The following is a 144,179-nucleotide window of genomic DNA, read 5'->3' as shown; positions in this document are numbered from 1 at the left end:
CATGAAGAACTAGGTAGCGGTGAATTTATAGCAATATATATAAATATCATAACATTTGAATATGTACCACTCAATGCCAAGAACTGCAGTGAGCTTTAATGCGAACCGTGCGTCACATGAGCCTTTCGCAGCGTAGAGCATCCCTTACTAGTGACCATGCACATAAGCTGTTGTCAATTATTTCTATCCACATTGCACGTAAACATAGCCCAAAAGGGCTTTTGACCATCACAGCCAAAGGATGGAGCATAATTCAACAGAGAGGTTGATAAGGTACTCAGAATATGCCGAGCAGGAGTCCAGAGCCCTGGGAGGCCTGTGGCAGCGTGATGATGGCCATGACCTGAAGTCACAGAGGTTGGGCTGCCACCAGGATGGGTATTCGCAGTTGTCCTCACTGGTATGGACCAAAGAGGACAGGAGCCATACAATTTCCTTAGCGTTGGGGACTTCTGTGCCCTTGGAGAAGGGCTGAGATTTACTTCAAACATCTTTAATAAAAGAAAATTATGATAAGCCCTTCTCCAGGCAAGAGTTGTAAATACCGCTGTGTACATTGGCTTTTAAAATAGAGATGTTGGCCAGAATATCTCAGACTGCATAATTTAGGGCCTTTTATCATTTCATCTTCCAGTCACGGTACCAAAAGAAGTGATGTCTGGAAGATAAATTTCACATGCTGAAGAAAATCCCTCACTTACTTACTTAAAATATATTTAATATTTGAATGGTGTAACAGAAAGGCCAGGTTTATTATTTTTCCAAAAATGGACTTAAAAACTCAGTACCTCCTGCAAAATGGATGAGTTCTTGAAAACCACCTAAGTTTTTACGAGTTTCAGATCTTTTCCTTCTTCAACATCATAGGGAGAAAAGTTATTGTAGTCTGAGAATCCCAGTATGCTTTTCATGACACATCAGTGTGCAGAAATGGGTTAAGCAGCGGGTTATTAATCATAGACTACAGTAATGCCTATTTCCCAGTATAATGGAGGACACAGACTTTACAAGTTTCTGAGGTTAAATTATAACAATGACTTTGACTGGTCTTCAAGTTCTTGTACTGAAGCAGATGTTCATACTTTACCTCCATGTGTGATATAGCTATGAACAAAATTAAATGGCAGAGCAGATGCAGTCGATTTGTGATGTATGCGATTCGGTGACCTTATGGAAGCAGGGAGGAAATCAGACTTCACAACTGTTCGTGGTCCATTCGTTGTTTGTGGAAGGTTAGGACCAACAGGTGAAAAAGATTGGGAGGTGATATTAGAAACAGGGCAGACTGAATGAAAGAAACATGTAGTCCCTGCCATGCAATCTATAGGTAATACATAATTACCGAAACAGAAACCTACTTTTCACATGGGGTGTGGGCAATAGACCGTCACAGAAAACAAGGTGCACGGCAGCTCTGCATTTCACCTAACCAAAATCCAGAATTAAGCCAGCCTTAGCAGAAAAGTGTCATGGCAAATTAGTCCTCTCTTAGAGACAAGAAAAATCGTCCCAGGGACTGACGATCTCAGCCACATCGGTGTGTCCTGGAGGACAGCCAGATGCGCAGAGGCACAGCGGGTGAAGATAAGGCCAACTAGCAGGATCCAGGAGGTGCCCTGGGCATCTTGCATTCGGGAAGACTCGCCAGGGAGATTGCCGAGGCACCGAAAAATCCTCTAAATACGAAATACACAGACATCTGTGAGTGCATAAATCACCCAAGAAGAGATTTGTCCCTCCAATCTGCCATGCAAATCACGCTGAAGTGGCAGGAGTGCAGTGTTTGCTTGGCTGCAGAGCATGAAGGGGACTCAGTCCTCCACACCTCCCGATGTGGCGGACAAGACCCTGTTTCCTTCCCACCATCCCATCTGGTGGGATGCCAGGGCTGCAGGCAGCGCTTGCCGTTGGTACCAGAAGCCAGCTTCCCTGCTTGCAGTAGGGATATATATGTCCTGCCTGGTCCTGTGCTGGCCTCTGCCCTTGCTCTTGACCCGTCCTGGCCGGCCCTACGTGCCCCAGCAGCCTAACCTGTGCATCAGCTGATTAGTGTCAGGCACCTGAACCACAGGGGAAGAAGTTTGAAAATCCATGTGAAGATGTCCCATGTCCCTACAGTGCAAGTGGCCTGGGGTGCTTCAGTCTCCAGTTCCACCGCCCCACCCAGAGATGCCTTGAAGAATGTGTGTGTGTGTGCAGGCGTGTGCAGGGGAGCTCCACACTGAGTGAAGGGAACAGATTTTTGTGCTGCGTGCTCCTATCTGAGACACATGGATTTCACAGGAGAAACAATGCAGAAGTTAACCCAGAGGTAAAAATACTTTCCCCGTAGGTAGGTGTAACCAGAACTGTACAGCATCAGCTGGACGATGTCTCATCTACACAGAGGTCAGCAGCGTTGCTATTTCCCCGACTCTGCTGGAAACATCTTTCCTCTCTCCTCCTGGAACAGCACTAGCACTTCGCAGCGGCAACGCATGGCCACCCTGTGCCTGATCAACCCTCCCAGGCTTTTCTGCCCGAGGTGCAATTTCTGGCACGGGAGCCTCCAGCTTATGTCAGCAGTGCTTGTTCAGCCCCCGAGACCAAGACCTGGCGTTCAGTACTATTGAATTTCATCTGCTTTCTACTACTCCGGCTTTTAAGGTCACCCAGTTTTCCCACGTGGTCAAGCGCTGCATCCTGACCAGGGTGCCCATTCCTGCCAAAGGGGATACATTTTTTGGAGACTATTGCAAATATTTGATTAACAGCATGCGGAACGACACTGGTTCCCCATATGTCTCCCCAACCCCACAGCGTCACTTCTAGCCCCACAGTGCAACCGACTCAAGATTGCACTTCTGGAGCATGGGTTTACCCAAAATGTGGTTTTCTGCCCAAAAAGGGCTCTCCCGCAGCAGCATCAATGTGGAGTGAGCAAGCAGGCAGCGGAGGTGGCTGATGGAAACCCCATCCTACATCCAGTTGAGGTGAAACGGATGTTTGTAGGCTTCAGGAGGCTTTGTTTTTCACCAAGTCTTTTCCAAAATACTGCTGGCAGACTGCTGACAGAGCATCTCCCCACTCCGTCTGTACCCACGTGTGCTGTGCGTGGAGGCTGGGGTCCTTGCCTACGGCACCGTTTTGGGGTCCACATGTGGGAATGCCAGTGTTTTGGCCAGCCACCCTCAGGACAGGTGTAAAAATCCTGATTTAGGACTAATTATGGCAAAGTAATTATTTCTGAGCCATGATGGCAGGCAGTTCCAATTAGCTCTAAATAGGATATAAGTAGCAGCAGGGAGAAAACCTTCTGTCAGGAGACTCTAAGCTAGAAGAGGCCGAGGAGAGCCCAGACACACACAAAATAAATAGGATTCTTTTCAAGCAGAGGATTAGGTCATGTTATTGCTTCTCAGTTTCCCCTGGAAAGAAGGTTGGCAGAAGGTTGGGCTTTCTCTGCTCTGCCACGGGCAGGGAATGGCCTCACAGTAGCCCCTGCTAGATAAAAAAGTAATAAATTACCTTTATCAGGATAATTTTCTGGAAGGTGGCTCTACCGTTGTTGCCAGCACCCATATCCCGGTAGCCGCGTCCACAGCTTTTCGTGTTCAGCACGTTTCATGTGCTCGACAGAAGCCCATCAGACAGCGTTTCCTTTGGCTGGCCAAAGGAAATCCTGCTTGATTCCTCCCCGGTTTATTCCAGGCGCAGCTTTATGGTGAGCGTCTCATGCCTTTGGGTTTCCCCCCGATCAATAGACCCGGGCTGCTGGGCAGCTGCATTTTCAAGAGCTAAACGTAGAGATGTTCAAGAGGATTTCAGACTCATTAATAGAGTTTTACAGTGTTATCTCAAAAAAATATTTACAGCTTTCCTTAAACATTACAACTAACTTTCTGATTTTAATATACATTTGTCCTGTGGGTTTTTCACCCATTAAGATAGATTAAGTGACTACTTTAATGTACAATAGCAGATTTTGCCCTGTGGTTTCGTGGCTGGCTGTGGTTGACTGATACCCAGCCCTCTGAATCCCTGCTGAGCATCTAAGCTCTATGAACTGCAGTGAATGCATTTAATCTACATAAAAAGAACACAAATTGCATGTTAGCCTTTTTGAGCCCAGTAATCAGTTTTACAGTTTACTTGGTATGCTTCTCCACAGTCCTAGTGGCTCCAAGGAGGTTCCAAGGATTCTTCCTCTTTTTTTTTTTTCCCTACTCGTCTCACGTAGAAGAAAAGTGTTTGCATTTTGATTGTGCTCATTCCCTGACCCCTGTAATTTAACCATTGTTCATATTTAGTGCCGACTGGCATCCTGCGGGGCAGCTGATAACAATAATTTGTAATAAACCATACGCAGGTTCCATTTTTTTAATCCTTGTTTTCCCTAATAATGCAAAATTAAATTTGTTAATTAAAACAGATGAAATCAAATAGGATTCTGGGGCTGCAAAAATACATGGATTATCCTGGCTTCACATTTAGGACAATTATAATATTTGGCATGTATATAGAGCTTCGAAAGCAACGTCGCAGTTAATCCTCACCCTACCACCCCTCTGAAGTGTGTTGTTATTCCTCAATTCGCCGGTGAGGATGCCCAAGCAAAGAGGTTAACTCCAGAATTAGCCAAAGCCTGTGCTGGCACAAGTGGCTTGCTACAAGGCCCGCCCCCCAACCCCGAAGCGTGGTTTTGGATGATCGGGAGATGACCAGGGAAGCCCGCAGGTCCCCTGAGCTTTTGCAGGGAGGGGGATGTGGAGGTGACGTTCCAAAACGGGGCCCAGAGGCCACGGGTTTGGTCGGGGTGCTCCGAGCGAGGCACGTGGAGCATCCTGCCGGTCCCGTCACGGCGGCATCGTACGTAGACACGAGGTGCGAACCGAGAGGCTCACCTGCCAGCCGTTGCCCGGAGTGGCATGCGGATGAGAACCTCATCCCAAAATTATTATAATCCCAAACACATACATGCTCTTTGGGACTCGGTAAAAAGACAAACCTAAACTAACGACTAGGGGAAAAAACATATAAAATACTCTTTAGACCAAACAGTTCTCTGGCAAAATGCAGTTTCAGCTAAATATTTTGTGGGGTAATGTTGATATCAGTGTTGGCAGATAGAAAATATTTTAACCTTGCATCCCGACTCAATTCCAGCTCAGGTCATTTTGATGTTTGCAGTGTGGCCGTTTTCAGACACAAATACACTTCGGTGTGCAAGTGAAAACAAAAAGGAAATCAAACACAGCAAAACATGACGTCTTGGCAGCTCTGCAATTTATTTTGGAGGAGGGCTGGATTTTCTGGGGCACTGCACGATGCAGCGCTCCCTGCGAGGTCGCAGCTGCTGCTCCCTCTCGCTGCGCTGCAAATGCCTGAAATGCGGGTCCCGGCGCAGCTCGGGTGGCGAGAACGTGTGAGGTGACGGGAGGGTGCCCAAGCTGGGCTCCAGGTTGGCCGTGGCTAGTTTTCTCGTTCGGACTCACGGGCTATAGAAGTCCTCTGCTGCGCTGTGGGAGCAGAGCTGCAGCCTCCGGCTTCTTCTGTGGCACCTGGGCTGGGCTGGGACCGTCGGACCCCGTGCTGGGGCGCGGAACTGATTCCGCCTGAAAGGCTCGGTTTTACCCTGCTGTGGGGGAATAAAGGGTGACCCTGAAACCACGGCCCCGCGGTGCGCCTGCCCCGCCACTCAGAGGGCTGGGAAGGAGGCACGGTGCCGTCTCAAACGGAGGCAGGAGCCGATGGCAGGTGACAGGACTCTCCCGGAGGGATCGGCCCGGGTATCCCTCACGCGCCGCAGGCTCCCCAACGGGGCGGAGAGACGCGGGGTATCCTTGCTGCAGGGGACGGTCATAAATCAGCCCACGACACAAGCTAATGAGGAACATGACGAGGGGTGAGAAGCTGAGGGTGACTGATAGCAGACAAAGCTGGTGCTGCTGGGAACGTTTCGTATGGCCGGGAAAGAGGTTTGTAGCCTCTGTCAGCTGTAACAGGCAAGGTTAAAAGGATCATCTCCTTATTCTCCCCCAAAATATCGACCTTCAGCAGACAGTATATTCTGGCAGCTCGAAAGGGTGAATGCTGCAGAAAGCCGTGAGGGCGTCAAAAACAGATTACATCTTTTTTCCTTAGAGGAAATCTTCAGGACATCTGGAGGACAGCTATAAAATGTTCCTATTTTATGTTTTAATTACATTTTGAGATTGTTAGGCTAAGCATCCTCTGCTTTAAAAAGAGAAATCTTCGTGCTCAAAGTATACAGAAAATTAAAATATCTACCAAGAACTGTAGCTATGTTTTGGTTAGTTGTCACTTGTAACTCGGTATATTATAAATAATGGAAGAGGGAACATTAAAACATGAGCTCCAACAATTTTCACCAAGAGTCCAACAAAGAAACAGACTATAGGTGTTGACAAGAATTGTTTGGTGGAGAATGATATTGCATATTGCAGAGCCTGTGAACATCAGCTTTACATAAACTTCTTCCATATGAGACGTTAATCAGGACGGAGAGCTGAAGGGTCTGAAAACAATCAACATTTCTCCTTTCAAACCCCTAATGTTCAGTGTGAGGAGTTCACGGTATCCCCGTGCGGTGGGAGCGCAGGAGGACCCAGGGCACCCGTGGAATGGGGTAGGGGTGTGGGAGCTGGTGAGGTGAACTTCTGAAGGAGGGCGAACCAGACTGAACGAGCCTGGGATGGGTGTTTCAGTGGTAAAAATGAATAAAAGAAGGAGTAGAAGGGGCCTGGGAGGTTTAAAAGAATAAATGCAAGGGGAGAGCCGGCAGCAAAGGAGACAGAGCTGCAGATGTACACGCGCAGCTTAGATGGATAGATGGATTACTCTAGTTCCGACAGATTGACTTCGGTGATAAATGAAAGTATTCACAAAGTAAATATAATAGCTATATGCAGAATATGGGTATATCTTCAAATATACTGATATGTATACATTTCATATATATGGGACTATATACGAAGGTATATAGGCAAGGTTTGCCTGTCTTTTGAACCAGAATTTGGAAGGAAGGAGTAATTTTTGGAAAAGTAAACAATTGTATTTGACAGTTTCTAAGCAAGATTTCAGTTTTGCATTTTGAAATGATACACTGATTTTCATAAATGCAAAATGCATTTGAAAAAAAAGGGGGGGCCAGTTTCCCCTATTTACCTTTGTGTAAAGATCTAGAGGTGGAATACGGTTTGATTGCAAAATATATGCTGTTCCCAAGGGAACTGCTGCTTGAAGGGGCTCACTAGCCGTGATTAGATTGATCAGACGATCATTCGCTCCCAGCTTAAGCTAGTATAAAGCCAGAGAAAGTCAATTGGCTTGAAGGACCTGCGTTACGGTCACCCGGCAAGCTTCGCTTCCTTGGGTTAAAAAGGACCAAAACAAAGTTATTCTGACCATAGTATTGCTCTTGGTTCAGAGCAGCACCCCAGCTGAATTCAGAAGGCCGGATTTGTAGGTGTGGCTGGTAGCACCCCGTGATGCGCTTGCGCCATCCCCATTTACACCAGCACTGACCTCATAAGTTCGTGTTAGGGGCAAAACGCGCATTAAACCGTGGGGCACAGCAAGTTCCTAATGATAATGACTCTATTTTGGGGGGGGGGGGGTGCTAAGCTGATCAAGACAGCGCTGCTGTGGGAAGGCTCAGGGGGCCGTGCCCAGGTCCCCTGCGCCCGCTGCCATCCGTCACCCCTAGTCCCTACCGGGGAAGGCCACCGGGCTGTGCGTGTCCCTGCTGCTCCCAGCGCCTGGCGCAGGGAAGCTCCGGAGGCTGGCGGGACCTCTCCCCCTCGCTTCCCCCCAGCCCTCCCCACCGGGGCTGGATTCCCCCCGCTGCTTACAGCCTTGTTACAGTGGGTCAGACCTTCAGCACACACAACTTGGGATTGCATCGTTAAGAGCAATGCTCCAAATTAGCTACACATTTCTCGTGTTCTTCTTGTCCCTCTAAATGCTCCTGGGGGATATTTGGGGGGGGGGGTGTTTAATTATTTTTTCTACCTGCAAAATGAATCTGAAAGTTTAGTGCAAAGTCAAGCAATCTTCTTTTACTTAAAGTCACTCGCACATATACTTTCACTCCCCACCTCTTAGGGAGTGAATATTTATATATTTAATTCTGCAGTAATAATTTAACTCCAGTGTGCCCAGTGCCCGTCAGAAATGCCAGCGCCATATTCATTCAAGCAACACGGTGTATTTGGGGCTTTAAGACAGTAAAGCTAGAACAATCCCAAAACTGAGTGTTTAATCCCACAAGTAACTACACAGAGCCAGGCGGGAGTGCCTTCGGAGAGTTGCAAGTGTCTGTGCTCTGCAGGATAAGGCTCAGGATCAGAAAGAGAAGAGAAAATCTCTTGGTAACATGCCCAACTTCCCTCTCCCACTCTCAAGGCTGTCACCACGTAACCTCAACCCATGGTCTTTCTCATCTCGCACGGACACGTGCCTCGGGCTCTGGTCTTGGCTATTGTGCTACATACCAGGCACTTTCTCCCTGCAAAAGTCTCGGCTACATTTTCCTTTCCTTGACCTTTGGCCAACGCTCGCTGTCCTACCATAAATAACTCCCCACCTTTGTTTAAACTGTTCAACTGATGGTATTTATTGCTTGTCATCATATCTCCCAGGGCTTTTCCTCTCTCTGCTAAATACACTGGTGATCTGTAGTCACCCTCCACAAGTCTTACCCTCCCGTCTGTCTGTCCTTCCTGTCCTTCCCTCCTGACCTGACCCTACAGACCGGTAACGCATTTTCAGCCAATCTCCAGGGAAGATGAACTTGACTCTGGAGGGTTGGATAAGGAAGGGCGCGGCGGCAGCGCGGAGGACAGGCTTCTTAAGCGCAGCTCACAGAGCCCACCAGCTCGTCACCGTTTTCGCTCGACAAGTAGCGACTGATCCCGTGTAACCCTGCTCCCAAACAAGGCTATTATACCCAAGCTGCAGGACAGTCAAATTTCATTATCCCTTCTGCAAAACATATGGAGGAAACAAAATATTGGAGGATACTCCAGTGACAGCTAATGACATTACCGAAATTACTATAAATATCATCTTTAATCTAATCAAAAACAGTATATCAAAGGCATTAAAGCTGCAGCTGCTTACTGTGCCGGGGGGGAACCAAATGAAGCCTTACAGATGTGTCATACTGTGAAGTTATATTTGCATAATAGAAAATGAATGCTGGTTGTATCTTGGATTTCTGCTGCTTTTTAAACCGGCAGGATCTGGATGTTGCATTTAGTGAAGATCTTTTTAAGTAGCCCAAGGTTCAGGCAGACAAACAAAAATACAAATCAGCTGCAGGCCTGACAAAAAAATTCCCAGTGAACGGTCACTTTATCCCTCGCTAATTATTACCTGGGCTACTCTGTCATGTATTTAATTAGCATCACTTCTCTTGCAAGCACATTTTACTGAGCTGATGCTGAGTGTGAGGTGAGAACTACCAAAGTAACATCAATCAGTTAATTAACTGGTTAACACATTTCCTTCCTTCTTAATTTCTGCTTTTGATTTTCATTTATCTGCTTTTAGGATCTGAATTTTCAGGAGGCTTGTTTCTGGGCAAGCGGAGGTAGTGCTGGGTGAGAGGGGCCCTGCCAATATGACCTTTGTGATATTATTTTGTTGTTGTAGGGAAAGGATGCTTTTGTGTCTTCATGAGGTCTCTAGCACCGCAGAAAACACTTCTGGGAAATAAAATAACAGGTGTACGTTTATTAAACACAGGCACAACCCTGCTTACTGCTGGAGAAACGAACAGAGGCGGCACACGTCCCACCACTGGGTCCAGGCTTCCGCTCCGGTGCACACAAGAGCAGGAGATGCTCCCCGACTTCGGCACAGCGCTTCTTCCTGAGCCAGAATATTTCCAAAATGGCAGAGTTATGACAATTTTGGGCTTCTACAGGCATGAACCAAGACACACCGACCGACCTGGGTGATGCACTGCTTCCCTCACAGTGTGCTCTCCTATGTCAACCAAGAGCAATACAGCGCTGGGACTACTGAAATCTTATTAAGACAGAGACAGTCTCATAACATTTTCTTTTGACCTCATTCCAGCACAAGGTACAGAGATAAGAAAAGAGGAATCTGGTGCGGTTTTTTTGTTTTGCTTTAGATTGTTGTCTGTTCCTCTGTTTGGTCACCCTGCTCAGCAATGTCTCCCTCCAAAGAACACTTAAACCTCAACCACGTCCTTGCCTGAGCGGTTCTGGTCTCCCAGCAGCCGTGGCTTTGGTCACGCTCCAACTTCCCTCTTTGGTGGGATGAGAATAGCACTTCTTGCCGGTAAAGCAATCCAGTTCTGGGTTACATACGGGTGATGCTGGTGTAAGGGATCAGCCAAGTGTTTCCTAGCCACCTTGTGCAGTTGGGCTACACGGGAGGAGGTGCAGGTCCAGCAGCAACGTGTTTTGTCTCCCCCGACTCAGGTCTTTGGAAGGAGATTTTGGGGTTGTCCTAAATGGACCTCGGTGGGCAACATGCGTTATCAGGGCAGAAAATATGTCAAGTTACCAGATACGGTCCTGGTAACTTGGCATGAGTGTTGTGGAGGTCCGTGGTCGCCCCTGCGCTCATAAACCCCAGTAGGAGCACTGCACTGAGCAGGACAGCAGAGCTCTGTCTTCATGGGGTGGCTTGAGGATGGATTTCACTAGACTGCACACCAGATTTTACCTGGCACGGGGCCCACATGTGGTGTCTACTGGAAAAAACGGATTTTGCCATAAAAGATTATGTGCCTGGATTTATTTATGCATCAATTTGCATGAAGATATTCATTTTAAAATTAGTACTCCAAAAGCGCCGGGAAAAGAAAGAGGCTGGCTGGAAAAAGGATTTCTGTTCAGCCTTAATTTGAAGTGGAAAACAATGTTTGTATTGCTCCATGCCAAATATGTTAGAAGGATTTGAGATTATAATATAGAGTAGGTTAATGGCAGTTCCGTAATCTAATCTGCTGTTGAATTCTGATTTTAGCAACCATCTTTCCTCCTCGGGCTTAGAAGGTCTTTGTGTTTCCTTAAAATCCAGCAGACTCAGAGTCGAGAGCTCAGCGATTTAAATTCGCCACGCTGCTAAGTGCTAAGGCTTAAGAGCAGTGAGTAACTGCAGCGCGGAGTCTGTTGTACACCGGGACTCCTCCAGCTCCCGGAGCCGGCGACCAAATCCACCCCAGGGATCTGCACCCTGGCCCCCGCGGGCTGCTGCCCATGGGGTGCCACGAGTCCCTGCCTCTTCCGCAAAGGTGCTCACCTGCAGGCACCGGGCACGGCGCTGCTGGGCATCTCCTTCTCCGGGCTACAGGGCAGCTAAATTCCTCTCGCTGCCCGTTTTCTTCAGAGAGGACAGAGATGGAGAGGCTTCAGAGAAGCAGAGAAGGAGACCTGCTGGTGTGGCCCTCAGAGGGACCATCGGTACGTGAATGGTTCCTCCTGCCTGCTCTAAAGGGATGCCGAGCGCGTTGGGCTCCGCGAGGAGCGGAGCTGAGGTGCGGAAGCACCGCGTCGTGTTGGGTTTTCCCAGCCGCCCGGAAGGACGTGAGCTGACTGTGCCTCTTAAACGATGCTTTTAAGTCGGCTCGACCGAAAATGTTGACAGGCACAGGGTGGATTTAGTACTCTGATACTCATGGGGAAAGGCTGGGGAAGGAGGAGGGGGATGTCCAGCGGTTTAGAAGGGGGATATTTAAGGAAGATGCAAAAGCAGCAGCAGTTCGGCAACTGGTGCGCCTAACCTACAAATGTCAGATTTACAGAGTAAGTCAGTCTAAAAATAACCTCCAATTGTCTCCCAGCTACTCCAGCAGCACAGCGAAAGCGCAAGCGGTTGAGAAAAATCACCAGAGGGGGGAAGAAGGATTCTCGGTCTGTTTTTTTTTTTTTTTTTAAAAAGCTTATGCTTTTAGAAATTTCTGGTTAAAAAATGAAGCGAATACCAGGCTCTCAGGAGTCTAGAGATACAAGTTAACCTTGTTTAATTGTATTCACTCTGTTTGTTTTGCCTCTGAAAGGCAGCACAGGCTGAATTCCAGATATTCCCTCTAAATGTAAAACATGGGTATCCTTGCAGAATTGCATGAGAACAATACCCCATCATCCAGACTAGACTCCCTTTCTAGACTCAATATTTTAAATAAGAGTATTGAATATCCCTCCCTATAATTTGTATGCTTTCTTTTTTAGCAGTCTCCCTGTTCGTTTATGCCCTACGAACTTGTTCCTTTCTCTTTTTCAGTCACCACTGAAACACAGTCTGTCGATGGCACCATTAAATTAATCCATGATAATATTTCAGAATAATTTGTAATGCATGATCCAGAAATCTGTAGATTAATTCTTCCCCCTCAGCTGTCTACAACAGGTGTATACGGGCTTCAGATGCAGTAAGAGCCAGAATAAAGCCATCACTGTTCCATCCCTATGCATGACCGTTTGGTATAGCAAACCAACCAACCCAAAAGGAAAGACCTGACACATGCGACACTGTAAACAAACAAGCAAAAATGCTTTTGAAAGACATGAAAACTAAATACCTGTCCAATGATATACAGGACTGCTGCTTACCTGCAAATATTCCTGAGATGGAAGGTGCTCCTGGAGATTAGAGGGGCTATTTCGCCTACTAATACTATATAATTCTCTGGTTTAGCATCTCCCTCCCAGCTGGGAATGATGATGCCATGGGGTCCCTCCACTCTGGAATGGGAGGTTTTCCAGAAGCTGAGGTTTTAAACAGGTAAGCCCAGGAAGTACCTTTTTTGGACTTAAAATGTTCCTCAGCTACTCTGTTATATTCCCCTTTTCTACTCTGTGAGTGGAAAAAGCCCGAGTGGGGCTCCTGACATGGACTCCCAATGTCTAATGGACCCAATGGTATACGCATCGCCATCGCAAGAGCAGAGCAAAAAGGTCAAGCTTGCTACTGGTGATGCTGCTGCTCAGGAAAGATCAGCCATGAGGATCTGGAGGAGCATGCTATGAGGGAGAAAGGTGGCAAGAGGGGGGATGCTGCACCGAAAATACACTGTGCCCAGGGTGGGACGATGGCAGGGGATAGACTCCTGCCAGGGCCAGTTCCTCAGCTGGTGGGGAGTCATGAGCGCTGCTCCATGATGGGTTTGCACCAGTGGTGAGACCGGTCCCTCTCCTCCCAACACTGCGTGCGCAGGTCAGGTAAGGAGGACGTGGATGACAGCATCACACGAGCGACTCTCCCTCATGGGGAGAAGACAGTGTTAGGTACCTTCAAACATTTGCTCTTACCTGGGCTGTACCAGGCTTTAACGCCCCGCGGTAGCATGCTGAATGCGTCAGAGCCTGGGAATGCAAGGACACTGCAGAACTGGTGGCAGTAAATCACACATACGGACACGTTGGAAAGAAGCAGCACAAAGCACTGTTAACCTGTTAATTGATTATTTGAATTTCCCTGGATTCACTGGAATCAGCCCCAGAGATGGACTCACACTGTGGAAATACAGCTAGACTTGGGCAGACCACCAGGTTTGGGCTTCAATCGCTCGACGTTGCAGCATTGCAGGAGCTCCATATGTGGCTCAAACATGCCAGATGGCCTAAAACACACACTGTCCTAAATACTCCAACACCTCTCCCACCCTGCAAAGCCACGGAACACCACGCACGTAGTAAATACAGAACTGAACCCCCTCGGATGTGAGCCAGCGACAACAAAATCGAGCACTCACACTTTGCGTGGCAAGTTGATTTGTTTTACTCACTGATGCCCACTTCCCTAGTTCATTTAAATAACACCTCTCTGGGAGGGCTGATGGCAGGAGGCTTTGGTGACCGAGAGCCAGAGCTGTTTATATTTACATCATTGGTCTGAATCCAACAGAGACTGATAGTGAAAGAAAATATTAGCCATCTGCCCAGTGCTTGATAGCCTTGCTAGCAATAAAACCAAGAGTGGATTGGATATGGAGATTGTCTGAATCTCCCGTGCTAGGGTTGGCCTTCCAGCTTGGAGAGGGGCTTCCGTGACGAAGCAGAGCCACCGTAAGGGTCCTTGTTGCTACCCTTACCACCTGCTCTCAGACCGGCAGGCAACTCCGGCAGTCTCCACCAGAGATTCCATTTTTACGAACACTGACTTGTTACAAACATTGAAGGAAAAAATATTGAAGAGAGAAAAAAATGGCTCTGTATAAACCATTGCTCTTTCTGGTGATGTGTCGCACTGTTTATGAACTAACAGATGCCACACAACGTCCAGTGTTTATGGCAGCGCTTACAAAGGCGCAGTTGGAAGGTAAACCTTGCCCACCACTACGTTATTGCAATGCTCTTCCTTGCCAAAACAGAGTCCTGTATTTTAATATTTCCTACCTGGAATTGTATTTTACCACATACTAAAATGCCTCAGCTGTAAAGAGAGTACTTTATAGCTTTAGACCTGAGGTGTAGGTAGTTCCCATACTCAAAGTGTCAGCACCGATGAAGAGGAGGTGGAAGGCGGCTGCCTATGGCTTTGCTTCGCCTTCGCAGCCGCAGCTACTGCAGAAGGACTGCCTCATCACGTGGGTCACTTCTCTGCCTAACCAGCCTGCCTTTGGCACTGCTCTTGGTAATGAGAGACTAGTGGGGCCACATCTGACTAGTTAAAACCTCTCTCCTTGGTTTGACTAAGTAGACAAAATATCTTCAACCTGATTCAGAAGGTGGGTATGCCTGAAAATAGGTGGTCCTCCGCACGCTCCGGAAGCGGTTGGGCTTGTAGCAGAAGCCACCAGCAGGGATGGGTAAGGAGAAGGTGACGTTCCCACGCCCGGATGGACAACATGGCCCATCTCCCCTGGCTTGGCTAGAGACCACGCTGCTCACCTGGGAAACAAGGGGAAGGGCAGTATGCCACGCTATGGCCTGAGGGTTTGATCCCCTTTCTTCTCTGCTGTCCAGGGAGAGACCCCCAGCCCATGTCTGTGCCTGTGCGCGTTGGGAGGGCACGCGTACGTGCTGGGGTCGCAGGCTCAGCCCTTTGCAACCTGCCGAGTAAAGCGGGCAGGAGGAGCTGCAAAGCTGATTGCTGCTGGTGGCAACGGGATTCCCCACGACGCGGAGCGTGGCGGGCAGCACCGTGCCTACCAGCGAAGCGGTTCAGCTGCAAGCGGTTGTCGGGTGGCAACGTATTTGCCTTGGCTCAACTGGGCTAGTGCGTTCCAGTGAATAATATCCCTTGCTTCTCACACAGTCTTCCCGTGGCAAAACGTCTGCACCACCGTGCTTTTGTCGTGCGTCTCAGCCAGAAAGGTCCCTACCACAAACGATGGATTTGTATCGTAGCAGCTACGCTTTGTCATGTAAGGCAGTAATAAATGCATGGAGAAGTACCATGCCTCAGGACAATTTGGGCACCGTGCAAAGGTCACTCTCTTCAGACCCTAATTGCTCAGCAAAAGTGACATTTAAATTGCATATCATTAAAATCGTAACAAATTTATTTACCTCCCCCCTTACTGGGATCGTTTCTGCATACATTAAACATTTGATATATTGCATGCTACTGAGGTCAGAGTGCATTTGCATCACAAAATCACCTCTCGTGGAATCACGATGACACGGGGTGCCAGGCTCCAAATATTACTCATGTACTGGCTGCCCCTGCAGGAGCTGTCACAAAATGCCAACAGCTGGAGTGGGCCAGTGCTCTCCCAGCTTTGTAGGAAGGCAGCACGGCAGCTGTTTTAAGAAGAGCAGATAATATTGCAAATACAGTGGGGTAAACAACATAGTGAACGCTTCTGGGCAACAATAAGAAAGTTGCAGCAAGAAGCTTCTATAAAAACACGTGTACGTGCATCTCTGACTCAGTTCTGAACCGTTTCTTCAGCGCTAGCATTTGACACGCATATGTTTATAAGTGTATGACTATATATCTTTCTTTCTGTCTTAGAAGGCAGCGTTCAGGTCCATATTTTTTAGGAACGGGGTGCACGGCTCATCTAACACGTCTATTAGGTGTTTTCTCTCTCACTTGCCATTAGACTTCAAACACTGCATTTTACCTTCACCGGCCTGAAAACCACATTTGCCGTGAGAGCTGTTGCTATGTGTTCCTGTTTGCCAGAATACGATTAGCTGAAGGCAGACAAGCTAAAAGCAAGTTCAAATAAGACAAAATTATTTCAGGTAGCCTCAGTATTCTCTGTTTCACTTACGCGCATTCATTTCTTCTGTTCATGGAGCTATTTACTTACCTTTTAAAGGTACTTTGGGACGCTTGGAGTTACGTACCGTGTAAGAGAAAAAAGGGTTTGTGACTATAACCATGACAGCCTGACATCAGTGTCAGCGGCTGAGGGAGATCTAGCTTGCCTTCTTAACTGAAGATGAAATGGGTCTAACTAGGTATTTCTCCATGTGTTTAGCTTCCTCCTTCTACACAGAGACTGCGGAGGACCGAGGAGTCATATGCTCTCCTAAAGCATGCAGAAAATGTTTATTTGCTGCTTTACAAGGCCTGAACCAAAGCCTACTGGACTCTTTCCAGTCCATTGAATTTTGGGTTTGGGTTTTTTTTTTTTTATTAAAGCTGGGAGAATGTTTTTGGCAAACAACGAATTTGTTAAAAACTGCAGTTTTAAAGAAGCAATTTGCAGAATCAAGTCTAACTTGGTAAACAAATTTTGCTGGGAAAGAAATAGAAGACATTCATAAGAACATAACTGAGACTTTCCATGTTTTTCTTTGGATATGATGTATTTGTTCCACGTGTGGCATTATTTAAAGGCTACAAAAAGGGGTCTAGGCTGGTTAGACGCTGTAGTAAAATCTTCTTTCCTCAGTTTTTTCAGACTGGCCACTGAACTGATGTGTCCTATATGAGTTTCTTACTCTTTTCCATCCCTTCTTCTCTGTTCATATCACTTGCTTACTTCTTGCTGCCTGTCTTCATAATTTCCAATGCTCCTCCCCAGCATGGATTCAGCTGAACAGATTCTAAACTACTGATCTCCAAATTTATTGCAAGGAAAAGATGCCACCATTAGCTGGCAGCAACCTCATACATTATATCTTAGGCAAAGTATAGCAAGCCCTGGTGGCTCGCTGCGCTTTCCCATATTGATCTCAAAACACACTGTAAAGAAGACTAGAGGTAAAATCTGTGACCTGTGTGAGATCCGCCAACAGGCCAAGCTGTTACTTCCTCTTCCCTACGTGCAGGGAACAGTGAAGAGCCAAAATGGACTACAGTCTCTCACCAGTACCCTTCAAAGTGTAACCCTTCAACCCTTCAACGCTGCTGCTGGCTAAACCTGCAGGATAGCATCCCGTGCCTCCTCCAGGCAGGTTTCCTTCCGATCAAAGCAAGTCAAGCCAGCGAGGGCTGCATTTTCCTCTGCTGCGTCGGCCTGTTGCTGATCCTGGCAGACGCGTGAAGAATATTCCAGCCTGAGACCCGCCCCGGACCCCAAGTTCTTGGTTTGCCCAGAGACGCCCTTCCTGAGGTGCCCAGCCCAGCACCCGGGTGAGCCTCGCGGGGGGCTGGATGTGGGCGCGTGTGGCAGGGGCGGCTGTCGCAGGCGGGAAGGCTGGCGTGCAGACCGGCACCCTCCTCCCGATCCAGCTGTCGCGCCCCTGGCACGCTCTCTTGGCCATGCCAGCTTGCCGCTGCGGCGCTGCGTGGAAGATGGGAGCGGAAGAGCGGCTCCCCGTGGGGCGGCTTGGCTTGCGCTTCAAACCGGGAGCAAGCTCTGGAGCTGGCTGCCCTGCTGGTTTTGATTGACTGCAGCTGGCTTCTCTTCTGCTTGTTTGCTCTCTGCTAGGTTGCTTCTGGAAAGCCTGTCTGTCTGACCTGTCTGCCTCCTTCCTGACGCTGAGCTTCTCCTCAGCTGCCTCATTTCCTCCCCGCCAGCGTAACAGAGGCAGCCCGAAATCCCTCTGCCCGTTGGGCTTCCAAGCGACTTGCCATCTATTTAATCTATCATTAAATCTTAATGCAAGGATTTCCTTTCAGAGAAAAAAAAAAAAATAATAGAGGAACAGAGCATTCCTTTCCTTTTGTGATGTTGCCTGATTTTTAGCAACTACGCCCAGATACTTGTTTGACAGCTGTAAATCGGGAACTCAATCAAATGCCAGTACCAACCACGTACAGGAGTTTCCCTGCGCCGTTGCTGTCTCTTTCTTTCCTTTTTTGTCTTCTGCACAGCAGGAGTGAATGCCATAATAGTGGATATTGGAAATAAACTGTTGAGCACTGGAAGGGCCATCATTAGTGCTGACAAAAGCAGCTTTTGAGGCTGAGCCAAGATCAAATAAATGAGGACTGGTAGGAGAAGCTGTTGTGTTTATGAACAGCTTATGAGTGTGAGGTTTGAGTTATCATTGATTTTGAATCAATCAACTTTTGGGATAGATACTCTGTATAGATGTATAGATGTACAGATGGGTCTAAGCTGAGATCCTTTGATTCAGGCAGAGATACCTTTGTCCCGAATTGTTAATTATTCCTCCTTCGGTGGAGCAAGAGGCTTCCCCAAATTTACCTCCAAGCCGTTTAACTCTGTTCATCACCGTCCTTTCCCGCTCTTCTTTCACAGCTCTCCCACACCCAGACTTCCCCGCTGAAAGCACCTGACAGGCCACCCTCACCCCAGGAGGACAAGGACACACTTACAATTTGAAAACACAAGAGGAAAGAGCTGGACTGCTCTTTTGAAAGGGGTATTTGTCATGATATCCCTGCCTCTACAGCCAAAACGTGCACTGACCACAAGGACCCTACTTCTACCTTCATCCATGGAAGAATTTAATTAATCTTTCCATATTGGCAGGCGAACAACATTTCCTGAAGAGAAAAATAAATGTTAATTTCCAGAGGTAATTAACAGTCACTGAATGAGACTAAAGGGCTTTCATCAAAATTACCAATCAGCTCAAATTTGAAGAGATTCTCTCCTCCTCATTGCTTCTTCATCTCATTCAGCCAGTCCTGCTGAATTAGTGCCTAATAGAGTCTCAGACATATTCATATCCTGTCAAATTCCCGTCCTCCCAAGGAACTGTCCCTTTCAAATGGTAATACGGAGGGCGTATGATGTGCACTCATTGCTATTTCAGATTTAACAGCTGGCTGTGTTGCACCGAGGGTAGCTGTGGAAACTTAAATAAGGGATGCGTGCGTGCGCGTGTGTGAGCACACGTGTGTATGTGTGAACGCCTACTCCTTTGCAAATTATATCCTTTTTCTTAAATTATGCTCTCTTAATAACTCCTTGCAAGCTAATTCTCTTTCTAGACCACCACGGCTGCCAAAGGAGTGAGCGGCACAGCTTTACAGCAACCAAGAGCACGGTCTCACTCCAAGACTCAGCTGTGCAGCTCTTTTCTCAGATGACTTCCCGGTCAGCAGATGACTAGGGCCATCACCAGTACTGGGGCACTGGTGGCCCTCGTCAAGACCTAAGGGTTTAAGAAAGGCTTTCTTCAGGCTATCCTCATCTTGGCCAGCTGCAGGACAGCCCCAGGGGGTTACTTGTTATTACACGCCTTCAGATGTTCTCAACGCAGCTCAACGCACACGCATCGGGGTGCCAGGGTGAAGGGACGGACGGTCTCGGGGCTGGTCTCCACAGAGCAGTATGAGGACAGAAAGTAGGAGTCCTCCCAGGTCAGGCTAATATAAATGGTTCCCTCCTCCTGCTTTGTTGAATATTTTGGGCCTGAGCCAAAGACCCATGGTGTTTGCAGGGACATTTCCACTGACTCCAACTGGATCAGGCCCTGTAATACCAAAATCTTGGGGGACCCCATGGTGACAACCAACAAGGAGAATTTCTAGTGAAACCTTTCTGTGTGCTCTACCAGGGTACTTCTGGAGGCAGCACTAGATGGCACAGAGCATGACCTCCGTTAACAATATACACTACATGAAAGCTAGTAATTCTGGCTAAAGCATATTCAAAATAGGATGCTTGAAGCAAAACTAATGCATTATTCACCGCTTGTTGGGAATACAAGAACATAGAGATAAACATCTGAGCCTTGGGCCTTTTCTGAGTTCTACTGTACATGGGCTCAGTGGGCTTATGGCAGTACAGTGACTCTCATTGTTATAGACTTGTTATTACTGATACTATTTAAAATCTTGCCCTGTGATCAAATAAAAACAAAAATGTATGTGTATTCAACTTTGCTTTCTAGTCATATACAGTGACAAGAGATGTTTCTAATGATGTATTCAATCCCTTGGTGTAAAAGATGCCCTTCCTCCACTTTTAAATTAAATCAGACAAGTATTTGGCGGAAGTCACAGGGTGCAAAAGTGCAGAAACCGCCAATTTCTCAGGAGGTAGCTGGAGATGATTCTGAACAGAGCACCAAAATTATCAACTCCGACACAACATGCAGGCCTTGCTAATGTAATGGTTCTCAAAAATAAAGACTGTTAAAGAAGGAGTAAAATATGTTATTTTATATACTCTCTCTCTCTATATATATATAAAAAAATTTTTTGTAATGCACTTCAACAGCCATTATGAGAGCAGCATTGTAGAATAGCAGATTGGGATTCACCTAACTGCATGTAGACGGCCTGCAATATAGATACCTGTCTCTGAACTAACCACCTTTTGTGTTCAGCAGAGAAACACAGACGCTGGGGGGAGTGATTTATCTCTTCCTAAAGTAGATGTCTAAAAAAGGTCAAATGAATTGCATCCTAAAAGTGCCTATTTCTTTCCGCTGACCATAAAGGTCGAAGAGTGACGAGCTGAGATGTAAATTACTACACCGTAGACATGCAGGCCTGTGGGTTGGTAGGGAGGTGAGGGGTGCTGAAGTGCACCCCTATACCCCCAGCCGCCACAGCGGACAGGTCTGCAGAATAAAGACACAGAACTCCTCTTCCTCTTCCCCAAAGGCAGATTTCCAGGTTTTCATCAGCTGAGATATTTTTGGTTCAAGGTGTTTTGCCAAACATCAGCTGAAATGGTATTGTATGCCCAGACCTGCCCCACAGCATCGTCAGAAAGATAAACTTCCTTTGCAGGTTCTGCTACAAAGGAGAGCCTCACGCAGTTTTGCATCGCAGCAGTTCCAGCGAGCAAGCCTGACTTACGGCATTGGTGAAGCCTTGCTGGGGCCAGAAGCAGCTTGACTGGATGCCAGTTACCGTTTTACAAGGCATGTCTTGTCAAAATGGTTTTGAGGCCAACTTCTGATCCTAGCTGATCTTTAAGCGCGACTGCGAATCGGCTTCAGTAGCACATCTTTTATGTGGCAAATTCTCTTTAAGATCCCTTGGGGGATTAACATGGGACCCACTTTTTCCCCTGCTGGAAAACAGCTTGAAATGTAAAAAGCAACAGACTTATACATACCACTTTTACCCAAAATTCTCACTTCTCGTTAGCTTCCCTATGGCTTATTCTTTTAAAAACCCGCGTAGTAATGTACCTGGCTTACCCATGATATCTTTGCTCTTCTCAATAACTGCTTTCAGGATAATCAAATTACGATACGATTTCTAATGAACACTCATACACTTAATTGAAAAAAGAAACAATTGTGAGAATGGCGTTACCTGAAGTCACTGTGCTTTGATTTCACTATCCTTGAGTTTATATTTTTCATGTTTGATCCCAGAAACGTTGCCTAAAAAGCCAGCACTTGAAGTTCAGATGACCTCAGAAAAAGGCAATTTTTAGATGTAAAAGAGAAGCCAAAATACGTTCATATCCGTTATCATGTGCTCTTATGATAAAGCAATTTAAAAAATACAACTAGATCAGGCTGACAATCACTGCATCAAAAATCAGTAGGTACTACGGTGACATTACAAGCAACAAAGCTGAGCTTGGTGATTTATGATAATGTCACTAAAACCTCTTGATATATTTAGCAAGTGGTAATGGTAAAGGTTATAATTCCTTTGAGGGACAATAGTGATGAAATAAACCACGAGGGTCAAGTGGATTATGACCTTGTGAGAACTCAAATAATGGAGATGGAGCTTTATAAACTTCCTTATAATAGATAATGCCTTAAACAATTTTAAAGCTGCTTAGTACTCAATTCAGACTTGCCACGGGCTTCCTATTGCCTATATATTATCAGAGGAAAAACCGAAAATGGCTCCTGTCACTACGAACCTTGCATCTGCTCAGAACCCCCATTTTCGGGGCGACGCGCGCCCTTGCCGCGCTGCGGAAGTGCGCAACAGATAGCGTGCGCGCACCTGTCTGTCACTTCTCCCCGCCCAGCATTTGTAGCGTGGGTGCTTACATAGAATTTGTGACTCCAGTTTGAAGCTTGTAATGCACCCTGGATTGTTACACTAATAACCACACCTGGCAGCATTAATTTTGCTGCCGTATAGTGCTGTCACGGGATCAAAGTCTTTCTGCGAGATCAAGTAATAGGGCAAGATGAATGATGCTGCTGACCGTTTTACGTGCCTGGCAAAGAGGAAGAGCAACAGCCCGTCGGTATGCTTATCGGCGCGGGCGATACATAAAGTTCATGCAAATCCTCTCTATATAGCTACCTCAGCCGCCCGACTTTAGCACAAAGCTTATACGGGAATTCAGAAGCGCCGCATGCCTGAATGCGTGTCGAGATTCAGGTGGAGGTGGAGGAACCTGGCAGGCAAACGGCGACTATCCTGATACACCTGAATACGCTTTCCTGCATGAACGCTGTGAAAACAGTAAATGGAATCAGTCCCGTCAAGGATTATGTCCATGAGTCACTAAGGTCACTTATGTCCATAGCTTGGACTCCTTCGTTTGCATTCTCGCTGTCGTTTGCCTCCTGCGTGTCAGCCCACCTCGCCCCAGCAAGTTTTTCTCCCGTCATTTTATCAAGATGCAAACTAACAAACAGGCAAACTCAGGAGAAACCGCGTGGGTGAAGCGGCCGCGCTGAGGCCCACCCGTACAGCTTTATAAACTAATGCATCGAAACAACTCCTCTGTCAGAAACACAGAGACGTGTTTGAGGCCGTGCTTTCTCAGCTCTGAAGACATGGAGGGAGAGGGGGGGACGAGGAGACGACACGACGCTTACCCGCCTGTGTAACAGCACTGACAACGGCAGGCCTGGGAGAGCGTCGGCCTGGGAGAGCGTCAGCCTGAGATGCGAACAGGGCAATCGGCTGTCATTGACAGAGGGATTTTTGATTGATTTTAAATTAAGGTCACTGTCCCCAGGCCACAGCTAGATTTGATTATCTCCGTCGCGTTTTAGAAGGGTGAGAGCAACTTGTTTGCAACCAGTGACTCTCTCTCTTCAGGGACTCAATGCATAATGACGATTTTTCCAGTGGCCTTCGACGTTTCCAACTTCCACGACATGCCGTGTGTTGGTACAGCATTGCCACTCTCCCACTGAAACGAGCGGACATCATCTTCAGGAACTGAATTTTGAATAACAGGTTTACACCTTTAAGAGCTTGTGACATCAGGACCAATGTCATCCTCTCCAATCCTTCCCGAGAGCGTAAAATGACAGGCTCAGGATTCCATACCAGTGCATATTCCATTCCGTGCGGGATGTCACACGGCCCACGCACGCCTTAATGAATACATTTGACAAGATCCTTTCCCGTTCTTGACGGAAAGGTGGTAACGTAATCCAAGCACTCGTGTGACAGCTGGCAGTCCTGAAACACTAGCCACTCCATTCTTCCAAACCGAAACCTTTTTCCACTCTTAAATACAGCTGTTTAAAGACAGTTTTGCCATTGCACAACTGAGTGGCCACCTCCTCCTCATGTTCCCAACCACCGGCCCAAGCCGCCCAGTTGGTTGCCAGCGTTCCCAGCTGCCTCTCTGCTTGCCTCCCCCACCTTTCTATCCTGATACCTCCCAGAAAGCCACTCACCCCTTTCAGTACCCAGTTCTGCACAATACGGGCGTTAGGAAAGCTGTGGGCAGCACAAAATTAACCCAGACGTGACATTAAATCTGAGAGGTGTATTCCCTGCTGGCAGGTACATGGTGGCCATCAATGGACACCTCGGGGAGAGCAAGCACAGGGCAAGCCCGGCCGTGAACCATTTCTGGCGGAGGGACTTTTCTGCGCCAGCTGTGATTTGGCTGCCTTCTGTGGAGTCCTCTCCCATAAGCCCGTCCATTCTGCCCTCAAAACACCACCAACGGCCCGCTGTCAGGCACTCAAACGGCAAGGGGCTCCGCCGTTGGGTTTGCGCGAAGTCACCTCCGTACAGGCAGGCGAAGCGGCCGCCTGCTACCTTCATTTAATGGCCTCTGCTTCTCGTGCCGGAAGTCACGGCCGGCGGTGCCGCCTCACTCTATCCATGCTGCTCGTGAGTTGAGGAACCTCTGTCACGTCTCCCCTCAGGTGCCCCCACCTAACTGGAAAGCCGTGTCAAACCATGGATCATCGCTGCCAACCTCCTCCCAACCTTTTCCAGCTCTACCATGGCCTTTTTGAGATAGTGAGACCAGAGGTACAGCAGTATTCAGCATGCAGGTGCACCACGGATTTACAGATCAATTTAAAATCTCTTAACAAGTCCTGACATTTGACTCGCTCTTTTGGCCACACTGAGCACGGAGCTGACATTTTCCTTGGGATCTCAACCTGGGAAAAGTGATGGCCAAACCCTTCTGTGCTGATGAGCTAGAAAAAAATGACCAACTGCAACTGCACAGTTGTGCTGTTTGGGGTAAAAAAAAGAACAAACCAACCTTGGAATAACAGTAGTGGATGTTATATCCCAAGATGCTACAAAATTCACTCTCAGGCAGCTTGACCTAAATTCCTATGGGCGATGAGGAAGCCACATATTTAGAGCATTTGAAAGAAAACTAGACAAATGCCCATAAATTATCTTATGGGGGACATTCCTACTTTCTTTCGGAAGATGGATTAGGCAGATGACCTACTAAGTTTTTTTTTTTTCTTCTTTCACTAATTCCTACAATGTCATGAGTGTGCGTGCTTTCCACTTTCTTAAATTGTAATCTGTTTGATCCAGCACCAGCCAAAGGTTTTGAAACGCCCATTAAACCACAAGAGGAAATCTCGAGCGGTTTGCTAATATCAACAGAAATCCAGATGGAATTACAATCATCTTTTATGTACATTCGAGGGCATATTATGTAATACTAGCTGCGGATTTAGTTTAATGCACCGCACCTTCCAATGAGCTGCTGGCCGACGCTAATAGCGATCGGAAGCCTACGAAAAACTCTTTTGCCTCTGACAAAACCACTTTAAAGCCCCCAGTCCGTGGTCAAGGGGGCTTGGGATCTTCAGAGTCTTAGGGGAAAATGGGGGCAAGGGAGATCAAGGGTGGAAAAGGCAGGGGGGGGATTAAAAAGAAGGGAAAAGATGGGGTGGGGGTGTTGGGGTTGTTCTCAGTGGTCCCTACCCCACGCATCCTCCTCCTCGCGCCCCCCCTCCGCGCCCCCCCCGGCGCCCCCCCCCCGGAGCTCCGTGGGGGCGCCGGGGGGGCGGAGCGAAGGGTGATGGGCGGGGTCTAGGATGGCGCAGCCCCGCCCCCGCCTCTCGCCCCGCCCCGCCCCGCCCGGCGCGGGACGCGGTACCGGGCAGGGCAGGGCGGCGCGTCCCCGGCGGCGGCGGCGGCGGCGGCGGCGGCGGCGGCCGGGGTTGACAGAGGCAGGCGGCGGCTGCGACCCCCCATGGAGCCTAGTTAGGGACTGCCGCACCCTCCAACGAAGGTAGGTGCCTCGGGGCGGCTCTCCGCTGCCAAACCCCGGTCGGGCGGAGCGGTGACAGGTTGGCCGGGGCGGTGGCGTTTTGCGGGAATCGCTCCCTCCCCTCGCCCTCCCGCCGCCTTCTCCCCCCCAGCCTTTCCACCCGCGGCCGCGCTCTGCGGTACCGAGGGGAGGGCGGCGGCGGTTCCGCGGTCCCCGCTTCGGCCCGTGACTATTGTTTCTGGTGGCGCGGAGCGAGACCCCGGCCGCGGCGGCGGCGGCTTTGTGCGGGTTGTCCCGGCCGTGGGGCTGCGGCGGTGGGGGGGCGCGGAGGACCGAGGCGGGGAGAGGGACGGGGCGAGACCGTGACCACACGGGCAGAGCCACCCACACACACCCCCACCCCTTCCTCCTCCTCCTCCGCCTCCTCCTGCCTGCGCAACTTCTCCCAAAATCACGCCCGTGGGTGCGCGGGGAGGAGCGGCGCCTGCCGCGGCGAGGCATCGCCCCCCACGGCTCGGGGCTTCTGCTTCCCCGCGGGAAACAATACACGGCGGGTCACAGCGGTTTTAGGCGCCCGGGTCGATGCCGTGGAAGAAGGAGATTATAAATAGAAGGGTGGGTTTCAAGATGGGCGGTAACGGGATGGTTTGGGGTCCCACTCCTAGCCGGGCACGAGCGAGGAGGAGAAGGAGGAGGGTTTGCCCTTCCGAAGTTGGGGCAGAAATTCCTCCCGCTGTCACCAGGCTTCTCGTCGCAGGCTGCCAGGGGGGTGGACTGTCACCTGCGTCCCCCGTAATGGCTTGTTCTGGCTGAGGCTGTCGCGGGGCGTGGGTCATCTGAGCGCCCCACGCGTGGCGGGGGGTGCCTCGGTGAAGTGTCGTGCCCAAAGAAGTTCTGCACCCCTCGGGGGGAGGTGCTGCAGGGTGCAGGCGCCCTGTGCGGGACTTGCGCAGGTTTTTTTTCCTGGGTTTTTTCCTCGTTTCCCCCCTCCACCCTCCCTTTTTAAGATTTCGTCGCCGTTTCTTGCGTGCCATTCTCCATCAGAAGTATTTTTTTTTCCCCATAATGCTTAAAATGCATGATTCAAAAAAATATATATGTAGCCTAATGGGGATGTATTGTTAAAGAGGAGAGAGTCTCTGGTTGCCTGTGAATTTTTCAGGTATTTTCCGTTTAAACTCAATGAGGAAATATTTTTTTGAAGTAACCTTTCCTGTCATTTATCACTAGCAAATTGGCTTATTATTATTATTATTATTATTATTATTATTATTATTATTATTATTATTATTAAATTGGCTTAAAGATTTCCTCACAAATACTCTACTGATAGGAATATTTCAGGCATGACAGTAGCATAGGATGCAAAACTGGCACGCTTCCTTTTTTTTCTTTTTTTTTTCTTTTTTGTTATATGTAAATTTTGAAGAGCCTTTCCTTCCTTTTCATGACTCTGTGAGTGGCCCTGGTTAATCAGGTATGAGTACAGTGAGGGTTTAGTCCAGGAGGCTGCTGGTAGCCTGCACCTTCTCGTGGCCAGCGCTGCTCGGGCAGCCTGCTCAGTGAATGCGCCCTCACGATTCCGTCCTTGGCGTCTCTGAGGAATTTTGTAACGTTTCTGTGATAAGCTCCACCAGGACTCTCGCAGAGGCGCTGAAATCTCTTTCACCTTGAGAGATGATTGAAGCCAAATTGGAAGAGGGGGGAACTGCTGGAATTAACTGGAGAGTGATGCTGAGTTTCTGTGCATACGTTAAATTCTTGAAGGTGCCCCAGTAGCCAGAGCTACCCGGGTCAGGCTGGGCATCACCCTGGTGATGGGTTTTGCAGGGTCCCAATTGCTTCCTACCAGAAATGCGAGTGACAAGTTTTTGCAGCACGCGTGGATCGCACGGCAAGCGCGGGCTCGAGGAGGGAGCCAGTCACCTAGCGGGCATGGCGTGTGCGAGGAGCGGGTCGCGCTGCACACGCTACAACTTCGGGAAACTGGTGTTAGCGGTGCAGAGCCTGCAGCGGTGTGAATTACAGGGAAAAAATGCATTTGCATGTAACAAAGGTGGCTGCCTTGTCTCCTGCGTGAGGAACTCATTTTTTAGAAAATGCGGCTCCCCTTTCTGCCTCTGCCACAAATTGCCAGTGTAGCTTTGGGCAAAACATTTCATGTTTCCCTGCCTCCCCTCTCCTCATCTTTGCCTGTGACCCGCCGAGAGCTTGCCAATACCGAGCTGTCAGCTCAGACCCTAACTCAAACCCTCTGCCTTCCCCAGCTGCCTTGCGCACGCACGGCAGCCTGAAGCCCGCCATAGGTGGTACCTTGCTGCTGCGAGGGGATGCAGTTTGACATTCAACTGCTGCTGCTGGAGCCAATAATACAGTCGTAGCAGCCTCACAACAAGTCATCAGTCTCTAATCCTGTCCCTCTCCTAATCCAGTCATTCTCTGCCGCTAATCAAATCGCCCGGCATCGCCCGAGCGGTGTTTGGCTGCGTGCTCGCCCTCGTGTCGGCTAGCGTCTACGTCAAGGCAAGGAAGCGGCGGCAGGGAAGATGGGCTGAGTATCGCCGGCTCTTCAGGACAGAGATTGTCTCTCACTTGAGGTTTGTAAAAATCCGTGGCACGAGAGAGGCCCGCTGCGATTTAGAAATACAAATCGTAGCTAGAGGGTAAATTGTAACAACATCACAGAAAAATGGCCAGAAAATGGCACCTCGGGCGTTCCTGCGCAGCCAGCTGTGTGCGTGTCAGGAGGGAACGGAGGTGGAAGGGTGCAGCTCCCTCGGCGTAACAACGGCGTTCTTATTTTAGCATGGAAGACAGCCAAAGATAAGGAGTGGTTGTCATCCGGCTGGTTGGAGGATTAAAAAAAAAAAAAAGAAAAGAAATAGAAAAGCTGTGTGGAAATAGAAATATTTTGATGTAGGTACTAAAGGAAACAAAAAAAAAGAAAGCAGATAACCTTGCAAGTGATGGACTAGCCACATAAAGCTGGCGATACAAGATTTCTCCCATAAAATCCAGAATGATCCTAATTAAGCCCAGACCCTGTTAAATGACACATGGCTTTATTTATTTCAGATGTTTCTAGGTCCTAGAGATGGGGCCAAATGTGAAGAGTTTGATGTGGCAGATAGTTTAACCCCAATTACTTCTACATAAATCACGTGATTGTTACAGGAGCCGAGTACATCTGATGGGTGCCCCAGAGCTACTGATAAAAATATATATATATTAAAAAAAAAAAAAAAAATCCCCTGAAAAGAGTCTGGCTGTGTGGGCAAGGGTTTGAGGGAGAGGGGTGGCCATCCTCTCCGCAGGAAGGATGATGGGGATGCAGGAGCAGTTGCAGCGCAGTGTGCCCGCCGGTCTTGTATGCACAGGCAGCTGAAATGGTAGCTTTGTAGAGCAGGCAGCCAGAGAAAGGGAAGCAAAATGGGAGTTGACAAATATTCGTGTTATGAAACTGGGATGGATGAATGATTTATGGTGGTACTTGGTTTTTGTTGTTTTTTTTTTTTTTTAATTTTATTTTGAGCGGCAGGAGTCGGTTGGCGATGGTGCGGTGCTAGCCACGAATGGCTTGTTTTGAGATCAGGCTGCGCTGGGTCATGCCTCCAGAAATGGCATCTACAGAATAGCAGTACAGTAAAACACTCTTCAGCATTGCTTGGGTTTTGTAGACTGTCTTGAGGAAGTTCTTATTTTTTGTTCGAAGCCCAAGGCCTATATTTTCCCACCAGACTCTGGATTTCAAAAAGGTGGTGGCTGTACGAGAGGTCCTAGGCTGCGGAGGATGGTGATTAACCTGTCTTGGTTCTCCTCGGAAATTTCCATTCCTGGGTTTGCAATATTGCACATCCTTCCCAGGGCACTGAGCAGCTCCGTAAATAGGCCACTCTGTGGAGGAGCTGCTCCGCTGCATGATTTAATGTTCCTTCTTAGTTCTGGCTTTCCCTTTCTTTTTTCCCCAAACAGGTCTATCCGTGCTATCCTTTGATGTGTAGAGCCGTGCCGTAGTGTGGGCGGGCTGAGTTTACAGGGTCGTGTCTGTGGGGCTTTGCCAGCTCCGTGGGTGGCTGGGTGTCGCGGGGGACCCCTGCGGCAGCTGCCGCTCTGCACGCGAGTGTGGCTTTGGGTGCGAGTGACTGCACCCGTCTGAGCTGGACCCATTTCCAGTACCCTTTTATTTTTGCTAGTTAATAGGGCATGTAGTTGTTTGGAAATACTTCTTCGCAGCATTAGACGTGGGACTGAATGTTCTGAGGAATTAACCAAATTAACAGGTCTCCTGTCCCCTTCACCCTCCTCAGATCCTTCAGCTTTGTGGCTTCCAGGTCTCTGTATTGCTTGCACCACCCTTAAAGTGGCTAGAGAGCAGCCACTATAGCAGAAGGAAGGTGGCTGCTGTTGGCTTGAAGGGCAAGCTGGGCTTGGGTTTGGGTTCCCCCTGGCCTCCTCCGTGGCAGGTGCAAAGATCTCAGAACAAGCCCCAGGACTGACCACATCCATAAATGTCTTATTACCTTATTATCTGTCTTAATATCTTACTAGATGTCTTATTGTTACCTTTGAGCCAGTGATCGGGGATGAGCTCTGCCGGGCAAGGGAGGCGAAGGAAGTTTGCTGCGACGTCTCACTGAGCTTCGGTGGGGCTGCTGAGGGCAGGTGCCGCCCTGAACATCCTAGGCTGTAGCTCCCAATTCAGTTGATCAGGCTAGTTTTGAAGAACAATCTCTCCTCCAATGTCTGTATGTGCTTCAACCTCTTAATTATTTCTCTGCTGTCGTGGCATGGAAGCAAAGAGGTGGGAGAAGTGTGGTGGCCGCCAAGAGGGCCAAGAGGACAACGGCTGTCGCCTGCCCCGGCAGACAGCATGCTCCTCGCAGCAAAACCAGGTTATTTGGAGGAGTGCAGGTCTTGCATTCCAGCAGAAAATAATTCGGTAATGGCCAGAGAATAATCACTTTACTCCGAAAAGCCTCTCCAGCTGCATTGCACCAACTGTTCTTTTTCAGCCTCTGAATCCGTAATGACAGTAGCGGCTAATTTCTCTTTCTGTATTTTTCTAGCTGCAGTGTCCTATTTTCTCTGAGTTTATTGAGAAAATAATAGAAGTCATTACATAGCTACTTGTCACCTTTCAGAGAAGAAAACTTCTCCCTGGTTGAATGGCCAAGTTAGTTACTTGGTGACTGATTCAGACAATAGCGACTTTTTGTAGCTCATCAGTTATTCATCTGTGCTTAGTGAATCAACTAATTAGCTAGAGGACTGTGACAACTTATAGTCCGTGAATATCAGAAGACGGTGAATAACACAGTCGCAAGCAGTACGACAATGTGCATTCTGTTGCATGCAAGCAAAAACCCCAAAATAGAAGGTCAGGAGTGGCAAAGTGAGAAATGTATATCAATTGTGTTTATTTTTTTTTTAAATTTTGTTGTCTGTGAAAGCTTATGTGACAATACTGCACAAAATGGTCCTTGGTTTAAAAAAATAATTAGATAGTCCTTTGGTTAAAGAAAAGATACTGAGGAGCATTGAACTAGATGATGCAGAAGGGCAATGAGAATGGAAGATGTGGAAAACTAAGTAAAATGGGAAGTATGATACGCATCTTTGTTGGTGATGGATTGTTTGCCATAGAGCTGGATCCACACAAGGCCGCTGCAAAGCAAACAGGAAGGGCAATGTGCTGTTTTTTAATCAGGATTTTCCTAACCAAGCAGTCAGGCATCACTGTCTGAATAACAGATGCCCTCATCTCCGGCCTTGGTGGCGGGGCTGGAGATCAGGAGGCAGCTCTCAGCCAGGAGATCTGCCCCACAGAAAGGTGGGGGGAGAGGGTGGCTCGCATGGCTGAGCCTTGCTCTCCAGGCTGTGGGATGCAGAGGGGATGCCAGAAGGAAGTAAGAGTGCATGTACAAATGTATGTTATTGTATATTTCCCACCACCCCGCAAAGCGTTGGGTACTTCCCAGGGAAGAAAATGAGAAGGATCATTCCTTGTTTGGAAGAATCTTGTCTGCGTTATGGTCTTGGGCAGCTGTCTTTGGGGTCCTCAGAGACAGTTACTGCAGGTGCTGAGCCTGTTGGACCCACTATATAAGGTGCCTGGCCCTGGGGGAAAGTTTTCCACAAGGCTGGTGGGAGAGCAGTTGGATCAGAGGGCTCCCCCCAGAAGATCAGTGGAAGCATGGGTCTGCAGACCTGGAGGGTCTCCTGGTGTGACAGCAAACGGTCCCTTTGGCAAAGGATACTCTCTACTGGAGAGCATGTAGTGTGTACACACGTTTAGATATAAATGTATATACACACACACAGAGGCAGACACACACACATGTACTTGCACTGGCATATCCCAGAAGAAGGAACGCATGGAAGAGCCTTGTTTTTGTAGCCATGACGTGCTGTTAATTCATCCCTGGTCTCTGGGGGGTGGACAGAATTACCTCTTACTGTTTCACTACAGGAGGACCTATGTATGGTTAGAGTAGATTCACAAGGCTTCCATGATGGGAAAAACAGGGCACTGCATTATAGCTCTCCTACGTTGTGCGTGTAGAATACATGAAAGAGTGTTGTTGTCTCATGGGGCTGGTAGTGCCAAGCTCGGTATCTCGTGTCTCCCTCCACTGTTGTACCTAAGCAGGTGTTGAGTGTGTAGGAGACTGCTTGGCCATGCTCTGGTTGTGTTGGAACCGAAGGAATGTGGGTAGGTGGAAGAAAGCAGCTGCAAGGAGTTGTATTTCCCCACTCGTTGAAGGAATGTGTCTGCCTTTGGCTTGGGTTTGCCGTTTAGGTCCTTGTGTGATTTTTGTTTTTTTTGGATGCTCAAGTCACAGCCATAGGTCCTCCCCATATGTGTTTAGCCATGAAACCCTCACTGGTCTTTTAGGATACATTCTGTCTGTCAACCATAGCTTTCTGTCTTCTAAAGGGGGTTATTACATTGATGGGGCCAGCCCTGGATGCCATCAGATGCTGCAGAGAAGGAAGTGAAAGCAGCGTATGGCCGTGTGCCCTCGATCCCCATGTTCACAGCATGTAACCGCAGAGCTGTGCAATGACAATCTGGAGGCACCTGGTACAGCCTACCTTCCTGAAACAGTTAAGTCAAAAGACGAGGTGGTTGCCATTGATCTCAAACAGGCTGCAGACATCTTAGATTTGCTTTGGTTGCTGGAGAGGCTGGTCAACACTCTGGCTTCCTATTTGCTTTCTGGAGGAACTGAAGAGCTCTTGGCTTTGAACCATAAAAGCCCAAATGTTTTGGGACCTGGTGCTTCTGAAACCACTCTTCTTGAGAAGAGGTGCCACTGCATTTCTAAGGAGCTGAGGTTCTCAAGCTAGCAGCCTTTTATTTTTAAAAAGGAAGGAGGTGTTTTTATTAGAGTTTCCTGTTTTGAACTCTTTGGTTAAGGGTATGAAGTGGTCAGAGGTGGGAGAGTTATCATTTAGGTCAGGGTTGTCTCTTTGTACTTTCATATTTTTATACATAGTGCACATATATGAATTATTTTCATATTTATATTAAATATTTTGATTTATGCTTTTTTTTTCAGTTCTGTTTAAGGCTGCTACTTTAAGGAAGTCGAAATAAGATTTCCTGTCAGGAATGGTTTGGTTTAGATATAGCTGGTCCTGCCTGGGGCAGAGGGATGGCTTAGGCGACTTCTCAAGGTCCTTTTCAGGACCTTTTCTGCGGTTGTAGGCAGTTACCCAACAAAAGAAATTTGTAGTAGGTTGTGCTGGTTATGCTGATAGGGTTTTGCTATAGCATGTAGCGTGGATATTTGTTTGAAAAGGAAATAATAGCTAATAGTAGCACAGTTACTGCTGCAGCATTGGACAAATGTTTCTTGAAATTAAAGAGGAAAACAACTGATGTTACATTTTTAGACTAGCATCGTGATCTGGCTATGATTAATTTTTCCAGGAGCTTTGTGTTTTTTATATCTGCTTAAGTGTATTAACATTTTAAAAGGTCAAAGGTAAGCCTTAAAATGGATACCAAATTAAGATGGATGGGAGGAAAATGACATTTACTTCTTGTTACTGCACATTGTTTGAATTTGACCAAAGGCAAAAACAAAACAAAGAACAACCCTCCCCCCCATATGCACGCACGCACGCACATGTGTGTGAATGCACAGTCAGACAGACATGTTTCCACCACCTGCCTTCCCTCTACACCTGGTCCGGGAAAACCTTATTGATCTAGGCAAATCATCATCCTAACAAAATCAGTAGTCCAATGTCTTAATTTCCAGACAGCTAAGTATCCCTTTGCAAAGTATCTCATTTAACTCATGTGAGTGGACTCTCTAAATAAAAGTAGCTAAAATATTTATATTAGGAAAAAAGGGCTAATGGGAACCGTAAGCATGTTATCATCACCTGCCCGTGCTGGGTTTGAGATGATGATTTCATCAAGGGACTCTACCCTCATCCCTGGCACACCGAAAACCGAAAATAAAATACGGTGGGAGTGATGCCTTTGCTTCCAGTGGGAATGGTGGCCAGTCCCAGCTGAAAGCAAGGATTTGGCGGAGCTGCTCTGTCAACATACCAGTGTACAACAGTTTTGGTTTTGGAGAAAGCAGCATAGCTCGAGGGAAGGACCGAATCCGACTGATACCCATCGCTTCCACCCTCGCCCTGAAATGACGACGGGGAGCTAGGCTGGCGATGCGCCCCGTGCCTCGGGAATGACAGCCGTTCTCTCCTTCCAGGGCCCAGCCTCTTTTTGTGGGTGTTGTTTCAGATTCGCTCCCATCGCTTCATGACACTTACTAATCCAAGGTTTAAAAAAAAAAAGGGAAAAAAAACCAAAACAAAACCCTAAAATTTCTTCGAGTCCTCATCCTCAGCCCTGTGCAGTACCGCGAAGCACGTCCTGGCCTTGCGTGGGCCGCAGGGGCTGGGCCGCCCTGGGGAGAGCCACGCCGTGCCAGGGGCCTTCTGACTTCGGGCTGTTGTCAGTTTTTAATGGACAACCGTCAATTGTTGCAGCTGTGGAAGAGTCAAGGCGGCCGCTTCATCCAGACCTGGGCCCGGGGGTACCGGCTTTCCCAGGTTGGTGGGCAGCTTCAGCCGCCTCCTTGAGGCCTGCCTGCACGTCCCTGCCAGCCGCATCCCGACCGGAGGCTCCCTGGGGCGCTGGGAAAAGGGGACGTTCCAGTTGGCAGGGGCAGAGAGAGGAGGAGCGGGCGCCCTGCCGCGCCCGGCCCTCGCGTTTCCCGCCCCGAGGCTTCGCCGACCCTTTTCTTCTGCAGCCTTCTCGCTGTGGATTTAGTCCTTTTATGCTTGTTGGCTTTTTAATTTTTTTTTTTTGCGCTAACTTTCCCGACACTAGAACTGTCCCTTCCCAAAACGGGGGGGCCAGATACCAACCCTCTCAGCTGCTGGTGCGAAACGGCGTGGGTGTCACTGGGGCGGGGGGGCTTTGGCCCTCTGCCAGCCGGGCGGCTTAGACGTCCCGCTCTGCGGCTGGGCCACCGGCAACCGAGAAAAGGCGATGCTGCTGTTCCCGTGGCCGTACCTACCCCGCAGGCTTTGGCAGGCAGCGTGCCAGCCCCCCGCGCCGCGGGGGAGAGCGGGAAGATCCCCCTCGGGCTGCCGGAGCCGGGGGGCTGCCCGGAGCGGAGCACCGTGGCGGGGACGCCAAGGGCTGGCGGCGGCTTCCTCAGGGGGCAGAGCCGCAGTGCTCGAGCCCCTGCCCCTGCGCCAAGGCCAGAGGTGTGCCGGCGGTTCGGATGAGGGACGGTCAGGTCCTTTCCTCCCTCCCCCAACCAGCGGTAAGCTCTCCTAAGCATCCCTTGCTGGGCGCTGGAAGTGTTTGCCTGCCCCCCCCCCCAAAAAAAAAATAAGGCGAATGCTCAAATGCTTTGTTCCGGTGTGAGACTGTATTTTTCATTTCAAACTGAATGGATTCTTTCAAGGCTTCGCTGCCCTCTGAGTGGAACAAACAAAACAGTTTTATTTTTTCGTTTTACCAAACAAGAAAAAATAGTTCTTAAATTGCTCAACCCAAACATTTCTTTTTAATTTTTTTTTTCCCCTTTGTGCCTGGCCACCATAGCAAACAATTTCATTATTTGCATAGCTCTAATTGCAGCGATTAAACAAACACAGCAAACGCCGACCCTTCACAGAGCCTCATCGCAACCCCACAGCTAACTTGGTCTGTATTTTGTCAGCAGAGAGGGAGATCGGAGCGGCTTTCTGCTGGACTGAAAAGAAATTATCGACGACTTCTTTTTTTCCAAACTAATACACTGTCAGTTTAGAGCGAGAATAATTTTACCTATTCTCTTGCTAGCAGGCTGAGGGATATCACCAAATTGTGAACCTGGTACAGGTTTAAAAGCATCTGGATTTTGAATGTCTGCTCACGTGTTACTCTTAAGTTGCAGCCTCTGGTGCCGTTACTAGAATCGCGCGTCGGGTTGATATTCTGCTAGTGATACCCATGTTAACATAAAGGACTGAGAAACAAACATCTTCATTTTTTTTGTTGTTGTTGTGAAGACGGCAGGTACCTGAAGACTGGCTTAAGGAAAATTTTATCTGACCCCAGTTCCATCAACTAGGAACAAACAATTTTTTGGACATTTTTTAGCGGCATTTATTTGTAGCAGGTAGCGCACAAGCGGCTGGTATTCCTCAGCATGCTGGAAGAATGTTCTCCAGATGGTGCTTACTGTTTATGCTTTTATTCACTTCGCTTGAACACAGCAGCACTTTCCACAAAACATGGAAAATTGGAAAATAAAAACAATTACGTTTTTACAAAGTGCCATGTGATTTGCTGACATGTCTTAGTTGACTGATGAGCGATGCTTGGGGGCAGCGCGGAGGATCGCGCCTGTCACACAAACCCTGTGCCCGACTCCCCGGACCGGTAACAGGCATCGCCCCGGCTCGGGAGGGACTCACCCTTCTCTCCCCGAAAGGTGAGAGCACGGCTGCTGATCCTACCCTTGTGTCTGTGCCTCTTCTGCCTCCCTTTTCCCCCACAGGGATTTGAGTGAATGTAGGAAGGGGGTTACAATGGTGATATTTTTGTTGGGTTTTCTGTGGCTGTGCAGCCCCAAGGTGGGAGAGACGTGAGACAAAGCATTTCGTAAGCTTTGCCTGTGCCATTGTGGTCCTCTGGCTTCTAATCTTGGGGAAAAATAAAGCGTTAAGGCCTTCGGCTGGTCCAGCTGAAAGCAATAGCAGAAGTCAAGGCTGGTATCCAAAAGGACTGACGTGGTCCATGATTTCTGTTGGTTACAGAGGTGAAAATACATACCCAAATGGTGGGCATGCTCTTGCAGGCTTTTGTTAGGCAGCTTCTGCAGGACTACTCACACAAAACATTTTCAGACTGGAAGCTTTAAATAAAAGGCTCTGGAATCTTAAGAATTTTTCTTCATTAAAAATAGTTGGGAAAACATTGAAAATAATTTAATTCTTTTTGTTTGTTTATAAAAGGCAATAATCAAAATGGATAACAACAAGCAGGAAAAAAGTTTTTTTAAAGGGGATGTGTGTAACCATTTATCTATCTATCTGAGAGAAAGAAATATTTCTGGGTTCTATTAAAAAACAGAACAAGAAAACAACAAAACCCACAGCATTTCAGGACAATTTTTCAACCAGCAAAAACCATGTCAAGCTTAAACTTTTGAGTGGGACACAGCTATTATTTCTTTGTAAACATGAGCCTTCAGATTCCTTCAAAATCTAGTTTAAAGCCAGCAATACTTCTAGTGAAATTAAATTTCAAGAAATTGATATATAAACAGTTGTTCAACCGGTTTTAGGGATTTCTTTGCTAAATGGGCAGCGCTGCACGGCGCTTCGATTTCTCTCCCTTGCCCGTTACCCAAGAGACAGCCCTTTTCCAAGCAGAATTCTTGCTACATCAGCTCCATGCTGTTTATCTTTCGTTGTTCCCTTGGCAGTTATTATTTCTTAATGTGTTAATTGTAGTTCCTGGACCCTTGCATGTGAGCATGTGTAATGTTCATGGTAATGATGCCGACACGTTCTCTAGCTCCTGGAATCACAGGGAGAAAACCTTACATCCAGTCTGGGCACAGTGCATCCAGTAAGAGAAACCAATTACAAGAATTCAAATAGCCTGTAAAGAATAAAGTGGGTAACTGGGGAGAGTAGGCATTGCGTTAGGTTGGGGGTTTTTTTGCTTATTCGGTTATGAGTCCTTCTACGGCTCTTGCTATGTGTGATAGATATATTTTTTAATTAAACCTTGAATTATGTCACTTGCTTTCCACCTTTTAGCAGTATTTCACAGTAAATTCATTCCTAATAGCAAATAGTCAGGGGTAAGGAATGGCTTTGCTGAGCGATGGGGACTGTTAATTATTAAAAAGAAACCTGTGGATTTAAAACAAATTAGACCTCATTAAGCCTAGGTCTGCTTCCACACAGACCAGCTGACGTGAAAAAGCCCATCTACAAGCACGGAAAATGGCACTGTTCAGCTGAGGCCCCCCAGCCCAGATGCGCCTGGGCTGGCTCGGGGCGCACTCGCTCCTCTGGCTCGCGTCGGAGATCCCGGGTCTCTGATCTCGATTCAAAACCCGCGGCTTTCTTGCGCTTTCCCCTTTTCCTGCCATCTCTCCTGTCGCCCTCGGCCGCCCCCGGCGATGCCACCCAAGGCGTCCCACCTCGCTCCTGGAGGTGGCTGCTGGCCATCAGCAGCTGGTGTCTGCCTGGCTGGCTGGGTAACCCAGCTCCTGGGCCATCTCGGTGCTAAGCCAGGCCAAACAGATTGGCTGCTCCAGGTTTGGCGAAAGGGGAAACACAGGAAAACTTCTCTTCCTTTCTTCTGGAGGGGAGGGAGATGTCTGACTTCTACCGTGGGGCTCATGCCATGGCCAAGCTGTCAAACTCTGTAGGATAGATCTACTTATTCTCATTTACAGAGGCCTTGTTTTGTTGTGGGTTTTTTGTTTGTTTGTTTGTTTGTTTGGGTTTATTTTGTTAGCCAAACTTGGCTGTGACTCCTAAGTTGGTTGTACTCCAAGGTTTTCTGTGGGACTTTACAGAAAACTGAAAGGGCTGAAGTGATTGCTGAAGACCATGCGCTCAAACCTATGTAACTGCGGCATGTTTTAACCTGCTTTTCTGAAATTTTTTGGAGGCAATGGGTGAGCGTGTCCACAGGAGCATCCTAATAAGGAGAGTGAAAGGTGGCCTAAAATGAGCATTTTAATTTTACGTTCGCAGGCATGCCATGTATGGGCTTTTGCTGTCTCGCTGAGACATCCCCCAGATCTTCTCTGGCGTTACAGGCAGTGACACACTCGTATCGGGAGAAGAAACGCCCATTCTGCTGGCTAGAAATCAGCAATAACATTTTGACATCTGTGCAACAGTTTAAAATGAATTATTCAGCACATAGATCGTGCTATTCGAGCAGCCAGCACATCTCTGCCCGTTTACTACTGTCAGTCCATGGTGGAGATATCATTGATGCCAGTGGGAACTGAGCACATGGACTGGGGGTAGGTTTTGGCCCATAGCCTGGAAGAGCATTTGACAGCACCCCTGCAGAACATGATAGGAATAATCTGCTTTGCCACCAGCAAAAGACAGAAAGACAATGCCTGTCTGTTTCTCCTCTTGGAGTATTTTAAACATGTGCGGAAAAAAGACCTTAAGAATTAAAGAAATCATTAATCGTTTGATTGTTTAAGTTCTGCTTTACAGAGTGAAACCTGCAGGTAATTTTGATGAAATCAATGTATTGCATATGACTCTCCAGAAGCCCTGAGCATCTCCTGCCTGCTGGGAGTAGACCCAGAGCACAAACTGGCAGCAGGTCCAGGCCAGTCTCTAGCTCTTGCCAAGTGAAAAGTCAAAGTTAAAGTGAAGCAGTCGCTAATTCCTATCAGCAAAGAAAATTCATGAGATTCACGAAGTAAGCAGCATCTGATTTGGAAAAACAAGCCGAACTGCTGTAAGAACACACTTTAGGGAACTGCAGAGTGGGAACTGGGAGGAAATACCGATCAGCCAAACACGAGCAAAACCAAGTCTGCTCAAGACAGGCATTCAGGAGAGAAGGTGGACGTTTATCTTGTATTTAGGTTCCGAATTCAGCAAGGTCATCTGAATTAAAGCAATGCATGAGCAGTGAGAGTCTAACATCTGTTATTTCACAGGACGCCTGTTCCCTGTAGCTGCATTTTAAATTTAAAATGCAGAACACAGTACAAAAATATTCTGTGCTATGGGTTATTGTCCTTTCCTCACCTTCCTTTAAGGGCTATGTTATAGCTGTCCGCTGATGCTTATCTAGCGGGCAAAAATTTGGGAGCACTCAGGTAACATTCCAGTGTGCAGCAGTATCATCTGCCCATCGTTGTCCATGTTTTTCAGGTGGCTAACTAAAAACCCAGCCTGCCACAATTTCCACCTGCGCTTCCATTTATGTGTAACAAATAATACCCTCCAGTGGAAGTAGCCCAGTGCTGTACACAGAAAGGCAAGATGTATTATCCAGGTAACTGTAAAACAAATGGCTAGTAAGCATTAAAGTTCTCATGCAGGAAAGCGTATCTTTTGAGAAAAGACACTTAAGCACATAATGAAAGTTAAGCAAGTCCTTACGTCCCACTGAATTCAGTAGGACGTAAGCGTATAGTTAAATCTTAGGTGCAGTAGGGGCGTGTGCTGTGATAGTAACACTATAGCTGTAAGATTTTTGAATGCCTGTCTGTGTATAGCTTTATTTTCAGCGTCGCCGAGAGCGTTGCAATGGGCAGAAAGACGTGAAAGGGTGATAAATGCCATGCGGCTCTGGATGCTGGGCTGCGGTGCTTCAGCAGGAGGTGGCACCTGGCTTCCTCGGCCGGTCCTTGCCAGGAGCGTGGGCTGGAGTCTGCATCCACAGCGCAGCCAGCACCACCCGCGTGTGGGTACGGCTGTGTGGAGTTTTCGTGGTAACCAGAAGTCTCTTCTGGCTTCTGTAGGGCTGCCGGCACCAAAATGTCTGGACCTTCCCGCCATCTTTGATCCGTGCACCGTCCCTGCGCTCCCCTGGGGCGGGCGGATATTATCCCCCTTGGGCAGGGAGTAAAAAAGGCACAGAGAGATGTCAAGTCCGATTCTGAAAGTTATTTTCCTGCCCGCAATATGCAGAGACATCTCCGGGGCGTGGGGGTGTGTTTCAAAACCTCCTGTCTGCGTAGTTTGGACCCTGCCTGACGTGACAAAACCTGGCTCAGAGGGGCTGGCCCTGCCTCACGCCAGGAGCTCGTGCGCGGGGACGTGGGCGTGCATCTCACCTTAAATCCTGTGGCCAGCAGGAGCAGGGAATGATCGTGCCCCTGTACTCGGCACTGGTGAGGCCGCACCTTGAATCCTGTGTTCAGTTTTGGGCACCTCACGACAAGAAGGATGTTGAGGTGCTGGAGTGTGTCCAGAGAAGGGCAACGAAGCTGGGGAGGGGTCTGGAGCACAAGTCTGATGAGGAGCGGCTGAGGGAACTGGGGTTGTTCAGTCTGGAGAAGAGGAGGCTGAGGGGAGACCTTATCGCTCTCTACAACTACCTGAAAGGGGGTTGTGGCGACGAGGGTGTTGGTCTTTTCTTCCAAGTAACTAGTGATAGGATGAGAGGAAATGGCCTCAAGTTGTGCCAGGGGAGGTTTAGATTGGATATTAGGAAAGATTTCTTCACCGAGAGAGTGGTCAAGCATTGGCACAGGCTGCCCAGGGAGGTGGTGGAGTCACCATCTCTGGAAGTGTTCAAAAAACGTGTGGATGTGGCGCTTTAGGACATGGTTTAGGGGACATGGTGGTGTTGGGTTAATGGTTGGACTTGATGATCTTGAAGGTCTTTTCCAACCTTAGTGATTCTGTGATTTCCCTGATCCTGGAGCAGAGGAATATACCTTGCTAGTGCAGGTGTGGGGAGGGGGCGAGCGTGCAGAAGTCTAAAAAACCAAGGAGGAGGGTAAATAGCCAAAGTAATATATGTGTGAGGGTGAAGAAGGCCACCTGGTTTTATTGCCACTTGATTGGAAGGATGTGTGTAGCTTGTGAGCATCCTTTAATTAGTGATGCAGTTGCTCTGTGCTAGTATCAATAAAACCTTAATAGTTTATGATACCAGCCTGTGATTGCTTCCTTTTTTCCCACATCCCCTTCTGAGGATGCGCCTATATCGGTGCAGCTGTGCGCTGTACACAGTGTGTATGTGCTGTGGCTGCCTACATAAGAAAGAAACAGTAAAATTGTTCAGCAGCTAGTTACCTCCCATGTGATTTTTCCAAGCATTTATAAAAGGATTTTTGATACACAGCACCCTCTCACATGCACAAAATAACTGACGTTGTTTTTCTTACTTTTGCTGAGACGTGTTAATTCTTAAAATGGCTCCTGAGCAGGCATTCCTAGGTACGCGTGGCAACTGGTTAGCAACACCACCACCACCAGCAAAGGCTCTCCTCCATTTCCTTTACATGCACATTGTGCAGCTTTTCAAACAGTGCATCAAACACTGCCGGCTGGAAATTTCCAGGCCCATTTCCTGCCTGGTGCATGCTCATAAAGCAAGATTGCCTGTACGGTCCATAGCTGCAGTACTGCAGAAAGTCAATAAAGAGCTGACCACCTCACCTCTATCAAAAGCAGTTGAGAAGCCCTGCCTCATCTGCCTTATTAAAACCACACTTGACTCCCGCAGAGAGACCTAGCTGGGAACCTTGAAGAGGAGGGATAAAAAAGGAGGCTGAAATTGCAGTGAGTATTCTACAGCTAGGTCTTACAGTAAGGTTAAAGAGTGCTTATTGTAAAATAAACCAAAAAGGCAGCTTCATTAAAACAAGGAAAATGCCCGCATTTGATGCGATGAGCTTCTGGCTCTCCCACATACGGTACGGCACAGAGATAAGATGATTAGTTATTGCAGCAATGAGCAGATTTAAGTAGCTCCCTAATGGATTTGTGTTTTGAATTTAAATATGTATATGCCTGTATATGTGCATGTGTGTATATATTTAATCCTTGCAAGAAAAGGTATGATGTAGAAATAGATGCAAGAGCTGGGATTTATACTGCAAAATGTATTTTAGTATGTTTTTGAAAGGATGCTTTTTCCCCCCTTATATAAGAGTGATTGACTGAATGTTTGCCAAGCTTTCAGTAGTATCCATCAGGAATCCCCACCCCCACCTTCCCCAGCCCCGCTAGCTTTTTTCTCACCTTAAAATGAAAAAAGAAAGAACTTTAACAGAAAGATCATTGCTTTAGCTTAATACTGTAAGATTTCAGAGATTAAATTTTCTGATAGTAATGAAATGAACCCTGAGTTGTGCCATGAATTTGATTGGAGTTAATTTGATTTTTGAGATGCTCAACAAAGCTAGCCCATTAGCTTTAACCTCACATACTCTGGATTTGTTCAAAGTGGTATTTTTATATATATATGTGTGTATACATAATATGAAAATCTCTCTCTGGTAATTCAGTTGTTTGTAACAATTACTGTCAATGAGTAGTTACTAACTATAGCACCGCTGGAAGTGGTATCCGGCGTGTTGCTGACCAGTAATCCCATTACGTTTATTGCTTTGGTGGTACAGGGTTGGTTTTCCTTTTCACAAGGAAAAATACAGCTGAACAGCTCAGCCAGGAGACGCACGCAAGCTCCGTCCTGCAGCTTTTTCCAGTTCTCACTGATCGTAATGAGACTAGTCATATGAATAGGAGCGACTCTTGTCAGAGGGGATTTTTTGGCTGAACCTCACAATTTCTATTTATTTGATTTGCCTCTACAGACTTGAGAGTGAAAGTGCTCCTCGTGGATGCATTTGCCAAGAGGCAACAACTGTGGGGTGGGGCATCCCCCAAGGTGGTCCCGACTTCTGGCCTTTTCTCTTTACACGTTTTTTTCTTGGTCAGCAGTTAATAAGATGGTGGAAGATGGCCTTTTATATATATGTATATATAAATAATACCAGCTTCAGATAAGAAAATATTCGGTGATGTCAGAAAAGTAATGGCACTAGGCTACAGATAACTGGGAATAGCATTAAGGAGTTCATGGGGGGGAATCAGGAAGGGGATTCTGCAGCTGGGAGGAGATTGGTCGCTATGGGGAAAAAAATACAGAGGATGCGGTTTCCAGAACAGGGGATAAACGAGACCAGGGAGGGAGGAGATGAACGGGGGCATGCAAGTTGGGAGTCATGCTGAAAGTTTTCCAGGCGATGGGGAAGGGTTGAGCTGAAAAGGAGATAACTGCCATGAGCTGCTCGTGGGAGGTCCTGTAAAGCAGGGGAGTGCGAAATCTCAACAGAAGCCAGGGGATATATGACTGAGCGATGTGTGGGAGGGAAAGTGCCCATAGATGGGAAGACGGTTGGACACATGGCTGGAGACAAGGCGTTTTGTCTGGATCCGTGCCACTGAAGTATGGCGTCAGGCGTTTGCGGAGCCGGGAGCCAGTCTGCCTTCTTCCAGCTCGGTCACCCCCAGCAAACCCGCTGGAGGGTCGTCTCCTAGCCCTGTTGCAGAGGGGCCTGGGCAGCACTGCTCCTCGCTTGGGATGCTTCTGCCTGTGTCCCGTGGAGGGCTCCTGTTAGGGCACAGCTGTCGGGAGCAAGACCAGGGCATGCGCCGGGCCCCTCCTGTCTGCCCAAAGCATGCATGCGTCTAGCCTGGGGCAGAGCTGGGAGCTCCTGCCAAGAGTGATCCAACGGGTCCCCGGGGTGAGCAGCCAGGTAGCAGGGTGTGCTGTGGCAGGGAGCTGCCCTCCTTCTGGAGGATGCTCGCATGCCTGCGCCTCTGTAGCCTCTTCTCCGGGCCTGCCAAGCCAGAGTCCAGGTGTCTCCTTTGCTTACTACAGAGCAAGGAGAGGTTTTGTTATTCCTGATTTACTATTTTATAGGCTTTGGGTTGTTTTTTCAGTTCTCTTCCCTTCATACTGCTTTTGGTGGAGCAGTTTGAAGTGCCCAGTGCCCAGTTATTTCGTCAGGAATTGGGCAAACCCATTCAGCAGCAGAGGAAGGGGGAAAAAAACATTAAAGAGAAAGCACTGACCTTCTCACCAGCAAGTCCCACAGGGACAAATTTAGCACTAAAAGTTGAGGGAGGAGACAGAAACCCCATCTCTCTCTCCAGGGAGTGCTGAAACATGGTGTCCTGGAAACGCTCAGGCAACAGAGACCATTAAAACATGTTCCTGGCGTGGGGCTGCCCTGTGGTGCTGGCTGTTCTGCCCCACGGCGGGCGATTCTTGCTCTTCATGGGAATCTATATCCATAGGCTCCTTGCTGCCAGCCTGTGCCCGGTGCAGCGGAGACACAAGGCGAGCTGCCTTGCTGAAGGACCTGCTCCTGCAGGAGCCGGGTCTGCCTCTGCGTGCTCCCCAGGAAGCTGCACCTCTCCCCACAGCTGAGGCTGGGAGCGGCGCAAAACCTTGCCGAAAAGGTTGATAGAGCTTCTCTACTGCCATGAAGTTAGACTAATTCAGAGGCAGCGTCTCTGACATTTCTCAGCCAATGCTAGCTAGAAAGGAAACAATTTTACACATCAGCAATTTTTTATGATTAATAATATTATCCTGCCTTAATTGAAAAATGGGCTGGTGCCCTTAAGCAAAAATTAGGCTGCAGGAATTAGTATCTAACCTCTTTATGATGAATGTGTATTTTTACGTGCTGCATATTACTGTCAATGCTTTTAGAAATAATAGTGCCATGTATTGTAATAAAAAATTGTCCCATGTTGTTTGTAGTTGCGTGGCACCGTTCTGTCTGGCTGACTTGGCTTTAAGAGCCTGAACGCTTGGGAAGAAGCAGCATGAGGATGCCGAAATCCTTTTAAAAGGAATTTATGTACAAACAGGAGGATGATGTGTAGGCTCCGAGCTCTGCTATCAGTTGTTATTGCTGAGAGATATTTGCGGGGAGTCGATGCCAGACGGAGCATTAGCGATTGCCGGCCTCGGTGCCTTCGTGGGAAGTCGGTGATAAAGTCGGCGAGGGCTCCTGTTTGTGGGATTTTTTAAACACCAGTGAATCATTTTACGTAGCAAGGCAGTTGTTGTCGGGGTGAGTTTGTGCAAAGGTCTTTGCGAACCACTTTCTCTGGCCAAACAAAGCTTGAGAAGGAGAGCGAGATGATGCTGGAGGATGGAGATTTGTTATGCCCAGCGGAGAGCCGGCAGCTCGGCTCTGCCGAGGTTTGCCAGGCAGCGTGCGGGAGCGGGTGGCTGTCGCCTGCCTCTCTCCGTCTGCCTGCGACCGCCGGAGACAGGGCAAGTCATGGCCTCAAAGCATCGTGCTCCTTCCATGTGTCTGGCCCCGGGTCTTTGTCTCGTGCGAAGCTGCCTAAGGAAGCTGGGTTTAAAGACAGTGGGAAGGTCTGAGCCCTTGATGTAGACAGTTGGGGACAAAATGAAGTCAATAAAATCCCTTTCAGCCATACTGCTGTCCTGGCATCATCTGTCTCCTGCAGGCTCCTCAAAGGACCATGGCTTCAGCAGCAGGCAGGGAGGGAGCCTCCGGTTCAAAGTGAAACCACGTACTTGTGAGGGATATGAATGTGTCGTGTTAAAGTACGGATGCCTTATTCCCCATCCTAGCGCTCTTAAATGCTCTCATCAGCTTAAATATTGCTCACCCAAACATTTGAATGTTATGAGTCAAATCTCCCTGGAAACGTGCAGTGAAAAATGGACGCCTGCGGTGGGATCACTGGTGCTTTCTGGTGTCCCCAGCCGTCGGGATGCGAGGAGCCTCCCCTTCTCCTTCCTGGGAGAGCGAGGGGGCCCTGGTGGGGAAAGAAATGCTCTGGCAGTGCCTTCTTCCCGAGAGGACAACCTGCCCGTGGTTTGGGGCTGGGGAGGGAGGAGGAGGGTCTGGGGAAGGAGCCAGGAGCGTCCCCAGAGAGTGGGGACACGCTGGCCCCGCCGGGGCGCGTGGGAGCACGGAGGGAGCAGCAGGGAGGGGGCTGTCCTTCCCTGCGCCTCCTTGGCCGCGGCCCTCTGGTCTGCACCTACCCAGAGAGGACCCCGGGATCCCCCCTGACCCCGCTGAGGAGGCATGGCGGGTGGGCCAGGGGCTGCTGGCGTTTTCCTGCTGCCGTCCCGCGTCCCTAATCTGTTGTCGCTGCCTGCCTAGGCTGGCCCTGGTGCACCCTCACATCCGTTCCCTGGCACCTCTGCATTTGTAGCAAAGGTCTTTTTAGCTACCTCTTCCTTTGTATTTCAGCCAGGGTCCCTATTAAAGCAGACAATGAGGAAGTCTGCATTAAAATGCTTCCTTCCATCCCTCCGTCCTCCCCCCCTCCCAACCCCATCCTCCTCGTCCCTGGAGGAAACGCTCGTCTCTGCCAAGATCCTGCCTCGCAAAAGTAAACAATATGAAATTACAATAAAATGTTTTGATTTGCTGGGCCTGACATTCAGGAGCTGCACAACAGAGACTTATAAAAAGGATCTTCTATAGATAGCCAGTGTGAGAAAAAAGTAATCTCTCATTTCAGGCGTCTTTCGGATCCAAGCGTCAGGGCGGCGTAGACGGAGAACAGGGAGGTTCTTCACCAAACCTGAAGGTTCTTAGGAGGTTTATACTGCAGCATCTGTCAGCAGCTTTCTGCCTGGTATCTGTGGGTGACAGGCCTGTTGCACACAGTAATGTCAATATTTGGGTCTCTGTCTCTCCGTGTGCGCGTGCGTCTACGTGCGCTGCTGTTGCTTGATGCTTTAATACCGGGTTAGTGTACTGAAAGCCCTGCGCTGAAACTTGTTTCCTCCGGAGCTCTTCCAGATAATTCAGAGGAAGGCAAATCTAAATGGAGGTGTAATCCCTGGGAGATGAAGCTTCCTTGGGCCCTTGCCAGTTTAGCAGGCTGGCTAATCTGCACTGTCATCAAGATTGGCGGATTAGCTGTAGTGAAGCTAGTTGGCTTTGACGTTTCATTAGGAAAGTTTTCTGTAGTTTTTCATCCCTGGTCTTGATGCTGTGAAATATGGATGATGTAGCTTTGTTATCCTTACACCTTCTAACGTTTGTGCAAGTCGATGCTGGGACTGCAAACATCTCTTATTCGTTGAGTGTTTTTTAAATCACTGCTTGTTTATGAAAGACTAACTGGGTCAAAGGCTAATTTTGGAAAGGATCTGCTTTCCCCAGTGCTAACCAATAAATTTTCATCTGAGTAACATAAGTTACCAAACTGTTATCTCCTCAAGAAGGGATAAAAGCAAACACTATTTATCCTATAATCTGCAAATATTTTTAAAAAGTAAACTGGAATATCAATAAAACAGCTTATCATCAAGGTCTCCGAAGAGCTCTAAAGGACATTTATTTAGAAATCAAAATGTTAGATTTAGAGACAAGAACTGTGCAGATGAGGAGGGAGTACCTAGGAGTGACAGTGTTGTAAATTGTCTCGGGGGTTCAAGGGACTGGGGAAGGACGCTGCGTCCTGAAGTCACTCCTTCCCCGAGACGTCTCTGCTGATAAGAGCCGGTTGTTGTTCCTGGTGACAATGATCGAGGGGGACACGGCAAAAGGATCACCCTGTGGGCTCCAGCAGCGGCGTGCAGAAATGGCGATGTGGCCTGGTTTATTTATCACGGCTGGACCTGCCCTCGCTCTTCCGCCTGCTGCAGAGGATGGGTGCGTGTCCTTGGAGCTTCTGCTGCCGTCTCCACAGTCCTTTCCCGACCCTCCTCAGGCATCCCCCCGAAGGCTTGCTGCTGCAAGGGCCGGGGGACACGGGCTGCGTGAGGTGGCTGCGGAGGACGTGCTGCAGAGGTACGGCTCGCGAGCCAGCCCGACGCCGAGCCTGTGCCGCGGAGGAGTGCTGCTGGCTGCCCGGGCTGCAGCACCAGCCGGCTTTGTGGGTCTGCATGCTGGAGGGCTGTCCCCATGGCTTGCAGCTCGCCCGGCACTGCAGAGCCTGTGAAATGCCTGCTCTGGGACCTTGACTCTCTTGGCCCCCTCAGGAGGCCATCCTGAAGTCTGACCTCAATGCTATGGGGAAGAAGGGAAGGGTGACCAGAGCAGGACTTTTGGGGACGGCCAGGAGGGATGCAGTGCCGCAAGGTGTGCACGGGGGATCGGCAGGGACACCAGGCTCCACCTTGCAGAGAGACGTCCTCGCCCTTCTCTGGCCATGTTGCCTCCTCACTTCTGTCTCTCTCTTCTTCACTGGTGCCATCCCGCATCCTTCGCTTCCCTCTCAGCCTCCTGCCCCACGGATGCCATAGGTAGCGGCACGTGGGCTCTGGTCCCTGAGGTCTGCCTTAACGCCCTGCTTTGTACTTCTGTTGCAAAACCGTGAGTGAAAATCAAGGTTTAGTTAAAAATGATGTACCAGGCTCTACTCTGAAAAATATAAATAGAGTTACCTAAGTGTTGGACTGCATGTTTTGAGGCTTCAGTGATTTATCCATCAACTGTCTCATTGTAAACTGAAGGTGAAGTTAACACCTTCATAAATCTGGAATAACAAATGGGTGAACTGAGCCTCTGTTGGTACTTCTTCTTGAATTTATTTTAGTGAGAGAGGAGGGTACAATTAGTAGAAATGTCCTACATGAAGGGCTAGGCATCTTGCAACTGCATAGGTCTTGGTTTGGGATAAAGCAGCAGTTCCTGTGGCATGCGATCTGAAAGATGGAGAAATGTTAAGAATATAAGTGTGTGTGTGTACATACATGGACATACACACACATGCTGTTCCTGTAGAAGGTAAATATCAATTTTGATTATCTGAATATTGATGTAGCAATTTAGAAGTAGCTTTCCAAGAGAACGTGTCTGCACTGTTACATTTACCAGCATAATGAAATCAGACAACCTTTCAATCCATAAATCACAGTACGGTATTTGCCATTCCAATTTCTATGGTTGTACTGAGCAAGCAACACTATTCAAAGAATTTTATTAAATCAAGGTAATAAAATTTAAAATCAGTATTGACTCTACTTTGGCTTTTTCAGATTCTTTTACATTTTGGCCTGAGAATATATTTTCTTTGTTTTTCAGACTGTATTTTATTTACTGTAGTTTATTTCTCAGATTGGAGGCTGTCTGTTAAATTGCAGTAACCTTTTTTTGTGAAGCCTGGAACTTTCTCCTTGGTCTTTACTGGCTGCAGCGTAACACACATTTTCTAATCATCTTTGCTATTGTACTGATTTGAGAATTTGAAGCACAAAGTGGGTCTAACCAGGCCACAGGAATTTGTGGCTTCAAGGCAATGATAAGAACTTCTTAATGGTTTAGTAAATGTCAACATGCATTTAAAGTTGGTTTTCAGTCATCTCAAGATATGTTATTGCTTAAGAATGGCTTCGATGTAATATTCTTTCCTTCTGTAGGACAGAGTGCGAAGGGATTTGTACATGGTAGTGCCTGCAGACAGCAAAATAGAATGCTTCTCTTCAAGAGCCTTAAACATTGTCTTCAGTATATTTTCATTACACAAAAACTCCACTCCTGCAGTTTTAGCTGAGAACAGTTTTGCAGATCATACTGTGGAGGTGACCTGGGACTCCACTGCAGGCTGGCCGCTTACTTTGGGCCTTCAGTTCAGATCAGACCTTCACACTCAGACCATGGGGAGCACATGGAGGTCTGTAAAAGAGAGTATGGGTCTGCCCAAGGACACCTGTTTGCGTGACCTGACTTTCTGCGGTATGATCAAGACACCCCAATTCTTCTCCAGCTCCAAAATTTATGGAAATAGATCACTTCCTCAGCTGTCATCAGAGGAATTTTTCATCTGGTTTTGGCAACTATTTTAGAAAGATAGTAGACATCCCTCAACAAGTCTTACTTTTGCAAGCTAAGGGCACTGCACAGCAGCTCTTTATTGTCCCTGTTTTCTACGTCTTCCCTAACAAACTTAGTTTTCCAATCCCTCTACTTCAGGTGTTCTCTGCAGCTTCATTCATCTTATCCCTTGTGTCAGCAGCTCTAGGGTTTTCTCCTTCATTCCCCTCTTGATCTTCCCTACAGCAGTTGTACTTTTTTTTTTTTTTTTTTTTTAAATGCCCAGAGCTGTCTGTGTGTTGTACCCTACACCATCTCCACTTTTTGCAGCAGCACCATGTGTGTCCCCAGAACTGGATCCCCCAATCTCTGTGCTGGTGCCAGGTCTCCATGTGCTACCACTTCCTTCTGTTGCAGCTACTCATGGGAATAAATCATGAAGCATGTCAACGTAGTGGCCTCTCTTGGGAGGATGTGTGAAGGATGAGATGAATGGTGGTGTTCTGCTAGAAGGCGTTTGGTGACTGCTATCAAGTGGTCCTTTGATCTGGAGACAACCCAGAGGTCCTTGCAGTTCTGTGATACAGATGTCAGGAGCTCTGCATCCTACCCTACTTCCCTCTCTTTTTGCCCTTTGCTTCAGTTTTTTGGGGCATGCTCCTGGTCTCCACAGCATTAGTGTCCGAGCTGCTTGCAAAGGTACCTGCATTACTGGCGTTGATCCAATATAGCGCTCTGAAGCTGTTGCACCAAAATCCCACCAAGTTGAATGTGGGGCTTCACAACCTGAGGGTCCTAATATTAGGGCTAAATGCATTTTTCTGCAAGGACCAGCAGCAGACTTCCAAGGCGCTTGAGGACAAGGTGGTCATGCCTATGTGCACAAACCCCAAGCCAACATTTAATTACTTCTTATAGACATATTTTTAAGGAAAGGGGTTCCAATGATCTCAGATCATCTGAAGAGCAACGTGCCAACCTGATCTTGTGAATATGCTGAACAACACTTGTGTTCAGACACTTGTGCTCACTCATCAGCAATGGTGATCATCTCTGGCTTAAAAATAGCTCCTTTTTTTCTTTTATTTATCCCCCAAATTTACACTCTGACAGAAACTGTGCCTGTCACATGTTTAAAACAGATTTTCTTCACTATGCGTATGGAGGAAGGTAAAGGAAGTGATAAATCTCCAAAAACAGTATAATAAAATAAGTAAGTCCTCTTTAACTAAGGGGCCAGATACTGAGCCTTTTACTCCTTTGGTGTCATGATCTGTGGCTGGCCCAGCTGGCTGTGAGATGACTTCTGCTGCAGCAGGGCTGGGAGTGCCAGAAGCTGCCCTCTTGCAATCAAATGGGAGCCCCAAGGACTGAAGCTGTAAATCACTATATCCAGTGAATAGCTGGTGTGCTGTCTGTCAGCAAGGAATAGATTTGGGGAACTGGAAGAAAGAAGCCAACAAACAAAACACCCAAAACCTGGGAAAAATCTGCTGTGTTTGAAAAAACTAAGTAAAAGCTTTGGGGCTTTGAGAATTTAAGACTTTCCTTTTCTTGCCCCCAATGATCTGAAGAAAATCCATCATCCATCCTCCCTGTTTTTGACACAGGAAATATTTTGTAGTTAGTTACTTCTCGCAGTCTCTGTTAGTATCCAGTCGATAACAGGATCAAACTACCGACTACACGTTCGTCCCTTTCCTCCCTGTGTTGCTGCTGTTTGGAGTTGGGGAACAATGAACTGTGGATCACGGGGATGTGGCTGCTATAACCTAATGTTTCTGTCACACCGATACGCTACTGAGGTACGGACGGGCAGACAGTTGTTGAGCTTTCTGTCGTGGAGACTGTGGGGTACATTGGGGCAGGTGCCGAACATCTCCTCCCGCCGCACTGCAGTGTCAGGCCTCCGCTGGCTGCGGTTCGGCAGCAGGAGTGACAGCTATTTCCCCGCCTGCCCTCCTCCATCAAGCAGGAGGAAGGGAAAAGAGGAGGAAGGCTTTTGTTCCTGGGGGATGAACCCGTCCGGCAGCGGACGCAGGATGCAGAGCGAATGCTTTCTGCTTGCAGTCCTCCCTGCTCTGCCACAGATGGGCTTCAGCTAAACAAACCAGTATTCCACGAACCTTTGAAGTGCACTTGTCTTCTGAGTCACTTCCCTGTCACCCGACGGGCGGTGTGATGCTGAGGGATGTTGTTCTTGCTTCACACGGGCGTGCTCAGACTTTCATCTCACGGTGGCCGTTCAGCCTCCCACATCATTTCCCACGTGAGTGGCAGCTTCGCCTTTCCTGAGCAACATCTTCCTTTCTTCTGGCATTTTTCAGTACAGTGGAAAGGCAAGCTAGAAACATTAGAAGCGCACAGAGACTACGATAGGTGCCTCTCTTGGCTTCTGAATGTCCACCCTGCTTGCTGCTGTCTGCAGATTATTTGTATCTTAGTGGAAGGATCTGGGAGCAGTGCCATCAAAACAGGTTGCTTTCTCCCCGTCTTCTGTGATGGCCACTACATGGTGCTGCTCCATGTGCATCAGATGGACTGTCATCGTTGGGAGTCACATTCTTCTGTCATTGGTGATTTTGCATCAAACCATTTAAGAAAATGTCATCCTGATGTTGTAAGGCTCTAAGTTCTATTTTCTGTATCTGAAATTGCCAATTACATGAAATAATTTGTGATGAGCAAAAAAATCCCCCCAAACCCTAAGCACCTTTGGAATGAAATTGCCTAGAGGTCTGGTTTCTTCTTGAATCAGTCCAAAGACTTTAACTTAATAATGTTGAGATTTTTACCCACCAAACGATATAATTCTTTTGGTTTTAATTAAAGAATTTTTTCCTTTGCATTAGACTGATGCTAAACTGGTTTCACTAAATCTTCTTACGCTGTAAGTAGCAGTGACCCAGATAAACATGTTTAAAAATGCAACTACTGAAACTCAGTATGTTGCCTTTGTAAGACGCAGCAAGAGAAGGACTAAAATAATTCTGTACATTTACAAGGGTAGCACATAGCATGGCATCATTAAAAGCAGATTCATAGACCAATTTAATTTTTTTAGATTACATGTACCGATCTGCGGGGAAAAAAATGTTACTTGTTTCACAGTCAGATACTTGAAAGTTACAGAGGCGCCTATGAAAAAAATTACTTTTTCTTTTTGCGTATGTCCTTCTGCAGCATAACAAGGCCTTTTGAAAAAGAGAGGATAGCTGTGTATTTTAAGAATGCATCGTAAGGCAGCCACATGGGATCAGGGCATATAGGCAGCCAGGAGAAGGTTGCATTTCTGTTCTCCTCAGTGCCTGAGTTTGCAGCTTCGGTGGCTTTTTAATGTAAAGGCTGGGCTCTAGTCCCAGCCAAACCACTTGGTGCCCACAGCCCATGGAAAGCCAAGGCCTGCAGGAGACAGCCGTCCTTCTCCACTGGCTGTATGGAGGACGTAGACGTTGCCAAAGGGCCTTGTTTAACCATATTTAGGTAAGCCCTTTCTAGAGCCCCAAAAATGGTGGTTAAGGAGTTGCTGCCCGTTGTTCCAGACGCACATTTTGTGTGTCTTCACGTGTACAAGCGATGCCCGGGATGCTCCAGTAACGACTTTACTCGGCCGTCGGATTGTGCTCGCTCCAGCTGCCTCGCCAAGCTCTGATTACACACGGCTGCTGCTGCTCTGAGAGCAAGTGTGTTGGCCAAAACATCTCTTCCTGGTAGCTGTCGCCCGAGTCATGACCAGTCGGGAAGAAACAGCCCAAGTAGCGTTCGGCCCGGCACCGAGCAGCCGCCAGCGCCCGTGCCTGGGGCGGCCGGCCGGGGAGAGCCAGGCGCTGGTGGGGCGGGCTGTGGGGCGTTCTTCGCACCCCATAACTCGCTCAGACGGGGACCTTTCCACTCCTTTTGGCTTTGCGGGCTTTTTTGGACGTCGATGTCAGCTGTGTTTACACAAAGAAGAAATATATGTTATCGGGAGCAATCGGGTAATAAACAGCCTTTAATTAGTGCTGAAGATGCAAAGGGACCTAATCCCTCAGTGCCTGTTTAGACGGCTAAACCCAAACAGCCGGCCTCCAGCGCCCCGTTCCCCGCGCCCCACAGCACCGCGCCCGGTGCCGCTGCCAGGCCCGTGGCTTTGGTGCGGCCTGCCACGGGCGGTGATGGGCACCCGCAGGCCCCGGGCTGCTCCTCTTCCAGCCTCTCAGCCTCCGCCACCCTGAGCTGGCGGCTGGGTCCTGCCGAAAGCTTCGTCCCAGAGCCGGGGCCCAGTCGTCCTTCACCGCTGTGGGGACAGGGCAGGGTTTACCAGACATTCATCCTACTAGGTGACTTGGGGATCTTTGGCGGTTGACCCCCGCTTTAATTAATTTTTGGTAGCAGTGTGCTCTCCTACTTACTCTGGCTAGCATTAAGCTATGAAATTGCTAATGTCAGACAAAAAGTCAATGGAGTCTATTGATTTCTTACGCTTTTGTGCCGTGCTGCAGGAGCATATCCACTGGATGTGGAGAAAACCTGGGGGTGGCAAGATGAGTGCGTGCCGGGGGCCTGTTCCCATGCCCACGTACTCCATGAAGCCATGGGCGCTGGCACTGACTTTGCCAGTGGGGTCTGGCCAAGGAACCTTGCCCAAATGGAGGCAAGCGCTGCACCCAGCAGCCGGCAGCTGGCTGCCATCCCTTGAGATTACCGGCGTTAACCTGCATGAAGTGTTTTCTGGGAGATGCACCATGTGGAGGTGGCCCTATCAATTGTACGAGGCAGCCCAGGAAACACAGGTTGGTCGTTGCAGCCCGGCCTGTCCTCTCCATTGCAAAACCTGTGGATGCCAAGTTTCGGGCGGCTCTGACGCCCTCTCGGTGGGGAGCACACCTTGGCAGACAGCTTGGCTCTTGGTCTGTGGTCACTCACACCCACCCTGGTGTCCACCCTTCCTGGTGCGGCCGTGGCCAGCAGCTGTCCGCTCAGCTTCTTGAACCAGGGATCACGGCACCTTTTTGGGGAGATGCAGCTGGGGTTGCAAGGGGTTTGTGCTCGCCAGGGAACAGCTGTCTCCGCGGTTTAGTTTGTGTTCTTCAGCTGTTTACCCAGCTCGGCCAACAGTTTGGCTCGTGAGCACGTCCACTGACACGTGGCAAAACCAGAGGTTTCTCTTGGTTGCCAGCTTAGCTCTCTGGGCTTCATTTGCAACCCCGCTTGCAGCGCGGCTTCTTCCTGCCGTGCCGTTCGTATTGCAGACTCCTCTGATTTCCCCCAGCCGCCATCCCCGGCGAAGACGGGCCGGCAGTGGCCCCCGGGAGCCCAGCGGCCCGGCACGCGCTGCTTTGGCACCTCGCAGACTGCCCGTCCCTGCAGGTGGGCTGCCTGGCCAGGACAGCCCAGCTGGAGCTTCTCGAGGCGGTGTGGGGCAGACCCCCATTTTGCACACAGGAGGAGCCGAAAGGTGCAGCAGCCCTTCCGGCAGCCGCGTGGTCCCCTGAGCAGGGGCAGGTGTGGAGACCAGGTGCTGGCTGCCTGCTGGCTGCCCTGCCAGAGGGACGGTGGGGTGCCTGTGCTGGGGGCATCCGCCCTCCCCCTTTGCCAACAGCGAGCTCTTAAATGAGCATGTTTGTTTTCTCTAACACCTTGCCGAGAAAATACTGATTATTTTGTACTTTTTGGGTGCTTTTGCCTTTTCTATCTGCAAGAAAGGGTATCATTTTTGTAGCTGAGCTTGTCTACTGACATATGGATTTGCCTGAGGCAAGACGAGCGTGTGCCATTTCTCATGACTTATACAGGCTATAGGCAGTTTTTATTCCCTGAAATTACTATGTAGTTAAAACTACTTCCTCCTTGTTTTGCTAATCTCCTCAGCTCTGTTGTGCTCCCTTCTGGTTACCATCAGGTACTCACTGCCACAGGAGCTGCAGGAGTTCAAGCTGTTGGTCTCCATCCCTGCTCCGCTAGCCAAATCTGGTGCACCCGTATGGAGCCAGCAGGAGGGGCTTGGCCACCCCAGGCGTGAGGAATTTAAGGGCTGGAGCGTGGGGATGGGCAAGGTTGGACAGGCATGGGCAGCACCCTAAGACTGTCCTGGTTTTGGGGAGCACACTGGTAGTGGCCCCATCCTGGTGGGAACAGGCATTGGTGTTGATGCCCTTGCATTGGGTACCCAGGGGTGAGGGAGAAGGACCACATGCATCACCCATGTCATTGGGGCAAGCGTGGGGCTGGGTGGGTGGTGAAAGCTAGTGCCTAAGGGAAGAGAGGGCTCGAAATGGTTAAGCCTGGGAGCGATGCTGTGGCAGATCCCCACCCCCAGTACTGTATGAGGAAATGCTTAGCTCCAGCTACATGAATGGTGCGTCAGGAAAATATATCATTGCCTGAAACAGAATATACACAAAGCAGGAGAGACAAAAGTGCCCTCGGAACTGCCAGAGCTCAGAGCTGCCTCCCAAAAGGGCTTCGATGGGGCTGACCTTCCCCTCAGTCTGCTCTTACACTGCTCCTGTATTTGCATTAGCATGGGAGAGGAGGGGAGACGGCCTCAGGTCCTATTCTCCTGTTATTACAAGGATAAGGTAGGACATGGTACAGCCATGGAGGTTTTTATTTGTGGGTTATTTGTTTGGCTTTCCCAAAGGAAGAGCCTGTGAGAAGTATGTTCTTCCCTAATAGAGCATCACCTTAACATTTTCATGGCAAACAGTCTGCTCTGCCTGCTGAGGTGGCCTGAAGAATCAAGAAGATTGACAGCAAAAAAATTTACTTCAGAGCTGCACTGGTCTGCTGCCAGGGTTTTTTTTGTCTGTTTTGTTCTTCTTTATTTTTTATTTCCTTTTCTTTGTTGGCGGTGGTAAAGGCACGAAGCTGTGCAGTCAGCTTTCTTCCTTCACAGTCTACGATCTGTGTACTGAAATTCGGTTCTTTGAAGAACCGATCGTGTGAGGAATTAACTCCAGGCTGTAGCCCTATGTGACCTTCCACGCTGGCGTGCAGGACTTCCTACATCCAGAGCTTCATGGCTGTAGAGCAATGTCACCTCACCGGGAGAGCTGAGCTGTAGTCACGCTGTGGACTGTGTTGCTAAACCGCTTCCTAGGACTGAGCTGAACAGCCAAACACAAAATCTCCCAGTCAGATTTATTGGAGTGGCCTGGTGACGTTCCCCAGAGGACTTACGATCTATGGTGATGGATGATGCCGATCCATTAATGTAGTAGTCTCATCTGGGAAAGATGTAATTGTAGTTCTGCATCCTGCAGTTTCCCTAAGTTTTTCTGAACACGTAATAGCACACATCGCAGCGGAAATTGCTGGTGAAAAATGCTGCAGTAAATATGTCAGGGGCTCTATATCCTATGGCAGCGCACTTCTCTTCTGGTACCGCGTGGCCATCATTAAGATAGGGAAGTGATAATAACAAAATTTGGTATTCATCATGATATATGTGGTCTCCAAAGGTTTGATGGAGAAGTATGGGCAGGACCGACCTTGTTCCCTCTTGCAATATGTGTCTGTGATATTTGTTCATGTTGACTGGTTCACAGCATCAGGAAAATACTATTTACTTTTACCTACAATAGCAGCGCTGTTTTTAAGGCGCTGGTTGCCCTGCCTGCATTTCCTGAAGTATAGTCTTTTTTTTTCTCAGTGGTCAGAGTCTGGATCCCTGATGATAAAAAGTGTTACTACTTTTTTGTGTATTCTGGGCACAGTTGGAATAGTCTCACCTCTGTGCAATATGAGCAGTGTGTCAGTCAGAGTTGGAATACCCAGCTGGAGAAGACTCCTTTGAACTTGCTGGAAGGTCTCTGTTCATATAGCGTAAAATTAGTAAAATTTGGACATTAACATTCACGCTTAGGCAGACTATAAGTGCTCTGGCAGCAAAGAAACATCGTAGACATTGATGAAATGGGAGGAAAAGGCACGCTGGAGGAACGGAACCGCAAGTGGTGGCCAGCACCTAGACTGAACGGGAAGGCAGCCCCGTGCCACCTCGGTGAGTGTGTGCCTGTGGGTGTGCACACTCATCCTCACGAGTGATGGATAGCCGGGATTGCAGGGGCAACTGGAATCCAAGATGAGGTCTGTGTGTTGTGCTACTCACGTGCCAAAACGATAGCTGCCCAGAAGACTTGAGGGTCAGATGGGTGAGGCAAAAGGCATTAGAGAAGAAGCACTGGCAGACTGTAAATGCTTGCATGTGTGTATGTGCATGTGGGGCATCTGTAGGTGTTACAAGCAACCTGGACCAGTTAACTGAACAGCAGTAACCTCAGTGGCACTAAGATGCAGCAAGACAGATTCTTCATTATTTTCTGTTCTTTACGTATTATTTGTGGTTGGAGGCATCTATATTTCACAGTTCAGCACAGGGGCTTCTAGGAGGGTTAAACTGGTCTTTGAGGGTGAAAACACTTTGAAAAGTTGTGAGGTCTTCTCGTTATATCCATCAGCACCGTACTGCTGCATCTCATGCTGGTGTTATCTTGAATTCAGTCAGAAGGCTGACGTCTTGTGCATCCCGGCACGACGGAGGGAAGAGGTCATTTCTCTGCCTCTCAAAGTCAGGCCAGGAAACAGTGCAGACACTGGGGTGAAAGTGGGGGTGTAAAAGGATGCGAAATTCAGAAAGAAAATGTTGCAGTTTTCCACACATCACAGGAGTCCTATGTTTTTCTGCCTCTTCTAAACAAGATCCTGCTTACAAATTTTGCAAGGATGAAAATAAGGGGCTATTTTTGCTTGAAAGGATTTCCGTCCACACATTTTTAGATGGGGTGGTGCAAGAGTAGGGCAAGTTTGAAATCTGCTGAGGATTAGCACCGTGATGTAGCTGATGAAATGCTGGGCTTGGTTTATCGAAGTGATGGGGTGGAGGAGAGGGAGAGTCAGTCTAATAAATCTGAAGCTATGAACATAAAACTTGATCTTGAAGTGCAAGCTGAAGGAGCATTCGGTTACTCATGCCAGTGGGGAAGGATGAAGTATTAATTAACCGCATTTTGCACTGGTGAAGGGAGGACTCCTCTAGCCTTTTGCTCCCCAAACATCACCCTAATACTTCTACACCTTCGTATTTGCCTGTGCTCCCAAGTGAGACCCTGCCCCGCAAGAGAAGAGAAGCTGGTGAGTCTGTTTTCGGTCCCCAGCTCTTTGGCCCATCCCTAAATCTTGTCCTTTGGGACAATACCTGTGCCACTGAGAGCCGTCAAAGGTACAAGCGAGAGAAGGGGTTTGCCCTTTTGGCCCACTGTGGCAAGCTGGGTGGCACGTGTGCGTGTGGTTAATCACCTGCGTGTACTTATCTGTGATCGTAGATGGGAGCATTCGTACCTCACCAAAAAGGATCTGCGAGCTGGAAGGTTCAGTTTTTTACTTGGTTTTGCTTTTCTTCTCGTTATTTATTTATTTAAGCCAGACTATATTAGGATGATGCGAGGTTATGTGAAAATTTGGCTTTCAGTTGATTGAAGATGAGTTACAGAAGTATCAGGATTTGCCATTCTAATCCCCATGGCTTTAAAAGACGTTGAGACTGGTTTCTGCCTTTTCTTCCTTGCTGTCTCAAGAAGGTCTAGAAGCAAGATAAGTTTAAGGGCAGTCCCCTCAACGGTGCTGAGGTTAGCCCTATTCTGGCTAACTTGTCTGCTCCAAGAAGAAGTGGTTTTTAACTGGAGCTGGCATGCCATAAAGAGGGAATGGGAAAGGGTTTGCAGCACGTCTGAGGGGCTGGGGCTCTCAAGGCACACATGGTGGTGGTGGCACCTCACTTCATTTATGGGTTTTGAGCTGGTGAAGCTGGTTTACCCCCTGACGGGTACTCTAGCGTTCTTTGCTTGTGTGGCTAGTCGGGAGGCGGCCGAAGCAGTCAAAACCATGCTGGTGTAATGGGGCAAAGTCAGATGTTTCACCTGCAAAAGTGCTGTAGCAGTTTAAAAACTGTTTTTAACTTTACCTCACTAACTTTTCAGCTGAGACTTGGTAACTGGACCGTGAGGGGACCCCATCCTTCATAGCCAGGAGCAAGATAGATTCACACAAGCAAGAAGAGATGGGCGATGGCCGTCAGCCTTTGCCACACTGATACCAATTCTCATCTGGGTATCGGAAAAGATCAAATGAATGTGGTAAAAATATCTGAGCCTGGGATCGGTGGAGAGGGTCAGGACAAAATAGCAAGCTGAGTGTCTCTGAGCAGAGAACAAACCTCTGCCGGGGAACTAATGAGGCTTTGAAGTCGTTTCACTGACATCAAACTTGGAAATCCTTTGTAAGAACTGAAATGCTTTAACGACTGTTTAATAAAGCACTTGACTGGGAAAGGAGCAAATATTTTATCAAGCTGACACTGAGTGCTTTTTGCTTTGGGTTTTGGGGGAAGCGGGGCTGGCAATTACGTTTAATTGGTATCCTTTTCCTCTTGTTATCATTGGTGTATCGATTGCTGGGAAAACAAAATGCATGGTTTTTTAAATTTACTGTAAAGTAACGGCTCTCTTGTTTGTTTTGTTTAGCTCTGTGTTCTCAAAACAGCTCATTTTTCTTTGCTTTGCTGGCAAATATAATGTTTTGATTGAAAATGATACTAAATAATCAGTTAAATGGGATATTTAATGACAGGAAAATTTGTTTAAAATATTTTTTCCCATGGGAAAATCATGTGCTTTACTTTTTGAGCCTAGGAAGTCTTTTAATGCTAGCATGAGCCTGCATTCTTCCTATGATCTCACACCAAAAGTAAACACGAGAGTGCACTGCGTGTGTGAAAAATGTGGAGGTCAAGGTATAGTAAATCTCAGGAACTCCCATGCAAGAGATACCCCTAGAGTAAGTCCAGTATTTCCCTGATATCATTTTAATTTAGACTTTCTTAGACTCTCTCCCACTGTTGCTTTGCCTTCCTCATGGGAAGCTGACGTACTGTATGAGAAGCAAGTCTGGTAGATGGGGGAGAGCAGTGGATATTGTCTACCTGAACCTGAGGAAGGCCTTTGACACTGTGTCCTATAAGATCCCCATAGGCAAGCTGGTGATGCATGGGCCAGATGAGCAGACAGTGAGGTGGGTTGGAAACGTGCTGAATGGCCGCACCCAGAAGGTGATGATCAGTGGCACAAAGTCAAGTTGGAGGCCAGTGACTAGTAGTGTACCCCAGGGGTCAACACTGGGTCCAGTCCTGTTCATTCATTAATGATCTGGATGATGTGGCAGAGCGTACCCTTAGCAAGTTTGCTTCTGACACAAAACGGGCAGGAGTGGCTGATACACCAGAGGCTTGTGCTGCCATCCAGAGGGGCGTCAACAGGCAGGAGAAATGGGTGGAACCTCATGAAATTCAATAAGGACAATTGCAGAGTCCTGCACCTGGGGACAACTCCAGGCACCAGTATTTGCTGGGGGCCACCCAGCACCTTGGCAGAAGTGGAGCTGGGATGTCCTGGTGGACACCAAGTTGGCCATGAGCCAGCCACGTACCCTTGCCACAAAGAAGGCTAACGGTGCCCTGGGCTGCATTAGGATGATGTTGCCAGCACGCAGAGGGAGGTGATCCTTCCCCTCCCCTCAGCACTGGTGAGGTCACACCTGGAATGCTGGGGCCAGCTCTGGCCTCCCCAGTACAACAGAGGCACAGACATACTGGAGAGAGTCCAGCCACAAAGATGATGGAGGGACTGGAGCATCTCTCCTGTGAGGAAAGGCTGAGGGAGCCGGGACTGGTCCACCTGGAGAAGAGAAGGCTCGAGGCGGATCTCATCAATGTATAGAAATAGCTGAGGAGAGGCTGCAAAGAGGACAGAGCCAGGCTGTTCTCAGTGGTGCCCGGTGACAGGACCAGAGGCGATGGGCACAAACAGAAACACAGGAGGTTCCCTCTGAACATCAGGAAACAGTTTTTCACTGTGAGGGTGACAAACTCCTGGCACAGATTGCACAGGGAGGTTGTGGAGTCTCTGTCCTTGCAGATATTGAGAAGCTGTCTGGCCATGGTCCCGGGCAACTGGCTGTAGGAGGCCCTGCTTGAGTAGCGGGAGTGGATCAGATGTCCTCCAGAGGTCCCTTCCAACCTCATCCCCTCAGTGATTCTGAGCAAGCAGAGGTGCACGATGGGGCTCAGAGGCAGGGAGGGCAGTGTGGCAGGACTTTCCCAGGAGCAAGCAGCCCTACAGTTGGCTTTTGAGGAGCTGCTGGTGAGAAGATATTCCCCCAGGGTCACGCAGGCAGCACCTCCCCACCACAGGTGCTCGGGGTAGGGGTGTGATTGCTGGGTCCCTGACGCACCCGTCCCACCACACTTGTGCAGCCACCAACGTCACCATCCCAAGGGACTATGTCGCGCTCCGGGAGGAAACATCTGTACGCTCCCTGCAGCATCAAGGGAAAGCTGATCTAAACAGATACTTCTGCAGTCGTGAGCGTGGAAACTCATTTTGCCTATTTGAACAGAAATTTGGAGCATGAAAGTTGCAATGAGTCGGAAGAGCCTGCCGGGTCGAAGGAACGTCACCAAACTGGGTGGCACATGACTCAGCAGTAATTATGGCTGGCAAATTTATATTTGTCCTTCACATGTCAGGCTTAATACATCAGACTTCCGTGCACAGTCTCTGCGTGGGCTTACGTGTACAGCTTACTGCAGGCTAAGCAAACAGCCGCTCTTTCGGCATTTTTGTACTATGCAAAGGGAAAAAAAAAAAAGCCACCTTTTGAAAGGTTTTATATTTGGCAACTTACTGCAAGGTTCCTCCAAGTGTAACAGTTTGGAGACCCCAGGAATTTGGATGTACTGTGGATATGAGAAACTTGAGCATTTGGGAATAGCAAGATCAATCTCAAGTCATTTCAAAGTAGCCCTGTTTTTATGGTGCCTGCTTATATGTCATGCTATACCCTGGCCGAGCGGCGGTCCTTTTGAGAGTAGGAGACCTTCGGTGAAGTGCTATATCCAGTTGTTGGAATAGTTTGTGAATGGAGCAGAGGAAGGGAAAAAGCATCTGGCAGTACGGCGGCGTGTGCCGTCTCCCTTACGCTTGGGGTATGTCACAGTTTCTGCTGCAAATACAGGGGGTTTTGCGAGGCTTTCAAATTGGATATAAAAATTCACTACAGGTTGAAATTTGTCAGGCAAATGGTCTATTCCTTCTACAGCATTTATCGTCTGTCTTGTATATATTGCCCTTGGGAGTAAAGACACTGGTTTCAGGTCTGTGACAGGATTTTTTTTTTTCAGTTGGTCTGATTTGTTTTTAAATGAGAAGAAAGTGAGTTCTCTCCTCCCCGGAATGGATTGCTAACTACAGGTTGTTGACAACAGCAATATAGTTAATAAATATATGACTCTAACGCAGCTCTTTGCAGGAGATGAGCCTGTGCAATAGGCAGACTGCCGTGGTATTTCTCAGCTGAACTATTTAAAAGACCGAAGTACGATCAACCAGGCAAGCCCCTGCATTTGAGAACGACCGTACTATGTGCCAAAGCAGTGTATACATATTGTCAATGTCCCATCTATATCGTGCCATTTTGCGCTGCCATAATGATTTCCTTTCCCCCTCGTTCCCGCAGGGCTTAACAGCTTGGATGGGAGCCTTGACACAAATAGGTTCCCCTCCTGGAAGGATCCATAATGCAGCGGTGGAAAATAAAAGAGTACCTGTTGCATGAGCTCTGTCGGAGCCTTGTTATTCCTCCGGTGTCTTCTGAAGTTGTCTGGCGAGATGCTCCTATTTTAACTGCTCCTCGGCGGCGCCCAGCTCATCCCCTGCGCCGTAGCTCCCGTAGAGCGAGAAGTAACGCGGGGCAGCACGTAGGTGGGTGGTGAGCAGGGGACGTGGCGCTGAGGGGTGAGGAGCAGAGGCTGCGGGTGTAGCTTTCATACCGTGAGGGATACCCTGGTGTAGCCCTCCTTCCTCTCGCCGGCTGGTACCAGAGCGAATCCTGCCCCTCTTTCCAATGTCTCTCTCACCTTGCCCTCGGTGGCTTTTGAATGGTGCTTCCTAAATCTTAACAGGGCATTGCTGGGTATTTATTTGAGCCAAGGCAGTGAGGGGGGAGAGGGCAGGGCTAAACTGGGGTGTTTCCTCGGTGCCCCGTGGAGGCGACAGGGAAGTGCATCCCCAACGGTTCCCCTTTGGTGATGACCAAAGGGGCATCGAGCCCCTTTCCAGAGGCGATGGGACTGGCCCGTTTGTATTTCCTGCAGAAGGGTGCAGAGAGGTGGGTCGTGCTTTGGCCGCTGACACTGCTGGAGACAGTTAATACCAACATTGAAAATTTACTTTAGTTTAAGTCATCTCCATGTTGACTTACAGTTTTGTACTGTGTACTTGGTGTTCGTAGTATAAAAAAGGAGTCCAGTTTGGGGTCCAGCTGTGAGCCAGCAGGAGGCTGAGGGGCTGGTTGCCTTAACAAACAGCCTGTGGGTCCCCTCCGCTCTGCCTGCCCCGTGCCTCTGAAGGGGTCACCATCAGCCCTCCTGCAGGGGACAGGAGGGACGGGCCCTCCTGGTGCCTCTGCACCCAGCCGAGGTGTGTGGGGTGCACACACGCAGCACCACGAATGGTGAAACACAGGGGAAGAGGTTAGTTCACCATCAGCTGTGAGTTGGTTCCTCCTCTGCCCTTTGGTGCTTGAGGATTACGCTACTAAAAGGGTACGTGGGATGGCCAGAATTGGCAATCCCAGGCGCCTGAATGCATGAATCAGTGAGAAATGTGAGAGGGAAGCACTGCTGAAATCATCTGTGGTTTGCACGTATGGCAGAGCCAACCTGGACTTCATTTGTGTATTAATAGCTCCATGTGTTTGGTGTATGAAAGCTCATTTTATTCAAATACATTTTTTCTATTCTAGCAACGAGACACCAATAACAATAGGGTAAAGCCTTTATTTGTGTATGGCTCAAACTAGACAAGATAGACGACGATTTATTGTCTGTTGGTCTATGTCAGTATGTGTCCTCCTTGCCCATTTGTGTATTATTTCCCGCAGTAGGGTGCAGAAAGATGGGTTGTGTTTCGGCTGCTGACACTGCTGGGGACGGGCAGTCCCAACCCTGAGCTCCTTGAGAAACCCACCCCTAGGGCGCAGGTCGGGCGCGTGGTTTCGCGACGTGTGGTTTGAGGGCGGTGGGGTGTGCTGCCGTGGGGTGGCAGGACCGGCCCGGCGGGGACCGGGGCGTGTGGGCTCTGGCGTGGCACTCTGCTCGGGTGCGTGCCGCCCTCCCAAAGGCTGGTGGGGTGTCCCCGTCAGGGATGCTCTCACTGCAGCCCTTGTTAACGGGCTTCTGCAGAGCAAGAATGAAACATGTTGCTCCTGGCAGGAGGATCGGTGGCAGCAAGCAGCGAGTTTTGGTAAAACACTGAAGTCCAAATCCATCCATAATTTTGTCCCCAAGCTGTTCCATTAAGACAAGATTCCTAATTTTGTTTTGGTTTTGACACTGTGTTTACCCTGAAAGGAAACCCAGTTTTTCCAGGAGATACTGGGCAGGGCATCCCACCAGGGGAGCATCTGAGACCCTTTCCGTAGCATGCACAGTAAAATTTTAATTCTGCGTCGACAGCGAGGTACAAGCTGCGGCAGGGACGGGCAAGCGGCGCGTGGGGGTAGCTGCGCGCGGTGCGGTGCTGCTGTCCCACAGGAAGGCGCGCAACAGCCCTGAGAAAAGTCTGTTGCACGGCCATCAGCAGGAGATAAAAGAGATAAGCTAAGAGTTATCACCACCCCTTTCGTGGCATTTCGGTACGGCTAACATCCCATTTCCTGTACAGTTACACACAGCATTGCGCAGTGCCGTGAACTTAACTCTTATCAGCACCCCGGTGGGAAAGCCCGGCTTGGTTACAATAGGCCTCTTTTCAGTGTTGCAAGCTTCTTTTCATTTAAAACAAACAGCAAATTAAATATTAAATAGATAAGTAGGGAAAGTGAAATTAATTGATTTTCCGGCACTCAGGTGTGGTAGACAGAGGAAACTCAAGGCGATTCCACTGAATTGTATTACCTTCGTTCGTGTACGTTATGTACATGAAACTTGTTTTAAAAACTGCGTAACTGAATACTTTATGTGCAGTGAAGTAGCAATCTTAAAAAAAAAAACCCCAAACCCAGCACATACTTCAGGTGGATTTTTACTAAAGGAGAAATACAGTGTAGCTATCACTGTTAATACCAACATTGAAAATATACTTCAGTTTAAGTCATCTCCATGTTGACTTACAGTTTTGTACTGTGTACTTGGTGTTCGTAGTATAAAAAAGGAGTCCAGGAACTACAAAGCACCTCTTTGGTCAGCTCCGACCTGTCTCTTGATCCCAGGCTTTCAAACCTTTCCTCTTTTGAGGCTTGGGGACTTGGATCCTTTTCACTCTGTCTGCTTACTGACCTCGATAATAGGCGTTTAGTGTAATACATGTTTAGCAGCCCCGGGATTGCCTCCCAGGTGAAACTGAAAATTGCTTTACAGGGTGCAGGAGGCGGTTGCACTGGGGCTCTGCTGTACCCGGCAGCCAGCTACTGCCGAGCTGCGGGCAGGATCATGAAATATTTTTAAGTGTGTATATATTTATATACGTTATTTTTTTTCCCGTGGCTATCGCGTGCTCAAGAAGCAGGCGCACTGGAAGTATGGAAAGGTACGCTTCCACATAGGAAAAGTGAGGGGGGGGAAAAGCCCACCCCAAGCCCGTAAACCTGGGTCGGGGTCTGCACCTCACCTTTCTTTCCTTCTCCTTCCCCTTCCCCTCACATGGTGGGGCCCTCCCAGAGGCAGCGCAGGACCACGAGCTCAATGATACGTCTTTATAGGTCCCAGAAACGTACAGGATTCAGTGTGGAAACCAGTATTTGACTATGCCTTAAAAAAAACCACCAACCCAGCCAACCCCACCGGCATTGCTTCAAGGTGTCTGATGGTGATAGATGAGCTCCTCTTCCCCTCATCTAGATATTTCCTCTGCCTCCAGCCCAGTCGCTTTTTAAAGCAGCGATGGGGGGATTTTATTACGTTCTATACTTTCATCTTCGGTGGTGATCTGCCTCTCTCTCCGTGGATCCGTACGGCATGCTAATCCCTCAAGTCTCTTACGCAGCATAATTTTCATCTTAATTTTTCTATTTCTCAACATTAACCGGGTTTGCCAGGGGAACGGGGGGGTCATTTCCTGTCCCTGCCAGATCATGAATTCTCCGCGAAAACACCGCGATCTCACGCTTCTCGAGCAAACAGAGACATGGGGAAGAGGCAGTGTCATGTGCAAAACACTCGGCTGTGCTGCAGCCACTGGAGGAGCAAAGATGCTGGTGTACGCTGCAGAGGCCACAGGGTTTTAAAATGGTCATTTTAAAAAGAGGGAGGGAGAGATTATGTAAGAGCAGTAGAAAATGGCTTTTCAATTCTTTAACAGAAACAACCACATCTATTTTTTTTCAGCTGGAATCTGCTGAGCGGTTTCCTCATTGTCTTTATTTTTAGAAACAATTGCTCTTCTCTTTTTTCTTTTTTTTTTTTTTCCCAAAACAAGACTGGCCCAATTTTTTTGGTACCGATACTTGTCACTTTCTGAATAAGGGATTTGATTTTTGCTCCTGTTTTTTGGTGCTTGGGCATCTCTGCCTGCCTGTAATCTGTCTCAGCAAAGGCTGGAAAAGGAAACAAACAAAAAAACCCCTCAGCCCTGTATTTGTGAATGTTTTCTGCAGAACATTTCATGAGATGAGAAAAATCCGGAATTATTCTCCCTAAGCCAGCAGCAGGAGGGGAAAAGAAATGACTCATCTGTTTATTTCTAAAAATCCTTTTTAAGAACTCAAACGCTCCTGATGATTGATAAATTATTAGCATTTTACCCAACCAGCCTCCACTATTAACTCCCGACATTTCTGTAGTCTTGCGCTCGCCGTGGCATCTCACTGCCAAACCCAAGGATTTACAGGTCTCGGGAGAGACTCGGGAGATTTCCCACTTCCCTGCCTTGGCCATTTTTCAGCCTTTGTTCATGGGGTTTGCTTCCCCCCCCTTTTTCCCTGTCCCCTCTTAGTTTGCAGGTTTGTCGGTCCTACAAACATCTGTGCGAGCAAATCATTTCTCTGAGCGCCGGAGCCGGTGAAGCTCTTCCTGTGCCCTCAGACACTGACGCATCCCCGGGCTGGGACTCCTCACCCACCCAATTTTGGAGTGGCGCTGCCCTCCCTGTCATCCCAACGTGCCCGCAGGACGCAGGGGAGCGCCCCGCTCCCCCCGGCCCGGCCAGCCGGGCGGCGGCGATGGCACACGTTCCTTCGTAGGGAGCAGGATTCAGCCGCCTGCAGGTGAGAAATGTAAATTTGGGGAGCTCCGATGCTTTCCCATGGTAACGGAGTTGAAACCGGACAAGTTTCCATGGTGATTATTACTACGGCAGGATGCACCGCGCACTTCGGGAGAGGCACGGGCGGCGCCAGGCGGAGCGGCCAGCCCCCAGCCGAAGTCTGCTGGCGGCAGCTCGCGGGGTGGAAATTATTTATCCTTCTGAAGCCATGGATGCGCAGCGCTGTTAGTTTGCTGCTTTTTTGCTGCACACGGCAGTTTCGGAGGTGCTGCACGCAGTGTGCGGCGCTCACCTGCTCGCCTTTAGTAAATCCTGGTGGGATGAAAAAGGGATGAGTATTTTAGGGGAAGCGAGGACCCTTCACCCATGGCGGAACATTTCTTAGCCACGATATTTTTAGAAATGTTTGGGTGTGGGGCTTTTGTTGAGTTAAAACAGCGCGCTGTCGCTCGGCTCTGCCGTGCACCGTCATTATGTGAAGCTTTGTTTAAAAATGTGGGACGAGCGGCCTGAGTCCTTGCTTCAGGCTGCCTACTGGGGTGGGGGGCGGCTGTGGCTGCTGGCAGCCCTCGAGGCCTTCTAAATTATCTGTGTTTACGGCTAAATATAAGTTCCTCACAACTCTTCGTACAACACTCACGGATGTATGTATCCAGTGTCTCTGTATATATACCGCGCTGTGTTACGGAGCCGTTAGCCTGACGCGTGGAAATGTTTAACAGCTTTTCTTTGGCGATGGGGTCTTTAAAGGCAATTGCAAATATTATTTTAAGGAGGAGATTTATGCGGTGCCTAAAATATGTTTCTGGTTCGCAGGCCAAATTATGTCCGTGCCGATGCTCCTGGCAGCCCGGAGCCGCCGCGGGTCCCACTGACGGCGATGTAGAGGCGGCGCCGGCAGAGCCGAAGAAGCCCTGCGACATGGAGGAGCTGTACAAGGACGCCCCAAACCTGCCCATGGATGTCACCAGCTCGCCCTCAGCGATGGCAAACAACAAGCTGGAGAACGGGGTGGCCCAGCTGATCACGGCGGAGGCCTGGAACATCAACTCGGCCGACCTGATGAAGAAGGCCCTGTCCCCACTGGTGACCGTCCCCGCGCCCTCCATCCTGACACCGCCGGCCGAGTCGCAGAGCGGGGTGGCCTTGAAGGTGGCGGCCACCGTGCTGCAGCCCATCTGCCTGGGGGACAGCCCCGTCGTCCTGCCCATCCACCTGCAGGTCGCCGGCAGCGCCGCCCCGCAGATGCCGGCCACCAACGCTGCCACCCCCTACGTCATGACCACCCAGGGCCCCGTCCCGCTGCCCGTCCTCCTGGAGCAGCATGTCTTCCAGCACCTGAACTCGCCCCTGGTGCTGCCCCCGGGGGCCGCCTGCCCTGCCAGCCCCCTGCACGCCGGCCTCTTCCCCGGCGCCGCCGCCCCCGTCGGGCAGCCCCAGCTCCTGGACCCCAAGCCCTCCGGCCAAGCCCAGGAGCCCGTCCTGCCCCCCGTCTTTCAGACGCCGGGGTTCGCCGCCGTCCTTCAGGACCTCTTTCCCTCGCAGGGTGCCCTGGGCTCTACCCCCTGCCAGCCCCCACCCGACTACGCCGCACTCCCGCCCCAGGCCTTCAGCTCGCCCCTCTCCCCGCTGGTGCCTCCCGCCACGCTGCTGGTGCCCTACCCCGTCATCGTGCCCCTGCCAGTCCCCGTCCCCATCCCCATCCCCGTCCCCATCCCCGTGCCCCATAGCGCCGAGGCCAAGGCGGCCCCTGACCCGCCCAAGCCGCCGCTCTTCACCCCCAACTCCTGCAAGGGGACCCAGACGCCCCTGGAGAAGGAGGAGACGAAGCCCTTTGACCTCCTCCACCCTCGGGAGTTTCCGCAGTTGAGCCGCCACACTGTCATCAAGATGGGCGGCGAGAACGAGGCGCTGGACCTCTCCATGAAGGGGGCCCCTGCGCCCCGGGCCAGTGAGGCCACCCCGCCGCCACCGCCACCGCCCGAGGACGGGGCCCTGGACCTGTCCCTCGCCTCCTGCCGCAAGCCGGCGGGGCCCCACGGGGAGGCGGCCGGTGCCGGCCCCACCGAGGCCGGCGTTCACCCCACGCCGGACAAGCCCCCTGGCCCGGCCGCCCCTTTTGCCCCCTGCAAGCCCCAGGAGGCCGCGGGCAAGGCGGAGGGCAGGGGCGCGGGCAGCGGGCCAGCCGAGCTGCTGCGGCAGCCGCAGAAGTGGCTGGTGGAGCCGTCGGGCAGGGCGGGCTGCGAGCCCAAGGCCGGCAACAACATCGAGATCGTCAGCACCTCGCAGACAGCCAAAGTCATCGTCTCCGTCAAGGACGCCGTGCCCACCATCTTCTGCGGCAAGATCAAGGGCCTGTCGGGGGTCTCCACCAAAAACTTTTCCTTCAAAAGGGACCTGCCCCAGGACTCGGTGCTGCAGTGCTACGACGTGAAGAGCCCGCCCGAGCCCCGGGACAGCGCCGAGGCCCTCAGGAAACCCGTCAAAAACAGGAGCGTAAAGCTAAAGAAAATGAACTCGCCGGAGATACATATTCTTCCAATCAAGAAGCAACGGCTCGCTGCCTTTTTTCCAAGAAAGTAAATTATGGGTTTTTAGAATTTTAAGATTATTATGAGGAGAAGAAGAAGAAGAAGAAGAAGAAGAAGAAGAAGAAGAAGAAGAAAATAATAAAAAAGATGCACTTGGTTTTAAACTCATTTAAAACTTTAAACTATCTTTGTAAGTTATTTTTGGGGGAAGGGGGAGAGGATCTGATGTAGGGTCCCTATAAACTGGGTTGGTTTGGGTTTTTTCTTTTGTTTTTTTTTGTTATCGAATTTTGACTTTTCATGGGAAACTGAATAAAAAGCAACCTATTTTTCAAGCAGATTGCACATTTTGCAGCTTTAATGGAGTAATGGATGAGTCAGAGGGGTAAGAGCTATTTTCACTGCCATAAAGTGCTTTGATGATGTAATTCTTCATAATGGTCGGAATGGAAATTTCAAAATAAATGTTTGTACGTGCTAATTGGTTGCGGCATTTTTTCTCATTTCTGAATTGATTTCAGTATATGGAGAAGGTTTGGCAAAAAGTCTGTAAACGGTAAAGCACTGCAACTGACCTGCGATGAGCCAAAAATGTTAAGAAAAAATAACAGGCCAAGAAAAATTATATTGTCCCGTAGCACTGTCAGACAGCACATCGCAACAGCCGCTAACGATGCGCCCAAATGCGCTTCCAGAGGAGCAAGACCGAGCGGTACAGCCCAGTGCGCACCTAACGCCAGCTTCATTGCGAGACACCCATAGGAAACAGTCTGTAAAACATGAAGTAATATTAGCAGTCATTTAAAAGAGAAAAGCCTAAAAGCCAGGGGAATTCGGTTGCTGGGGGGGTGGGAAGGAAAGGAAAAAATCACATAATTTTTCCCAGCCTGACTACAGATACATGGAGAAGTTGTTTATTGTTAGCTTTCTAAGTTTCTTTGATGGCTGAAATCAATGCAGATGAAAGAGCAGAACTGTGTAGATTTATCACTCGGCAGCATACAAGTCGCCCGCATCAGTGGAGAAATGTGAATGTACAATTCAAATAAAAGTTCTGGTAGGTTACTTGTGTATGGAAATGAGCTGGAGATGCATTATCCTATGTTGGCTTTTAAGTTCATACGTCTCATTTGTAAAAACCTGTCCTGACGGAAGGACGAACATGAGAGCAAGGGAACAATTTTCAGCGGGCGCTGCCTTTTTGGGGCTATACCTGTTAAGTAGAAAAAACTATTTTTTATTATTTCAAATGACATGTTCCCACAGTCCAAATAAAAAAAAGCCACTGTAAACCCAGCAGCTGGATGCCATCACATGCTAACTGTGCCGCCTTTTGCCGAGCTGCAGCCAAGCTACTTCCAAGATTCCTCATGGACAGTTTTGGGAAAGTTTTCGCAGTTGTTCATGCAGGGAGAAGTTGCCCAAAGAAGTGGCTTCAGGCTCAGGAATGTAACCCCAGCCGCAGGCATAGGTGTCATGCCAAAATCTGTTGCAACTTTTGTTGCCAGCAGACACCAATTCACGATTCAGAAAATGCATCTGCATCAGGAGGTTAGCAAAGGCACGCTGTTGCTCTTTTCCCGGGCTGAAGGATCGCTGCCCTCTTGCTTAATATGAAAATCAGGGACTTTCACATAAGCATAGCATCGAACTCTGTCAAACTCTTGCTTTTTAAAGTATTTTTAAAGCCTTTTATTTTTCCCCAAAGCTGGCAGAACTGACAATATTCAAAAGAGTGCAAAGTGTTGATGGATTCATTAATGTTTAGTCATCTGACTGTATCTTAAGTATTTTTTTTTTTCTTAATTGAAAATACTCTGCTACTTTGTTGTGCTCCTTCCAAGAAACTATGCTGACGAAATGTGTCATCTTCTGGTTGTTGCAGTGCAGAGGCTGAGGATTTCGACATCCCGTGGGACGGCCGTCCCAGTTGTCACTGTCCCACTCTGTTTCAGCTGGGCCCATTCCAGAGTGCCAAAAACCTACTGAAAATGTAGTTTTCCCCAGAGCTACACCAGCTTATTTAAAAAGATGAAGGTCACAGCATTAGCTGATGTCACTTTTATTTCACAGTTGACAGAAGCAAGTTCAAAAGAACTCTCTGGGATTTTTTTTTTTTTTTTTTTTTTTTTTTCCTTAAGTAAGCGCTCCTCACACTGGTGCTTCCATCTGCTCCACCAACCGCCCCGATCCCCGCCATCCTTGGGCAAGCGTCATCCCCTGCAGCATCCTCAGCAGGCGGAGGGAAGGCGTCCAGCCGCTGCACACCCCTTCTGCCAGCCACAGGGCACCCGTGATGGGCAGAGCGGCGCCCGTGGGCAACACGGGCCGCGGGTGCTGAGGTTTCCCCTCCTCTCTGCAGGCCTTTGCCGGAAGCCGTTCGTGCTCCCTGGTTAACATCCGTGCCCAGGCGACCTCTCAGCCCGCTCCGCACACGCTGGTCTGGTTTAACTGAATGGAGACCACAAGCCCCAGAACCCCTGACAACAAATGAGGCTAAATCAGCTTTATGCCATTATAAACCCATACAAGCGCTGCCAAAAGACCCGATGCCTACGGGTGACTAATTCAGTTTAAAGCCAACTGGTCCGCGTTGCAGAGGCAGGCCAGACCAGCAGCCACATGGCTGCATCTTCCCCCAGGCCATTACAAGAGTCACTGCAACCTCCCCTCTCCAAAACAGGGCTGAGGAAAACCAGAGCAGGCCCCAACTGCCCTAGCATCCCCCTCTGCCCGCCCCCCCGGCCAGCCCTCCTGGCTGTATGGGGCTGGTCTCCAGAATGGCCAAGCTCCCCAGCACTGCTGGTAGCCACCAATGTCCCCATTGCCACAAGGCGACACAGGCTGGAGCCACCCCACTGGAAACGGACAGACAGTGAAGCCTGGGCTCCCCCCCCACCGCCTGGCTTTTCCATTGCTTAAATCGCAGCGGGTGGGGGGATATTGTGAATGTCATCCTCCCGGGAAGGCTTAGGGCAGCTCCCGCTCCCGCCCCTGCTACCCTTTCACGCAACCCCAGACATCAAGGCTGCGCCACGGGAAGGAGCCACGCACCAGCAGCTCTCCCGATGCTTGGTTGGGCACGCGACACCAAGCAGGGACCATTTGCCTCCCACCATCCCTCGTGCGTGAAGCATGAGACCTACATCCCATGGGCATGGGGGAGAAGGGGCCACAGAACGAGGTACTTAATTACATCGAGATTGAGCACTTCTACCACCTCCACCTCCTCCTCCTCGCCTCTAGCGGCAATTACAGATTTTGTATATTGGGCCATTAATTTTCTAGAGAGCTACATTTTATTGCTTTTGAAACTTCTGTACGAGGAGAAGGACATGGAGCGGCACTCATGATATATGGAGCTTCCATTTCTGGTGGCTGTTAAGGAGACATTAATACCTCTTGCGAAGTTGAAGGGAAAGTCACTAAGCCATGATGGTAGGAGGAAGATGTTTTACAACGTTGGGTATATGCGAGGGAGAAAGAGAGAGAGCGGAGCCGTGCAGGTGCCCTCAAGAGCACCCCTTGTTGGCTCCAAGCTTCCTTTGACTTGGACTTTGGGTGTGGGCTTTTATTCGGGGGTGGGTGATGGGGGAAGGGTGTTGTGGGGTGGGTTACCTTCCCCTCTGCTCCCTTCCCGCTGCCAGATAGGGGCTTCGCAGGAAGCCACAGACCCCGAATCCGAGGAGGGGAGTAGGGCTGTGCATCTCAGGTGAAGGCCACGGTACGTGGCAGCCTCAGGGGTGGGAGAGCTCAGATGCACCATCCTGGAGACCCCCTCCGCAGGGCAGCCCCGCCGCCGCATCCGGCGCCTGCGGGCAGCCGGCCCCCTTCCCCTGCGCTGCCCCAGGCACGGCCCCGGGACCGGGGGGCACAGCTAAGGCTTCGGCACATGGAGGTAGCTGTTGGCAACAGAAATGAACCCGAAAGAAGAACAATCAGCTTCTCAGCCAGAGAACGCAGCTGGACCCGGGAGAACAGCCAAGCTGGCAGGTAAGATGCGGACAATTATAAGCGCAAGAAAAAGGTGAAGCAGCGGGGAGGCGAAAGCTGGCAGGGGAAGTTGAGACAAGAGCCACCTCCAGGCCCGCGAGCATCGCACCTTTGTTAAAGTTCGCGAGCAGCCAGGCAGAGAACGAAAAGGAGAAGCAAAGCCGTGGCCCTTGGCCACGAGCAGATGACAGACGGAGAAACGGAAGGTCCCAGCTTCAGAGACAAGGCTCCAGGGCCACTTGGCTTAGCGAGAGCGGGAAGAAAGGTGGGCACCGAGCACTGGGAGGGCAACGCTTTTTCGGGCTGAAGGCGGCCGAGAAGCGATGGCGGGGGGAGACCGTACATCAACCCGCGCACAGGCAGAGCGCCGCGGCCTTCCTGCTCCTCTGCCTCGACGCAGCAGGTGACAGGGAGGAGCGGCAGCAAACCCAGCCTGGCGGGAAGGGGAGGGAAGGAGAACGGCAAAGGCACGTGTTTGTGTACCACAGGCGTGAAGCAACGCACGTGACCTCGGCTCTCCTACCACCCACGCTCCTGTCCGCTGGCAAATCCATACGCCCGCATGCCCCCCGATAAGGTGCCACCTTTTCTTTTGTCACCGCCCCTGCCCGTTTTCTGCTCAGCCCCCAGAGCGCCGAGATACGTCTACGTGTCCCCGCAGAGGTTTGGCCCACAGGGGCTCATGGGGCAGCTTCCCATGCCAAAGCTTTCAGGAGAAACTGGCTGACACAAAAGCGGCCGCCGAGCGCCGAAGGGAGCGATTCGGAGAAGTCCGTGCCCCTTCACTCGCACTGAGGCACCTCAGGACAGTGACAACAATAAGCGATGCGTTAACCGTCCCCATGAAGAAGCGTAGACAATGAAAATAGCATAAACCAACATTGCATAATATCCTGGTGCCAGATGTTTTAGTTTCTCTTTGTGCTCAAGTTTATAAAAACACACTGAAGTGCTCAAAGACCCTGTTTTGCTCTGGCTGGGGTCGGTTCCTGCCTCCCCCAATGCAGCCAGCCTGCCACCACATTAATGATGTGAATTTCTGCAATTCGCTTTTTTCACTCACCTTTCCCTTTTTCTCAGTGCTTCCCCCTCCCTCTTATTTCAAGCTTCATTTCTCTTAGACTACAACACATACTTTTAATGCTGAAGTTTGCAGTTCAGAGTAGGCTGGATCTGTCCTACACACACACAAGCAAATCCCCTAATTTTGGTGCGTAAAACATATTTTCCACAGTTGTTAAAATGATGGTATCGCAGCCTTGCTAGGAAATCCATTCTGTTGAACCATCTGAAACATTTCTTCATTTTTTTTTTGGGGGGGGGGATGGGGGGAATTACTAATCGCTAAAATATTTAGCGCTGCTTTGTGCCCATATACCCCAAGCTCTCCTAGAGTAATAGCGTAATATCCTGGTACTGAAATTGTTAGGATACTTTCAAACTAAGAGGGAAAAATTACAAGAGCAAGCTGCAGGGTACGATCTAACCGAGTAGCTGGAAAGGAGCGCTGTTTTCCAGGTAAAACATCAGCGTTCCCTGTTAAGAAGTGCATGTTTCCAGTGAAGTGCTGGTAACAGACATCGTGTCCCTGCGTCAGCCTGTGCCCGGCTCCCCCTTGCTCCTGGGATTACTGACGTTCCTTACCCCACAGCTGTCTCAAAACGGTCACATTTTCTGCATTGTTTCAGTATCATCCTTCCCACCACATCCTCATCCGCGGGGTTCCCATCTTTCTTTGCTTAAGAACCGAAGCTAGGCAACGTTTTGTCCTAGCCCGGCACCTCGCAGAGCAAGGTGCGTCACTGTGACACAAAACAAGAAGGTCCTTCTTTCTGGAGCTTACGTACTGCAAGAAAACCGCTGAAAGTCCCATCAGTAAGCATGGGAAAGCTATTAATTTTTGAGGCTTCAGATACACGAGTCATTTGATCTAGTTGAAGATGTCCCTGATTGCAAGGGGGTTGGACTAGAGGATCTTCAAAGGTCTCTTCCAACCCAAAGATTCTATGATTTCTTGTTTACTGAGAAAAAACCACCCTACCTGCATTCATAATTACAAAGGTATCAAGTGGATTTTTCATTCTTTAAACAAATGTTTCAAAATAAGTACCTTGAAAGCTTGATCCACACAGCAAGGTCCAGCATAAAAGAGCGCATGCCTGCCCTTCAGAGATCCTCTACAGCTCAACCATGACGGTACGCAGCTGCCACACCGGATCTTAAAGCCCGACGATCCATACGCCAGGCTCGCTTAGTACCACCCCAGTACCCACGTACAGGGGGTCAGAGTGGGGTTAAAAAAAGATCAACAGAATATTTAAATGCTTGTTTGTCTTTCACTGCTTTAAACTAGAGATATGCAATGGTGCTCTAAGTGTGCAACAGAAATATTCTCAGTGGGTAGACTTTTTGGGCTAGATATTCTGGACTTCCGGACTTTCAAGCGAGACCCCTTGTGTGGTAGCCCGTGGGATCTGGCCAGCATTTCTTGGCTAGTATAATGCGCACCGAAGCATTTCCTTCCGAACGCCAACTAGGTCTTTCAAGGAAGGACTCAAGTAAGGGGACTGTTCCACCTTACTTGCAACAAACAGCACTTTAGGTGGGGAATTAGCTCATAGGTTGAAATTAGGCAAGATGGGTATCGAGGGTCCTGTGATAGATACTGCAAATCTAGTGAAAAAAAACAATAGACAACAGAGCTATTAATCTCTTCATAAAGCAGATGTTGGTAATCTGGTCAGATCTCTCATACCCTGAACTCACTCAGCCAGACCTCCGTGGACTACAATGAGAGAGAGTCTAGACAACTATGACACAAAGACACAAAATTATATGAAATTAAACGCGATCCTGTATTCAGAGGTTTTGGCTTCTTGATTGGTATGGCTTTAAAAGAAATCACATCAAGAGGGAGTTGGTAGCAGCAGCTCATTCAATTAGGAAGAAACAATTTAAGGACAGAGAGAGGATGCCCCAAGAATCGGGTAGGGAATTACAAGGACTCAGCCCATGTTTTCAGATGATACCATGTAATGGTAAAATAGTTCACATCCTTGACATGGCTCAAAACGTTAATCTCTAACTTTCCTCTTTAAAAACCCCACTCAACTCAAACAAAGACACTAGTTACAACTCAACAGCCATAATCTGAAACAGTTTAAGTTAGTACATACACCTGGTTTTCTCTTTTGCAATTTTCCATTACTTCATTCTTCATATATTTTACTTCCCATGTTTATTGCAAGCAAACCCTATCACTCATCCCAGGCTTCCATTTCTGTTTTCTTTCAAAACATTTAAACTTTCCCCAACCTGTTCATTTCCTGAAGACAAACACCACCCAGGCAAAGACAGTTTACAATTAATACGCTATGGCAAATGTAAAGAGGTATGAAAGCAATATACTCCCTTTGGTTGAGCCGGTCCCTTCAAAATAAACAAACAACTGGCAGCATTCAGTTAAAACAACACACAAACCAACAAAATCCCCCAAAACTAAACCCAACCAATCAAAAAAACCCCGACCCCCCACTATTGCCCATTGAGCCTAACAAGCAATATATCGCAAGTACATTATGATGACCTATCTAGTATCTCACCCCTAAAGCACAAGCATAAACCAAGGGTAGACTAAAACTGAGCCTTTATTTATTAACTTCTCCCCCTCCACTATTTTGTTGACTCAAGCCCAGGTACTTAAAAAAGAAGAAAGAGACAGACTGACAGACAGAAAAGCACTTCGTAGACCTCACCTTGAGTAACATGGCCCAGGTGAGAGGCATCTGTTCATAACAGAGTACCACCAACGTTCCCAGGCAAGGACAGAAATCAGTAGCAACGGTTAGTACGTACATCAGATCAAGCAAGCTGCCGAGTCCTTTTCTTATTTTTCAAAACACACAGGAGTAAGCAGCACATGCAGAGATCCTTCCCTCAGAATAGAGGGTCTCAAATAAGAGGAAGACCTGCTTGGCAGCACTGGTTTAGAGGCAGGAGTTGAGGGAAGAAGAGTCCAGACCTGTATGAAAACCCCACTCTTAGGAATCTGGACAGCGTTAGCACGATTGCTTGGGGAAACAGAGTGCCTCCATAACTACTGAAAAAAAACTAAATGTGAGAAAGAGAAATGCAGTAAAATTATGGCCTCTTGCACTTGAACACCAGACTTTCTAAGGTGTGCCACCATTCATTAAGATTTTTCCCAGTGCCTTGCCAATTGCCTCAGCTTCCACCTGGGAGGGTAGATGAGTCTTTGTCTTTCCAGTACTTGACCTCAGTGCTGAAACTGCCAACGCAGGGTAATGGCAATTATCATGGTGGTTTTGTGGTGTATTCATTTCCTTCCAGCTGTCATAACTAGAAAGGGACCATTGGCAGAGAGGGTTTCTGCCAGCTTCAAGCTGTACATCTGTTCACATTTGTCTGTTCACACAACATGGGATGTGATCTCCCTTTCCTCTTGTGCTGGCATCTGTTTGCTCATACTGTTTGTCCTGGAACAGCTTTGATTTTGGAGGCTGAGAAGCGAGTCTCTGTGGTTGAAAACATCTTCATGTATTTTAAAAGGAAAGAAGTAGAGGTGTGCAGCCCTCGCTATCAGCATTAAACAGGTCCCCTGCAGATAATGAAAGCTGAAATAAAACCAGCAGTGGTCCATAAAGCTACGAAAAGCAGCTCATGCAGGACTCAGATTGTACAGCAGGACTGAGAGATTCTGGACCTGGTGGAAGCGAATTCTGATTCAAATGGGACAAATCAGAGACAATCAAAATGATCTGCTAGGACAGGGATGGATGATTCATGTAAGTGAGGGATTTAAAAGCCTGTTGGATCACTGTAATGGCATATTTTAAGTACATATACGACCCCCATAATCTATACAGCCACAGTAGTGAGAATTTATTTAGGACAAACAGTCAGAGGAAAAAGTTTTAAAATAGATGTATTTTGCTACTTAATAAAAAAAAATCTCTGAGCTAATCACTGTAAAAAAAACCCCACAAAGATATAAAATGTCTCACACTTGCAGACTCAAAACACAGCGAGTTTACAATAGACTGTTTTAACAGATTTTAAGAAGATAAAGTCTCAGAAATGGCGCTGCGTGACCTCTGAAACAACAGGAACACTGACAGTTGACGAACAAGTTCCCAGGATTACTGGCTAGTTAGTAAGGTTTACAGAGTGAAACATTATAATCAAGGCTGGAGAAAAAAAGCAGCAACCATCTCACCACAGAAATGGATGTGAAACCAGCTTCTGCCTCCCTGCATCGCTCTTAGGCACTTCCAAACGAGCACCTTCTATTCACTCCAATAGTTTTACATGTAATAAAAAAAAAAAGAGAGGAAGAATATATGACCTTTGAAATTGATCTCGAGGGGGTCTTTTTTTTTTTTTTTCTTTAAAGCAAGCCAGCCTAACTCTATATGGCTTCAACTTGGCAAAAACAGCAGCAGAAAGATTAAGATGCCTGTAACTTTTCAAAGTGATTCCCACATTTAATATCAGAATTAAATGCTCATTTTACTCTATTATGTAACTAGCTAGCCAGTCAAAGAAAAAAATACTGCTATCTGCTTTGAAAATGTGTTTAGTAGCATGACACTGCATTAAAACAGGCTATAATCTATAGGTGACAAAAGGAAGACTGAGAAAAATGTGGGGCTACTGCTGAATGAGATGGGTGACCTCATGACACAGGACATGGAAAAGGCTGAAGTAGTAAACATCTGCTTTGCCTCAGCCTTTATTAGCAAGACCAGCCCCTTCAGGAATCCCAGGTCCCAGAAACCGGGGGGAAGGCTGGAGCAAGAGAGATGGACCCTTGGTGGAAAAGGATCAGGTCAGGGAATCCCTAAGCAAACTGGACATACGTAACTAAGGGGCCTGACAGGATGCACCCATGAGTGCTGAGGGAGCTGGCAGATGACATTGCAAGGCCACTCTCCATAATTTTTGATTGGTCATAGTGAATGGGAGAAATGCCTGAAGACCTGACGAAAGTAATTATCACGCATATCTTGAAGAAGGGCAAGGAGGAAGACCCAGGGAACTATAAGCCAGTCAGCCACACCTCAATCCCTGGGAAGGTGATCAAGCAGCTAGTGCTGGAAACTATTTTCAGGCACATGAACAAGATTATCATCAGAAGTATCCAACATGGTTTCACCAACAGGAAGTCATGCTTGACTAACTTGACAAACTTCCATGATGAAATGACTGGCAGTCACAAAGGGACACAAAGTCTAGCTGGAGGCCAGTGGTGTACCCCAGCAGCTAATACTGGGTCCAGTCCTGTTTAGTATTTTCATTAATGATCTGGATGATGGGGCAAGAGCGTACCTTCAGCATATTTAAATGAAAACATGATCCTAAGTTGGCTCACTGGAATAATACATGAATAGGAAAAGGTGACTGGAGCCCTCCGAGTTAAGCAGGAAGATAAACTATTAATTCAACAGTGTACCCACGTTTCAATTCTCTGAATTTCATCTCCAAGTAAAGGAAAGACAAGCACAAAGAACCATGGTGTTTCATCTAAGCAAGTTCAAACGTCAAGATTTTAGTCATCTTTACTCAGGGCTTCATTTTTCCCTTACAGGAATACTTGAGATACTCAAACATAGAATTTTTGTGTCACATTCAGGGCATACACAATCACATCCACTGACTCACATAAAACTGTCATCAGAGTTACAGAGAAGATTAATATTGCTTTTGAGCAAATTATATCCCTGAATGGCTGGAAACGAAGAAGAGTTTCTACAAATACCATGACTATTCAGATGAGCATCTTTGCTCCTGTGTCTACCACATGAAGTAAAAAATGGTATGCCTTTATTAAAAGCAATTTAAAAAGGGAAGATGCTCCATCCTTTGAGCCACCATTGATAACATGATGTTGCTTTCACTGTCATTCCTGAAAGAGTCCTACAATATGTACACAGCCACGACAAACTTGCTAGAAGCACAGTCATATCAGCCACAACATGCAATCACCCTGCCATACAACACTCTTCAATTTCAATACTGCATCAGTCTTCTGCAACAAGAATTGTGAGAGCTGCTAGTCCTCCCAGGCAGTATCATTTTAATTTCAAATAGAAGAGATCTAAAGACGTACTGAGGAGTTATGGCACTGTCTTGCAAGACAACTGAAAGATACAGAACCAGACAAGCAGACAAATCCCTTTTGATAGAAAAGCAACTCCAAGCAAGAGAATAAATCCTGTTGTCTTCTATATCAAATATGCACCAAAAAGATATTTAGTGTCTTTTGAGAGAGATCAGACTCAAAATGCCTCTGGACTATTGTTACTACCAACTTCCAAGTTCCATAATTTGCCTGCAAATGATTTGAGGTTACCATTAACCCAATTTAAGTTACTTCTCAAGTGTAACCACCAGAACACAGACTTCTGTATCATAGAACTAACAAAGCGTGAAGCATATGAAGTTCAAACCTATTGCCATCAACTGCTTTGATTTAAAATACTTCAGGTCTTCATATGAACACAGGATAGATAGTTTTTAGCAGTCTCTTCCCTTCAGTGGTCATACGACAATTCTGTAAGCTCTAAGTATCAAAATGCTATATGCAAAACTAAATAATTGAATATATTCTTACAGTGTTACTTTGAAAGCATAGACCAGCCCAAGTTCAAACATTAATGGCTTCAGATAAACCATGTTGGAATGATTTTACCCTTTTGATTAAAGCTTCCTTACATCAGATGTTTACATGAACTGTCAAGAACTGCCGAATGCCAGATAAGATAGCTACCCGTGTCTACGCAAATAGTGCTCACACATACACATAACATCAAACAAAACGGACAGTTACAACAATGAACAACTATTTTATTTTTTTTGATAGATAAGAACATCCCATTGAAAATAAAGAATAAAAAAATATATTCTGCTACAACACTTGGAACGCTTGAATCTCACGCTATGCACACAGTGAAATTCTGGTACTGCAACATCACAGTAATCCCTGTGCACATGGGTGCACACAAAGCCTTGAACAAATATTTATACACATAATAGTGCCATGTACAAAAAATGTCATTCCATAAAGGCCAAACAGAAAATTTAAACTTCTTTGTTTTTCTTATGCCAACAGCAATGTAAAAAATGAAAACTATTTTCAGTCAATTACTTCCACTTAAATCATAAGAAATCTTTTTATGCTAAAGGACTCTGAAATTCAGCATATTAAAGCATGGAACAAGTAAAGCATAAACAACATACTAAACATGTGGGGCATGATGTTTTCCTCAATATATAACTAACTTTCATACACCAACAATCAAGTCAGTATTTTCTTAACACAAAGAGAAAATATTCTGTTACTTCAATCAATGCTCTGACCTTTTCTTACTATAAAGAGCATGCTTGTATTATTCATCTAAGCATACATGCACCACAAAAGATATGCAAAACAAATCGATATAGATAACCTTTAGTGTCAAATGTCTAATGATGTAATAATAAAAACAATTCTCAAAGTCCAAATGACTTGTTAAATTAAAATTGCGTTGCAGTCACTTAAACTAACAAAATACTTGGACACTTCATTATTTTGCAGCAATATCTCTGCTGAACCTGAGGAGTATCAGACTGTTGGTAAAGCAAGGCATTTTCAGAAAAGGAATTTGTAAAAAATACATTTACACTATATGCTTTCATATAAAAAGACAGTAAGAAATATAATAAAACCTACCATTTTAGGACTACACCTTCCCTAGCAAACGGGTTTTATCACTTGCACTATTACATACAGTACATTCAGTTTCCTACACAGAAAGTATATTTTCTCATCCCTGATGTATATTACAATTGGCAGTAACAACAAACTGCTTTATTATCACTGCTCACTCTTGCAGCTTATACAAACAGCGCCAATTTTACCCAAAAAAAGGTTTATCAGTTACATAGTAGCACTTCCTTATAGGAAATATAAGTCCAAAACATTGGAACCAAATGTGTCTTTCCAGAAAGATACCAGAATATATGGCTCAGAGTTAAGGGATGAATAACCAAGAGTATTGCATAGTACAGCCTGTATGAATAAAGCCATCTTTTGATTGTTTGTCACCTTCTGACTCCAAGAATGGACAATGAATTAAACAGGTGCTAATGAGTAAGAAAGTAGTACACTAAATTTACTGGTTAAAAACACAAGAAACTGTACAGTTCTCTCTGGCACAGTGCAAAGTAGACATTAAAAAACTGAATACATATGTACAGTGTGTATGTATATTTTTATATATATAGTATGTATTTCCCTGACACATACATGTGTCTATATAAAAAGCATGAACACACATATCCATGCCAAACTTAGCAAAAAGATGGAGTGTTTAAAATGTGGATGCATTGTTCCAGTTAAATCAGTCTGTCCCAGAAATGGCTGTTTATACAGCCAAAATGCCTTTCCATGAAACAGAAATATTTATTGCCCGCATAAATTGACAATATACCGTACATTTGTCCTCATAACTTACCAAAGGACTGATAATCACACTTTATAAAAGCTTATATTTCTATTAAGCCCTCTCCTCCATAACCCTTCCCTCCCTATACCACCATTCCCCATGACCAATTCATATGGCTATTCCCTCTATGGAAATCTAGGAAGAATAATCTGGAATAATATACTAGAGTATTACTCTGCTGGAGGACCAGACAGAGTATTCACTACAGAAATGAGATCTTCTATTTTAAATTTTTCTTGCAATATATAAGTTTACAGCCACCCCTGTAAAAATTAGTAACACCTGATGCTGGTTTGTTTTATTATTTTCCTTTGGGATTCAGCTGTTTTGGTTCTGAATATGAACACATTGGCTGAAGTCTGTAAGAGAGAACACACTTTTCAGGATTCTGAGAGCACTGGCACCCGAATTGCCCACATCTGTATGATCAACTGTCCTTCCCTGCAAAGTTTCTGAAATACTTTGTGAAATACTAGAATGCAATACAGATTTCCCCCCCACCCCTTATCCTGAATGTCTTTTTTACATTTTGAGAGCACTTTCAAAAAATAAAGATGATTTATATCAGCAAAATAGTTTCAAATAAAGGTGATGGCTATGAACCTGAGAGCTTAGTGTGATACGAACACACACATATTTGTGGTATCCCCACTGGCTAGTACTTTCCTTGTTTAAGTCTTTCAATGTGGTAGCACAACTTCAGGGCAGGCCCCAGCTTCAGTCCCATATATTTCATTATCATATCGCTCCTGAGTAAGAGTAGTGCCTTCCCATCAATTTCCTGCAGAAGGAAGAGAATAAAGACAACAACATACAACTACTTTAACAAGCTGCATGGTAAGACTGGAAGTACATTATATTTGTTTATACTGTAGTAAAAATTTATCTACTATATATAAAGGAGTAACTTAGTATAATTTTATATTTACAGATGGCCACTGAAGTGGAATTTATTTTAGTATTTTTTAATGTATGATTAAGGTATTTGAGATGTTAAAGAAAATTATAGTAAGTAAAAGAAACTACTAAACAGCACTCAAAATTAGGTACTGGCTGGGAAAAAGTGAATGGGTCAAGGGGAAAAAAAAAAAAAAAGCCGCTGCAAAGGAAGGTCTGTGCAGTTAGAGATTAAATGATCCAAGCACTGAGGCCTTGCACTGAACCTTGAACACAGCTGTGGGAGGATTCTGGCATGCACATGCAAACAGTCACATGGAGGAAGGGGTAAAAACCATCTAAATCTGTGAAATAAGACAGATCTATGTCCAGGTTAAACCAGACAGATTGTTAGGATCAAGACCAAGGACAGCTTAGTCAGATTTCAACTGCTGGTTGAGAAGCTGCTGAAATGTGACAGTCCTAAGCTCTTAGTAGTATTACATGCTGTAGACAGGCAATTAGTTTCTTAAAACACTGCGAAGAACGCGCTCTTTTTTTTTTTTTTAAACATAAACCTGACAAAACTAGTGACATTTAGTCTTGTTATACAACTAGGAATAAAACATAAGACAGGAAGCGCTGTTAAAAGTTATTTTGAGTTTCCCTTCCAATCCAGCTTACTTGTGAGATTCAACTGTTAGTAGGAGCTGGTGCAGAACAAGGGTGAAATACTACTAAAGAGAAAGCCAACCTCCTTCTGGAGGGCCATATACATAATGAAATAAGAAAGCAGCTCTTTGCTGAGCAACCTGCCATAGAAAAGCACAGTGAAAAGGAAGAGGGGAGACCAAAAACAGCACAGAGAAATTGACACAGTTTATCTCACTAGATACAACATTTAGTTAGATCTTATGAAAGCCTACACATTGTTTTTCAAAACCGATTAATTCAACATTTCAATTGGTTCTCTGAATTTTAGTATTAATGACAAAGTAAAAGCTAACGAGGCATAACAGCATCTCTACTTCAGGATAATCAGTCTCCAAAACAGACTGTCATAGAGAGGTGTCATTTATGCAGGCCAAATGTCCCACGCTGTACATGAGAATGCCATCTTCTCTAGAGATACCAGGGATGATAGGGGTACCATGGATGTTGGCCATTAGAACTTGGATACTTCCTGTATTGGCATTATTCCATATAAGCTGGAAAACAGTGGGTATTTACTTTAGTCCAACAAGACTAGAACACAGAGAAAATATACTGCAGGAGGAGTTTCAGGTGGAAAAATAATTTTCAGCCTCCCTTTAATATATGAGTAGAGTCTACCTTCAACTGCAAACAGTGATAGACATGAAAGCTATCTTTCAAGACATTAACGTGACACACAGTCTACTAGAACAGAATAGATATGCATCATACATGTCTCCTAAAGAGTTCTGCATGCGGAGCTAGTGCCTGTGGATCAGCTTCTTTCACAAAACGCATTACTTCTTCTATTGACCAGGTGGAAGGATCCTTATTCAATGTTCTTGAAGGTTCCCTTTTCAGTGAATTCAAATCCGGTCCAGTTGTGGAACTTGCAGCTTTCAGGATAAAAATATTGTGAAAGGAAGAAGTATCACTAGTCTACACAGGGATAACACATTTCATTTTACGTAAGACATGCTTAATATTAACATGAGGCTTCTATTATGCATTCTTAGCAATATATTAAAATGAAAGATGTTTTATTTTCCTCCAAATAATATTGAACTGTTCCATTTGTCTTTAAATGCCTTATATATCTGCAAGTATTTACAGCAGCATAAACATTAGCACTCTGACATGCCTAGGGGGATTAGTCCGACTTGTATTTGGCTCCTGGGTCCCAAGACGCCATTAACTGGGGAGGTGGCAAAGGCAAGTTAAGTTGTGCAGACAGAGGGAGGGACAGGAGGAAACCTTAATCCCTGTATTAATGACAGAATCATTAATGTTGGAAAAGACCTTTAAGATTGTCAAGTCCAACCACCAACCAAATACCACCATGCCCACTAAACCATGTCCCAAAGTGCCATGTCCACATGTTTTTTTGAACACTTCCAGAGATGGTGACTCCACCACCGCCCTGGGCAGCCTGTTGCAATGTTTGACCACTCAGTAAAGAATTTTTTCCTAATACCCAGTCTAAACCTCCCCTGGTGCAACTTGAGGCCATTTCCTCTTGTTCTATTGCTAGTTACTTGGGAGAAGAGACCAACACCCACCTCACCACAACCCCCTTTCGGGTAGTTGTAGAGAGCGATAAGGTCTCCCCTCAGCCTCCTCTTCTCCAGACTAAACAACCCCAGTTCCCTCAGCCGCTCCTCATAAGACTTGTGCTCCAGACCCCTCACCAGCTTCATTGCCCTTCTCTGGACACACCTCAATGTCCTTCTTGTAGTGAGGGGCCCAAAACTGAACATGCTATTCAAGGTGCAGCCTCACCAGTGCCAAGTGCAGGGGCACAATCACTTCTCTACTCCTGCTGGCCACACTATTTCTGATACAGGCCAGGACGCTGTTGGCCTTCTTGGCCACCTGGGCACACTGCCGGCTCATGTTCAGCCGGCTGTCAACCAGCACCCCCAGGTGCTTTCCACCGAGCAGCTCTCCAGCCACTCCTCCCCAAGCCTGTAGCGTTTCACAGGGTTGTTGTGACCCAAGTGTGGGACCCAGCACTTGGCCTTATTAAACCTCATACAGTTGACCTCAGACCTTTGATCCAGCCTGTCCAGATCCTTCTACAGAGCCCTCCTACCCTCCAGCAGATCAACACTCCCACCCAACTTGGTGTCATCTGCAAACTTACTGAGGGAGCACTCGATCCCCTCATCCAGATCATTGATAAAGATACTAAAGAAGACCGGCCCCAAAACTGAGCCCTGGGGAACACCACTTGTGACTGGCTGCCAACTGGATTTAACTCCATTCACCACAACTCTCTGGGCTCGGCCGTCCAGCCAGTTCTTTACCCAGCAAAGAGCGCGCCTGTATAAGCCACGTGCTGCCAGTTTCTCGAGGAGAATGCTGTGGAAGATGCTGTCAAAGGCTTTACTAAAAGTCCAGGGAGACAACATCCACAGCCTTTTCCTCATCCACTAGGTGCTTCACCTGGTCGTAGAAGGACATAAGGTTGGTCAAGTAGGACCTGCCTTTCATAACCTGTGCTGGCTGGGCCTGATCCCTTGGTTGTCCTGCACATGTCCTGTGAGCACCCTCAAGATGAACCTCTCCATGATCTTCCCCAGTACAGAGGTGAACAACACGGTAATAGTTTATAAGATGCTCAGGAAGTGAGCTGCACATAGCTAGCCCTCTCCAGTCTGGCTTGCTGCAGCGTCCATAACAGCAGTGAGAGGAAAGTGCTGCAGGAAAGACCCCCCTGGCTTGCACCGCTGTATTAGTTCTAACGGACTTAAGTTCTGCATTTGCAGTTACCTTAGCAAGCCCGACATGCTTGGCAACAGCAGAACATTGCACTCCATATGCAAGCTCTTCTACGGCAAAGAACTTCTTTATTCATTACTTGTGGACTTTGTCTGTTAATAAAAGCAGTTACATATTTTGGAAAGTTTAGTTATATAGCATACCTTCAATCCTCCTCTGTATTCGATTCCTACTAACTTCATGGTAGCCACTGCTCCCAGCAGAGCTCAAGGACAGCCTGCGCAGGATTGGGGCTGAATTTGAGGTAGCAGTCACTGGCTGAAGGGAGTTTCTGTAATATGCTGCACTCCCTGAAGTATGATATTCCATGGAGTTTCGATGGGTGGGGCTTGAAGGATTTACAGAATTAAGTGCAGAATCCATAGAGTCCTCAGAAAATCGGTGTTCTTTGGAAGTGCTGTTTTCCTCTATAGGCAATGTTACTGCTACACAAAAAGCAAGTATCAATATGTTCAAAGTGATGGACATTATGCCTTTGTTATTTAACTCTTTGCTACGTTCTCTTGAAGATACTGGCAGATTGTAAACCTGTTAACAAATCTCCTGTGAGGCAATCACTGCTGCTGAATGTTTGTTTCTTTTCCTCAAGTAATCACTGGGCTCTTACAAAACGTTTTTTCTAGCAAAAGATTTAATATGTCAAGTCTGAGACAGTCTTCCATAAATCATTTCAGTTGTATTTGCTAAATACTATGAACAGGGAAGTGACAGAGGAAATTTTTTTCAGGTAAAATTGTCTGACCTTAAGATTGAAACGTCAAACAATCTTAGACAAGCTTTGTCATTATCTTTTTTTAACATATTCTCAAGAAGCTAACCATTAGGCGTGTGTTATGTTTATCTTGCACAAAATTTTTAATATAAAGAAAAACTCTGATGTTAACTAACAATTGTTTAATTTGTTCTAAACAGCAGAGGGAGTCACTAACTTCATAAACAAACCAAGTGGACAATTATCATCTATAGATCCCAATACTTTCAGACACAGAGGCCATCATTAAAAACTGAGTAGGTTACAGGCAAAGCCACAGAAGGCTGACAGTGCCAGGTACGGCATACTACCGTAACACGTTTTGACCACAACGCTGTATCTACAGACAGTTAGTTCTTTGCACACGGCAGGGTCTATGAGCACAGACTCTGGAAAGCTGAAGATACATGTAAATTACGAAACCTACTGAGCAAGTTAAAAAAATAAATCGGGTCTCAGGAAGGGAGTATAACAACATTCCCCTTTTTAGTTCTTATGACTTATCAGCTGATTTCTACTTTGCAAAACACAAACAACACCCCCTTAGAAGACTCGTGAATCTTTAGAGCCTGTCAATGCTAAGCCAGATGAGCAGTGTTAGCAGGTCCCTTTCCCTGTGCTGTGAGAAAGGAGCCAGGTTTGCTTGATTACCAAAAATTCCACTCAGTCAACCGAATTGTTTGATTAGCCGAAACATGCGGGGGGAGGAGGGGGGCAGAAATCAATGAGACCACAACTCCATTCTCTAGCTATCACATGTATTCTTCTCCATTTGCACCAGGCCAACATCTAGCCTGAGAAAGAAGTTGGAAGCATGATGTACAGATCTGTATGAAACAAATGCTGCTTTGGCAGGGGAGTTAAGAGCTGGAAAATATAGCTAACAGGTTCACAGAAGTGTAAACCCCACACTACCATCTTGAAAATTACTCTAGTGAAGTTATAAAACATATGCTAGTGAAGTAGCATATTCTTTGGAATAAGAACTGGTACGTTCTGCGAAACAAGTTCCTGAAATAAGCTTTTTACTACCCTGCTTACATGACAACTTTCAAGAATTTCTTGGGCGAATACCCAATTAAAACTAAAAGAAGAGTATTTTCCTAAAAAACCCGGTGAGCTTCTCAAGCATGTTTTTAACTTACTTCATGAGGTCTTAGGTTCTCTGCTGAAACCTGTTTAAAAGTGGAATGCAGTAAAGAACTGTTAGGCGTATTTTGGTCTTCAGACAGCGTAATGCTGAAAGGGAACAAAGGCACTCAGAAAGCCAGCTCTCTACTTTGTGAATTCCGCAAGGCAAGATCTGCAAGATGATGTAACATTTTCTACTAAACTTGATAGTCATGGAATAAAGCAGCTTTTATGGACACAAGCCCTTCTCTTTCATGTACGCAACTCTGAAAAACAAACATGGCAAAACTTTCTAGTTTGTTAGATTTCAATCACACAAGCAAAGAAGCAGCTACTGAGGTTTTCAAAGAAAACAAACAAGAAAACTAACTTCTTTACATTTGTCATCTTGAAGTAGTTGCAGCAACTTACCAAAATGAAAAATAAAAGCCATCATTCTATAGAATTTCAGAGAGACTTTAAGAGAAGTAGTCAATGATACACACTATAAAATTAAAGGGTAGCCAACCAAGAGAAAATTAGAACTGTAGAGAATGAAACTACTAACAGAAATGTCATTCCAAGACCAAAAGGCAGAGGTGATACTTTACATAGTTACAGCAAAGCTATATGAAGGAGCCTAAGGCTTAACTGACTGAACCTGTAGGTTCAGATTTCAGAAGTCCTGAAAGGTAGGATGAATCACAGAATCTTTGGGTTGGAAGACAATATTGCCCAGCAGAAAGTTTCAGCTACAGTATTTAAGCATGTATCAGCCAACTCCATGTAATGTATTAAGAAAAACCTTTTTATAGTTTTTATAGTAAAAAGCAAAAATCCCAAATATAGGGATTTTAAAATAATGAAGCGTAATCCTTGCCAAGATTTATGAAGACAAAAGGTTTTAAAGTTCTTTTGTAATACAGTCAATTTTAATTGTATTTATTCCAATTATATTCCAGATTTCTCTCTAATGGTATATATCCTGAAGTAAACAATAATAAATAGGGCTTGGAAAGATCAACTCTGCTTTCTTCCCCCAGGATACTGGCATCTGAATTTATCTTACTGTAAATTCTCAATTCACATACACAGGGTAGAAAAGCTGGCATATTTCCTATCATCTTTTAGGGAAGGTGTTTCTGTTCAGCAACTAGTCTCCAATCCACTTGCCATCCATCTAGCTTCTCTACAAACAAAACGCAGCTGCCATCTTGTTGAAAAAGTGGTCAGCTGGTATGACAGCTGATTCAAAATCGGCATTTAGCAAATGAGCTTTGCAATCCATGGAGCAACGAATGACACAGTTCTCATACCTCAACATTTTGAGCAGTTGTGAATAAGAGTGGCATGGAAAGAGATAGGAGGTTCCACTGCAGAATGCCTGATCTCTGGGTAGATTAATAAAAGGCCAATAAAAGGCCTTACGTTTCAAATGCAAGGATGACAACAGGCTGTTTAAATGCTGAAGGTCTTAGCAGGAATCGGACGTTTTGTTTTCTGGAAGCTCTTCTGGGAATTGGAAGCCAGTTGTTGTGCCTCATACGTAACGGGAATGATGTAATCGGCCACAGTAGTGAGAACACTCTGTTTTCAAGTGGAGGGAGACCTAGTTATTCCCCATCCCCCTCTCCTTTATCTTTCATAACTTTAAGAAGAAACTGCTAGCAAGCAGGAAAGACAGCAAAATCTGCAAAACATGTCCCTGAGCAGATCAGAAGGAAAATGAGCTGTTTGAAAGACCCTTTCCCACAATTATTCCATTTTGCCTTCAAATGATATTTCAAAACAACTATTTCAAGACAACTATGTCTCAATGGATGCAGAACTTTTTGGGGGCAGATCTTTCTCGCTAACCAACCCATGACTGACCGCTATAAAATTACCTCCAGATTTTCAGCAGAGGACATTGTCCTAATGGGAAACACACAACACGAGAGAACACTTTGCCTCTTGAAATGCATAGGACAAATTCAAACGTCTGAAACGATGGCAAAATGCTTACTTTAATTATTTTTTTTATTCACGTGACTGAACTTTATAATGAACTACTGATCTTAAAATGTATTTTAAGGAGTACACTGACTTCCTCTGTAAAAAGGATCCATTAGCAAACAGGATTAAAAAGCGGTATGTGCATGTATGTTTACTTTGAGGAAGATTTCTTACAAGATAATGCAGATCTACTCAAACATTTGTTTTGCTCCAACTGAAACAACTTCATCTGAGTATAATTAAGTGCTCTACACTTATTAAGTTACCTGCCAGAAATATCTGACTTAGGTGTACAATATATCTGTGGAATTAAGCCAGTATTTCTTTTGGGAAGACACAGAAATCAATAATCAATGCAGAACTGTATTTTTTGTGGCTGTTATTATATACAAAGAAATGAATACGCTACATATATAGAAAATATTAAGATGTACCGTGTTAAATAAGCTATTATTTTGAACATTTTAATTTGATGTCCTTTTCTACTTTAACTGTAGTCCTATGACTTTTTAATCTGCACAAAAAAAGAGATCATTCTACCACCACTGATACTAATAGACACTAGATGACCCCAGGATCTCCAAAAAGAACAAAAAAATAATATAAAGGAAGAAATAACTAATCCCCATCATATTTCAAAAAAGCCTTGGGAAATGCTGTGCAAATATCTTGCAGCAAGAGAAAGTACGTATCAGATGGGATGAGTCAACATCAACAAGTTACCATGGCTTAACCAGTTAAGCAGCAAATGCAGAGTAAAAAAACCTGCATTTTTTTAAGTCTCTCTCACTGAGGATTAAACCTAGATGCTTTACTTCACATCTGAGACGAACTCCGTTACTGCAGCTGAGCTGCAGCACAGGAAAAGGTGCTATTCATCGTTGTGCTAAATCAATCTAACAGTAGTCAGCTGCCACAGGGAGGCTACGCTGCTCCCCTGGCCACGGCTGCATTTTATTCAACCCTTCCCTGTGCTCATCCGAGTCCACACTGAGTCAGTCCCACAGAAGTAAACTGCAAACAACTCTTCGCTTCACCAAAATGTTTTCTGTGCTTTTGCTGACTGGTTCAGCTCACCACCCAGCCGGGGGGCTGGCACCCACTGCAGGGACAAGGAGGCAAGGAAAGCAGGAGCAGCACAGCTTTCACTGGCAGCTAGCCATAAACTCAGCTGAATTGTATCGTCAACCTACACCCTTACTCACTTAATGGCCCCAGCCTAGAGTTATTAAGAGTTGCATCCAATTCATCTCCTAATCCATTTCAAGGCAATTGGTTTTCTGCTAAATAGCCATATATGAAGCAGGAGGCTTCATCTGTCACCTACTTGCCTGAGCCCCTTCACAAAAAAGGCTAGCAGGTTTAGGAGAAGGACTGCTAGAACTTGCAGTAGATCTTCCCTAAGTGCAAAATCTGTGCCAGTGATCAATAATTAACATACTTTCACCCTGACTTGTCAAAGGCTAGAGACAAACCAGACACATACGTTGTACTCAGTCCTTTTTGACTGGAAATACTGAAACCATAAATAATCCTCATATATAATCCTGACAAAATGTAATTACCTTCAGATGGATGAGCATCATTTCTGGGAAGCTTAGGGGAAAGAGGAGCAGTATATGGTGGAGAGTCCTGGGAGTACCGTTTAGCACTCCTGTTTTCAGGTGTTTCTTCTTTTGCTGTGAAGAGGAAAATCATCACCTATTACTCTAGCATAAAGCTGCTCCTGGGGAAAGTCCAGGGAGCAAAAGCAAAGACATACAGCAGCCATTCACCAGCTTACAGTTCAGTTTCTTGTGCCACACAGACTCGGTCATTTTGATATAAACTTTCAAAGCTCAAGTATAGCTTAGTTTATAGTGCCATCACCCAAATTACCTTGACCCTGGATGCTTTTCTGAACAGAGTTAAAACTAATGACTTTCATATGACAGACAGAATTATAAACATAACTTCTCTATTGGAAAAAAGAAAGAATATTTTCTTTTCTAAAGCAACACCCGAAGACAGACTCAGTTATCAGACAGCTGTGAAGAAGCTTCACACACCATATGAAACTTGTGAAATTGCCCTGATGGCAAAGTTTTCTCAGCTATGGCTCCTGGTAACCCTCAGGCTGGGACTTGTAATACCAGGCCCTGCAAACAACCTGATGGGAGATTTTGTGCAAATGATTTCTTTTCCCCCTCACTCTATGCTCTCAGTGCAGCAGACAAAGATATTGGTCTCATACACAATATCACAAGCAGCCACCTGCAAAACTCACCCTTTCTACTTGAAGACTGGACTGTACATAGTAGAATGTAAAATTTTTGGAGCTACCACTGAGTAAGGTGAGTAAAGAGGGAAGAAAGGACCTTTTATTGGTGTGGGAAGGGCTAGACTGAATTCCCTTTCAGGGCAAGCCCCCTCTTGTAAGGCAAGTAAGTATCTTACTAAGTATCTTACTAAGGCAAATAAGTTTATTTTATGATCCAAACATAAATTAAAAAATGAAATGTGAAGTTTTGAACTTGTCTTTTTAGCAGTATCACAGTGGTACAATACATATGTTTCCTCACTTGGCTACAAGGAAGAGTTTGCTGAACAAAATGATTTCTGCACATGTGGTATGAGCCATCCCATCCTGTCAAAGCACTACCACACTGGAACTAATTCACTAAGAACTGAAGCGTATTCATTTCAATCAATTCACGTCATAGAAAGACAGATTAAAAAGTTACATTTCATAAAAAGTCACCACACTTCTCAAAAATACCAGCACTTGAAAATAACAGTTGTTTAACAGTACCTGGTTTGTTCCTATCATACTCCATAGGACTATGTGCACATCCCATGTAGGGGCTGAAAGGCTGGCTACTAAAGAGATTATCACACTGCAGGCTGTGGCAGAGTTTCTCCAAGAAGCGTAGGACAAACGATGCGCTGTTTACAGAAGGAAGATTGATGGCGTGCTTTTCCCCATCAAAGGAAGCTGTGAATAAGAAGATGATGTCAAACACCCCCCAAGCATCATGAAGTATAGTAAAACGCCATCAAAGGAGAAGACATCCAGATTTTAGTTAAACCACACAAGACATGAGAGGAGTAAGCAATCATTCTGGTAGTTGAACAAATTTGCATCCGAAGGACTGATTTTACCTTCCATTGGATCCATGCCAGTTTAAATTTGCTCTATGGGAACTTATTTTAATAAAATAATTTTGGATTCACTCCAGCATACCAAACCTTGCAACTATTACCTCATCACCAAAACCTTTCATGTAATTTCTGTTGTTTGCTTATAAAACAGCAACTCTTCCACCACCTATTTGCAGGAGATAACACAGAAAAGACTCTTTACAGTACTTGCTAAAGAAACATACAAAATAAAAGAAAAATAAAAAGAAAGCAAACAATTTTTTTTTTCTCTCAGTTTCTAACTGAACTGAGCATACTCATGGTAATGCAATGGCACCCATTACTGTTGAAATTCTGAGTACAGAAAATTGTTTTGCCATTTGCTATTTTGTCACTAGAGAAATCTATCCTGCTGTCAACACTACAGTGGTCAAGCTCCCATTTATTTCAACAGGAGCTAGGTGGCAGAGATACCACAACAGCCACAAATGGATCTGGTGTCTTTTAAACTGAGCGATTACAAACAGCCTGGACATGTGCCTATGTCTTTTACTTTCTGACCTCCTTCCTTGCCCCTCAGTATTGCAGCTGATGATATTTTCCTTTTTTGTGAAAATTAGTAAGATTTTGAAAAGACTCAATACTATCAATATACAGATAAATAATTACCATTACGTTAGCTGAGACTTCTGATTAGAAAGACATTACGACAAAGCAGGAACAAACTTGTAACTTAAGCTTAGGGATAGAAAGAAGCGGCATAAACACCAGGTTTATGCATCAATCTGTCTTCTTGTTTTTCAGCTTGTCATGCAGCTTTCTGTTGTTAATATAAGTTTCCAAATGATAAGCAGAGCTTTAAAGGATCACATTTTGTTGGTAGCAGATGCATTAAAAAAAAAAAAAAAACACAAAAAAGCAAAACCACAGAAATGACAAGAAAGCCCTTATTCACAGATCTGAATTAAGGGACATTTCCACATTGTGATACAAGAGAGACAGATAATATACACAAGACCAAAGAAAATGACGAAGTTTAGCATATTTTAGGCTTCCTTAGGCAATCAGAAGTGTCAATTACTTACACTGTTGATGTAAGGAAGCTTCTGATTAGATTTAACACAAGTTAACTAGCTCGCATCAACAGCAACACGCTAGCTCTCTCATCTGCTTTCATGACAGGCTGACCCAATGCAAGTGCTTAAAGTTTAAGAGTCAGTACTACAGGGACAAACCCTGGACCTACGTGTTTCCATGGCCCATTCAGTTTTTCCAGGCTCCAATGTTCAAATGAAATGCTAATGATTCACAGTCCCACATGTGGCTCAGACACAAGGTCCTCTTCCTCCTGTTTGGAGAAGGGGTCTCCAAAGGCAAATTTTTGCTTGGAACTCAACCAGTTCTGGAGAGCAAATGGGCTGTGAGACCTAGCACAGCCTGATCTCCTGACAAATTTACTGCAAGGCAGTAGTCAGCTACAGCAAAAATCTAAAATGCTTTATAATAGCCTTACAGATCATCTTATATGACCTTGGGGAAAATCACTTATTCTCCATACCTTAGTTTCTCATTTTGAAAAGAAGCATTGAAAAGAACAATATTATCTTAGAGTTGTCAGGAGGCTAAAGCAAGAAACAGCTGAGGCAATGTGACTGCCCCAGCAAGACATACCATGGGAAAAATCCACAAATAAAGATTCAGTGCAATCACGGCTCCCTTGTACTCTGAACACCTCAGGGCAACCATATGAACTCCAACCAAGAGTGTGGGATCCAGATCCATAGGCTCAACTGTCTGCTCTGCTTGGGGACAACATAAGTCACTTACTAGGGGAAAAAATAAAAAGGAGTACTTCTGAAGTGCAATAACCTCAACCTTTAATGACAAATAAAGAGACTGTAGCTTGCATGTGCAATCCCAGCCCCCGGGATGAAGAGACATTCTCGTTTCTCCACCTTCCATTGTGTAACTACGTTTTAAATGCCAGGTTCAAGCTAGAAGAAAGGCTGAAAGCTAAACTATCAGAGAAGTGTTTTTGTCTGATAGTGAAGAAACTCACCCAGGAGTCTGATTTTAATTCTCTGCTTGAGAAGATTTATCTGAGCCTCAGTGTACTTCATCCCACCAAATGCCATAGTCCCTGTACTACAAGGAGACAAAGGGGTCTGACACCACCACCACCATTAGTGGTCTTGCTAATCAAGCCTGTAATTTCTTTTCAGTTATATTTGCCTGAATTGAAACATTATGCATCAAGCAAAAATAAAACAGTTTGTGCTTTTGTTTGAGTACGAAGAGATGGAAAAAATCCTAAATTCAGTTCTATTCAAAACAACTATTTTCTTTGGCAGCTGAACCAAAAGAACACGCTAATTATTCACAGGTATTGTAGCAAGATTATTTTATCCACATCCTCATCAGTATACAGTTTCCTCCTAGGGCAGGTATAATACTCATCATGAAAGCTTATCAGTCCACAAAAGACTTAGATTTCTTTGCTCATTCTCTGCTGCAACTTTTTTTCTTGCCAATCTAAAAACAACAACAAAAACCCCAAACAACAAACCACAATCCAAAACCACTTTCAAACAAAAACTCTATAAGAAAACACTCTTATTTTATTCTGTAATTCCTCATTTTATTCAACTGTAGTTTTCCTCTTCTTCCTTACTGTTCACAAGCACAGCTGGTTGTAATGTGCTACACTAACCTAAGTCACATTTTGTGCTTCTCAAAATACATCACACACAAATTTTTGGTAAAATGACAGGGAGTGTTTGCTCATTTTGTTCCTCAGCAACCTGTTTGACAAGCCAATGAGAAGGCAAGTACTCAAGAACACCAGAAACCCACTGGGATCTTGCAGTGCTCTATCACTTGGTCCAGGACCCTGCTTCAGGAGCAGTCCACATTGCCAAGTTCCTCAAATCAAGGGCTACAGAGCTGGCTTCCTGAATCCAGGTGCAGAAAGCAATTCCTTTTCGTACAGAACTTTTGAATGTAAACAAACCAGAACAACATAAACATTTTGAAGTTTCTCTTCTATGGAATTATTATTTTCAACTACTCAGTCACAGCCCAGATATACCACTGGCCTACGATTTAGTCCTTTGTGATAAACAATCACGAACAGAATGTTGGCAGTGCATGTGTCTGTGCACTTTGTTCAAGCAAAATTGACTTGTCTAAATTAGGTACAGCAAGGTATTAACAACGTAATAAACTTTCATACATCTTGCAAAAGTAAAGCAACATGGGTTTCAAAATCACACGTATACAATGCCATTAAACCTTTACTACACAGCAGAGAAGCAGCATCCATTTGGTGAACTAACTCATGGGGACGCAACAGCAAGGCTTACTGTAGCTCTGCTATGCGCAGGTCAGGGTGATGCTTTTTAAATATTGGTAGACAGCAACATCTTTATGCAGAATTAACTGAACCTGTATTCCACTAATTATCTTTGACATCTGGTGTTAATGTAAGGAGATTAAAGTAATGCAAAGTCTTTTTATTGCCAGTGATGGAATTATGAATTGGTGTGCTAACTGCTATATAGAATATTTCCTAGCCTAGAAAGGAAAAAATGTCAAGCAGCAGCTATTCAGTTTGAGATACTGAGATCATTTATTTGTAGACCTGCCATTAATATGTAGCAGAAATAAACCTATTCGGTAATAGGGGCATACATGGATGAACACTGACCTAAGACACTGCCACAGTTCTGGGGGAATGGGGGAAGGGAAGAAGCAGCAACTTTTAACATGTGGAATCACTTGCCTGGAAGCTAAACAGATTAGTTTGAAACTTTTTACCCACTTGGTTAAGGCATTAAGAACACAAACACTATGTATGGATAAGATAATGCGAATGACTTGAATTAATAAAGCTGATATGTCACTTGTACTGAGTTTACTTGACAAATGTTTGGCTACAGCTGCTAAATGAGGTGTACAAGCTCTACTTACTGTGAGAGCCTAACTGTACTGTGTATATGTAATTTAACACCGCTATTGCTAAATTCTAATTTAAAGAATTGTTCAAATCATCCTGGACCCAAAGTGAGGTAAATCACACACCACCAATACTCTCTTAGTAAAGGAATTCACAAGTATATGTTCTTGACTGTGCTTAAATAGTTATAAAAATGATATAAACTCATTGCAGCTACTTCAGTTCTAATGCCCTCTACCTCGAGTTTGCAACCAAGTGAAGAAATGGAAGAAACAAACCATCTTCACATACCAGTTATCATTTCCCCTCCGTGATGTCCAGATTTCAGAAATCCAAAGACTGTTTTGGATTGATAGGCACAATCCACGCAAGCCTGTACAGCCTGCTGAAGTACCACATTGACAGGACCTGGTCCAAAGTGATCTGGAAGCTGCTGAACCTTCTTCTTATCCAGGTGAGGCCCAGAATTTCCATGCTTGTTGACATAAACACACACTGAAAAAGAACAAACCATATTTACTGCCAAGGAACTAAGACATGTTCCCAAGTTAGAAGTACAAACTGCCTCCTTAGTTTTAATCTTGAGGAAAAGATGTACAAGTCAACTCAAGAGGCTGAACATGCATACATACTTTCTGAGCATGCAAAAAGTGCTCTGTCTTCTACCAAGGTTCTCCTGCCTGAGTCCTAAACCTCCTTCTTTCTGGTCTCTAGAGCCCTTCTATACCCCACTAACTTAACAAAGCTGTCATAATCTGTGCTTATCTTTTTATTTTGACTAATCTCTGTTTATACACCAGTTCCAATAAAGTAAGAATTACTGGCAGGTACTCTAAACTACCAAGACACAATTCTAAAAAGCTGGCCTTACAAAGTTACTGCCTTAATTTTTCTCTTATTTGAGAAGCTGCAACAAAGACAACCCTATGGTATATACCTACCACTGATGCTCATTCTGAAGCACCCATATAGCATTAATGTGTGCATGTATAATGGCTACTGAAGGTCTGTACCTTCAGAAGCCCCAAACCACTCATGTAGGATTTCCAGACTGCAACTTGGCCTTCTCTGCTAAATAAAATACACATACTTCTCTAGAAACACTGTAAGGTGATTTAAAGCTTATCACAAAACAATCAAATAGGACTTCTGACATTACTTTTTATAAAGACTATGCATAACTGTCTTTTTTTAAAAGGAACAGTGTCATGGTTTAACCACAACAAACGGCAAGGCACAAAAACATGGGAAAAAGCCATAACTGAAGACATTTTTTTCTTTTTGGCCTTGGCTGTCACATGACCAGGAATGCACCCAAGACATTATTACAGCTTAATGAAAAAACGTGCCTCTGTGGTGATTATGCAGACAATCTATGCATTCTGTTATACAAAAGACCGGCATATTTTCTGAACTGTAGTATTATTTGGGCTTAGTTAAAACCTGGATTTTTAAAATTAAGTATTTCTGTAAGTGTTTTAATGATCTTATGTCTTCATGCATATCTGCTCACTCTCTGATGTCTTCAAACTGGAGGAAACCTATGTACAAATAATCAAAGATACAAATCAGCACAAAGAGTTTTCATGTCTGGGCTCAACGACAACTGCCTCCTGAAAGGTTTATTTTCTTAGGAAACACATATATATTTTTCCCTCATCCATGACTGAAGTTGGGAGTGAGAAGAGCCTGACAACTTCTGTTGTAAAAACAAGTTTTAAACGTAAAAAAGCATCCCAAACAAAATTATCATAATTTATGGAGTTTTTAGAAAGTTCTGAGATTTCAGCTGACAACATACAAATTGTTTCACTACAGGGTTACAAGTTCCTCAATGAGTTACTTCATTAACTAGCTTACTTCTCTTTTGCCAACTCTTTTCAAGATACATTTCATTATATTTCAAAAACAAGCAAACATAAAAGGAAGGAGGAATGTATTTCATCTGATTGCCTTTACTTGGTTTAAACAGTCTGAGTTGTTTCTTTTAATGTAAGGCTATACAGAGATAAAAATCTCCATTTTGTTATATTACAGTACAGGCTGCATGATATCAGAACATCATATGGGTTTTCAGCTACATCTAGTCCAATTTCATACATTAAGGAGTGGAACAGACATGAAAAAACTGTACAGCTTCTTTGTTCAGACAAGCACAAAGTGCCAGGTCTAGATCTAGCAGATCTATCAAAAGCCCCTGTGTTCCAGCACTTCTTGCTATAATGCAGGCATTAAAACACTAGCTCTGCAAAGTAACACAGCACCTACAAATACCTTTAAAAAATAAGGTAGCTGGAGAATGATTTACAGTAATAAGTTTGCAGCACATTTTTCATGAAATGACAGTACTAGTTTGCTTGAAATGGAAGCCATTTTACACTAAAAACGTCATTAATTTTTTTTATTTGTCTCTTACCTGTGGATATAACTGCTGCTGTTGCACCAGATAAACTAATTCCATCTTTAAGTATCTGCGTGGTGCCACTGTCCCCCTCAGAAGAAGAATGAGGAGAAGGTGATGCAGGAATCACTTGTTCTGGCAAGATTTTTTTCTGTTTAGAGAAAAAACCCAAAGTCAAAATGTTTAATGGTTTTTAAGGAGTCTGCAAAACCTTTTGGCTATCAGTTACCATCTTACTGAATATCTGTGGTTGCTTATTACAAAAGCACTACACACAGCAGAGAAGATAAAGTCCGGGAAAGGAAGACCAGAAACTCTCAGTTTGTATTTACAGCTACTTAAGTAAGGCAGTGGAAGACAAATGACTTAAAGGAACCCACCTGTATCTAAAAAGTGGGAAAAGAATGAGCTTTATATACTAATTCATGACCCTTCTAAATCTTAGGAAGCACACAAGGGGTGTTTTGGATTATTTGCCTGACCATAGTCTTCCAATCATCTGGGTTTATCACAACTCAAATCAGTTAGTTGGTCTGTGTATATATTTCCATATAAAACTTGAGTCACATTTAGGTGTCAGCTTTACAGTGAACCTAGATTTTCCCTCAGCTTGTCTGACAGACAACCAGAGTTTGCAGCACAAAGATTTAGAAATTGGTCAGTGTGCATGACCTTCCAACGTGAGGAAAGGAGATTTTTGTTGTAATTTGGTTTGGACTGGGGTTTAGAAAAGAGACATGCACAAGGAAGGCATTTCTAATGTGCTTTGTCATGTTATGAAAATACATGGCAATAAAAGAAACAATGAATTGGAGAAAAGTTCATCACCTCTCCCTTCACCATTTATTCTTGCATGAGAACAGATGATGTTCCCATTTATTCTTGCATGAGAACAGATGATGTTCCCATTCTCTTACCTACCAAAACAGTTAAGAATATTAGAGATTACCCAAGATCTTGACACTGCTGAAGGCAGCAGAGACCTGTCTACTGATGTGGTAAAGATTTACTGCTAAAATTCATCTACAGGGAACCGAAAATTCAGTTAAGTCGCTAAGGGAGGCTAAGCCCTCCTGCATTTAGCAGTATTCATTCCTTACACTTTTAGAAGCAGCGTTTTCCAAGTAGCGTATTAAAAACCATGCAGAAAGCAATCAAAATATACACCTTCCTAAGAGGAGCAGTGCTTAACTTCTTCACAATACCCATAAAGAATAAATTAACTTTCTCCTGAAATCCAGGGCACGTTAAAGAAAATTTTTGTGCCCCTTACTGTTAAGAAAAGGTAGTTTGGCTGGAGAAACTACTTGACAATATGGCACTGGGTGGAATCACCATCAGCATCAGGAATAGACTGCCAACGCTTGGCATTGCATTGTGAATGAGACGAGGTGGCTCAGGTCAGGCACCGAACCAAGCAGTGACGTACTACTTGTCAGGAATTGCCTACGTGTCTTAACACCAGGTGACAGAAAGGTCTCTCTCCATCCTTAATACAGAGAAACAAAATGCACTTGGGAAGTTGGAGCTTTTGATCTGAAGTCTCACATTCCTGAAGGCTACCCTAGAGCAGGGACTCTTTGGGGGCACAGGTGTCTGTCACCACGCTGCAAAATATGGGTGGTCGAGTTGAGGGGAAAGAGGAGGAAATGGAAGAAATGTAAGCATGAAAACAAATGCAAACACTAAACTGTAAGACAGAGGCACTCCTTCAGGAGGAGGAAAGAGCATGCGTTTTGGCAATACAGCACATTACGCTCGCTCAGCTGAGGTTCTCATTCTGCAACGCCAAACTGACAAGCAGCAAACTGCAATCCCAAAGCCACGCTGTTTCCTGAGGCAGGCCACGTTCCTAGCAGGGCCTGACACATTTGCCTGGTCACGGTGTCACCAGCCAGCACACCAGCTCCCTTTGCCTGCAGAGAGCTCTGCTCACAGTCTGGCACCACACGGCCAACTTCACAGGCTTTACCCTGACGCTTAAATCTCTCTTCTTGTGGGGTCGAATTTAGGGCTGTGATTCACAGTCAGACCAAGGCACTTCCTCAAGAAATTCTGGAAGGAATTATTTGCATTGTTATGCAAAGTGTACTTTTAAAAATAATGAAGAGATGTAAAGAGATTTCTTCTTCATTATGACAGAGTAAAACCATACAGTGTGAACTGGGGGAGAGAAACAGAAAACAAAACCCAACATACATCTCATACTTACAAGAGAAGCTTAGAAAACTTTTAAATAAAAGAGAAAAATGACACAACAGCTCAACATTCCTAGCTGTATAATAAAAGTTAATACCTGCACAAATGATAAACATTGCCCTTTTAAGTTTGTTACGCTGCAAAGAAAGTCAAACAGCTCTACAGTATATCAGGCATAGACCAATCTCCCTAAATACACAGGTTTTGAACTACCACATACCCAGCTTGCACTTGAAGCACAATTACTTATCCTGAAAAGCCAGAGGGTTTTTTTGGATCGGTCTTAAAAACACAAACAAAAAAACCAAAGGCACTTTCAAATCTTCAGGCACATACCACATGCATTATATCGGTACATGTACTGTGAAGTATCCAGGCTGTAGGGCACTCCATGTCAGATACACCCTTGTCTGTGGAGAATTCCCACAAAGCCATTTCCTCTCTTCACCCTTATGCTAACAGGTGTAACAGTCCAAAGAAGAACTTGCACATATGTATAACATCTTGGCAATTTAACCACATACCACAGCAGTAACAACCTTCCGTGGATTCTCAAAAAGAACTCATTTTTGAAGTTTTACTACCTTAACTTTTAAATTAAAAACTCCCAAGTTAGATATATCAAACTTAGATTCTGCAAAGCCTAACTCTTAGTTGCCTAGTCCCACAGAGAAAATCAGGAGTGCAGTAATCCCCATTCCCCACACAAAACCCCCTAAGTACCTCACACAGACCCAGTGCCAAATGCAGTGCTCCAAGCAGACACTTTCAGACACCCAGCATTTAGAGACCAGAAGCCTCCTCTAAGGGTGAGAGGCCTCCAACCCTTCTTCCCTTCTTTCAGAGGATACACAAAGCCTCTCAATTTCTTTTTAATGAGACACAGAAGAGAAAACTCTTACACAGAAGCGCACACCCTGCCGTACCTGCGTACGTCCTTAAGATATGAAAGGCCTGTGTTCAACGCTCTCTTTTAAAGCCCCCCCCCGACTTATGGAGAATACCCCATCCAGCAGCTATGTGTGGATGGGAGCACCTTTCTCCTCTTTAATCCGTGTCTCTGTGAACTTTTATACACCAAGCAAGAGATAAAGCTGGAGACCCCTTGCATCAGTAGCCTACCAGCTTGGACGCCCGACTGGAAGGAATAGGCAGCACAAGAGACAGTGCTCAGCTTTCTACTTCCAGTCCCCAGAATCATTTCTTACCTTGTGGCCATCATTTCAACAAAGTGCCTGCTGCCAGTTTTGTGCTTGAGCTTTCTACGTATGCTCTGATGATGTCATTTCACTAGCACTTGACACTGATCAGTGCCATCACTGAAGGGAGAAGTCCCACCTGCGCCATTACTCCACCCCTTCCTATGCACCCCTAGCAATAGATCCCATAACCCACAGTGATCCACACTGGAGGAGACAAACCCCGAAATGTCAACTTTTTGAAGGGTGGAGAGAAAAAAAACCCCACAAAACAGAAACAATGCCCCCGACTCCTCCACTGGTGCTAATGCAATGGAGGGAGGAACACAGGGACAGACACAAATTTTCTGGGAAAAAGAAAAGGATTGCAGGATTGCTAGTCCTCTTCGACAGCCTGCAGTGGGTGAGCAAGCCTCAGAAAACAGATTGTACTTCCATGGCAATTCAAGACTTGTCTAAATCTGCCCTGCTGTGATCCTACCCTTCCTTGCAGCAGCATTTGTGCCTTTTTGGGGTGGAGCAGACAAAGAAGGGAGTAAGAGGGAGCAATGCTGGGTTAGCTGCCTACCATTTTAGCCCCCTGAACTAGCTCGCCCTAGGATCATTTACCCACCAGTGTTGGTGTCATGTGGGAGTGGGAAGGGGGGGGTTATAGCAGTGCCGATTTGTACCTGGTCGAACAGCTCCAGAGCAGCTGCAGCCAGAGGCAGCTGCCAACAGTCCAGGTCTGACTCAGCTTGGCAGGGAAAAAGCCACCACGTCTTCCAGATCAGGGCAGAATTAGGCCCACACCTGGAGAAATGTATTGCCTGGAAGGAAGCTTCCTGCTAGTATCTCCAGTATTAGGGGGTATCTAAGAGATCCATTGTCAAATCCAGCTGTATGTTTAAGATGCCTAAATTTTGCAACAAAACCCTCGCTGTTCCTAATCCTTTGTTTCTAAACACGAAACAAACAAAAATTGTTAAAAATTAAGCAAACGATATATATGGTTCAGTAACAAAACAATCCAGACTAAAAAGCCTAAAGGCTTCCCTGGCTCTTTAATTTTACTGGAAACGGCTATTGCAGAATAGTATTTTTCAACACCCAAGAACTCACCCATAAATAAACCAGTAATCTTGTTCTGGAATAAAATAATCCACAGAAGTTTATACTGAAATATTCCAGAAGAGCTATTTCAGACTTTTTTCCTGTAACCAATTGCTGAAAACAGTAAAGCCCTGAAGGCTGAAGCAAAGACAGAAAATTAAATAATAATTAAAAAAAAATCTCACTACAAAATTTTGCAAAATAAAGTAAAGTAGTAGATAAGGACTAACCTTTTTTCCAGGTTTTAAACTTTTTTTCCTTGTTTTAAGATTCTCAGTATGAGAGGTGCTTTTTGTCAGGGGAATATTTTTAGGAGACCTGCCCTTCTTGGGAACTGCAGACTGTCCAGGGGGTTTGCCCCGACCTGGCTTCCTGCCCCGTTGCGCTGGTACCGGAGCAGATTTCTGTGGAGACTGCATTGAACGCCGGGTCACTTTGGAAGGGGAAGATTGGATTTTTGCACTGCTCTTTGTAATGGAAACTGAGGAAAAACAAAAACAAAAGGGAAGGGGGGGAAAACCTCAAAATGAACGATGGAAAACAACTTTTCTAACAAAGGCAAAAAAAAAAAATAGTAGTGCACAATTTACATTGTAAAATAAATATACTTGGATATCTTGAACTTAAGTGGTTGGTATGAAACTATATAACTTCATTAAATATTAAGAGAGAACTCTTTATACCCATTATTTCAGAGGGACTTTCCTAAGATAAAAACATTCAAATAAAAATGAAAAAAATAATTAAACCACTCACCTTATAAGTGCTTCCCATAATTTTCATTACAATAAGATATTTCTAAAGTGCCATTCATCAAGGTGGCCTTCAAAAATACTTCACAAATTATACAGGCCATAATACATCTGTCCTCCTCTAAGAGCAGTTTCCACGATTACAAGGCATGCCAACTACTCCTAGAGAGCTACAAACTGATTTTGAGCAGTGAAGAAAATCATTCCTCTGAAGAGGGAGAACTAATGACAGGCAAAGTATCATTAACAAGCATCTGTCTGAGATGCCAGTTTAGTTCACATAACTATACCCAGATTTTTCTACCTGGAGCCATACAGACTTAATGATTTTATTTGAAAAAAGGTCTTCCAAAAAATCAAACACAAAGTGCCATTTTTATACATTCTTAACACTGAAGTAGTTCTCTGTTGAGTCTCACATCCCAGAACAAAATTGATCCAGTATGTAGATGATGTGACTATTATAGTCAGGTGTGAAGCTGCAAGATGTAATCACATTTCACTGAACAGGACTTCCTAGTTAGAAATCTTTTCCACCCAACTCACTCTCCTCTGAAGTAATAATGATGATTTTATTTTAACAATTCCCTTTGCAATAGACCATTTAAAACACCAGAAGGATGCCAAACAGAACTTACGGATAAGGACATATCCTCGATGAGAAGATGTAACGTACCATGCCACAGCAGCACCTGTGGCCACAAAAAGCAATTACTAAGCCCAGAAGTCCAACAAATATTCTGTTGTGTTGGCCTGACTGCTGACAGGCAGACAGATGCAGAAGTGGTAAGCAGAAGATGAAAATGGGAGATTCTGTGATATCAAGCCATCCTCGTTGTGAGAGGTGTGGGAAAGGAACACACAACATATTTGAAATCATTTGAAGCCTTTACGCTAAAATTAGACGGCTCTATAGAATCACACTGCCCCTACCACAGCCTTTTTTTGCATCTCGCTAATGTGTGTGACACAGCTTAGAAATATTGCAAAGTTAGGGTTCAAGAGGGGGGAGGGGGTTGACCCTGTCAGTCACCAGTGCCTGATCCAAAGCGCTACTGCAGACTGAAAGTGAAATGTAGGGGCTGCTAATAGGTAATTTCCTGGATTTTTGTGAATTTGGAATATTTCTTCTCCTAAAATATTAATATATTGAGGCTTTCTGGTAAGCAAGTGAAACATGAAATAAAACTCAAAGTTACATTTGAAATGAGACCTTGAGAAAAGAACATACTTAAAGATTGAGTAACAGTTTTAATATGTAGCTCTGAGTGATACTCACCTTAACAGTCCAGCCCCCTACCTTTACAACTGTTACTTTAACTCTGAATTTTTATTCAGGCCTTAACTGTTATTAAGTATTCACAATAGAAAATGTCACAGTAAGATGAAATACATACTGCAAACAGACTTCTTATAAAATACAAGTACTACTGACACAGATTTTTAAAGCTGTAGGAGCATTTACATACATTGCTGTTTGTCTGATTTGGTTGCTAATCTAATATTCCTAAATGGCAGTTCAGAAGAAATCTCATCATGGCTCGTTGCAATCCTAATACATCAAATACAGACAAAATATCACTAGGTATCTGAGAAGGATCACGTTCTGGATATGCAAAGTGAACACTTTCCTTTTATTTATGTATGCCAAAACTTATTTTCATATGCAATGACAGCTCTAAAATAAGATGAACAGAATTTTAAGCAAATGCTGGGATAGCATTACTCTTATGTCTCCAAACTGCTGAATGACAGCTCGCATTAAGCTGTATGCCTGGAAAGCAAAACAATATCAACTGCATGCTGTACAATATAGTACTGGGTATTGCATCCTGTATTATCAAAACAATCATGAACTCATAAAGAAACGTTGGTTCACAAATTCTTTATGCCTCTGCCTATGCTGAAATCTAGCAAATGCATTTCTATTCTTGCACAGCAAAGACAGAGCTAAGGTTAAATACACAGCTCATTGCAATGTCAACAGGTTCTAGGAGCACAGGTATGAGTTTCAGGACACTGGGCAATCCCTCCTCCCTTCCAGAAGGGCATTTACCGGACAAAGAGTAACGATGCAAAGAGCTCCAACCACTTCAGGCTGCCCTCTTGTGAAACACACACATCAAGTACCCTTAGCTCAGCATCTTCCTACCTGTATACGCCAGAGGACCAAATATGAGCAGCATTAACCATTAAGGGGGGGGGTCAGGTCCCATTTGGTATTTTTCCTTCTGCCTAGGGCTGAAGCTGCTTTTTTCAATAGGCAGGACTGCAACAAAGCCCATGCTGCCTGGGCAGCCTCCCAGAGATAGCAGCAAATGAGGAGGCTGCTATTTGCATTTGTTGATTTAAGAGAGGATGGGGGGAGCGCAAGGGAGTGGGAGACTGCTGAAGTAATTCCCATATTGTCTGCAGGCTGTATTGACAGTGATCATCAGTCACCTGCTCATACTTCCTTCACCCCGGCCTTCAGAGGGAGACCAAAGGTTGCGCTGGGTCACCGGATCTGGAGGGGAATGAAAAGACATGCAAAATCGAGCTGCCAACCCCACTGCATCTGTAGACAGAGTTATCCCCACTAGGCCACATGTTCCAAAAACTAAGACGTTTTAATAGTCTCATGAGAACTTGTTAAAATATAACGATGAAGAGAATAGAGAGGAAAAATGCCAAGCTCTGCTTGCAATTACTGCAGTATTTAGCTGGGATATTTACAACCAAAAAAGCACATTTGCCTTTTCAGGATGCTGCTTTGCATCACAAAGGCCTTCTCATTTGCACAAACAAAATCAAGCATTTGTGTCATGTTGCTCTTCTACACAAATATCTACTACTCCAGTTTCAGGAGTGGGAAGCATTGCATTCTTTCCCCAATCTATTTCACCCAAAAACTGTACTGGCATCCTCAATAACTGAAGAGCAGAGATCATGCTACACAAACATATTTTAGCATAGTAATGCAAGCAACTAAACTGTGTTTTCAGAGCTCACAGGCATCTAATTACACTGTCATGTTGGTGAGGGCTCTAGGTGACTACCTTCATGCAACATACAAACAGCTTTCATACTTTCAAGTACCACTTATTCAAAACATACTTTTTTTTTTTCCCCCAAAAAAACATTCTGTGAGAATCCAGCGTCTATAAACTTTGTTTCCAACATATATAAGAGAAACCCCAAATCCAGCATCTTGGAACTCACAGCCTAAAGACGCATTGCCACACTCAGTCCTCATTTGCACAAGCAGATCCACTGGAGTCAACTGTGCTCATTTGCATGAGACAGATACGAAAGATGAGACTTTAGATGAGGGCCAAATTCTGCTTGTAGAAGCAGAAAAACTGACCAGACAGATGCAGAACTGCAAAATTTGACCCCATAACATGATCCCCAAGATCTCTTGCCAGAATAAGTCAGGTATTTAAGACAACTGTGAAATCCGAAGCTACTGAAACTCCAGTGCTTGGGAAGGGGATGGGACAGATGACAGCTCAGAAGCCTGAATTCTCATGCAATTCTAATTAGTAAAATTCCCTCAGATAATCCACAATGACTGTTTCACTCCATGTTTTTATGGAAAGCAAGGGGTTCAGATTTATAATATTTAAACATTAGAAATCTACCATTCAGTTAATGTCACAGAGCAGCAATTACAAGACAAGATTTAAAAAGCTGAAGTAAAATTACACAAAGCAAGGTAGGAGCCCATTTTGCCATACATTCTGTGAACACAGCACTGCTACCTTAGATGAAGGTGCCAATTAGGACAGTAGAAAACAGTAATTCAGTGTTTAAACCAGCATTTCTTTCAAGACAGAAATTATTCTATTTGTACTGCAGTATTGTTCCTATGCCCCACTGAGACACAAGCCAAATGCTCTTCTGAATCTAGCCCTTCTCTCATCTACTGATAAAAAAATATGATGCAAAGAGCAACTTACCCTAAATCCATTTGAGCATTCCATAGCGGAAGTAATGGAAACATACATCCTGAATTCTAGCCTGGGATTTTAACTACAAAATTAACCTTCTTTAATACAGTAAGTTATTAACATGATAGTTTTGACAACTGGGAAAGGAGGTGGAAACAGCTTACTGCCAAGGATTATAAAAATTTATGTCCTTATGTCTTAACTGAAGAAGAGAACCATATAAAAGCATAAATACCTGTAATATATGCCACCTCTTTCTATCTGTGTTTGGATTACTTCTTGTTAAGAGGTAGCTGCGAGATACTAATTGATATGTTGCTACGATACAGAATCAGTCATAAGTCATCATCTTGCTACCTAAAAAAGCAACACTGCACTTGGGACACTTCAACATCCACCTTGGCAAGACATGGACATTCAAGGCTTGCAATTTTCTTCTTTCTAGATTTTAGTTTCTGCTATCAGTATAACAACAAGAAGTCTCTTGCTATCTTCTGTGAAAAATCCCAGCTTTCCTTTCACAGCCCTGAAAGGTGAAACAGAGGGCTCCAAGCAACAGGAGACAAAAACAGAGGAAAGGAAAGCATTTCTTTCCCAGTAACTTCCCCAGGCAGCATTGTAGCACCTTCAGTCCCTCACTCCCAACCCCAGTCTCCCACATTTTCAAGAGCTAGGCAAGCCAGCACCTATGGAACAGACATGTGAAAGTACTAATTAAGCTCCATCAAAACCCACTGCTAACCAAAAACCTTCCAAAAACCCAACTTTTAATAGCCCAGCTGGGGCAGAGGGCAAGCAGGAGTAGGGGGTACAAGCAAAACAAAAGAAAGACTCCTGGAAAGATCTCTCCAGTTAACCTCCAGAAACCAAGAGCTATGAAAAGCCAGCTTCTAGTTCCACCCTTCAACGAATTATTGACATTGCAACCACACTAGCAAAAAAAAAAACCCCAACAAAACAATTAAAAAAACCCCAAAACAGAACCAAAGAACTGTATTTTGTTGATAAGCTGAGAAGGAAAAGAGTAAATAAATACCTGATAAACTATCAAAGCAGCACAAATTTGAGTTACCTGAAAACACTTTAGGTGTGCTGATGATGAATCTCTCAATAAGCCTGGCAAAGCCTCGCTCTACACATCAGGTAGAGTTTTAGCATCCTGATTCTTCACCCTGTCATTACTGATCTGCCCAGTTTTTGCCATTATTTTTCCCCAAATAGCATCAGCAGGATGAAAGGTGGGCCCAAAATGAAATAATAAAATGCAACAAGCTTCAGGGGAAGAAAAAGGAAATGCAGAACATGGTTAGTGCAATGCCACAACTTGTTTTGTCTCAATATCTGAATGACAGCACTGACATTCTTAACATAGTTTGTATGTACTAACACAGATTTGGAAAAAATCCACTCAATCCCATCCCCTAGTTGGGCAACACAACCACTGCTGACATTAGTATCCACAAGACCTGAACAAGAGCAAATTAAAAAAAAAATATTTTCCATGTGAAAATCAAAAATAATTTTTTTGGAGTATTTCCAATTTAAAAGAAAATTACAACTACCTTGTAAAAAACCATGGTAAGATGGTGAGGAAACCAGACTTACAGTAAGGTCACAGCTTTGGGAAAGGCAAAAACTTCATTTTTTCTTAAGTGATTACTGCCCTGTAGCAGCACCATCCAGGCCTTGCTGCAAGATGCCAAGAAACATTAATACCAAATAAAAAAAGCTTAACATGCGAGAGAATATGGCAAACCAGATTTTAGCCTGAAGCGCTGAGGAGTTTTCATGTACAATTCTGAAGACAGCATAAATCTGCTTACTGTATATGCCTGATTTAACTACTGTGACCTGCCCATGAAAAGAAGCCAGCTACACAAAGAAAACTGAAACGTCCAGCAGTATGAAATTGTACCATTTTATGTACCATTTGTTTCTTTCTTTAATGAAACTTAAGAATTACCATGCTTATCTGATTTTTTGGCTACTTTAAACAACGCAGAGTCTTTTCACAGATCTAACTGTAGCTGTGTCTGAAGTTTCATCTGCAAACCTTATAGAGTAGTACTTAACTTCATATGTACAATTCAGCTGAAAATTCAGCACAGCTATTTTGACATAATTTCATTATCAATAAGAGAGAATTACATCTCAAGTAGCTACCGTGGAAAAATCTGTACAAAGTAAGCATAGAAAACAGATCTGAAAATTAAATAAAACTAAACTAAGAAATCATAAAACAGACAAATAAGACACTTCTTAATCTCTGCTTGAGCCTGTACTACTCTTATTGCTGCAGACACCTCTTGAGGGAGACCTTTAACATCACAGGCTGATTAGCGTAATGGAAGAAGATTGCTCTCACTGACAATAAACGCACTTGAATTGGGAGAAAAGCAATGAGGTGACACATGATGTGGAAGCGGGGGGGACAGAGTAGAAGGGAGGGAGGAAGGGCACCAAGGATAAAAACAGTGATACACTGTGGCTTTTATTTAGATTACTACATCACTTTCCTTTGGTCACTCAAATTCTCCCCTGCAGAGTGCAGAGAGCAGTTCCTCCTTCATGAGTTCTTGCATCACCTTTATCCATCAAAGATCCAACTTCGTAAGACTGTGGGGATCAGGGATATACAGAAACTGATCCCTCTCCAGATGCTGTTCACACCTACATGATAGATACTACTTTATGTTGAAATCAATCTTCGCAGGTGAAACTACTTATTTCCCACATGGCTTGTCCCCAGTTTTCTTTTGTCTTCTCTCTTTTATGGACAAGGTTTTACTTCTATTATAAATAAAAAGGCAGGTTGCCTAAGTAACTGCCATTTACATGTAATGACTAAACAATAAAATGAATTTATATAGAAACAGCAAACCAAAATTGCTCTGACAATCTCCAGTCATCTGCCGTCTACTTCAATCATAAGGCTCAGATACAACTAGCTACAGCGCAATACAACAATATTCTTCAGCATAGTAGCAGCTTTCTATTATCCAATTGAGTAAAATAAAAATTATAATCTATGGTGGTTAAATAGAAAAGTATAGTATGTTTGTCCTAGAAAAAGGGTTAATAGAAAAACATCCAAACGATATAAAACCTTAAAAGCCTTTTTAAAGCATATCAAAAGCAGAAGTTATATGAACCCAACAGATGATCAAATTTTAGAATGAGTACATGTGGACAATAATACTAAAGCAACAAGACTGAATTTTTTTTGCATTCATACTCACTCCAAGGAAGTTCACATAATTTCTCATATCAGAACCCCTCTTCACAGGGATTTGAAACAAGTTCCCTGACATGAAGTACCAGTAGCAGAGGAAATGGAGACAAACAGTAGAGAGTTTGCAGGACATATAGCACTTAGGAGTTTTCAGGAAATGAAAAAATTAAATGTCTAACCTACTGAGAGTACTGTGCAGGTTTGTCTTTAAAATTGCCTTAAGTTCAGAGACTTAAAGGTCATTAATGTGATGCCAACACTTAGCCAGCAAGGTATGGGCAGGGCATCTGATGTTTGTAGTGGCCAAGTTGCTAAAAGATGTTGTACAGAACAGAGGTAGTGAGCCCAAAGATAAATACAATGTGTTGGGGGAGAACCAATCATAGCCTTTGCAGAGAAAAGTCACATCTCTCAAATTTTTTTTTATTTTTATTAAGGAGTCACTAAGCAAGCAGACAATGGAAAGTCAATTGATGTGGCCTGTGGATCTGCACTTGACAAGATCTCACACCACAGTCTCTTAAGAAAATCCTTAGCTGGCAATGGATATGAGGGAAGATCCTCACAATCCTTCTAAAGAATTTATTGTAAAATACCAAACGGTGGCCAGGAACAAACAGACATGTTTCTACAGTTCAGAGGGGACTCTAAAGAAATCGTGATGAGATCTCTGCCATTCAGTTCCTATCTAGGAAAAGAGTAAAGCATGAGATGGTAACAACTGCTGAACAATTCAGTAAGGATGTATAAAAAGATCTTGTAAAGGTGAGCAGTTGCTTAGCAGAGGAAGTAACAGATGAAATTCAATGTCAACTAATTCAAAATAATCCAGCTTCTGTGATCAATGATGGGCTCTTAGCTAATGTATACAAAAATGAGATCTTAGAATTACAATACATATTTCTATGACAGTATTAGTTCATTGCTCAGCAGTAGTCCAAAAATCCCAAACACCAATTCATGAATAATTATAGAAGGAACAGGAACCAAAACAGAAACCACCACAATGCCACTAAGTCTTAAATACCTTGTGCACGTCTTGTTCCAGTGGCTCAAAAATTACATAGCTGAAATGGAAACAGTATGGAAGAACAAGGGTGATCAGAGGAATTAAACTGATCCCATAACAAGCAAAAATGAAACAGAACAGGGTTTCACAAGTTTGGAATACAGATAGCTGAGGGAAGCTAAAGTATATGTCTACAAAACCGTGATAGATATGAAGAAAGCAATTAGGGAATGACTATTTACTGTCTGTTCCTGTACAAGTACTGGAAGTACAAGAACCTATTTCAGTACAAGAATACAAGGACAACAAATGAAACTACCAGCAAGAAAAAGGGTATCTCTGTTTCCACAGAACATATATACTCAAGTACAGAACTCCTTACTACAGGATGTTGTAGCTGCTAAAAGCCCAGATGGCTCCAAAATATAATCAAAATATATCAAGCTCCTCCAGGAAAATTTTGTTCCTCCAGAATATATATTTTTTTAATTCCTTCAAAATATTTTTTTTAATTCCTCAAAAAAAAAAAAAATTCCTCCAGAATATATATTTTTTTTATTCCTCCAGAATAAAAGCATTATTCTGGGCTTGTAGACAGCCAGATATTAGGAATACTTCTGCAAACCTCTCCTATGTGCTTATACTTCTCTTCAGACATCTGCTTTCAGCCACTGCTGGAGAACGCCTGCTAGAGCAGATGGTCCTACAGACTGATCCATCATAGACACTATCATTCCAACTTTTTTCACCAGCTATAGTTTACATCGAAGTTCCTGAGTGACAAGTAATCTCTAAAAGCACTTAAGTGACCAAGAGACACAGAGAAAACAATCTACTGCATTGCTGGGCCAGCAATATTAACCTTGGGCCAGCTGGCCAAGCCAACATCAAGCACTGTTGTCAAACCATACGTAACAAATTACTATCATCAGAGGTATTTCTAAGGAAACAAACAACAATATTAGCTAAGCATAGCTTCTGCTAGCATAAATATTGAATGCTACATTTCATGCCACCGTACACATACACCCAGCCAAGTCCACCTAAGTCACATTTTCCGATAAGGACCAAAGACAAAACATCAACATGAAGATTAAGGCCTGAATGTTAAAAAAGTTGGTCCAAAGCAACTTTTTACCTACCTTCTCCATTTTATCTTCTATTAATTGTGTCTTAGTTCCTGAGTTTATCTTTCCAAAACCAATGAGAGTTACAGAAGGTAAGGCTATAAAGAATAAATGTACCATGTAATCTGTTCTGAATAAATTCACCCATAACTAAGAAGCCTGTGTTTCAACCGTTCTTAAAAGCTTCCTATGACAGAGGTCATACATTCTCTCTAGGCATTCTAAACGGCTAAGACAGCAAAATAGCCAAAATAAAAATTTCCCTAATTTTCATATTGTCTCCCCTAACGCATTTCATCTCTCTTTCAAAGAGATAAATTAGACCCTAAAATATAAGTCTCATGGCAGGAAATTGTTGTCCTACGTATGGATGAAATTTAAAGCATCATTTATTGCCTTCATAACTTACATTGCAGGATATTGGTTTTGCTTGGTAATATTGGTAACTAAAACAGGGGGGTGGGGCAGTCCTTTAACTAGGGTTTTAACAGTTAAATGCTTTCAGAAAAAGTAGTTACAAAAATCAAGAATACTTCCCACTATATCCACCCTGAAATCTAAGCCACATTCAGTCAATTATTTTCACTCTCCAATGTGGTGATTCAAGGCAGAAATACTAAACTAACCTGCAGGAAAAAAGTACAGGCCAGAATACTACTATAATATTTCAACTGAATCCCTACAATCCAGTATCTGTCATAGTTTCTTCCTTAACAGGAGCAGTCAATGTTAATGTGACTTAATGAAGAATCCTGACAACATTATCATATTTCTGAACTGAAATGACTTGATTACACTCTCCTTGAAGCTATTATTTACATCTTAATAAAGGACTATCATTACAGTTCTTTAATAGCTCTAAAGCGATTAAATAACAGTGAAAAACATACCCTGAGAGCAAAAAATATTTCTTCTAGCCATGTAAATTTGACAAGTGCATATAACATGCACAAGAAGCACATAAAAATAAGCACATGAAGCAAAATTGAAAGAACAAATTCTTTATGCTCAGAATAGGGGAAAAGGGAACAGATACAATTTTAATAAAACTGCAGTTAACTTTGGGCTCACTTTTAGAATTAAAAATAATGAAATTCCCAACCTGCACCTCCCCACCCCCAGTTTCTATCACATGTCCAAAATGCTCAGGTTTGACTTCAAGTCTGTAAGAACCTTGCTTCAGGTTTTAATGCCTAAAGTGTTATTGTTTTTCAATAACAAAGCAATGGAATCCATAAAAATACCTGGGTAGGTACTGCACTCCTTCAGCAAACTTGAACATACTTAAGAATCTTGTTCGTTTTATTATCTGAACAACTGGAATATGTAATCAACTTTAATTGTTAAACAACTCTTTTATCTCTGTCAAGTACTAATCAGGCAAAAAAGATTCTGTACATATTATCTCAAAACACTGCATTTTCCAGGTCTGAAACTGGAGTAGACTAAACAATTTAATAACACTTCTTTCCAGAAGATGCAATTGGACTCAGCAATCTAAACTGTCACAATGGTATCTTCTAAAAATTTTATGCCAATTATGCCACTTATATACACAGCCCCTTTTGTATAAACCCATTTTATTTCACCACAATTAACATAATTAACTTACTATAACACCACATATCATTCATGATTTCTCAAGTCAAGGTCAAGCTTCTGAAGAAGCTGAGAAAGACACTTTACAGATTGGGAATACAGAAGCATTAAGGCTGCAGTCAGCTTGAAACCTATTAGATGACCTCTGGTCAAATGTACATTGTTCTCACCTGACTTTCCCCTGCAGGTTTGTACTGGCACATCCAGGATGATCTGCCAGTACAGCCACACACATAATTGTTCCCTTGCTGAAATCCACCAAAACGAACTAAACTAGATTACAGCTCCTATGATCATCTGCAGTCACTGCAGACAGTAACTACAGACAGGTAGGTGAGGGCAACGATGCAGAGGTACCCCTAACTAATTTCATGTAATTTTTCCATACGGTTCTTGACCTGCTGGCAAAAGATTGAGGAAAAGCAATGGGGATGGAGAGGGCAAGAAACATGACTGATTTCTTGCCTTCTTGCTTCTGTTCCTTTGGTATTTCCAGTCTACTCGTTCCTTACCTAACACCAGCCGTGAAAATGTTCAATGCTTGAGGACAAGTTATTCTAGTCAACAACATTAAAGTAATTACTTAAAATACAGTTCCCCTCTTTAAAAACCTCTCTTTCTGTCAAATTTGAAGGGAGTGAGGATAGAAGAGCCCAAACAGTTTGATGGAAAAGCCTTACACTGCAGAAACAAGAGGTCCCCAGAGTAGCAGAGGGATTACATCCAGGGATATCCCTCTGTTCCATCACCCTTCTTTCTAAGGTAGGTAGCTGTACATTATAAAGCACAGTGGCTGTTAGGTTAAAGGGACTCTATAATCCTATGTACAAACATCCTTAAAGGTATGAGGATGATAAAGCGTTCAGAATGGGCAGCTTCAAGATAGAACTTTGTGAGTATGAAGGAAGAAACACTAAATATGTAGTTTAAACCTTCAATCATAGAAGCAGAAACTCCTTTATTTTCTTAGCAGTTAGCTTAATATAAAGTGCTGCTACAGCAAATATATTAGTATCATTAAACAGGAGCATTTAACTATAATACAAACAGCAAATCTAGTTTAAGTCCAAGATTCTTCATAAGCACACAAAAATTAAAGATTATCAAAAGCCCTCCTAACACTATTAAATAAAACATGTTCCCAGAGTTACTATGAACAGTCAAAAATTGTTTCCCAGAAACTATCCCATTCGCTTTAAACTACATAAAGAAAATTTAACAACATTTCATCCTCATCAGCTACTCGCAAATCAAATCTTCAGTCTTATCTGCATACAGGCAGCTGGTTTTTAAAATTCTGCTGTAATTGAGGCGGAAAATAATTAAGCAATATTATTAGTCATCTTACCATTGTTCCCTGGTGGTTGTAATGCATCTCCTGTCAAGCTACACCATCCAACTGGGAAAATATCTCGAGAATCACATCTGCACCAATAGTCAAATGCTCCTCTCCAGCCATCAAATGTAACAAAAACTTCGTCTCCTTTAACATCTCCAATGGTTGCCGGGCAAATCAAGTATGGGTTCTTTCTATCTATAGCTTCAAGCTTCATTCCAACTTGAAAGCAGTTTGGCACAGGTTTTGGTGGTTCCTACAAAAGTAAGAGTGGTAAAAATATTTGTATTTCTACGGCTTCTTAAAAATTTAGAAAAGAGAAAAACCTCTAGTTTTCTTGAACATCCTTACTTTTTATGCTCAGTACTCTCAGAAATTTATAGTAGACGTTCAAGGAAACTCACTCATATTTCAGATTTGCTTTTGCTCTTCTGTCTTATAAAAATCTAAATTCTGTTCCTACACACACAGCTGGGATAATTAGCAAAATTCCCCATGACAAAGACCCTGTTAAAAGTATTTACATAAGCAGAAGGTTGCATCCAATACATTATGTCTGGGCAGCAAGACAGCAAAGACACTAAAATGAAATTATTACATGTTAATAAAGAAAAGAAGGTTTGCAGGGAATGGATATTTCTGGGGACTGATAACTGTCTGGTAAAAGCTTCACCTCCCAATTAATCCATGAAAAATTCATTAGCACTGGACATTATTTATAGGCCTCTTAACTCAGTTGGCCTTAGAGGAGTTCCAAGTGGACAAAAGAAAAACAAAAAATTAAGTCAATGTGACCAGCGTAAGCACACCCCTGCAACAGGAGTTGTGACCCAATGCAACCTGAATTACCACCTCAGTTTCAGGAACCCTCGTTATCCAAAAGCCATCTCACGTGTGCTGGTAGGCAAGCATGGGGAAACATGGTTTATCATGTCTCAGAAAAATTTTGCATAAAAATTTTCTACAATTATATAAAGTTAGCACATATGCTGACATACTTTTCAATGTCACTCTCAGTATCAAAAATGAAGTTACAGTGTGACAGCAAGGCTTTACCACCTCAACAAAAAATTGAGCCAACAAGTCGTTTCAATATTATTGTTGTTTTTATGCAATTTTTCATGTTTCACAGCAACTTACTCAAGAGTCATGTTTAAAAAAATGAACAGCTTTTTATTCTAAGTGATGAGTATGTGCCCAATGAAAACGTTTAACAAAACCTTTCCAAGCACTACTGTATTCCAATGGCTTTTATTGCTCATTAAAATTTTTTTACTCCTGTGCACAATCACATGAATATGGTGCTGTTAAGAAATGTGATACACATTTTATCTTAAATCCATGAGACACAAAAAATGAACTAACACAATTTTTCTAAATAATATGCCATACTTCAAAGTCTCAAGTCGGGAAAAGAGATGCCCATCTCAATGGAGTAGAAGCAGATCGCCTCCTGTCTAGCTTTGTAGCTTGCCAATCCAATTCAAAGTCATTTTAAATAATAGTCTTGCTTTCATGTGCTGCAGACAACAGGGTAGTATCTTGGCATCCTCATTAAAAAAATGTAACCATGCACCAATTGATAGAAAGTTGTTTACTAGCAGTCCCTTTCTTCTTACCTTCTTAAAGAATGCTGCAGGTGCCATTTCAGCTCCATTGAGAGTTCTTAAGAGAAACATTGGCCAAGAAGATGCATTCATCTGGAACCCTGAGTAACAAATAAATTATTTGTATATAATAGCCCTACTTTCAGTCTGTAAAATAAAGTAGGAGGAGAAGGATCTACAGTCTGTCTTCCTACTGCCTGATCCCCTTTATTTTGGACTTGGCCAAAATAAAGGCAGCCAAGAAGGAACAAACAGGGTTGCTGTCAGTGCTGAAAGACGTGCAATGATCCTCCATTCTGAGTGACTTGCCTGCAGAATGACTCATCATCATTTTGTGATTTTACAGATAAACATCTAGGACTTAACAACATGCCAGTTCCAGTACAGGAGATCATCAGGCTGTCCCACAGAGACCCTGGCCCAGTGGAACTTCCCCAGCACAAGTGCCTAGCTTACTTTTCAGGTGCGCTTTTTGCTCTCATTCTAAAACAACATCCTCTGTTCCAGCTTCTTTCATTTACTGAGGTACAACCATCTCAAAAATAATTAAAAAAAAAAACAAAAACAAACAACAATCAGTTTCTACTCCCTCCCCCATTAAAATAAATAAATAAATAGCCTTAATAAACAAACAGCACTTAACAGGGAAGAACAAAAATACTTTTTTTTTTTAATAAATGCATGTATCATATTGGAAAACATAAACTGGAAGATGTTTCTATTTTAATATTCATTAACAAGTGAATAAAAAGCACAAACAATAATCAACTTTGTTTAGACAAACTACCTTATTCAAGCAGAACATAAGTTTGGCTGAAAAATATTCTCATTCCAGATAATCTTCCCAGTTAAAAAAACACAAACCAAAACAAAAATCCCTTTTGCTTTCTGTGCTTTCCAAATGGATGTTTCAAAGTAATGAGTAAGATAACAGACATAGTGGGCATTTTTTCTGCATCTTTGGCATTTTTCTGCATCTTTGGCAGTTATATGTCTGGCACAGTTCTATAGAAAAACAGACATAATAGAGCAAATTGGAAATTCTCCCACAAAGCAAATAGTACCAGAATCTGCCAGGAACTGATGAGTTCCCTCATAACCAAGTCTTGACTACTCTCTTAAAAAAAAAAAAATAAAGTAACTAAAAAGGTGGAACATATTTGCAATACTTGATCAGTTAAATCATTAAGTCATCTAAAATTGGATCATATAGCATAATAGTTCTTTAACTTGTAGCTTTAAGTTATCTTCAGTTGAATAAACAGTTTTCAAGTTGGAACTACCCATGCAAAAGGAAATGAAAACAAAGCTCACATCTGAGAAATGGTGTTATAATCTGAGGACTGCTGAACTGATTATCAGTCCTGGTTTGATATCAGAGTATTTACAGAATCTAAACACATGTGGTTACGGAAACACCACATTCCTAACCAGCTGGACCAGAAAAGACATATACATAAGACAGAGGAATAACAACTAAACAACAGTTTCAACTAACTTCATTTGGCCTTTAAGTTGTCCTGGTAAAACCAGAGAAAATGTTATCCTCAACATAATTTTTTGGGAACACTAAGCTCTCAACAACAAAAAAGCTCACCTATGAAAAACAGAGGCTGGAACAGGAACCATTTGCTACATTAATCACTTTCTCAAAACCCTGATGTAACATACACTATTAAAGCTATGTAAAAATCGGGTAGGAGGGACTATTTTAGCTTGTTGTTATAAAAGAAGCATAACATTACTATCCAGAAGGTTCCCTACTACTCAGGAAAAAAAATAATCAGTTGCTTAAATGTCTAACAGGAGGTAATTATACACCCAATTAGCTCCCAGCTTTGCCCAGGAACAGGATGCTGTAAAACTGCCAAAAAGGCTTTTTCAAAAATTTATCTAGGTATGCCAGAATGTTTGATTGCTGGAATTTAGCCTATCTCTAGAAAAATCTAGGGCAGGAGAGAGAAAATAATGGTACTCACATTCTTTTCTGAATAACCAGCAACTGTTCAGAGGGCACGTAAACTCACGTGCCTGGGTGCACGGAAACAGCTGCTTGTTAGGTGCTGCACTACAAGCAGCCTGACCAAATAGAAGAAAAAAACAGTATCCGAAAAGAAGACTTCAACCTGTCTACTGATGACTGTGGAAAGTTTCTCTTCTTCATGGACCGACTGCCCCCATTATACATAACCAGAGTTGTTTTCATCGGGCTGGTTTAGAAACATGTTTTAAAAAAGCACTATGCTCCTGAACAGAAGCCATGCATTTAACACTACACATATGTGTAGGAATAGGTATACTCTTCTCTATTACAACTCTCTTTCATACTGATATCACTGCATTAATTCTACAAGATTATACCAAGAACTTCAGAGAGGTTAAACTGAGTAACTTTTCCCTTAGGTGTCAAGAATTTCCAGTGCTTTCATTCAAAACCTCTATACATCCACAGGAAAGAAAAAAGCTCTTCTAGGCTCAAACTGCATCTATCTATCTACCTATCTATCTACCCATCCATCCCTCCCTCCCTCCCAAATAATATTCTTCCAGACTGGTACCCTGGTTGCATTGCTTTTCTTGTGTTTCTAAAGCAGCACAACAGCACAGAAATCTACCTTTATAATCTATGTGAAGTGTCTTAACGGTTATGTCAACTGCTGCTGCATCTGTTTGCCCCTCTACAAGCAAATCAAATTTCATACTGTAGTGAAATATTTTTCACTTCACCTTTCAAACAGAAGATCTGAAAGTTGTTAACAAGCTGGGTTGACAGGTTTTTTGAGAGGCTACTAAGAGAAACCATGCCTATCTTAACTGCACCTCTGTCTTCTCATTGTAAATGCTGCTGATGACACCAAACCAAAAGTAGGTTTGTAACTGTAAGACGGGAAACAAGCAGTAACCAATTTCTGCTTACAGTTAATTTCTTAATGTAAGAACATTATTGCTTGCATCTCCTAAAAATTACAGGAGATAACAAGATCACAGGGGAAGGGGTGTTGCTGTTGTGGGTTGGTTTTTGGGGGGGAGCGGGGGGGAGAAGGTTTAAGATAAATGTCATTCATTGTTTTTCCTTTTTAAAAGCAGATCTGTTTTCAGACCAATGTGAAAAATGTGTTTCTTTAAATATTTCCACACGTAGAAGTTTAAGCTATAACAAATATGGTACAGGAATGAAGATTTAAATATACAGATTAATCACAGAAAAGAAAAGTGATATAACACCTACATTACCCCAGCAGTTAATCAAAGTTACCTCTGACTGTTCATCATATAGCAAGGAATTCCTTTGTACAGTTCTCCATTTAATAAACTTCCTCAATAAGACTAAGCCCAAGCACTATTTCTCAGGCTGGGGAGACACATAATGTTGTCACCCATATTGTTCAAGGAAGGCAAAAGAAATTCTGCATACTGTTGCTAAGCACAGGAAAGCTACACCTTGCTCACGAGCATTCATCGTGCTCAGGACAAACTGGTCAGACATCCCTCTAGTGTGTGCCCATTTGAGGAGATGAGAATCACACGCGATTAAACCCACAGTTTGCTGAAGCTCTGGAGTGTTATTTTTCCTACCTCAGAGCAAACTGCTGCAACACCGCCGTTAGCCTACCCTACGCTGCCTTTCCCAGACCACAACCAATTTGCTCAGTGCCCGAGAACACGCCCAGACCGTCCTCAACTGATGCGCCTCCTGAAGCCCAGCAGAGCGTTGCACAAGTCGGTTAACTGCGAGCGCCTTCTAGTGGGCCGCTCTGATTTACTGAGGAGGAAAAAGGCAAGTCCGGTTTCCCCCCCAGCTTGTAAGAAGTTCTACTACAAGGAGCAGCATCAAGCAAGAAAACGTTGTGGCAATACGCACCTGTAAGACAGGGTGCGTACGAGGGAACACTTACAGAATGGGCACATGACAGTGCATCTCATCATGAAGAAAGCTGTCAGACATGCCCATTTAACATTAAGGGACTATTAAAAAAAATAGCAGAACTCAAGACTAATGATTTTGCTCATTTCTACGTCAAAAGAATCCAAAAGAAGAAAAAGCCACAATGCACTTAGCCCCAGTTAGTTTGCTTACCTCTTTTGCAATGAAGCAACGGTTTGGTGAAACGCTAGTACCACTGAATTTGCCAAGACAAAAAGGTAAAATGGACTTCATGAAAGCAGTACTCCATACACATTAGTTCAGAAGCTTTGTTTCTTACCAAGCGGAGGCTGGAGCATGCCCCCTTTCTTTTCGCAGGTCCCGATGGGCTGTATGTCCGAGGAATCCACAAGCCTCCAAAAATCATTTTTGTTGTCACTTCCATCCAGCCGCAACCTTAGCCTGGCACCAGTGATTCCAATTACTGTAGCTATACAAACTGAGGTAACATTGCGAGGATCATGGGCTTCCAGTTTCATACCAACTTTGAAATCGTTCGTAGGTGGAATTCTAGACTACAATAAAAGGTAAAAGACTTTTTCTTATTGTTGTTAGTATTGCTATACCAGATGGTTCAATATACAGCTTTCATTCATCCAAACTCATTCTATAAATGGTAAATACAAAGAAGTCTTTGAACTTTGAGTGTTTAGCAGAAGTCAGAAAAGGCAGCTGGATAACCTACCAACAGCTACCACTTCAGATACTTGATGTTCCTACTGCATAAACATGACTGACTAATTTCTAAAAAGATAAGCACTGTTAAGAAGGGTAACAAGGGAATCCTGATGAAGATATGAACATAAAGATGGGGGAGCAGTGATTAATACTTGAAGTGAAGGGAAAGTAAGAACATCAGGAAACATGATGTTCAACTCAAAAAAAAAAAAAACAACACAACAAACTCAAGCCAATAAAAACCAAACCAACCCACAAAACCAAAACCAAACAGACCACAAGATTTAGTAGCTTTTAACTCAAAAGAATCCGTTATTCTCATTATAGTAATATCTTGGAAATTCAAACAAAATTTGGACCCTACTGCACTAGACACTACAAACGCTCAAGGCAAGAAAGAGTTTCTACATCACGAGAAAACTTACAATACAAAGAAAGACGACAGAAAAAGGAGTTAGCATTAAATGCATTTTACAGAAAGAAAACAGACAGTCCTAAAGTCACATTAAAAGAACAACTGTGCTAAGACAAAAATTGCAGCTTGTGCTTATTCATAGATAAGTGAATGCATTCACACACATAAAATGAAAAGCCAATTTAGATTTTTTGAGCAAGACTGGCACAGGGAAAAAGAAACATGACAAATGCAACTTGGGCCTTCGAGCAGAACCTTTTGTCACAAGCTGAAGATGAAGAAGAGAGAAGAATGTTTTTCACTCATGTATCAACACACTAGTGGCAGAGATCAGCTGGATTGCAGTCTGATTACTTGCCTACTGTAGTATTGCAGGCAATAACATCATCTAATGACATTAAAAATTTTGTATTAACACTAACTGGGATTGAATTGGCTCAGTTGAGTAGAAAGATTATTCCAGAATCTCACTATTTTCTTTAAATGTCTCCTCATGTCCAGCCTAAAGTTGTTCATGAAAATTTTTGCCAACACTATCATTTAACTTAAATTCTTTTTGCACCTCTACAAATAACAAAATCTACAGTGTATTTACAGAGGGCAACCCAACCCTTTCTCAGTGCTCTTTCAACAACTTAAATAAGCCAAGCACTGAAGTTTCTCTTAGGAGAGAATGACTATGGACAGGAGCCAGCAATGTGCGCTCACAGCCCAGAAGGCCAACCATATCCTCGGCTGCATCCAAAGCAGCGTGGCCAGCAGGGCAAAGGAGGTGATTCTGACCCTCTACTCCGCTCTGGTGAGACTCCACCTGGAGTCCTGCATCCAGTTCTGGAGCACTCAACCCAGGAAAGACATAGACCTGTTGGAAAAGGTCCAGAGGAGGGCCACAAAAATGATGAGAGGGCTGGAACACCTCTCCTATGAGGACAGGTTGAGAGAGTTGGGCTTGTTCAGCCTGGAGAAGAGAAGGCTCTGGGGAGACCTTCTTGCAGCCTTCCAGTACTTAAAGGGGGCTTATAAGAAAGATGGGGACAGACTTTTTAGTGGGGCCTGTTGCAATAAGACAAGGTTTTAAACTAAAAGAGGGTAGATTCAGACTAGATAGAAGAAATTTTTCACCATGAACATGGTGAAACCCTAGCACAGGTTGCCCAGAGACGTGGTAGATGCCCCATCCCTGGCAACATTCCAGGCCAGGTTGGACGGGATTCTGAGCAATCTGATCGAGTAGAAGATGTCCCTGCTCACTGCAGGGTGGTTGGACTAGATGGCCTTTAAAGGCCCCTTCCAACCCAAACTGTTCTATGGTTCTCCTATCACCCTGGAAGCCCTTTTCTACAACTCTTCCAGTACAAAGCTGCTCTTGAACACAGATGCTGAGAACTGTAGGCAGCTCTCCCCATGATATTTAAACCCAGTAGCTCTCCCAGACAGACTAACATAACCTGAATCCTAACACAGGAGGCAGGTTAGAAAAACCAAAACCATGGGCATTCACGCTCACAAGATTCGTATGTCCCTTCTGCCTGCCTGCCTGACCACGTCAGGGGGAGATCCCCTAGTAAGCAGGTAAGGGTGCACTCATCTGTCTCAGTACAGAGGAAAAGGCTGAAGAAATCTGCTACTGCAACAAGTGCTAGTGATATTTTGTCTCCACCACATGTAATTTTTTAAAATACATCCTGCTCTACTTACTATGGTGTGTAGGTGCACTGTTTGCAACACACCCTCGATCAAGAGCAGGAGCCCTGGAGGAGGCCAAGCCCAAAAAAACAAAGAGGCGAGCAATATTCAGTGAACGCTGAGCGTAGCATCTGCCAATGGTGCATTTAGACAGCAGGCTGTCTGAAAGGGGTGCCTGAGCATATTAAATTTAAAGGGCAATTCAATTTCAGGATAGTGCTTGGCAAGCTGTTATTTTCTACAACCATGAAAGGCAACTGAAATTGAGAAGTTGAGGAATTTGTTTGTTTATTTGGTTGTAGAAAAAGTGAGCTTGTTTAACTACTGACAACTCAAGGCATTCTACTAAAAAAGTAACTCCTCCATGCCAGTCCTTACTTATAGCAAAATAAAACCAGCTCAGTAACAGTCTTGGTTTAAGCTCTGTTCAAACCACAAGGGGTTGACGTTTTTCTTAATTGAAAATTTTCAGCTGCTTGAAAAAAGGTTTCAGGGTGAGAGAAAGGGATATGGAATGCATCGAAACGCTAAGTAGTAATTAAAAACAACTTAGAGCAACAGATAAAATATCTCCTAAATTAAGACAAATATTTCAATCAATTTCCATTAGCTGTCTGTGCCTGTACCTTAATTTATGGTAGAGGCTTTAATTTATTGTTCCCCAGGTAATTTTTAATTACTACAAAATTTAAACTTTGTAGAATTCCCACAAGTCACAAATTCTGGATATAATTGTCAAATTAAGCTTCTCTGCTACTTTGTTTTCTGGCTGGTCACATCTGTGTATTTCTTTGCATTACACAGAGTGATAATGACATGTACAATTCGTATATGTAACCCAATAAAAGTCAAATTAGTCCTACACAAAGCTCAAGCACTTTAGTTTCCAAAATCTGCAAACATTATGTAGTGAAAGGAGCTAGCTCTGCACTAATTAACATTGCATATCACTTTCTACTTAAAGGTCAATGCTTAGAAAAACTGAAAGTCTATATATGCAAATTGTTTTGAAATTTGCTGTACACAGGAATTAAAGCTCGTCTTTCCAACCCACATTCTTCTTAAGCAATCTAGGTCACTTGTATTTATCTACCTCAGTCAATGCATGTCACTTAAGCGCCTTTAAGGTGTTACTCAGCTGTTTAGTTTGGAGTTCTTGAGCATTAGCAGGGAAGAGGAAGATGCAAGAAAGGCACGAGGAAGGGCTTCTGAGCAGCTTTCTGCAGTAGCTACATCTCTCAGGAGCGTGCACTCTGGTCATGGTGGTCTATGGCCTGTGAGTATGGCATTAATCTCAGTGTGACCAAGGGATATGCTACTGCCCTCTGCCTCTACCCAAGCAGAATTGGGGTTTCTGACTTGAGCTGGTACCCACTATGAAAGACACATACAGTAGAATTAATTCCTGAAGCTCTACCCAAACGGTATGGTCACTGCTATTCTTAGCCCTCTCTTATTGAAAGGAGCATGTGAGGGGCTCTTTGTTCTTTATCCTCATCTCTGACGAGCAAAGCACTGATACTCAAGATCTCGTACAAGGAAATGCTACCACCTGCATTTCTCTCTCCCTATTCTCCATTCCTGCAACTACTTCAGATTCACTGAGTAAAGGTTCCTCTCCTCATCAGACTATTCCGTTCATACTGCTTTTTGTTTGGTCCCCACTGGAGGCCAGTGTCATTTGCAGTACCATCAGACTACCAACAAACCCTAGAAGATACACTTCTGAACATGCTCAATCCACTAAACGAGACATGCACTATTTGTCACACCTATTACAGTTCTATCAACCTGAACTATCCAATTCCTTCAGCATCTATCTTGCTAACACAGTGAAGGCATACAGACCAAAACTCATCCTATTTAACTTTAGGCAGCTAAGATACTCCTCAACTTGGGAAAATACCAGCCCCCAGCTCCCTTTACAGAAAGAAAGATGCCTGCAGAGGTTGACTCAGTCTCCAGAGAGCTGAATAACTGGAGGTCATTAGCTCACACAAGATGATAGTTTTAAACTGCATCTGCAAATACATACCAAAGCATCAGGTAGCGGGGAATCAAACTTGTAGTGCACAATGTAAAATACAAAATAGTACATTAAACACCCTTCATTATAAATCCAGTATTTCCTTTGTATTCCTCTTGATTTTTTTTTTTAACTTCAATATCTGTTACTGCTTAGTAAAAATCACCCTGCTCAGAAAGACACAAAATTCAACATATTTGAGAGATCCAGAAAAGAAGTGGTGAATGAACTCTACTACACATACACATATACATCTTGTAGCTAGCCAGAATTGAAAGGACTCTTTCAGAAATGGGGCAAGAGAAAAGCTCCTCTGACAGTCAGCCAAATTTTAATTCTCACTAAAACCATGGTGCCTCTGAGATTACTGAGAAAAGTAGAAAATATTTTTGAACTCTGATAAGACTATCTGTTTTCATTAACTAGTCTTTTTAAAAGGAAAATAGAGTCCAAAGCTACAATTTTAATGAAAACCTCAAAGTTTGACTTCAGGCAGAAACAAAGAATGAAAAACTTCAGTAGCCAGCATTGGCCAAAACTGTAAGCTACTGATAACTAGAGAGCAAAAGAAGTAAAATGCGAAGTTTGCAAGCAGTCTAAAACATAAAAGTTGCTCTAGGATCACCCTGTAACATATATACATACACATACACACTTGCAAAATGGTATCTGGCATACCTGTCTGAAACAATGTAGAGGGGCAGCTACTGATTCAGTCTCTTTCAGATAATCATCCCAATTAAACTGTTCTGGAAGACATAAGATAAAAAAAGACCATACAGTTTTAAAAGGGAACTTAAATTAAAAGGGGGATGGGGAAAGAAAGGAACAGAAAAAAACAACTATCTTGTAGAATATTTTTTTTTTCCCAAGAACAAGATTACTCTCAAATGGAAACGCCACTTTGAAAAACATACAGCCTTTGAAGGAGCTTTAAGAGCACCATTAATTCATAGAGGCGACCACACAATGGGCAAGATCAATATAAAATTTCCCCAAATTCTTTTTCTTTTTGTTTGTGGGCCACATACAAAGATACAAGTCAGGATATCTAAATTTCAATACTCTGCATAAGGACCTCCCAAGCATCCTACTACAAATCACGTTAGCCTTTCTGTATCTTAGTTCCCCTAACAGCAGGACTGATACGATAACCCCACAGGAGTACTGAGATGATACAAGTTGAAAAACACAAACATATAGGTTCTGTTGAAACGTATGTCGAGAATGCTATCCCCAGTCCACTAGAAAGCAAAAGGATTGATTAGCACAGCCTTCCAACTGCATCTTTGTCTCTTTTCATCTGAAGTCTGATAAAGGTTTCTCTTTGTAGCATAAATATTAAGGCAGTGTTCAGCAACAGAATCATGGTATTTTTTCCACTGTTAACACTGGCATTGTTTATTGTGCATGGGTGAGTGTATTCTGCATCTGATTTAACCAGTGTTATCACTTTTGCATGAATGGAACAGTATGAAGGACTAATATCAAAGATATAAGCAAGCATTACTCAAATTAATATAAAGTGCAAGAAAAAAATTACAATGGCACAGCTAACGTTTTTGTCCCTATATTATTTAAATGATCTCTTTTGCTTGTTTTTCTTGTTTGGGCAGCTGGCATCCTTCTGATGTTCCTGAAGAGTACATCACCCATGAAAACCAAAAGGATGCAGTGATGCCACCCAGTGGCTCAGCAACGGCCACTCCACATGGCCTATGGCAAAATCCTTGGTGATGACGGAGACACCGGAACAGGTTTAGCAGTAGTCCTTCCAAAAATGCCACTGAGCACAGTTAAACACACTTCCGCAATTTTCAGAAGAGAGGAGAAGCAAAGAAACAATCAGAAAATGGCAGCATTCTCCAGCACACACACACACATAGAGCTTCTCTGAAGGATGCATAGCGGCTCAAACCCAGAGTCTGCCTGCATCAGCACAGCATTTAGTTGCAAATATATAGTGCCTCAAGCAGCAGCTTGTAATCGACTGTATCCCTGGAGTGCTGAGATCCTCATTTTTTGGCATAACAGACTCAAAAGAGTATGAGTGATTTGTCCTCAGCTCTGCAGACGGCATGCGGTTGTCAGCTACGTATCAAGTCAGTAAAAACCCAGGAGCTGTTAATTTGGTGGTCTGGACTGTATGTAAGCTGGTAAGAAAGACGTTTCCATACGACATCTTGGAATTCTGCCTACTTTGGAATGAAAATTTTATTCACACATTTATGCAGTTACATCAATGTGCATTACTCACAAAAGGCAGGGTACATGAACTTGAATGTATGTTAGATATTTATATTTCAGGAAAGCATGCTCAGGAAATGGCTTTTCAGACCTTTCTCCAAAAGTAGCCTCCATATCCGTTGCTCTTTCCATTGACAGACCAAGGAGGCTGCAAAATTAAATATGATGGAACTGCTAACAAAGTTTCATCTGATAATAATTCTTCTTTGAGTCTAATAATAAAGTTGCCACTTCAGGTTGACTTCTGATTAAAAAAAAACCCATGGTTTTAATCAGAGTTTACCTTAGTAAATTTTAAGGAACCTGATTCAATAAAATTAAACCTAGCAAAAAGAAAGTGTTAGCTACACCTGAGCTATCTCAGATCTAACATGATGTAAAAGCTGTAATCATGAATCAGAGCCTTACTGTGTTAAGGACCATATAAATGTAGATACTTCAGCGACAGCACTTTTCAAAGGAGAAACCAGCATTCACCTCCTCAAAAAAAAAAAGCAGCTATCTCCATATACCAGCATTTCCCAAATGATCTCAATTGTTACAACAGGACTGTAAATTCAGTGGGATGACCCAAAAAGTACAGAGGGAAACAAACAATTTTTTTTCCTGGGAACATTTACTAGAAAGACACATATGATAACACAAGCAGCCAGCTGCAGATAAAGCCAAGAGGAAAACAACTTTGCCCGGCTCTTTGCTTTAAATCCTGGCTATCAAAACCTTTTTCATCAAGCAGAAATGACCTGAAGTTTAAATTAGAACCTCTCCACTAAAGAAGATACACTGTATTAAATTAAAGTCAAGCTCTCAGAGATGGTGCTAATTATCATTTAATTACTGTAGTCATAGAAATAGGAGAAGAACATATGTTTGCAACATGTAAGATGTGTGTCTAGGAAGATAATCACATGGAAAAAATCTCAACACTAAAAGCTTCTCTGTATTCTCAGTGTGCATAGGTAAAGCAGCAGCTGATTTATATGTATTTCTAATTCTAAAGCCCCTGAAAATATGCAACTTCTTAGAAGTAGAAATCCTTAAGAAAATTAGCTCACACTAAATGATTTAAACCTGAATTCCTCTTCCTACTCAAACCTGCAGGCTGAATTAAACATCTTAAGAAAAACCCATTATGCAACAAGCAGAACTTATCAACCCACCAGCAAAGTGAAAACTTTGCGAGAGAAAGGAGAGAGAGACAGGAATTTTTACCCTGAAGAACAAACCAGCATATGCTGGAAACAGGTTGGGGGGGGACCCACACAAAAACCCAACCAACACCAGAAGGTAACTAGGACCTTGTGTAAAAAAATTAAACAGTTTGTAAGCAACACAGGAGTGAATCTCTAAAACAGTGATCCAAGACAATCAGCATAAACACACAGCCTGACTAATTTAAAAATGGAGGAAATAAGTTTATGCCATAGTTGCTTGCATTACTGGCAACGACCCAGGGGTCAATGACCCTTGATGTTCTCTCCAATGCTATATCAATACCGTATCACTTCTTGTCAAATCTGACAATCACAAAGTAACTCATGAATAGGGACCCCAAGGAGGTCTCTAGTTCAGCCTCCTGCTCCTCCAGGGTTCCATCACCCTTGACATGAAGATTTTTTTTCCTTCCATCGAGCAGGAATTTCTCATGCTCCAGACAGCATTTGTTGCTTCTCGTCCTTCCGCTGCGCCTCCAAGAGGAGCCTGGCTCTTTCTCCTCTCCAGCTGCCCGTCAGGTAACTGAAGACAGCAATCTCCCATAAACTTTCTCTTCTTTTGGCTGAGGAATCCATTTTTCTGGTTTCAGTACCAGTTTTTCCGCTTACATCTTGCATTCTAGCTCCTTTTTTCTTTTTTCTTGGTGGACTGCCAGCCGGCTTGCTCCAGTATGGCAGCATCTTCCTTGTACTGGGGAGTTCAAAACTAAACACAGTACTTCAGATACGGTCTCACAGATACCAAAGAGAAGCAAAGCCCTTCTCTCGGCCTGCTGCCTGCAGTTTTGCTGATAGGTCTCGGTGTGCAGTTGACATCTTTCACCACAAGAGCACACTGCTGGCCCACGCTCAGCTTGCTGCCTGCCAGCCCTCCGGGGCCTTTCCTGCAAAGCTGCTTTCCAGGCAGCCAGCTTCCCGCCCACCCAGGCACAGGGCTCTCCATTTGCCTTTGAATCTCACTGGGTTCCTGTCAGCCTTTCTCTAGCACGGAGAGGTTCAGCTGAAGAGTAGCCCTGCCTTCTAGCCTACCGGCTACTCCTCCCAGTTAGATGTTGCCCACAAACCAGCCGACAGCCTGTTCTGTCCAACCGTCCCCGTCTGTCAGTAAGGCATAAAATAGCATTGGCCCTAGTATTGACCTCTGCGAAATGCCACTAGCTACCAGCTGCCAGGTGGACTTCGTACTGCTGATCAAAAACCTGTGTGTCTGGCAGTCCAGTCAATTTTCCATCCACCTATCCAAACCACGTCTCACCAGTTGGCTGAAAGGACACTACAGAAACTGTACCAAAAATCCCGCTGAAGTCAAGACAAACAACATCCACTGCTCTCCCGCTGTTTACAGAATCGCCTACCACAAAAGGCTATCAGTTATGCACAGTTCACACTTGGGAAATCCATCTAAGCTGCTCCTAACCTCACCTTTGTCCTTTATTTGCTTGGAAATGGTTTTCAGGAGGATTTTCTCCATAGTCTTCCTGAAGACTGAGGTCAGGCAGGCCAGCCTGTAATTCACCAGGTGCTCCCTTCTTGTCCTTCTTAACACTGGGCATACCGTTTGCCCTTTCCCAGTCATCATGACGCTTCCCCAATCACTGTGACCACTCCAAAATGAGACAGAAGCCTCACAGTGACATCAGTCAACTACCTCAGCGGTCTTGGAGGTATCCCATCCACTCCCATGAATATGTGAATGCCCAATTTGTTGAAGTGCTGTCTTCTCCTATTGTACATAATGCTTCAGGTTAGTTTATTTTACAAAATTCAAATTGCTGATTAAAACTATGATTTAAGTGTCACTTTTATACAGGTAGAGTTTAACGTTCTGGTTTATTTAGGCTAGTTTAATACAGTATCACCACAGTCTAAACACTGTTTAAGCAGACAGAGCACCTCGTGTCTTATCTTCTCATCCCTAGGTTCCCTTGGCATGCATCTGAGACTTTTGACACAGAGGTATCTTTTCTAGTCTTCACCCCACCACCTCTCTGTCAAAAAAGAGGTTTCTTTTCAATTTTGGTTTACATATTCTTGCAAACATAGTAGTTTAAATGTAAGATATTTCATACCCTGCTTTATATCTTGTACCTCCTTACGTATGTTGTGATCATTCAATGAGAATTTTTCTCTTCCTCCTGTCTTTCCCTACCTACTTCAGTCTATTTTTTCATCTGTTCTTCTCACACTTTTACACCTCCCCTCCTCTTCATGATTTCCTATCACTCATGCCCCTGAAAACTCTGGAGGTTTCCTGGATAGTAGCCCAAAGCATTGTAAGGCATCTTTCTTCATCCGGCACCAAGAAGGTCCTTCTTCCTTGCTACCAACAAGCAATAACACAAGACAAAAATTATCATCTCATCGATAGAAAACCAGAGATCTTGCATGATCTTGAGCAAGGCGCCCCTCTCTAGGTGTTTGACAGAGCTTAGTCTAGCTTTCATGAATAAATTCAGTGCTCAGACACTAGACTAACTGTGTAGTCCCGAGTGGAAGAACACAGATGACAGAATAAAGCTTGCCTGCTTTTCCACACTGCTTTGTCAACACCTTGCTCTCTACTGCATAAGGAGGTGGGGACATTTTCCTGTGACTCATGAAATATGGTTATCTTATCCACATATGAGAAGCACTTTGCTGGTTGGGGGTGTCTTATTGGGCTCCGTCTGTCATGTCAGACAACATTATTTTAAAACACAGACGTGCTATCTGAGTCCAGTTTGACTGGGGCTCCTCTTACACTGCAGAAGAGGGAAACAAGACACAAATACACTTCCTTTCCTGTCTCAAAGTAACAGGGAAGAATAACAAAGATGACTAGGATCCCAAGAAATGGAAGAATTACGTCTGGCAAATATAACAGCAGAAAGCTGTTATATAGTACTATGGCTGGTGGTAACAGGGTATCATATCTTGTATGCAAAGCCACCACCTCAACTACCCAGCTACTGTGTTAAGTACCTCAGCATGTTCGCCTAGTGACTACACTACTTGTAAGGAACTCCTCCACTGGTACTCAAGAAAAGCTCTGAACCAAGTCATCTATTAGGAGTCAGAGGGCATGGAAACGTAAGCAGAGGGAGAGTTTAAATAACCCAGTGATATTTTGTCAAGAATTAATGAAAGACTCCTGAAGAGATTTTCTACTTTAGTCAGCAGTACTCATGACATTTCTTACTGCCTGAAATTCAAGCAACCAATATGAATGTACAAAGCATATATAAGGATGCTGCTGCCCTCTCACTGCACCTCTGAAAGGCTAAATGGCCAGCAAACCCATGTATATGCTGCCCTACGGCACCTGTTGAGGACAGTAGAGGCTGTCTACTAGAGACTAGAGGTTCGATATCAAGCCGGATCATTTCTGGCAAGTGTGTAGAACTGTAGAACCTCAGTTCATTGTAAACACAAAAATTATTTGAAAACAGGTTAAGTATAAAATAAAATTAGAATCCCAGGCAATTTAATCTCGTTAGCAATACTAAAAACTCAGGCTATTAAACTGAAAGGTCTTTCTTTAGCACCAGTAAACACATTAAAGAAAGAGAGACAATAACTGGGGCAGAAAAGGGATGAAACTGGGAAATACATGATGAGAAGAACAGACAAATCAGTAAGTGATCAAAAAATAAAATTAATGTTTACATAGTGTCTTTGATTATATGTACAAAGAGTACTTGTCTTACCTAGTGAAACTATCACGCTCAAGTCAAGCAGTTTCAACCATCATTTTCTATACCAAAACATAGTTTCCCAACACAGTGACACAAAAGCAATGGCATGTTTTTAACTACCCACCAGCAATAGCCAAAGAGATTGCAAAAAAAGCCTCAGGGGATAGTACAATCCAAATACTTTTTCTTTTAGGATACCTTAACTAATAACCTGACAGCTGAAATACCTACCACTTTTTAAAGACGGGTTGTTTGCCTGCTGATTCTTTCCATCTTTCTCTTTTTTAATATTCTTTGAATCTAAAAGACAAGATTCCATTACATAATAAATGTAATATTCACATCATAATGATGTCCAGCATAACACAGAATGCTTTCAAACAATACAGAATGTCTTGTTCCAGAGATTGACTTTCTTTTATTCATTCAGTGCATAATCAAAAAGGTATTTGTACTATAAATTTAAATCACTGCACTATTTTTCTTTCAAAATATATTCAGAAGTACAGCATGAAAAAGCAGAGCTTTTGACTACTTTATATTACATTATCGGAATAAATCTAGTTGCAGAAAATGTAGTATTTGCTCCACGAAGAGCAACTCTGCCCTAATTTTTAACAACTTTACTCAACCTATGTGCAGTTTGAGATCCGCAAGATCACCAGTTATCTTTTTAAATCTTGTCTAGACTAGAACTCTACGAACTGAGAAACAAGAAAAAAAAAACCCACCCTAAAAGCATGTTTCTGAGTTAAAGATTCTATTCTCTATTTAAATTCTTGAATACTCAAATGCAAGTGGCTATCTCAGTGCACATTTCAATTATTAAAAAAAGATTCAGAAGAATCTACCTTCTCTACCATTCATCTCCACACACATAAAGAGGTCTATCATGTTTCATTTTTGCCAGATTTCAGTGCATGACACACACAGAGAGGGGGACTGGGAGGCTAGAATGGAGAAGACAGAGGAAGCCAGTTCCACCTGTTCCTTTTAGTCTTTAAAATACGTTGGTTTGGTGACTTGCTTTTGACACTAGTGGACTGAAATTCAAACACAATTCAAATATGACACTGGCAAATGAAATGCAAGTACATTTTCAGATTTAAAAAGGTTAGCAAGCTCTTTATGGCTGAATAACTCTTGGTTTGCAGATACCTCAGCACCTGGAATGGGGCCACTCCTCCAGGAAGGTGCCTCAGCTCATGCTTTTGGCCATCCTCGTTAGCCTTAACAGGTGAAGGGATGGTTCACTTCTACCAAAACATTGTATTATTAGCTGATTACTGTATCCGCTTGCACTTAAGTCTTCAGCTATTGACTGGCTTGCATTTGAAATAAAAACACTCCTAACCTTGAATAAGAGGCATTTGGTGATCAGAAACACTTGAGATACAAGTTGTTCTGCAAAGATTAAGTCCTGATAGCATTTCTCTTCTATGTTTTCTGTAAGTCAGTGTTTCTTGAAGAGTACTGATGTTCATAATTTCTGCCCCACTTCTTTCATTATTTACTGAGGAATTGCCACCTACAGCAAGAGCTGAATCATACAATCTTCTGTCATCAAACCAAAAATCCTGGATCTGGATGTGGTGCTCCTACAGCTACATACCTGCTCAAAATATGCTGCAAAAGTATCACCTGTTTCCCCTAAGCAGATATAGGGAATACTAAAGACCCTCTGCAAAGGAAAGAAAATGCTGTATTTACTCCTTCACTTAGTCTTCTTTCTTGACTTACACACTCTTTTGGAAAAAGGTTGCTTACATCACTGAAAGCACTTGACAGGTTCCCAAAGGAAAACCCTTATGGAGGTCAACTTCAGAAAGACCTGCTGAAATGCTTCTCAATGGTGCCCACAGAGCTCTAACCCCACTACTTGCTCAGCAGTAGGTCGTTAATCCACACAAGTAGACAACCTACGTCCTGACAACAGCTACCAGTGGGAACTTGAGAAGGGACAGCAGCAAAACTAGTCCAGTAACAATGACAAGACACAAGGATAACATTCACCTTCTCCCTCCTACAGATCAAAATATATTCCATCTAGACTCTTTGGGATTGAACCAAATCCAGAGAGTTTTCTACTGGGTGGTGGCAATTACCAGCAGAGCCTTTTGCCATGTTCTAGAAGCTGTTAGACTTTCCCAAAAACAGTCATGAGACTGTAGCAGACATCAGGCTGACAGCTTACAGAATAGATAACTTCCCAATATGCTTATTTCCAAAGAGGAAATCCAACGGAGTCCCACATAAAAGACTTACTGAAGAAGAGAACTAATAACTGCTTCCTGTGAACACCCAAAGCTTGAAAGGACAGAGTCATGAAACAGTATCTATCCAACAGTGCCCGATTTCAAACAAGATGACAGCCTTTCCTGATGAGAGACATCAAGAACAGGTGAAAGAATGTGAAAAACCGCAGCCTGGACACCAGATGAGTTCTCACTGACAACCACCACCTGAATTATTTATTTCCTGTACCAGTTAGATTTAGTGCCTATCACACAAATATCACAGCAAATACGAACGCTGAAATGGAACACTCTCAGCAAGACATTTTTCTTATTATCAGCCATTAGAAAACTATGAGAACAAGATGAGATAACATTAATGAGAAGAAATGGGATTCATCAATAGCAGTTTAAACATCTATTCATTTGAGGTAGAGGCATCTTCATTCATAATAACCCCAAAGCACCACCACTAACACTTGTTTTTGATGGACAGAAATTTACTCTTTAAAATGCTCAAGTAAAACTCACCCAGCACGTGCAGAAGCATCCAAAAGTAAGTCTGAATAAAACCAAGATTGTTTTCAAAGGTTCCCCTTGTTTTTTTGCATTCCAAACATCAACGTTGGGAAGACAGTTACAAAGCTGGAGCATTTTGTTTAAGCAGATTAAAAGCTACTAGCAGCAAGAATTACTAACCTGTTTTCACATGAGATACCCTGTATCTACCACCACCTCAGAAAACTTTCCCCCAGTCTATACTTCACAGTTGCAATGACGCCTTGGTCTGGTGTGCCTCTTCCAATGTCAGTAGTTAGGGTGGCTAAGAATTTATGGATTATTTTCAAAAACAACATTAAAAAAAGAGATTTTATTAAAATCCAATTTTATAAATAGGAAAGACAATCTTTTTTCCTCCTCTTTGTTTTTTAAATGCATGCCCATTTACACTTGAAATTTTACTATCCTAAGTTCTAGTAAATTTATTTTCAAAATGATCACTGAAAACAAAATTAAGACATGGAAGACTATTATATCAAATCACTGGACTGAGGAAAATGACTCCCTCAGCATACAACCCTCAGCGTGGTCAAACTTTGAGGTCAAACCTCAAAAATGAGGTTATGAAAGAGGGAAACAGTTCTGCAGGTACAGAGTATTTACTTTTCATCTCCTTCACCTAGCCATTTTCAATGGCTAATTCCTTGAAACCTGAAAAGTGGACTTGAAAACGGGAACTTTATTCATATATTAGAGACATAAGAGACTTACTAGTTCTAGAGTCTTGAAGCTCACTGTGACAAAAAAATATGTCAGTTTAATTCATTATCTATCTTCCTCTATTTATAAAGTCCATTTTTAAAGAGACAAATTTCAGTCTACTTTACAACGTAAAACACAGTACATTTTAGAACATTTTGTCAAAACACAAACGAAAATGAAATGCTGCTACTGTGGATTTAATCACATGCTACTCAGTTCACTTTAAAAGAAAAACAACAAAGAATGGGATACCATTTTCAAAGTTTTAAAAATATAGTAATACATATAAGTATATAGTGGATATATACACTATGTAAATACATATACCCTTAGCCTATGATACATACAGGCTAAATACTTATTTTCAAAACCCCATGAAAGATTGTTTTCTTCTAGGTAGCAAGATTAGAATACAGCATATACTAAAATAACAAAAGCAGCATATTCTGTTGTTCACCAGCTGTTTTTCTACAATGCACTTCATAAACTAAAGCTGTAGATAAAAAACAAGATTAGAGTAAGATTATTTAACAGCGCTTTCTACTTACCAATTCAAAACTCTGTGTGTTTACATTACTCCCACCCTATCTGTAACCACAGAATTCTTCTGCTGATAAGATTACTCAACAGAAGACAAGCAAGCGCAACCACATGTATCATACCAAAAATTAAAAGACAAGGAAGAAAAAAAGACAACGCTATCTTGATTGACTTGTGAATGCCAAAACAAACAAAAAAAGAACAATGAGAAAAGGCACCTTTAGAATATAAGGTCTGGTAAAGCCAATCCTGGTGACCAATGTATAGTTTCTCTTATAAACTCCCATGTTGAACTCCACCGTCTTGTCCGAGATGCTTTAAAAATTCACACCACTTCTTTCTGGGAAGAGTTAAGCTTCCAACAAGCAAGATGATCACTTTGTCTGCATGCTGGCAAGCATCATGTCTTTTGACAGTATTAGTTTTTACCACAGAATGGTGTGCTACATGAGGAGGCATATATGTGTTATCTTCGAAGGTTTGCTATTTGCTTGCTGTCCAATGTGGGGAAAAAAGCAGTTCACAGTTATGCTTTCGAGATTTCTGCAGTTATTTCTTAGCCACCTTAAAGTCTTCAACTCTGACGGATGTTCAAAACATGTCAGGAGACTGTTCTTCTCAAAGAAACCCCTTGTCTCTTTCTGATGGACCTGAAATACCTTTGGGTGACAGAAACATTTGCTCTTCCAATGCCACGCAGTTACTTGCCTCAGATGAAGTTTACTAAGACAAGCCCAAGACTTACCATTGCTGAAAAGGGGCTGCCTTCACTCCCTACCACACAGGGCCGTGAGCATCTTTTTGCTACCCTTCACCAAGCCTGAGTGCACACAGTTGAGGATATCAAGACAGAGTGAATATGAAACATCTCCTTTCCCTTCTTTTCGTGCTTCCCTAGTGCAACTCTTACCTTATCTGCCCAGAACAGGGTGTCTCTTTTAGTGTATTTAGACAACAACCACGCAAAAAAAAAACCTACAAGAGAATGGGGTAGCCTTCCTCCATAAATTCGGTGCAACAATTAAATGGATTACTCCCACCATTACAGAAAATCTATTATAGTGAAAGACAATTATTTACCAGGGGAGCGCACAAGCACATAAAGCAGCTTGGGCTGAAGGTGGCTCAAGAAAAGTACAAAAGTGTTAGCAGCCTTTTATGGGGGAGGACTACCCATCTGAAAGCTCTGAAAAGAGCAGCAACCTGGTTTCAGACAGTGGGTCTTTCTTCACATTCTCTTTCTTTCACCAACCCAAACACCCTTGTTTCTTCTGAAGTCTCAGTCTTTATTTTAGCACTTAACTCAGAATTAACTTCCGCAGACATGACACAGCAGAAATCACACCTTCGTAGTACACTGCACATTTTTGGATTAATTTCTTTAAAAATGTTCATTCTATCTTCAAGAGACAGCTGCTAATGCCATTCGTTGTGATAAAATTTGATTCCTTGTACTACTGAGTTATCGTCCTGCTAAATTATATGCAGGTATGGAATAAAGCACTACGTTTTATTTAATATCACACCTAGACACATTCTCCAATTTTAAGAGTAGTATAATGGCTTCAAGGCTGTCACAGGACAAAATTGCTTTGGCTGAACATGCAGAACTCCAGGATAAGCCAAATTTAGCATATTTGCTCTAAAATAATGTGTGAACTTAATGAACTTACCTGTATTCAGTACATATCATAAACTGTCGTCTTTAATCTAACAATATAGTAATTGTCGAGTAATATCCCACCACCTTCAAAACCAGAATTTAGTATGTTCCCTATTTTCTTTCCTCTTGGATAAAAGCTACCAGGCCTTACCTTTAGCGGCTGTTCTCCCCATGGTAACACTTCTGTGATCTCCCCTCTCACAATAAAAAGGCTGAAGTTGAAAGACCAGTTAATTCTTCCTTTCAGCACAACAGTTTCCTGTGGAGTGGTAATACAACAAGTTAGGGGGGAGGCTGTTGTTGGGGTTTGGGTTTTCTTTTTTTGGAAAGGAGGATTTTTTTGGTGTATTAGTGTATAATTATCTTGCTGGTTTTAAGTTGCAAACGTCTAAAAAACTATGTGTAGAAGAACAGCATGTAAACAACAGATATGTCGAAGCAGCAAGGGTACAGAACCCAAACTTTTATTTCATTGTTTCAGACAGTTCATTGTATAATGATTTGCATTTTCTGTGGATTTCTAATACAAAGATAGATATAAAACATGCTTTATTCCTTTTTTCTCCCAGACAAACATTACTGAAAAATGGAAGAAAGGCTTTTATACATAACCCACCCATGCTGCCTCACTTGCACAGAGTTAAACAATCACTTGAAACACCTTTGGGTAAAACACGCTATCTTGCACAACTACAGTAGAAGAGGGAACAAAACACTGATGTAAGAAAACTACACAAAGGCTCAAGTGCTCACTGATACCCCTGCCTACTACAACTTGTAACAGAGCACAGAGAACCTGTTAGAGAAACGCAAACTCCAGATAAAAGAAGCAAGCCACATTCTTGGAGGGTTTAGAAACTAGAAGGGCCAAATTAGTTAAACTATTGAAAACAGCAAAAACAAACTTTTTGTGTGTGTGTGTGTGTGTGTGTGTGTGTGTGTTACCGTGATTTTCTTCTCCAGCATCTAGGTTTTTTGAACTCTGTGTTCAATCCAAGTCAAACTCATTTGAAGCTTTTTAGCTTCGAACCAACAAAGTCAACAAGTTTATTATCCTTTTCCATTAACTGTTGAAGTAATAATGGG

The 144,179-nt window shown here is 44.5% G+C and overlaps 2 protein-coding genes across 2 annotated transcripts; one reads left to right on the top strand and one right to left on the bottom strand.

The window, feature by feature from the left end:
* The first annotated feature begins 69,388 nt into the window (after positions 1–69,388).
* On the top strand, positions 69,389–71,929 carry RAI2 (retinoic acid induced 2). The gene has a single exon (XM_082007949.1). The coding sequence runs from the start codon at positions 69,444–69,446 to the stop codon at positions 71,313–71,315; it is 1,872 nt and encodes a 623-aa protein (XP_081864075.1). The 5' UTR covers positions 69,389–69,443; the 3' UTR covers positions 71,316–71,929.
* A 13,447-nt stretch (positions 71,930–85,376) lies between these two features.
* On the bottom strand, positions 85,377–143,266 carry SCML2 (Scm polycomb group protein like 2; the record flags this gene model as incomplete). The annotated part of the gene is made up of 14 exons (XM_082013203.1): positions 85,377–85,543; positions 87,064–87,227; positions 89,256–89,537; positions 94,534–94,647; positions 95,760–95,942; positions 100,335–100,538; positions 102,460–102,595; positions 107,165–107,415; positions 119,934–120,177; positions 121,541–121,629; positions 125,734–125,968; positions 130,937–131,007; positions 137,625–137,693; positions 143,245–143,266. The coding sequence occupies 14 exons, from the start codon at positions 143,264–143,266 to the stop codon at positions 85,418–85,420; spliced, it is 2,190 nt and encodes a 729-aa protein (XP_081869329.1). The 3' UTR covers positions 85,377–85,417.
* Positions 143,267–144,179: the final 913 nt, after the last annotated feature.

Source organism: Phaethon aethereus (genome assembly GCF_964289735.1).
Source record: "Phaethon aethereus genome assembly, chromosome: 1".
NCBI lineage: Eukaryota > Metazoa > Chordata > Aves > Phaethontiformes > Phaethontidae > Phaethon > Phaethon aethereus.
Note: the sequence above shows the minus strand (reverse complement) of the source record. Positions and strands in the feature narration are given on the sequence as shown.

Coding starts and splice junctions, on each gene's coding strand:
- RAI2 (XM_082007949.1), top strand. CDS start 69,444: ATGTTTAACAGCTTTTCTTTGGCGATGGGGTCTTTAAAGGCAATTGCA.